The sequence below is a fragment of the Phragmites australis genome, chromosome 3, assembly GCF_958298935.1.
Source record: "Phragmites australis chromosome 3, lpPhrAust1.1, whole genome shotgun sequence".
Lineage (NCBI taxonomy): Eukaryota > Viridiplantae > Streptophyta > Magnoliopsida > Poales > Poaceae > Phragmites > Phragmites australis.
Genome location: NC_084923.1, coordinates 9,025,785 through 9,165,624, shown reverse-complemented (window position 1 = coordinate 9,165,624; position 139,840 = coordinate 9,025,785). Strand labels below are relative to the sequence as shown.

Sequence of the window (139,840 nt, the reverse complement as noted above, 5' to 3'; positions counted from 1 at the left end):
ACCCTGAGAAGCTGAATATCTTGTAGTGTCTGACATGTCAACTACCTTGTATCAACACCTTCTGGCTGCTACACATTGATCTTAGCCATGAATTTATTGATAGTTTTTCCCAATCTCAAAAGTCAAAAGCATTTATATATGCAGCACATGTCACCAATAGTCCCTGCAAGAACAACTCCCATTCTTGAAGTGATGGAACCTGTTAGAGTCCCGGACAATGATCTCTCTCTGCACAATCTGCGATATGAATTTAATAGTGGTATGACAGTCCCCACAAATGCGCAGATTCTTGAAAACCTTGATAGGAGCACCCTGCGGAGTGGCAATGATCCCAAAAGCAACAGCAAGCCGCTCACTGTGGTAACCAATGTCCTGCTCCTTCTGCTCGTCTTCTACATCATGGAGAACAGATCCCGTGTCTGCCACATACCCTTCTTCCCTCATTTTCACAAACAGCTTCCTCAGAAGCGCATATATTTCCTCAGCTTGAGGATGTGTTTTATCCCCAACCAGAAACACATGCACTCTTCTCCCAACTTCAATCCAACTTGAGGCCGGCATTTTAGATATGCCATTTGACTCCATGATCCTTCTCACATTCTCAACTTCGTCAAACAGACCAACTGACGCGTAAATATTGGCTAGAGTAACATATGTTGCTGAATTATCAGGTTCTATTTCAAACAATGCTTCCGCTGCCCACCTTGCAAGGCGGACATTCTTGTGAATCCGGCAGCCACCAAGCAAGGACGCCCATAGGAACTTGTTGGGCTTCACGGACATCTTGTTAATCATCTCTTCTGCTGGCTCGAACTGGCCTGACCGGCTGAGGAGATCAATCACACAAGCATAATGATCAGCTGTGTGCTCAATGCCATACTCATCCTTTATCAAATGGAAGATCTTCAAACCTTTATCGACCAGACCGGCATGAACACATGCAGACAGAACACCAACAAACATGACATGATCAGGCCTGATTCCAGACCTTAAGAACATGTCGAAGTAGTGCAACGCCTCTTCTGGCTGGCCATTCTGTGCATAGCCAGAGATCACAGCCGTCCACGACACCAAGTCTGGCTTTGGTGCCCCCTCAAAGACACGCACTGCGCTCCCCATGTCCCCACACTTGGAGTACATGTGCAAAAGCGCGCTCTCTCCAAAGCATGAGTCCCTCATAATGCTCTTTGCCATTCGACCATGCACCTGCCTCCCGAGTCTCTCGGAGGTGAATTCTGCACAAGCACGCAGAACCCCCGCATAGGTGAACTCATTCGGTCGAACACCACTCCTCAGCATGTGGACAAACATCTTGAAGCCTTCGCCACCACGTCCAGCGTCGAAATATCTCTCCAGCATGGCCGTCCAAGAGACGACATCCCGGACTGGCATACGATCGAACACGCTCCTAGCGTTGTCCACGCGCCCACACTTGGCGTACATGTCCGCGAGCGCGCTCCAGATGACGACGTCCGCGTCGATCCCCCTCCTGACCACGTGGCAATGCAGCTCCATCCCCTCGCGGGCGCACCGGGCGGCCGCGGCCGCGGCGAGTGCGCTGGACGCCGTGAACTGGTTGTCCGCGCCAGCGCTTCCGGGCTCCCGCAGCATCCGCCTGTAGAGCGCGAGCGCAGCGTGGGGCTGGCCGTGGCGCGCGTGGGCGGAGACGATGGCGGACCAGGAGAAGTGGTCCCTGCGGGGCATTTGGTCGAACAGCGCGCGCGCGGAGGCGAGGCCGCGCGGGGAGCGGGAGAGCGCGGCGACGAGGGTGTTGTAGGAGCATACATCGGGGTGGGGGAGGGAGGAGAGGAGGGCGAGCGCGTCGGGCAGGGTGGCTGCATGGGAGGAAAGCAGATGCAGGAGGCGGTTGGAGAGGAGCGTGGAGGGCGGAAGAGAGGCGGCGGCGGCCGCGGCGAGCGCGCGAGCGGCTGGGGCGTGGGAGGCGTCGGCGCGGAGGAGCGGGAGGAGGCGGTCGATGGCGTCGTGGAGCTGGGACGCCGTGGTCACCGACACCGAGAAGGAGGGGGGCTTCATGCGGAGGGAGGCGGAGGGCGACGGCATGCATGGCTGCCGCGGGGAGACGGACGTAGCGCTGGATTAGACAAGGGGGGTGTTGCAGTCATGAACAGCGGGAAGAAGCGGCGTTTGGATGCAGCAACGGTGTGGCTCGTACCAATCTATACTTGTATATAACTCTTTTCTACGCTTACATAACCTTCTATCTCTATATAGCTGATTTTTTTCATTCAACTCAATCTATACAGTAGAAACCCTATTTTTTTCAAAATGAAGCGCTCATGCTTCTTCTTGCATGATTTCATCAAATCCGATAACCTAAAACGTCCAGTTCATCCAACACTCACGGGTCCACGATCATTTTGTATCCCCTCCGAGTCTTGAACGTGTCGCTCCTCTCCAAACTCAATTGTAGCCGCCTGCTCCTGGAGCTCTACACCCTCCCGTCGCTTGCTCCTAGCGCTCCTTCCCCTCCTCCTCTCGCTCCTCGCGGCCGCCAACCTCGTCCTCGAAGACGGCTACACCGTTACCACTGCCGGCTGGAGCCCTCCCCATCGCCCCTGGCCGGATAGGCCGCCGACGAAGCTCTTCTGCTCACTCGTGAGCGGCCCCGTCGCCCGCCCACCACTTCTTGGTCAGATCCGCCGACCGCCCTCCATGCTTCATCCAGATCCACCTCTGCCCCGATCGGTTCCGCCTCCGCTCCAGTCAGATCCACCCTAGACGCTCCGCCTCTACCCCGGCTGATCTACTGCCCTAGGGCTTCTGTAAATCTCAAGTAGTAATGATGTTAGTTTTGCACCAGAATAAGAAGAGTCTTTTATCATTCTTTAGATAAAAAAACAATGTAGCCTGGAGTGATATATGCCTAATTTAACTCAGTCGGAAGGTTCAGGACAATGATAGGAATTTGCACTCAGTTTAGATGAGTTATGTAGAGGTTCCTGTGTGAAATTTATGGTTATCAATACCAAACTTTGCTCACTGAGTTTTTGATGTGTTATTTGTAAGGAGGCACATACTAATGGTGCATTTCTCACGAAGTAGGTTCATAGTTTCGATTTGGTGCTGGACATGTTTGCATAGTATGATGACAGTGTTGACCATTAGATGATGACTGGCAATAGGTTAATTTTAACTCACATGGGTAAATGTAAGCAATTCTGCATCTTGGTTTTCATCCCAGTTCCATCAACTGTGCTAGCACCAAGTGCATAGCACTTCGCCTGTATCAGGTTTATGCACTAGAAGGAAAATTAGGTATATATCCACCTACACAAAGATTATGATTCTTGCTAGCTATCTCCACATGTTTTTTCCTGTGTGAGTATATAAAATGTCTGTATGTTCTCAGTCTCACAAATTGCTTGTGGTGGGACAAATAAACAAACTCATTTTCCTTGGCTCATGATTATGCTCTAAGATTTATACTTTCTTGCAATTCCTGAGAAATGTCTTCGGTTCGGAACAACTGTTGATGCTTTAGAAACACAAATAATTGAAGCTATGAAGAAGATAACGTCACACATAAGCAATACTTCGAAATTCAGCAAGGCATCAAAACTAGCTCTGCAGCTTATGTTCCCTAAAAAAAAGCTATGCAGCTTATTAAGGCTGGAAGTGTTAAGCCTGGGACAATCAATCACTTCTATGCTATACTAGAGGCAGCAATGTCTTCACTGGAAGCATGCAATGAGCCTTCTGTACGAGCAGATTACCGCACACTATTCGATGTTGCTTAGCCTATAACAGAAGTGTACTGTCCTTAAAAAAATAGTTGTTCAGTTATGTCTAGTCACTACCTGATGCGCCTACAACTTGCGCTTTATGTGCAGTTGTTGAACCAACAACAGAAAAATTAGTTCAACATATGGGTGTTGCACGCAGTGGTGGCTAATGATCTTTCTATTGATGACAATTTTGTGGTGAGTGTATTTTTTCTAAAACGCCCATGTTGCTTATTTTCTCAATCCAAGCATGAAATTGATACTATAGTTGTACGTGAAGTCTGCTGTAAATATGCAATCAGGCTAGACACATCTCCCATAACACAATACATCAACTGGGGGATACTTGATCAATGTACTTGCTTTTATTTTTGTAGTTCTCAAAGGCTGTAGAGAAGATCAAAGGTGCCATCTCGGCCCTGCCAATGGCAACCGTGGATGACAATGATGAAGTTGTAGCTCTTGCAGTCGCGAGCAAAACTGGCTCAACAGAGAATAGAGAAGATGACGGCGTTCCAACTGTAGCTTCCAACTCTCTGCCAGATGATAGTACACATGCTGCATCCTCAAAATCAAGAGAAGAATCCTCTGATCCTTTTGGTTTAGATTATTTCCTTGAGCACAAGTAAAAGAAATATGAAAGAGCTCAAGATAAGACAATTGCAGCTTTGGACAGAAAAGCAGATGAGGACGAATCAAAGAGACTTCTGAAGTTATAGAATACCACATTGAGTTCTCCGATAAATCATCATGTGGCACGTGTTAGGAACATTTGCTACAGTTTTTATATCATGTTAAATTCCCTCTTGCTTATCAGGACCAGACTGCCATTGACATCTTTGCTAAGCACGTCTACGATAATCTGAACTGGTTCACAAGGCATTAGAGGGACGGGATGAAGAAGCTATGGAACTCAATCAAGGAGCAGAAATCCGATGGAATCAGGGGACTAGCTATGCGGCCATCTTTGTTCAAGCTGGAAGATGTTTGAGCGGCTAATTTATCCGATCGTGGGTAACTGATGCCAATATGGTTTCGTCTCTCTGCCCACTTAAGACGGTAAGTGCCCTTAGAAGAGCGGGAGCTATTACTACCATCAGTAAAAAAAAAATAGCATAATGGAATGTACACAAACAAACTTAAGTCTTCCGTTATGTATAATTTGCAAGCAAGAGTTTAATCTTTGGCTATGTATAAGTTTATGAATATTCATGTAGGACATGCATTGGCATGGATAAATTTGCATGCAAGATTCATCAGTAAAAAATAAGTGGCGTGGTTAGAGGCCAACTTATGCTCGCAAATTGATGGCTACAGTTAAACAATATTGATGTGACCACGAGGATTCAAGAGGTTATGACACGATGATTACAGATCTCCTCACTGTTATAGACTAATTCGTTTTCCCTGACTCATGAATATAACAATGTTCAATGAACACACACCTAGCGTATGTCCATCTATAATAGTGAATATTATACCGAATGCCCTGCAATTTGAATAGTACTTTGACAAGAATTCTTTTGTTACAAATTCATATGATCCAGACATGGTTAGTGGATAAAATACAATTATTTTGTATTGAACATGAGTTTCTGTTGCAACATACGGGCATACTAGTAGTTTGGTGTAAATCGCTCAGATATCGAGCTAAAACTAGCCTGGCAATGACCCGTTTTATGATCCAATGCATGTAAAGCACATGGAATGTAGAGATTACCACGGATAATTGCTTCTCTAATCTGTAATCTCTAAAGCAACTCTGACATTCAATAGGTAATTATCCAATCTCTATTTGTGATTCTGACACTCGCTAAGAAATGAGCTTTGCATACCATAGATGCATCATACCGACACTTAGCAAGGAGGAGGCTCTCGAATTGAAGGCATAAAATTTGACTGAAAACATTTGTGTATTCATGAAAAATCAAATCCAATATTTTCCACTGATTAAAATAGGACGAAAACGTATTCTACATCATGTACAGGTACAGCACGGTGAAGTTTGCTGATCAATTGATTGCATTGAGCTCAAACACTGAAGAAAGCAGTGCTCTCAACCGCTGTAGGCCACAGATCCAGGGCAGGACTTGTGCAGGTACCAGACGGGCATGGTGCCTAAGCCCTAAGCTCAGTTATCATCGCCTCAGCAGCAGATTCATATCGATGGATCTTCCAGTTCGGCAGTGGTGAAGTTATTGATTCGTGGATATGCCGCCTTTTCGTCCAGTTGATTTTGAGTCCAAATCAGCATCTTTAACAGGCTAGGAAGTTTCGGATCTGCCATGTTGGGGGAAATGTATATACAAAGGAGCTTCAGTGAAGTGATAAAGTCACATATTGGTACAAGGGAAAGCAAGGTAGCAGTTTACGGATTTTAAACAAAGAAGACAAATTTAATTACATCATACAGTACCGAATGATGATCAACACCTAAATTGAATCACTTAGGTCCAAAACATCAAATTTCAGTGTTTCAGTTCTGCAAATCTTAAAAACAATTCTTCAAAATATTATCCAGCATGCACTTAATCAACTCTACATTTGTGCATTGCAAAAGATTTAAAATAAGTGTGCCCCTAATAGATAATTACTTTGTCTGACCATGTTCGTCTGTCTTACTGATGACCCGTCATGCATGTTAGAGCTAAGCCTTATATGTACTCTTGTGATAAAGATATTCCAGAATGGCACCCATTCAAATGAGCTTGTGATAAAATTCTTCATTTCCTTTCTTCTTCAGCGACGGAACCTAATAGCGTTGGGTATAAAATCTATTTTTTATACCCTTGTGATAAACTTGTTAGCTATAAATCTTAATAATTTTGATAAAATCCCAGGCCAAATGCTCCTAAGAGTATAATATGAGAATGGGTATGTCCAAGTCCCACCTCCTTTCTTCTCGATTATTAGGATGCACTCCCATCAATCTCAAATTCTTTATCCAACTATACATTTGACTTATTTAAAAGCATAGACATTTACACATGCAACGATTGATGTACGATTCTGTTAAAGATAATTGTCAAAGTAGATAATAGATATCAGACATATCAGAGCATACATATTTCTACATATCCTTGTACATAGCTTACTAACCTTTCTCATGACTTTGGCTTGTAAGAATAGCAGCGTTAACTTCACTTGCAGTCTTCAAACGTTGAGAAACATCCAACAGTTCCCCATAAGGGCAATTTTTTGCATCTTCAAAAACCAGTAGTGCTACAGTTTTCTCTATTTCTTCAAGAAATGCTTGCTGCAAAATAGGGGGGGTGGGGGGAACAAAAGTCACACCAGCAGTGCAGTTGCATGCCAGATTAATTTAGGTTTGAACCCTGACACCTAAAAGAAGTAATAAGGGTAAATTTAGAAAAAAATACATTTTCTTCGCCTCTTGGTGCAAGCTCTTCTTGAGCAAACTCCAAAGCTTCATTTATTTTTCCCAGACGAATCAACTCTATTAATTTCTGTTGCTGAAGATGAAAGTATAGTTGGGGATTCGTATCCAGAATCTGCATATAATCATCCAAGTCAGCATAAAGAGCCATAAGTCCATGAATGCTTTCTTCACAGAGCTCCCTTCATAAGTACACACTCGCACACAATGCATATGATTCTGGTGTTTCAAAGAACAATGAAAAACCATGACTGATCTTTATGACCTTGAGGGTAGAGCAATGAATGGGTAGCAGTCTACTGACTACTTCTGGCATACATCATTGAGATAATACCTTCAATCAGCCATATGTACAATCTGACTGACTTTTGCTAGCCATCTATGTTATCTGAGTTGTATGCATAAACGAGCAGAATCTTCAGACAAACTAATATTTCTCACAACTTTGTTAACTATTTCCAAGTATGTAATAAGAAGGTGGAAAATGTCTTTCTGAAACAGAAGATTTAATTATTTGCTCTAGTATGGTACCTGATGTTTGCGAAAAAGATGTCATGTTGGATCCTCATCACTCACAGTACAGGGTAGACATAATATTCAACTTAGGTTTATAAATAATCAATGATGCATAGTACATACTGTTGGCTTTTGTCATGTTTCAAAGTGCTAGGCCCTGGCTCCGAAATTGGTGCAAGCTATATTAGATGCTGCTTATTAAGGTTTTCGATTGTTTCTTATCAACTGCAAAGATGTGCAACCTGGCCAGCAGGAAGCTCCAGGTCTTATTTGAACAATCAAGTATGTCAAACATGCATAACTAATCAAAAGAGCAGAATAACTGGAAGGGACTCCTGCCTATTCTCCAAACACATAACAAGACACCAACTAAGTTTGGGTAGCAAACATGGGCCGTGGAAAAAGATTTCATTCCTGTACTCCAAAACTAGTTGAGGCTCTGAATTGCTGGAAAAAACGGACGACCACAAACAGAGCAGAAACTGAGTGCTTCTCTAATTGACCATATTTATCTCAGACCCCCTGGTAGCATGGAAACTAATACTATACAACCAAACCACCATAAGCTACTTCGCGGTCTTCAACGCACAGCAAAATACCTAAATGTGATGTGCATCGCCGTCGCTATTCCTTCATTCCAAATTCCCAGACAGGTTCAACATAAGCCGGAACTAGCATTGCCAGGAACAGCGATAGAAACTAACCGTGGGGTTAAGATCATTTATTTTCTCGATGGCCTCCTGAACATTCCCCGACTGCACCGCCCTCTTAACCTCCATCCGATCCGTGATGGTCGCCAGGTCAATCTCCGCTACAAAAAATAAAACCAGAAACTCACACGAATTCCCCACGGAGCTTCACCAGCGGAAGAGAGGAGAGGGAGCGTGTAATACGCTGGGTGCCGGACTCGACGCGGAACTTGTCGGCGGCGTCGACGAAGCCCTCGGTGACGAGGAAGTTCATGACGAGGCGGTTCATGTCCTCCTTGCGGATCTTGACGTCGCGGAGCTTCCGCTCCCACTCGTCGCGGGTCACCACCTTCTTCGAGGACGCCATGGAGGCCGGGGAGTAGATGGAGTCCAGGTCGCGCAGGACGATGCGGGAGAGGAACATCAGATGCGGCGGCGGGCAAGGGCGGAGGTGGGGGGCGGGCCACTGGGCCAATCACGCCGTCGCCATACGCCGGCGGCTACGGGCGGGGAGGTGACGGGCTAGGATTTCGCCGCGGAGGAGGGGTTGAAGACGAAGAGCAGCAGGAGATGGGTCGAGGACTCGAGGTCGGGGAGTTGGGGAACGGCAGCACTAATGACAGTAGTGACTTGCAAGTGTCTCCAACTCCAAGTACATAAAAAAAAGTATTCCTTTATTTTTATTTGAAAAAGTTAAATTTTATATAGTTTGATCAATAATTAGTCAAATTATATTTATATTTAATTTACAAAAATTTATCAATAAATTTGTATTTAGATTTGACTTTAAAATGATGTTAATTTTGTAGCATTTAATAATATATTGTAAAAGAATTGAATATTAAATTTTACTTTTGTGTTTTATTATTTTAAAATACGTCTTATATATATGGACGGAGAGAGTAGAATAAATTAAAGAAACCATTTTGGTGCCTGTTTGGTCTGTTTTAGGCTTATAAACATCCTCGTAAAGCAGTGAAGTACTCAATTTTTGCTACAACCAAATTCACAGTCCACGAGCATACTGGATTTCTGCATCTCATCGCTGCTTCACATTCCTAACGACCACGGCGATTTTGTTTCAGGAGAGGGGAATGTAAATATTGATGGTCCCTATTCATGATTGGATTCCATAGTGATGTAGTTTGACGGGATAGAAAAGACATAAAAAACCAACTCTGTTTATCGGTAATCGGATCGGATATATACGGATATTGATCTTATGTTATATCTTATATTTTTTTTAAATCGAAGTAAGATATAGATAGTGTCAAATAGAGATACGAATACTGATAATTTTGGTCATGAATACAGATCGAATATGTGACGAGTCAATGTCAGTCACGAATATTTATTCGGATATTGAATAAAAATAACAACCATATATATCATATATATTATGATTATTCGATCATTTTATATATCAAAAATCAACTATGTTGGAGGTCCAACAAGCAAATCAACAATATAATCCTATAAAAGGAGTTATGTTAGAGCGAAATCAGAGAAATTACGAGTGTTTAATATACTGGCTGAAGCTTCTATTAAATATTCGAATATATTAATAACTTCAAATGAAAAATTTATCAGGCAGAAACTTATAGATCTCGTCGAGAGCTATAGTTTTCATATAAAGAACGTTTACATCCGACTCCGTATGAAAAAGTTACAAACTTTGAAAGATAGGCTCGAATAGTTATCAAATAGTCTTTACTTAGATATCTGATATTTGAAGGATATTTAGCTCCTATATTCAAATCCGATATCTAATACAAATATTTGAGATCCAATATTTCTTTCAGATATCCGATATCCAAGATCTAATTAGCATCTAAAACAGTTCAAACGATCGAACAGGCAGAAAAATTTGACCTGTTTTCATCCCTACCCATAAGTAAGGATCACATATTCGCATTGTAATAGTGGCGAGTTGATGCAACAAACAAACATGATGTTAAGAACCATCGCACATAAAAGGAAATATGGCAAAGAAAATAGGGAAGAAGAGTGAAATATTAGGATAAATATACCCTCTAAAATATAAGTTAAAGAATAGTTTCTGGGTGTGCGGACGCTCATATTCCAACCCGTATGTACAAAATTATTTTCAGTCACAAAATTATTTTCCTCCAGAGAATCACTCTTCGCAGAGAATTTGAATCAAAGAGAGATCTACCAAATAGACCCTAAGTAGAAACTGGAACTTAGAACAAGATCTGTAATAAAAGTTAAAATTTTATAATCAGTTCATATCTTGTAATGAAACAATGTTGTAAATGGTATATGTTGTTGTCTTGGGCTTTAAGCATATATCGGGACTACCGAAATTACTTCGGTTTTAATCGACTTAATTGTCGATTAAGTCAGATGTAATTTGATCGTCTGATAGTTTTCAAGTATCAATCTTTTAATCATAAAGAATTTACCTCTATCAACTTGATAACCAGATATTTGTTGTGCTAAGTTATTAGCTCTAAAATTATCACCTCTAGACACATAATCGATAGCAAAATTATCCAAGACAACAATAATATCTAGATATTTATCGAGATAGCTATTTAGTGATCCATCGAAACATTGATAATTACCGAAAATTTATTGTACAACTAGCAATAAATCATCAAAAGCTTCTATATTATTCACATCCATGGAACTTAAAATTTCTATCATAATAAGAGAGCTTCATATTCGGCTTGATTATTAGTTAAAAAATAATCTAAACGACAATATGTTTCAAAAACAACACCTCTAGGTGAAACAAAGATAAGACCAACACCTTGTCTAACTACACAAGTCAAACCATCAAAATAAAGCTTCTATGGTTTAATAGATATATAGCTAACTTCTAAATCATGTTTATCATCAATCCGATGGTCAACAACAAAATAGCTACAATTTGACCTTTCATATATTTTGAAGATTCATAAGCTAAATCATATTCTATAAGTGCATAGCCAATTTACCAATTCTACCACTTAAGAACAGCTATTGCAACATATATTTAACAACATCATCTTGACATGCTGTTACACAAATACTAGATAGCAAGTAATGTCTTAATTTTGTGCAAATATAATACAATGGTAAGCACAATTTTTCAATAAAGACATACATCGTCTCCGCTTCCAAGAGACATCGACTCAAGTAAGTAATTGTGTGCTCGTTGTCATCAATTTCTTGTGTCAAAACAGCACCAATCGTATTTTCTCCAGTAGCAATGTATAGCTGAAAAGGCAATCCGACTTTAGGTGCCCGAAACACCAGAGGAGTAGACAAATATCTCTTGATTTCATCAAATGCAAGTTGATGTTCAGCCATCTAAATAAATCCAGTTTCATTCTTTAACCAAAGTATAGATGTAAAAGCACTAACTTTTTCGGACAAATTTGATACAAATTTTCTCAAGTAATTTACCTTACCCAAAAATTTATGCATATCTCTTTTACATGTAGGTGCCTGAACTTTTTGTATAGCCTCTATTTTAGTAGGATCTATCTCTATACCCTTCTCATGTATTATAAAACATAAAAACTTCCCAGCTAGCACATGTGAGGAACCATCCAATGTATTCTAATTAATCATCAGGAATGATCTATAACATAATCACATCTATCACGATTAACCAAAATTCAATTCCGGTAGTCCTAACACGTGTTTTGTACCGCAGATCGGAACGCATACCTTTTCAACATATAACATCATAACAAAGCTTAAGAAAGAGCGAGTAAATAAATTATATTACAAGTTCTTAAGCATGTAACCATTTACAACGATTTACATCAAACGGGAGCTAGGAGAATAAAGAATATATTACCTCCTAACCAAACTAGAAATTATGCGGCAAATGATTACACCTATTAACACCAAAGCTAGGTGAAGTCATATGCCTTTAGGCTCCACTCAAAAGCACGCCACATGAGTAGTTTGTTCATTCCCGTCACCTACATTAGCAAGCGTGAAATAGCCAGATACGAGCTCCTCCTCATCGGCAGAACCTGTAAGAGCAGTGTGAGTATGAAGGCACTCGCAAGACTTAATTTATAATGGGTATATATAATAACTCGACTTCAAGGATTATGCATTTAAGCCAATAGCAAGTAGTAGGCCACAAGGTTAAGTAAATTTATAGACGTAAGCAACCTAACATCTATGTGTGAGCATCTATATTTAACTCAAAGCACATCTATCCTGCAACAACAACCTGCACATAAATGTAAAAAGAATCATATCATATAATCAATAATCCTCAACAACCAAACGCAACATACTATGCCATATCCTCAAATTCGGAAACTCTATGACCGAAGTGGATGAATAGAAGCATACTCATGACCAAGAGCGTGACAATTCAAATTATTCTTACACCTTGCAGGGATACAACTTTACCAAGACAACCCGGTCCATCCTCTTGGCCCCCAAGATAACCTTTCTCATACACGGAACTATCCACTTGCATATACCCCTATGGCACCAGGGTTACCGCGAGCGTGTCCCGGACACCTCTGGCTTCCCACCATCTTGCTCCTTATTTATTTTTCTTACGCATCATAGGGACGCACGGAAGGCGTCAACACGGCGTATGATACTCGGTTCATGCATCCATTATCCGAATATGTGGTTGTACGAAAAGTACTAAAGCCAACGCCACCGATGGATGGTGCTTAAACGATGCAAGTGATCTATGGCATCCGAGATCTACTCCCGACCTACCCCTAACATTGCCTACATCTCACCTCATCTCACATCTCATAGGTCCCACACCATTATCATTATAATTGTGAACAATAAGTAAGCCCTAAGCTCACGAACAATAGTTGAACCATCGCTCGACTTCTACCGAGGACCTATGCATCGCTAAGCATTTTGAACAACTCTTAAGTTAGATATCAACAATGTTACCAAGGTGACAAGGATATGGATAATCAACAATTTTGAGGTAGAAGTAATGCACTCAACATAGGTTCTATCCATATAAGCCCGACAAAGACTCGCTAAACATGCAAACATACCTAAGAAATGACTTATCAATTTAGACTCTATTCAATTCAACCAAAAGAGTACAATATGCTTAGATGCTTGCCTTTGCTGTTCTGGCGGTTACCTCATATTGCCCGTGTAGCACTCACAAAACTATGGTAGCTCGGCGTCACCTTCACTCGCTTGAACTGCCGTCGCAACACTCTCTAAATGAAAAAAGAACACATCGCATAAACAAATGAACGATGGAAAAATATGTAAATGATGCATGCTTGGATAATAATAGAGCGCCGTATTTTGAAAATATTTGCAAAAGACCGCCAAAAGATTAGGGTTCCAAAATTTGAAACCCCAGACAAGGTAACCTAAGTACACATAGCCTTGAATAGCTAGCGGTCAGACCGACGTGCAACTGGCGGTCAGACCGATGTGCAAGTGGCGGTCAGACCACTGACCAATAGTTAGACGACCCTAACGGCAGTCTGACTCCTAACTTCAGATATTTTGAACCGATCTTCTAGCGGTTAGATCGACCCTAGTGGTGGTCAAAACGCCAGACCCTGCTGGTAGCACCTTCGTAGGGTCATCGGTGAGGACTCTGGCAAAACCTTCAATGACGAAGAGCACCAAAATACTCCATAGAACTAAGGGAATGTATTCTATGATTGTTCGGATGACATACACGGTCCGAACACGTAAAACCCTAAAAATGAGATCTAGACCTAGTATTCATCAGGGTTTCGCGGCGAAAATTGAAACAGCGATCGCCTAGGGCTAGGAAACGATGGAAAAATGATAGGAGGATGTTTACCTCGGTGTAGAGAAACTTTGTATTGGATCAGAATCCTCCAGAGAAGCTTTGATCCACCGATTGGACTCCTGGAGGGTGAATGAACTCGCGGAGGAAGAAACAGCGAAGAAACCCCTCCGACAGGGAGTAAAGGGGGAAGAAGCTCGGGGAAGTCCTTAGGGGAGCTCGCGAGAGTTCCCACCATCGATCTCCGGTCGTCGAAAGCGTTGAGCGGATCTCACCTTTTCTCTCTAGGGTTTAGGGAGGGAGAGAGTGAGAGAGTGAAATGAGAGAGGGAGGGAGATAGAGATCGATCGACCACTTAAGGGGTGTCTCTGTTGCGCTCTGGTAGTTAGACCGCGAAGGGTGTCGATCAGACCATGGAATACCCACGTGGCAAGCCCACGTGGCTGCCCCTGGCGGTCAGACCACGATGAGACCTAGTAAGACCACGAGAAGGGTTCTTCTGCTAAAATTATCTAACCTTCCCCTCTTTTCATTCTTCTTTCTTTTCTCCTTCTCTCCAAAGTATTTAGGGTCTTCCTAAAGAGCTCTAGGCCAACTCCAAGTATTTTGAACACATTTAAAACTCAAATTATCAAATGAATACGTATAAAAATCATATCATGATGATTATGCATGCTTAATCATGTGATTAGCGTCTTGGGATATGACAGCACACCAAAAGCACATTTGAGTGGATTCATTTTCATATCATAGCGACACATCCTTTTAAAGGCTAATCATAAATGGACTAAATGAGAATCATCGACATCCAATTTAACAACTATGTCATCAATATATACCTCTAATATGACACCAAGAAAATCATAAAAAATTAAATTCATAGCCCTTTGGTAAGTAGCACTAGTATTTTTCAACCCAAATATCATAACCACCCACTTAAATAAACCAACAAAACCAGGATAACGAAAAACTGCTTTAGACATATCTTTCTTGACCATAAAAACTTGATTATAACCGGCATTACCATTAAGAAAACTAATTATTCTATATCCTGAAGCATCATTAATCAACATATCGGCTATAGGCATAAGATACTCATCTTCAGGAATAGATTCATTCAAATCTCTAAAATCAATGCAAACTCGCAACTTACTGCTACTCTTCTTCTCATACATAGCCTAATAAATCCAACTTTTAATAATCAATCTATCTCTTCTTTCATCCGATCATATATATTAGGATTAAACTTTCTAGGTGGTTATTTATACGGCCTAAATTCCGCTTTAATAGGTAATCGATGCTCTACCAACTCTCGATCAAGCTCTGGCATCTCATGATACTTCTAAGAAAAACAATCGATGTATTATTTGAGTAACTCGATTACTTTAGTCTTGTAATCAGCTTTTATATTTTTGTTTATAAACGTCGGATTTGGTAGAATACCATCATTTATATCAACATCTTCTAATGGATTGGCTGACAAAAACCTTTGACCTAATTTATCTAACTCATCTAAGTCTTCAATTGCTTCACAAATATCATTTTTATTTAAACGGCTTCATACGCTTGTGTAGCCACTCTAAATTCGTGTCTCTACTTATTGATACACTACATCATTTAACCGATTATCACAAATCGGCTTCATAACCACAGGCATAAATCCAACCTTAGAGACACAAAGAGAATCATAATCTAAAAGATCAAGACCTGATAAGCATTTAGTATCACCATATCTTCAATCGGCCGAAGTATCTGCATGTATTTTTTTCACATCATCATCCACCTATTAAATTAAAAACGGATGCAAGATAGATGGAACACAACTGTTTACACGAATCCAATTGTATCCAAAAATAATATTATAATTGCCTTGCACCTCAACGACAAAAAAGGTGGTATATAACATCTTACTTCCAATATTGAGCTCCATAGAGATAACACTTTTGGCCTCGTTAGAATCACCCACAAATCTATTGAGCACCAAGTGAGTCTTCATTAATCCATCATTTCTAACAAGTTTTTGAAAATTGAGTATGGCATCAAATTAACTGCAACCTCACCATCAACAAGCATTCTTGAAATTAGCTTCCCATTAATATGGCTCTTTATATTTCAAGTGCCGATCTGTCTCCTTTTGCTTCTCAAAAATAGCTTCTTTTGACCCCAAGTCCAATTGTTACCTTCATCCATAGCACGAAAAATCCTAAGGTAACATAAAAACTATATTGATATTCATACCTTCGATCAGTGAAGCATCATTAGTATGCACTGGTGAATCACCATAATCAAGCAATTCTTCATCTTCCCTGTCACCTTGTATAGGCTTCGGCGTTGTTGTCGGTGAAAGGACTGTTATAGGAGCTATTTTAGCATCTAGATTTGGATTTCATAATTTCTTCACGGGTTGCATTGGTTTAACCTCATTGAAAGTATCATCCTACAACTTTTCAACTTGTTGCTCCATCAATTTTTGCTTGTGCAGCCGCTGTAATCTTTTCTTATCTCTGTGAGATAAGCCTGAGGGATACCACCTCGGCTGTAAAAAATTAGAAAGCGGCTTGTTACTTCTTGATTTATGATCATTGGTCTTTGAATCAACTTGGACAGTAGTAGGCACATGTTTAGATTCACCCGAATTATTACCAATGACAATCAGTCATTTGCCATGTTCTTTAGCAACCACTTTCATTGAACCAATCTCAATAATATCAACAGCAGTGGTCCTTATTTTTATCAAAATTAGAATCTAAAATTCGAGTAGAAACCTCACCCTTCTTAGCTCAGTATACTCTCTTCACAACCTTAGCATGTTGAGCATCACTAGACCGATTTATATGCCCCAACCGGTCATGTAAATGATGTGATACTCTATCAAATACCTGCCTCTGTGGTGCTGCACATCCCGGATGAAAAGGAGAAAACTGCATAGGAGGAGGAGGCATCCACATACCGTTATAACCCCATATCGGGCAAGGAGGGAATGACATAGGAGGGGGCACCCATGGCCATGGCACCGACGGCCCAAGTGGTGGGTAAACGGCTGTAGCACGATCTTCCCTTAGTTGATGACGGTCATGCACTCCTTACCTTAAAGGTGTCTTGGCCACTTGAATCCATTTGGTCAACTCATATGAGTTGGGACGGCCTTGTCTTTCCATATTTAAACAAAAGTTGCTTGAATGTGGGCTTGAATTTCTCAACCTTGTCACGTCTCTTCATCTATTTGATTTTCCACTCACCGACCTCTGGGCTCTTTGGCTTGATCATCCTTGGCTTAGTATTTTCATATCCCCGATGGTTGAAGTGTTCACCACAATCTTAATCGATTCCTTACCTTCTGGAGTTTTCTCAAATAACACCTCTCTTAACAAGTTTTTGTTTTTCCTCAAAGGTTTAGGTCTTTCTTCATTAACAATTACATTTTTCCTTTAGTTGATTAAGCTTGATTTTACCGAATTAAGATGATCTTGTCTTGGAGATCAACCACATTAATCGGGAATGGTTGCTTGTCTACTTGCATATTCATAAATTTCAATCGTCCTTTATTAGTAGTCGATTGAATCTTTCCACGAAAAATATTGCAATCATTGGTCGTATGAGAATAAGAGTTATGATATTTGCAATAAGCTCACCTCTTTCATTCATCTAATGGAAGAATTACATGACCATGAGATAGCTTAATCTATTTTTCTTGTAGCAATTAATCAAAAAATAAATTTAATTTCCTCTTGTTGAGTCTTAGGAGGCATCGGCTTAAGAGCAGAGAACATGAATGATTTAGACTTAGAAGACGAAGCCCATTCGGCCACACATACATCAACGTTGTCATGATCTGAATCTTCAGATTCATATTCAAGCATGTGAACATTAGGACGATCAACTCTCGATTTATTATTTGATCTTTGAAATTTTCTAGACTCTTTAGCTCGCTCTTTTGTGCCAGAGCTCTTTGCAAGACTTGACCAACATCTTGAAAATCATACCCTTCTAATTTTTCCTTAAAATGAGACAATAAATCTGAATAAGCTAATTCAGCTAAGTTTTTTTTTTCCAAAAAGCATCAAGTTAAAATATATGTTCTTTGTATCTCTAAACCTCCTAATAAAATCAGCAATGAGTCCATTGTATTTTTTATTTAACTAATGTTAAATGTGAAAGTTTCAATTCAGCATCAACACTATAAAAATGTTCATAAATTTTTTTCTTCTAATTAAGACCACACATATACAGAATTGGGTACAAGAGATGTAAACCATGTAAAAATAGTTCTAGACAATGACAAAGTAAACAATCTAATTTTCAGGGTATCATTGGAATTAGCTTCACCCAATTATGCAAGAATTGACCCACATGCTCCTTGGTCATTCTATTATCTCCCTCGGTGAATTTCACAAAATTAGGAACTTTGAAACTGCCGGGGTATGAGACTGTATCATAGTGCTTGGGATATAGCTTTTGATATGCATGAGCTTTTCTTCCAACCTCTATACCAAATTATTCTTTTAGCACGGTAACTATTTATTCTCGTATGATTTTAACATAATCGGCCACAAGTCAAGCATTGTTAGTTATTAGATCAAGCTGTGATGTAGTCAAATTCGGCGCATATGAAGTAATAGGAGGTAGCATAGCGAAATATTCTACAGGTGTTGGCCCATAAGGGATACTTGACCCTTGCGATGGTATAGGCGGAGCAACTATATATTATGGTTTTATATGAGTTTTGTGTTACATCAATTCTAGTAGCATAAGGATCAATATGATTAGGTGAAGCACTACCTATATAATCTTAGCCATTATGAGGGTTATTCAAGTAAGCATAAAAAAACACTAGGTAATATCTTGATAATTGAAAGAATTAAAGCATTAACATTACTTAGCACTAGGTTTCTTCAAATTTTGTTTCTCATGTACTTGTAAAACTAAAGGCCGAATCTTACTAACCAACGTGTCCTCAATCATTTTTTGAACATTATTAGCCATAGTTGCACTGACGAATTGATCAATCATATTAGCAATGTCCTCATGAGAGAGAAGATTGAGCATTTACATTGGTTAATACCTTAGGGTGCTGGTTGGCAGGCAGTGGAGAATTTTCTTTCTTGAACACGTCTTGCCGAGTCTTTACATTAGTTATTGACGATGTTGCTCCAAGTCGGCCTCGATCGCAAAGCACGCTTCTTCCAGCAACTCATCGTAGGATGCTATGATAATGTTATCTTTCTCAATCTCCGAAGTAGACATGTCTAGAGCTTTAGTATTCGGCTAAAAGGCAGCTGAAAGCTTCGATTCACCATTGGAGTCGCCAAGTTGTGGTCATTGGTTATGATCACTGATCGTGGTTACTTCCCATGTATTCGGCCAAACCTAATAATATCTTATTAAATCAATTATTATTATAATGACCATTTTAATATCAAATCTTATCATTGACCATTACATTGCAGCCGCCGCCGTCCCCAAGGTGCACGCGAAATGTGAATGCATTACGTATTTACGTTACAGTGCTCGCATTTATGTTGGAGCTCCACTACCACTTCTAGTGCAGAAAAAACACTCGGAAGCGTGCTGCGTGCAACTCCACTACGTACATTTTTGCAGGGGATCGATCAGTGCGTCCGGCTGTTGCCGATTCTGCACGCTGAAGTATACATCACTCAGCCAGCCGCCCGCTTACTCGTCAACGAGCACAACGATTATCCAACAACATTTACTATATTTTCGCTGTCATTGGCACTGATCAATATCACTTCTTTTAACCGTTTATATAAGCCTTGCAGCAAAGACGCAAAGAGAGGAGCCAACACGTACTGACACGGTACAGAGACATGGAGCACAACTCCTGCAGAGACATGAGCTGCCTTGCCCTGCTTGCCGTGCAGTGCCTCGGCGCCGCCGTGCTGGCGAGGGGCCAGCTGACGGACGATTTCTACGACGACTGCTGCCCCCAGGCGGAGGACATCGTCCGGGCTAGCGTGTCCGCTGCGATGAAGGCCGAGCCCAGGATGGGTGCCTCCCTGCTCAGGCTCTCACTTCCACGACTGCTTCGTCAACGTATATAACACACACTCTGACACACGCATGCTGGCCCCACTCCTCAGTCTCTGAACGTACGTTTATGTACTGATACTGAAAAAAGACTTGGCTGTATGTATGCAGGGCTGTGACGGGTCGATCCTGCTGGACGGGAGCAACAGCGAGAAGCTGGCGGCGCCGAACCTGAACTCGACGAGGGGGTTCGAGGTCGTCGACGCGATCAAGGCCGACCTCGAGAAGGCGTGTCCGGGGGTCGTATCCTGCGCGGACATCCTAGCCCCCGCGGCTAAATACGGAGTGCAGCTGGTACGTACCTTCCCAGTCAACAAGATCATAAAGAAGTTCAAGGATGTGGGTCTGAATACAACCGACGTGGTCGTTTTATCAGTGGCCCACTCATAATTCCATACAACTAGGATAAAAATAGATAAGTAAAAGTGAATAAATTATTTAAATTTTAAAAAAATTTATTAGATAGAAAAGGAGTATGCGAGAATAAGTGGTATGAAAACATCTTGTGCTTTATATAATAGAAAAGATGCAAGGTATATATTTGATCTCAAAGGTCTCTTACCCAAAATACACACTTCTAGATGAGAAACTAGTTATCCAATCCGTATTTCATTCATGTCAAGATTGCTGACTGGACGTATCGATGATCAATCGAACCATGAACAGGTGGCCACACGATCGGTCGAGCGCGGTGCGTGCTGTCAGCAACCGGCTGTCCAACTTCTCGGCGACGAGCTCGGTCGACCCGACGCTGGACCCGTCCCTGGCGTCCAGCCTGCAGACTCTCTGCCGCGGCGGGGACGGCAACCAGACGGTGGCGCTGGACAACGGCTCCGCGGACACGTTCGACAACCACTACTTCCAGAATTTGCTCGGCCAGAAGGGCCTCCTCTCCTCCGACCCGGGCCTCTTCTCCAGCGCCGACGGCGTCGCCGCCACCAAGGCTCTCGTGCAGGCCTACAGCGCCAACAGCCAGCGCTTCTTCTGCGACTTCGGCAGGTCCATGGTCAAGATGGGCAACATCAGCCCGCTCACCGGCTCGGCCGGCCAGGTTCGCAAGAACTGCCGGGCCGTCAACTGAAACCGAGCAACGCGCACATCATCTGCTTCTGGCGTCTGCCATGCATGACCTCGAAAGTTAGATCGATCCTGTGGTTTAAGCTAGTGTTGATCGCCAGCAATAGTATGGGACGATGTATCAATTAATTCAGACAGATGAGTGGTAGTAATCAGCCTCTCTGCTACGCGTCATGCAAAAACGGAGGAATCTGTAACTGCCGCTACAGTTTGATCAGTTGATGCGTTCAGCCGTTCACTGATGTCCCCTTGAACAAGCAAGAAAAATAAATGCTAACGAGTCCTTCGTCTTGCTTGCATATCTCCGTCACTTAATCACATCATGCCCCTTCTGTTCTGAGAATGATGCCTCGCCCGCTCTCTATAATTAGTACATAAGTACTACAGATTAGTACTGTCCTGACGTGTAACGTGGCCAAAATGAACAGTGTCGTACTGCAGTGCTGTGGACCATGAGATCGGATTGTGACTGGTAAGTTTTTAGGATGATCGAGACAGTGTAATAGTCGAGTGAAAATGTTAGGTCGACCCTCGACATCTCTAATTCCGTCAGTCTACGTCTAGCCTCGGACCTAGTTGGTCCAAAGCCCTAAACTTGAGCCTACGGAGACTGTTGACTCTGAAGCCTTAGGGAACCCTCGGTCCTCCCAGTAAGATTAGCCAGAGGAGTTATATCAACCGTTCTCTGCTTGCCACGGAATAATCGGCATTCCATGCTGATTTAATCAGCGACTGATCTGACACACGGGTCAGGGCTACACCGTAATAGACGATCAGTTAAGCTCTATGTCTCTAGCACCACTTGTTAGAATAATTGCTGCAACTAATCGTAGTAGCATTTTACAAGGCTAGCCTTGGTCCTGATTATACAGTGAAGATTTGAATCTTTACTAACTCTGTAGGGATATATTTATATATCTAATTATACTTTAAATAGCAATATAAATATTGATACATGATTATCATGCTAAGAGAGAGCTCTTAGGATCATCACTCTGGCCATCATTTTTCTCTTAACTTTTTCTTTAAACTTGAGTATTTTCAGTAAATTGATCTTCGCCATACTTTGTTAGTGAAAGATATTCTCTTTTACCAATAGAAAACATGTTTTATTCATTGATTGTTTTACATATGTATACAGAATAATAGGTTGTTCGTCGGGGAGACGTCTTCTTCCCAACGGACGCCATGGCAACTGCATGAGCAGTTAGGCAATAGAAGAGATCAACCGTAACAGTAAGCAAGACCTTATCGATATCTCTGGTTCCTGAATTTGACAAGCGGGGTGCTCCAGGCGAACTGCTCCAGGTTGCAAAAACGGAATACCTCGCTGGAACGTGCCTACGCGTTCGTGATTTGCGAACCGTGATCATCCAGCGAAGGAATTTAAAGTCCATGGGAACACCGTACAAGATCCTGAGAAAAGTATGCTGAATAACTGGTCCTTGAAGTTGTGTGCAATCTTCCCCAGCAATGGTCTATTGAGTACGGAGTAGTTGGCATGTATGGTATGAGGTCATAGTCATACAGGACCCTTCAGCGCAGAGTAAGGAGCCGGTTGCGTCTGCTCGCTTGATAATGTAGACTTGACCAATCACGCAGAATTAGCCTCCTTTCTATCTGAACAAACATTGCTAGTTTCAGTTTCGTAGACTGCACACGGTACCAACTCTCACGGGCAGATGATCCTCCTCAGCACGTACGTACTGAACATGTCTGTTGCAGATTAAAGTGGGCGCTGACTAAAACCACGTACGGGAACAGTCAGTCGCGCTTGGCAATCGATCGACCTCACCAAACTGGAACAAAACTCACGTGTCCTGTCCTGTGTACTGCCTTATGTTGTTGGCACTATCACTATATCACTCGTAAAATTAGGTGCGCTGGCTAATAAAGACACCGAAATGTGGCCATGCATGGTCTGATATGCACAGTGTCTCTGTTCGCACGCCTGCATGCATGCATGCATCGGCCTCTGAAAACGACGCCGCGAAGGGAAAGTCGCCACGGATCGTTCGCTCCGAATGATTGCCCATCCATCCTTCAGATCCAAGAAAAGGCGTTCTCCCTGTGCCCAAATCGACAACCACCTGTGAGCACCGCGGCTATAAAACTTGCCGGCCCGTAAGAGCGAACCATCGGAGCCATACGCTGTAGTACGCAGAGTCAGCGTGCAACAGCAACAGCACCTGCGAACGCGTGCGCGGCGAGCTCGGGGAGATCAATGGCGACCGGCCGTGCCATTTCTTGCTGTGCTCCACTGGTCGTCCTCCTGGCTGTCGCCGTCGCGCTCGGGTTTGGCGTCCGGGCCGGTGCGGCGCAGCTGTGCGACGAGTACTATGGCCGGACGTGCCCCGACGTTCACCGGATCGTGCGGCGGGTGCTGAAGAAGGCGCACGAGGCCGACGCCCGCATCTACGCCAGCCTCACCCGCCTCCACTTCCACGACTGCTTCGTCCAAGTAAACCAAACCCTCCCCTCCCTTCCACAGTGCCGTGGATTTATTACGTCGTGCGCTCGCGTTAATTTGGGTGCCAAATGCACGCGCTTCGTCTGACATGTTCGTCGTCCGCGCGACGGGTTTTGGGGTTCTCATCAGGGCTGCGACGCGTCGATCCTGCTGGACAACAGCTCGAGCATCGTGTCGGAGAAGTTCGCGACGCCGAACAACAACTCGGCGCGCGGGTACCCCGTCGTGGACGCCGTCAAGGCGGCGCTGGAGGAGGCCTGCCCCGGCGTCGTCTCCTGCGCCGACATCCTCGCTATCGCCGCCAAGATCTCGGTCGAACTGGTGCGTTTTTCTCGAGGCAGCAATTGTATGCTATCGACCCACCATTAGCTCTGAATATCACCTCATTCGAAGTTAGCTGTTAGATATTAGCTGAAGATTAACACAGCGACATTGTTCGCGAACATTTCACGCGCGCACTGTGGCGAACTGGCAGTGTACTAGATTGCATGCTGGTAAACAAATAATGTGTGCTCCGGGCCTGGAGCAAGAATTCGAAAGCCGTAGGTGCAGAATAGTTGAACTAGCTAGTATGGCTATATATAGAGAGAGATCTATGACATGTTGACAAAATTGCTCATCTTTAAGAGCATAAACGACACAGAGAACCTAGTACGACGTGGATATTTCACACGTCACATCGCATCGCCTGTCAGCACTCGGCACCCGACGTACGTCGAGATCACACCGGACGACTTCTCCTTTCCGTGCCGCTCTTTAATCCAACACGGCCACATGACGCATGGTCCCATGCATGTGTACGTGCACGCAGTCCGGCGGCCCCCGGTGGCGCGTGCAGCTCGGCCGGCGTGACGGCACCGCCGCCAACATCACCGCCGCGAACAACCTCCCGAGCCCCTTCGACAATCTCACCACGCTCCAGCAGAAGTTCGGCGCCGTCGGTCTCGACGACACCGACCTCGTCGCCCTCTCAGGTAAAAAAACGGACTCGATCGATCGGACGTTGCTCGTGATCCCGCAGGAACAGAGAGCAGTAACGCCACGTGATTGTATTACACCTGGCTGCATGCAGGGGCGCACACGTTTGGGCGCGTGCAGTGCCAGTTCGTGACGGCCCGGCTGTACAACTTCAGCGGGACGAGGCGGCCGGACCCGACGCTGGACCGCGGCTACCGGACGCTCCTCGCCCTGCGGTGCCCGAGGGGCGGGGACATGTCGGCGCTCAACGACCTCGACCCGACCACGCCGGACACCTTCGACGAGAACTACTACACGAACATCGAGGCGCGCCGCGGGTTCCTGCAGTCCGACCAGGAGCTGCTGTCGACGCCCGGCGCGCCCACGGCGGCGCTCGTCGGCCGGTTCGCCAGCAGCCAGAAGGCGTTCTTCAAGAGCTTCGCCAGGTCCATGATCAACATGGGGAACATCGAGCCGCTGACGGGGAGCCAGGGGGAGGTTCGGACGAACTGTAGGAAGGTCAATGGGAGCTAGTGAGCTAGACCGATCGAGGATTCGAGCAGCTTGTAAATGTATCATGTTTAAGCTGAAGATGCCTGCATTTTTTGTTATGGGAAGACTAGTTCGTTACATAAGATAAGCTGCACTGCACGAATACTACATAGAAAACCAAAGAAATATACTGCTAGCTTTTTTCTCTTATTTTTTTACCACTGGAATGGTAGCGAGGGCCAGAGGGCGATGATTCTGGTGGCACCAATAGATCAAGTCACTACTGCAGAATATATCAGTTGTGGGTTTTAAACCGACACTAATTACTCGGCACTGATAGTCAGTGACTATTAGTATCGGGTATGAAACTGACACTGAAAATCACTATCAGTGTCGGATCCCTGTTAGGAAACGGCACTGATACTGACTATCAATGTCGATTCTAAAATAGAACCGGCACTGATAGATATTCGGCAGCCAAAAAATTTGCACAATCCAAGATGCATCATATGTACATACATCCGTTCTTCTAATGTTTAAGTCACGATAAACACTTAATCATTAATTCAAACTATAGGCATTTCTAAAATTACATCAAATACCATTACATGCATAGTTAATATCTAAAATTTCAACTCCAAATATTACATCAAAATGATTAAGTGTATAAATGAGCGCACTAGGTGTTGCTTCAAACAAAAGTTCTACTAGACTTCCGTAAATAACGAAACCGTTACTATCACATTGAAATTTAAGGTGTGACTGGTACTTTCCTTCCCGGACCTTCCTGCATTGAGGACCAAGTAATGTGTATCCCACTACTGGGCAAAAAGATGTAAGATTCAAGTCAAACTACGATCCATCAGTATCCGAGTGTTCCAGTAAAAATCTTACAAACAAAGAACAATAATATAGAGAAAAAATTTAATATTATTAAAATAATCCTAGCTATAAACTACAGGTTCATGTCACCAACCGTTTCAACTGCATGTAACCGCAAGAGACTAGGAGTCATTGCAAGCACATCCTTATTTTATTCAAGCGCTTCAATTTGAAATAGTTGTAGTCCGGCAACACCTACACATGAATCAAATAATAATCGAGTATGAGCACAAGTCCTTCCTGATTGACTCAAGATCAGTTCACGTAACACCACACAAACTCCAAACAAAACCAACATGTTAACATAAGCATACTCAACTAATGATAACGCATCAAACCAACTATGCTATCCAAGCATATCTTAGCAACTCATGAACATCAACCAAATGTCATTATACTAAATCATTTTGGTCTGCCAATTTCATCAATAATCAATTTTTCATCACATGATCTTACAATCTCCTTCTTGATGAAAACATTGGCAACCCTCATGTGAATATTGGTAATCTTTTAATAGACATGATTTGATTTTAAAATTAAACGCAAAGTGAAATCAAAAGATCAACAAAAATCCTTTGAAAAAATTTTCTCTCCTCTTTTGAAGCAAAAAAATAAAAATAATAAGCAACTTTCTCTCCCCCTTCGGCAATGATTTCACCGAAAATTCAAAAGAGAGAATGTCTTGTTATTTCAATGAGCATCAGAATTCATCCACATATATAACAAATACTCGACTAAGTCACACTATCAAGAATTTTTGCACCAACGCGTCTACACATATAAAAATATAGTGTGAGCATAACTTATCAAATATAATTAATGATTTATTTGTAAGGTATGGTCTCCCAATCTAAATCACTCGAATCCTCAATTTATATGCTATCAAAATCATGAATATCAAAAGTATGTTATTGTTTTGATTTAAAAAGATATATAACAAGATGCCAAAATTGATGTCAAGTAACTTCTCATATTCTTTTGCAAGAAATTATATGCACCATCAGTCTTATTCTAACCAACCATACCAAATCTATGTCAAAAAAGATAATCAGAAGCTTAAGACAATGATTTTGATCGTACACAACTTCTTCCAAATTCATATCAAAGTGCAATGATAAGTAGTCTCAAAAAAAGAAGTGCGACAGTGCATACTTCCTTGATCTTTTGTCTATCAACTATTATTCAGTACTTTTTCATTTATTTGATTCTTTCACATGTAGTATTTTTATCAAAAATTAAAGCAATCAAGAGAGTTTAACCATAACAAAATTTAATTCAAGTTGTCATTCGATTTAAAAAAATCATGACAAAAATTACACAGTTACACATGTAGATATGGAAGTGCAAAAGCTCATATGTAGCATAAGCACTGGCTTCAAAAGTCACATATGTATCAGATATGATGTTTTATTATATTTCATTGTTTTCTTATTTTTATAAACTTCAACAAGTTCCAAGATATAAGAACTCCACCTCAAAATAATCCCATATGATGAATAACACTACGTTCTCCCTGAAGAAAAGTAAACCGAAAAGAATCCAAAGATTTTGTGAAAAATATCTGTCAATTGGTGTTCAATATTCACACGAAGAAGTTCAATGTTTTCTTTTTCAATATTGTCTCTAAAAAATGAAATCTGATATCAATATGTTTAGTTCGAGAATGTTGCACAAGATCTTTAGTAATACTTATAGCACTATCTAAATTAACCTCATAATCTTTAAGTGTAGCAACTATACAAAGAGTTTGTGAACAACAACTAGTAGCAACTATATATTCAAATTCAGCAGTAGATTGTGTAACAGAGGACTATTTCCTAGATAACTATGCAACAAGAGAATTACGCAAGAAATGACATGTACCAGATGTACTTTTCTCTATCAATTTCATAACCTTCAAAATCAGCATCAGAAAAAGCTCTTAAGCTAATAGATGAAGAAGCAGAAAATCAAATGCCAAAATCTTGAGTTCCATGAAGATACCTTAGAATCCGTTTGACAACTTGTCGATGTGAAACACGTGGAGAAGCTTGAAATCGTGCACACAAGCATACAACAAAGCATACAATAAATTGTATGTCTGACCTTGAAGCGGTGAGATACAAAAGTGATTCAATCATACTTCTATGTTCTTTTTTATCAACTGGCTCAACATCTTCATCAGGATCTAGTGTCGTTGTTGCTCCAATAGGTGTCATGATCGGCTTGCTGTTTTTCATCTCAAAATGTCGTAGCAGGTCTCGTGTATACTTAATTTGATGAACAAAAGTATTTTCTTTGGTTTGTTTGACTTGAAGTCCAAAAAGTACGTTAGTTCACCCATCATACTCATCTCAAATTCTCTGCTCATCATTTCTAAAAACTGGGACACCAAATTATGAGAAGAACAACCAAAGATGATATCATCTATATAAATTTGAAGAAATAGTTGATCGTTACCATATTTGAGCACAAACAACGTCTTATCTATTTTTCCCATTTCAAAAATATTTTCAAGGAAGAATGTTTTAAACCTATCATACCACGCTCTAGAAGTTTGTTTTAAACCATACAAAGCTTTCGACAACTTGTATATATAATTTGGATATTTTGAATTTTCAAAATCAGGTGGTTGCTTAACATAAATCTCTTCATTTATGTAGCCATTAAGAAAAGTATTTTTGACATTCATTTGATATAATCTAAAACCTTTAGATGCAGCAAAAGTTAAAAGAATTCTAATAGCTTCTAGTTTAGCAACCGGAGCAAATGTTTCTTCAAAATCTAGCCCTTCTACCTATGTAAAACCTTGAGCTACAAGTCTAGCTTTATTTCTAACAATAACATCATCCTCACTTTATTTATTTTTGAAAACTCATTTAGTACCGATAAGTGTATGACTCGGAGGAGGTGCGAGAAGCTTTCATACTTTGTTGCGTTCAAAATTTTCAAGTTCCTCATGCATGACATTGATCTAAGATTCGTCAGTTAATGCATGTGAAACATCTTTGGGTTCAAAAGAAACAACAAAAATTGAATGAGTACGAGAATTAGAATCAATAAATCTGGACTGTGTAACTCACTCGTGCAAATCTCCAATCATCTTATCAGGTTGATGACTCTGATGAATATGCAAAGGAGCTGTCACTTGAGATGCAATATCTTCTTCTCCTTCAATACGCACAGATGATGTAGTAGCTTGAGAATGTCCAACTATAGCTAAAGTGATCGAAGATGTCAAGGGATCTACAACTGATTGTATCATCGGAATTAAAATCTCATCCTCATCGACCTCATCATCATCCACAAAAATACTCTCGAACTCTCTCTGAATATGTGTACTTGTATCTGCATTATTTGATCAGTTTTAGGACTAGCGTCATCAAAAGTAACCTCATAGGTTTTAATAATTTTATTAGTCTCCAAAATAATCACTCGATAGCCACGAGTATAAGTAGGATATAAAAAAAAATCAAGCAGTGGGATTTTCTGAAAGAGATGAGTAAGAAGGATCTGATCTAACACACTTAAGACTTGTTGTAGACTGCCTCCTGAGTGCTGGCTCAGCAGCAACCCCTCAAACACCCCTGCCGACCGCTTGATGCTTCTGCCAGGAGAAGACCATAGGAAGACGAGCAACAAGAGCTTGAAGATGCTGACACTTCTATCTTAGCAGTTTAAAATTTATGGCTATCCTAGTTACAAACTCTGTGGAATGGTTCTAAGTAGTGCTTTTTTGGGGGGTCTAGACTGATCTGGGTTGCTAAACATGGTTAGCTTTCGATGTCTTTCGATGCTTTCTGGAGATGGGTTGGTTCTCTGTCTTATAACCCAAAATTCCAAACTTTGTGACTGTACTGGTTAATTTTGTTAATGGAAATGGTATCCCGGCGTTTGAAAAAGTTGTTGTGGCAAGATCGAGTGTGGGAAAGCAACGATATTTGCTTACCATGATGTCTAGGTCCGACGATAGCGATATGGGTTTATCGAAAAGGCAACAACATGGCAAGCAGTGAAGGCATATTCTCCAGTAGCTATCTCCGAACAGGTGCTCTTTCTTGATATTTTTCCCTTTTAAATGAGTTTTGACATACGCATCTTGTCCGCGGTTAGTGGATTTCTCCCTGGTGCTGACGTGAATTGTCGGCTTCAAGCAACACTTATTCTTTATTTTCTTCTGATCGACGCGAAAGCATGGAGAAAGTTTAGCCGGAGATGAATAGATCCAACGTTGCGATTGGTTTATTTGCTCTTGATTTTCATGAAAAGGAAGGAGGAGCCCGAGCTTAGTATGTTTTTTTATGATTAAGATTCTGTTTTTTTAATTCAGATTACGAGAATATAGTTTATTTTATAAAATTTATGAAGATTATTTTTCATCAGATTGTGAATTGTGAGATTTTATAAATACAACTTAGCAAAATAAATTATGAGAATTGGCTTTTATATTATGATAGTTTGTTTTTTTCTTTTACTTTTGAGACTAAAATTCGTAATAACAATAAACAATAAACATGTCCTCTATGAAATGGTAAAATCTTAGTTTCATAAAGCGTTGGATTCAACTGTTTCATTGCTCTGTTGTAAATTGTAGTCAAATTCCATATCAATTGCTAGCAAACTCCAAGCACGGAACGCATTTGCAGAGGTTTCATCCAGAAAATCTCGATCATCCATCCGATGATCCGTCGTCTCATGAGCAGTGCCTCCTCGCACCGTCCACACATGGCGAACTCCACCGCTCCACCCACACCCGCGGTCCGACGCGTCGACGCGACGGGGAGCGCCCGCGCCACACGAAAACCTTCGAAGATCCCGAGCCGCCACGCACGGCACAAACCCGATTCAAACCGTTTCAAAAGGGACACCCCACCACGCGGGTCCACCGCTCTTCCCGTTTCCGCCCGCGCCGCGCCACGCCACGCCATGGTCTCCCCGCCGCGCAGCCATCCCGCCGCCGCCGCCGCGCGAGCGCCCACCGCCACCGCGTCCCCGCCTCCGCAGCCGCTCGCTGCCTCCCACCCGCTTCCCCGCGCGTTCCTCGCCACCTCCTCCCCGCGCGCCGCCGCCGCGGCGGCCCCGGCTCCCCCGCTCTTCACCGGCCGCCCGCTAAACCCCAACCCTCCTGGCCACGCCTCCTCCGCGCCCCACGGCATCCTCTACCCCATCGCGACATCCGCTGCGGCCGCACATCACCGGCGCGGCGTTCCCCCCGTGGCCGTCGGATACCCCCGCGCCCACGCCGTTGCTGTCCCCATCGCGCAGCCTCAGCAGCAGCCCCTAGCGTACGCGCACGCGCACGCGCAGCCCCGGTCATTCGCGGCCGTGCCTCGGGCCCTGGTGGCGGGTGTGGCGGTGCGGCCCGAGCAGCCTCCCCGTGGAGTTCCGATAGCTCCGCAGCCCAAGGTTAGTGGCTTAATTTCTGGTAAATTTTGGAACTTTTAGCCGATTTGAGCATATGGCTAAGGCATGATGTGCAGGTTGAGTTATATAAACAAATTATATGCAGTATTTGTGGAATGTTAGTGCGGGGATAAGTAATCTAGGGTAACTTGAATGGTTAGACATCAGGGATTCAGTCCTTGTGAATTGCTGGAGAGAGTAAATCATAGTGTTCTGTAGTTTGAGCATGTTATTTGATTTTGGATAGTGTTGACCTGTTTCAGATATTGTGTTAATTAGGATTTTTCTCGATGGAATTCTGCAGGAAAGATTATTAATTTTGAAGTTCCATTGACACTTTTTGTTGTGTTTCTTTTGGAACTTCTTAGGTTAATCCAGTCCCACCTACTGCTCCATCCAATGAGCAGAACAACTCAAAGGATAGGTAAACAACAAGACAATAAGCATGCAAATGTTTGTCTTATGGAATGAAAATTTGTCACGTAACAATTCTGCATTTGACTTATCCGTAGGGAAAGGAGCAGAGAAGACTCTACAACTGTGGTGATTAATGACCGCAAAGTAAGTACTCTACATGTTTTTTATCTTTGTCTTCTAGACATAGGTCAGTGAGATGTGACGTTTGCACTCAGTTGTGTTACTGTCAATTTCATACTGTAGAATTATTGTAATTTCTGGATAGTATGAAATTGTCCAGTGAATGTTCCACATACCATTTAATCCTGGGACCTGTGAGGACATGTTGTAAGTTTTGTACTTTGTACTGATTAGTCATAGGTTATTTCCATTCCTAAGGTAATATGATCCACATCATATGATATTTTACTGCAGGGATGAAAAGGGTGACAATGTTATTTGCTCTTCACACTTTTTTTTTCTGTTCAAGAAAGACAACTTGGTTCTATTTCATCTTCCTATTCTTCCAAATATCTATGATCATTGATACTTCGAGTATGAGGTTGAGATTGGTATCGTATTTATGAAACGATTGATCTGCTGCCTAAGAAGGATCAGTTTGCCAAGTTTATACATGCCTTCTTTGTTATGTTGATAAACAAAGTGGGTCGCACACTAGAACTGACATTACTTTCAATTATGTATTGGCTGCTCCAAAGGTTAACTTGCTGGACAGTGAGTCAGGATCCTTGTACGCTCTCTGTAGATCTTGGGTGCATAATGGTATTCCACGTGAAAGTCAGGTTAGCATGCCTTCCTTCTTTCAGATGCCTTCCTTCCTTCGTTCAGATCTTGGGTGCATACGGTGGTTGGTTGCTTTTTAAAATTATTCTAGAATAGTGTAGTTCCTTTACCTTTTTCTTTTGAGAAAATCACAGTTCCTTACTATGGAATTCCTCTAAACCAGCTCCATCTAACATGCCTCAAGCCCTCAAGTGTGTTTATGGTGTTTTTTAAATTTTCGATTTGTTTAACTTTGAGTGAAATAGTATGCGTTTTTCAGATGAATATTCATGTACGAGAAATAAAATAGTTTCTTGTTTAACTACCTTTATTTAGGACATTTGATAAGTATTGGTCAAAATGAATTTAAGTCCTTAGCTTAGAAGTCATTTTTTCCCGAGTTTTACTGTTGATATTTTTCCTTGGCAATTTCTCTCTGTCATGTATTTGTGTTAAGGATTATTTAAATATTGTGCTGTACTGTAAAAAGATTTGAGTTATATGAAGGCAAACACAGTCTTTATTTTGTATATTTTGCAAATATCAGTTGAAGATATGTTTGTCTTAAGTTTTAAATGCAATTTCTAGTATACAACAGGATTTGTTTTCCGGGCATTTGCCCTTGTTACTTTCAGAGGCTACATGTGTTCTGTTATTTGATGTTCTTTGAATTTAGCAATCTTCAAATTTTTGTGTGAATTGCTAAGTGCAGTTTGTCAGATTACACATGACTACTGGTTTTTTTTTGTGTGGATGGATTGTTCTGTGTTCCCCTTCTCTTCATGTTGTACTAATGCAGTCCATATTCCAGAAACCTCAACGACTACTGTTTTTAGTGTGGATGGATTGTGTCTACCCCCCCTCCTTTTCTTCTTAATATTTGAATGCATCTGCAGTCCATGCTCCAGATTTTGCACGTGTGCCATGTTCTCCATGCACTTGACTCACTGTTTTATTCAGCCAAGCTTTGCAAATGGTGAACCAATCCTTCCAAGGCCTTTACCTGCTTCAGTCATAGATTCTAGGATATCAGAAAAGGAAAAAAATGATGCTCTGGATGAAGATTCAGATGAAGAGCCACAGAAGGTATCTTTTATAAAATCTACTTTGCAGTTTGTCTATTTTGATTCATTTAAGTTAACACCTTGCTGATAAAAATGCACAGTGAAGCACACAACATGGATATGTTCTGCTCAGGCAATTTTGGATTCTACTTAACTTGTTTATTGCTCAATTCTTTAGCTAGTTCTTGGTTTTCAAAAGATGAACGTTAGGGTTCTTTTTACCATACCACTTTTTTAAATTGTAAGGGAGTAAGTTTGGCAATCGACTGTTGATTCCACCATATGGCAGGTCATTAGCTGCAGTCATTTTGAAGGCATATAAAAACCATTTCGACTCATTATTTTTTCCAAAAGATGTGGTTGAAGATGTAGCTTATTTTATCATGCGATCATCCACTGTTTCTTCCTTTCTTAGACCTTCGTGGGGGCATTTTTGAGTTCTTGGCATCTAGGCCTTTTATAATTAGCATTATGATATTTGATTTGCGAAAAATTTATTCTCTTGCTCGGGACTTGACGATTTCTGAAAACTGGCTCCTGACTTTTGGATTTTACCCTTTTTATTTTTCCTCCTACCCTTCCATTTTTCTGTTTACAGAAGTATTTCCCAAGTCATAGGCGCTAAATAGGCTACTATTGTCTGCGCCCACTTTTGCTAAGACATTTTTTGTCCCCTCTAGAAACACTTTTTTTAATTCCTGCATAAGAGTTATGCTACGGACAATCTTAAATTTTAATACACCTGGCTAAAGGTACCAAAGCCAACATGTTAGCAAGCTTGGGCTCATGTGTTCTACCATACCAATTTACCATAAAAATGTGGCATAGCCAAATTAGTCTTCATTCCTCGAGACTTAAGGGGTGAAGCAGTATTCCTTCTTTTCTAATGAAATTCTTGTTCAGGTCGAGTTACTTGTTTGTGATTCTGTGTCATTTACCATTTTGTAGTTTGTGGAGTACTTTTCCTCCATCCTTTTCTATCACAAGAAACACAAGTGTTTCATTTATGGATGCAATATTAGACTTAGATACCAGTGGATTTTATCTTTTATCTCGCAGAATGCTGACGGTGAATACATCGCAAGCGACTTATTAAAGCAGCATGTAAAACGTGCAAAAAAGATACGTGCTGGGTATGTATATCCTTTTCTTTTTCTTTCACCCCTTTACCTTTATATAAGGGTCAATCGATTGTCAAAAAAATATTAGGCAGAAATGTGTCACTGCAATAGAGATGATTGACCCGTGCCTCTATGGGGTTGTCTTGGTAGAACTGCAGCTTGTAAACGAAAAGCATGTCCAGAAACTGGAACACAAGATTGTGATCCCGATTGCACGATCAGTTTTTTCATTCTTTTTTGACAATGTTCCTTTGACAGGTTGCAAAAGGAGCGGCTTCGTCGGATTGAAAGATACAAGCAACGCCTTGCACTTCTTTTGCCCCCACCTAGCGAGCTTGGGAGGCACGATCCTCTATGACAGTATCTATAAATAGAATAAGCTGAAAGCATAGCTGTTGTGTTGTTAGTTGTAACTAACGTTGACACCATTTGTTACCAGCATTGTATGTTTAGGAGCTTTCACGCTGGATGTTTAATACCAACATTATCTAATAAACTGAAACAGAAATCATAGCGTCATACCTTATGGTCTGCACACGCATACATAACCTAGTTTGCTGAATCTGGCCTACAGGCATCAGGCATGGTGAGTATTATGAATTTCGAGCTTCTGTTTTTGCGCCCTCAAGAGTTCTCAGTTTTTGGTTAGTTGGCAACTCGTGTAAAGCGAATAATTCATAATCGCATTGCTTGCCAAGTTTCGAAGTGTATTGGGGAGATCCTGTCGAGTTCGCAACATCTCCCAACATCTGTGATTCTGATACACCGTACTTCTTTTTTACGAAATGATGATTGATTATATACCCAGCTCAAAGAATTCGTGGATTTACATGTTCAAACAAAATGGAATCAACACGCTCCGCTTTTGAGTCTATGAACAGTCATATTCAGATCAGTTTCCATTCACCACCCTGCAGTTCCTCCTGATCTCCCCCATGCTCCCGGTCAGCGGCGCGATGCTCCCCATCTTGATCATCGCCGTCGCGAAGCTCTAGAAGAACTCGGCTTGGCTGGCGGCGAACCGCCCGACAATGGGCGCGGTGGACGCCGCACCCTCCTCCGGCGCGGAGAGCATCGCCTGGTTGGAGCTGTCGTCGAACGTGTCCGGCGTGGCCGGGTCGAGGGTGTTCATGCACGTGTTATCGCTCACCGCCGCCGGGCAGTGCTGCCGCAGCGCCGCAAGGTACGCTTGGTCCAGCGTCGGATCCGGCTGCTCCGTGTTGCTGAAGTTGTGGGGCCTGTCCTGTATGGATTGGCACTGCGCCCGGCCGATCGTGTACTGTGTGCTCCTGCCAGGTGCAACGGGACATGTCATCATTTGACTATTTGAGTACCGCACCGCTACGTGCCACAGCGCAGTTGCTGCTATGGCTATGCTCCAGGTGGTATTGCTATTCTTGGTTTCTCGTTTCGTCATGCGACGAAATATATACCTTGGAGGACGACGAAATCGGTGTCATCGAGGCCGAGGTCGGCGAACTTCTGCTTAAGAATGTGCAGCGGCTCCGTCGGGTTCGGGAGGTTGTCGGCGCCGTCGAAGTTGGCCGTCATGCCGTCTCTCCGTTCCAGCAGCACCTTCCAGTACGGACCTCCTGCCTGTTCATCCAATCAGAAAACAGCGTTAGAAATTCCTAAAGCAACGTTCGCGCGCTCTGTAGTTGTTGACAGCTACTCTTGTGCATGCACGGGCTACGTCGTGTCAGCCACAGACCAGCTCAACGGAGACCTCGGCGGCGAGGGCGAGGATGTCGGCGCAGGAGACGACGTCCGGGCAAGCGTTCTCCAGTGCAGCCTTGATGTCGCCCACCACCGGGAACCCCCGCGCCGAGCCGTTGTTCGGGGAGGCGCCCTTGTCGCTGGCCATCGTCGGGGTGTCGTCGAGCAGCAGCGATCCGTCACAGCCCTGCACACGATCAATCCAGCACCGTTCACCCAGATTAGTCCCGGCTCAAAGCACGTATGCTTGGCGCGCACAATTTGGTTAGCGTTAGCGGCGGCGGTGCCGATCGAGGGACATGAAGCGTGCACGTACATTGACGAAGCAGTCGTGGAAGTGGAGGCGGACAAGGCTGGCGAGGATGCGCGGGTCGGCGGTGCGAGCCTCCTGGATGACTCGCCGCACCGTGTCGTAGACGTGCGGGCACGATCCGTCGTAGAACCCCGGGCTCAGGCGCTCAGCTGCTGCGCCACCACCGCGCCGCCGAGCGCCGCGAGGGCGAGCATCAGAGCGCACAGGGTTGCGGCTACCGGTGGCATCGGAGGACGGGCCATCTTGCCGATCGAAAGGCTCGAAAACCTCTTCTCTCTTCTTGACCCCGCGACGAAGTACGTGCAGCGGCCGGGCGGCCTGGGCTCCTCGATCACTTGTTCTTGTCGTGATCTGCGCGGGCGTTTCGTGGAGTGGGCAGGGCATGTCGATGGCTCTACCTATATAGGAGTAGCTTGCCCGCGCGGGGTTTGACATGTTCGGCGGCCTGGTTGCTTCCATGCAAATGCGACGATCAGGTGATGCGTGGACTCACTCCTCAACGCGCGTTACTGGGCTGAGGCTGATTACTAGTCGCTCTGTTTGGAGAGGGGACACGATCCTGCCGAGTGCGGTTGATCAGTTGCTAGATCATTGCACACACACACAACTAATCGCACAAGATATTTCAAAAGCGTGTATGAATATGCGTTGGCGACGCTGACGCCCTGCATTTTTCGCCGACTCATTAACCTGTGACGAATTTAGAACTTCACCGTCCGTGGAGGCAGCAGGGCATCTACTTGCAGGGGCGGAGCCAGCGTGGCAGAGCACTCATTTTTTTTCCAGTCAACTTTAGGCCTTTTATTATAGCTATAGAAGCCCAATAGTTAGCAGGCTCCACTCGATTCTGTGTTGGGTTCGCCCCTGCCTACTTGTACGGGCTCGCTTGTATTTTTTCTTTTATTCTTTTTCTTTCATACCAAAAAATTGAAAGAGGGGTTGATGAGACCTCTCCACCCTGCAGTAGATCCACCCCTTGGTGGAGTAGGATAATGCTAAACTCGTGGATTAGTTTCCGTATAATTTTCTCTGTCAGGAATTAGTCTATATATAAAAAAAGTGGTTTTCGCGTTTGATATGTCGTACAGGGATTCAACTCAATGACATCTTCGTCAGATTAGCAGGGATATTTGTGCGCGTAAAAAAATTTCATACAGCTGTGATGCCGACTTTAGCAAGTTCCATGCATGATCAAACTGCATGACATCATGTTAATGTTTTAGAGGAACATTAAAATTCCATTAAACCATGGACATATCGATTTCGCTAAGTCCTCGACACCAATGGTGGAGCTTGAAGAAGATTACATGAGGGACAAGCTAAAAGTAAGAAGATTGCTGGAGGGACCCTCAGTCCCTAAGAAGCTCCGCCCCTGCTCGACACCATGTGATATACCGACCCATAACTGGTCAGCACGGAGGACACTTGCATCCAAGCGCAGCAACAACATGCACAATCTTATGACAAGTTCTAGAACAATAAATAATCGAAAAACTTATGAAGTTCAGAAGACACATGCTTTATTGTCAAGACTTGGATAAGAACAGACCAATACCTTTGTCATATATTGAGCTATGAATCAATCTCAATATGCAGAGACTTCATAGATGATAACAAAACATGATATCATTAACTTAATAGAGAGGATGAAGAATTCTAACCTTAGAATTCTTCACAAACTACGAAATGGTAAATTATACCCTCTATCAATTTATCAAACCAAGTTTTTTTTCCCAAACCTTAGAATTCCAACTTTAAAATTCTTCATCCTTTATCAATTTATCAAACCAAGTTTTCCCCAAGTGTGGCTAAACAATTATATCCTTGATCCCACCTAAACCAAGGCGACAAAGGTAGATATGAGAAAACTAAGGTATTGCCAGTCATGGGGTTTCCACCGACAACTATAAGCATGCAATTTCATAAACGAATATATTTAGAAACATAAGATCAAAATGCATCAAGGACAACTTATCTTCACCATGGTGCTCAGTAGGATCCTCGAACTCCTGATCCTAGATGACTAATCCAAAATAAAACAAGACAATAAACACCCAAACCAAGAAAAAAAGCTAAAAACACATCAAACAACTCTATTTATTTTTTTTTATGATTTTTGGTGATTAATTAGCGAAGAAAATGATTAGATTAGAGTTAAAATGGTGGAAATATGGATTGGAAAGGGTGAAAGAAGGGTGTATGATTTTTTTGGGGATTTTCTATAAGCTTCTGGAATTTTCTAGCAAATTTTAGGATTAAAAAAAGATTTTTTATTAATTAAGGAAACAATAAAAATTTTAAAAAGATCATTCAGATTATTTTAATAAATAAACACTCATTTCATAATTATTTGCTATTTTCTAGAATTAAAAACAATAAATAAATATTATTTAAACATTAAAAATTTATTAAAACGTTTTCCTTATTTTATTTATTATTTTAACACTAAAATAGAATTTAAAACATTTTATAAAAATTTATTCTACTGGAAAACATTTAAAAACCTTTATCTTATTTAGAAAATATTTTACCAAAATATATTATTCAGAAAAACCTATTTACGGATTATTGGGAATCATTTTGCTAAAGGAAAACATATTTATTGTGCTTGGTTGATGTCAGCAGAGGGAATAAAAGAAAAAGGAAAAATGATTGACTTGGCTGACGTGGCATGCTGACTAGGCCCAATGGGCTATCGTGGTCATGCCACGTAGGACAAATACGTCCACGTGGTCAGCTGACGCGGATTATATAATCTGACTTAGCAAGACGAAGGGGTACACGACTTATCTAATCATGGTCGTTGGCTACGAATTGGAGGATAGTGATTTATTCTACCTGTGTCCCGGCAGTTTGAAGTCGATGGTGACGGTGACGGCTTCCGCAACGGTGCACTCATAGATGGAGGCGTCGTTGTGGTGACTAGGGAGCTTCGATGAGCGGTGAAAGATGATGCGGAGGTGACGACAAGCAGGTCTAGGGGACACATCAACATTGGGGTGGCTTGTAGCTCCTTGGCGACCATGATAGAGGCTCGGGATGGTAGAGTTTCACTAGAGAATACTTGGAGAGGCGCTGCACAGTGGGGATGTAGACAGTGAGTGACAGAGGAGTATCCTCTTGTGTCATTGAACCCATTTGTGGCACATGTGTGCGTCGGGGTAGTGTGCCGCGGCTTGGTGGCGGTGAGTGAGCTCGGGAGGAGCAAAATCTTGAGGGGAGGGCTCACGAGCGGCGTTGTAGCTCTAGGAAGCGAGGAAAGGGATGTGAAAGCGCTTGTGATGCCGAGGAGAGGTCCGGGGAGGGGGTGTATTATAGGATGGGGGTGCGGTTCGGTGTGAGTCGCCAACAAGATCTCGCGCATGATTTTTGGGTCTCTGCGTTCAAATGTGCTACGATTTGCTCCTCATTTCCTTCCATATTGCTTGGGGTTCCCTTCTGTACTTCAGCTGGGTGATCTCCTTCCTTAACTTGGTGTGAATTCGGTGGTGATGGTCGGAGGTGGTGCTGAGAGGGGGAAAAAAGGAAAAAGGAGTGGTAGGTGGACGGCCCGGGAGCGTGAGAGAGGCGCGGGGTGGGAGGCGAGCGAGTGGGTCGGCAACCTAGAGCGGGAGCGAGAGGACGGGAGAGAGGAGGGAAGGAGGGCCGCCTCGGGTGTCGGCTGGATCGAGAGGGGGGGGGGCTGAGAGGAGAGAGGGAGAGGGGAGTTTGGCTGAGGAGAAGGTTTTTTATTCTTTTCTTTTGAATTCTTTTTTTCCAAAGGCACAAAAAATATTTTTTGAAGAAAAAATTTAGGTTACAAAATTCGGATTGTTATATTTATCTCGCATAAGACATCATGTTTTTGTAGGGGAACCAAACATATCAAAATTTTCTTTAAGAAGAAATAGAGACGGAACCAGCCGTAGGTCAAGCTCCCAGCTTGCAGATTCAAGTTTGGGCTGGGCTTCAAAAATATATCATTTATATAATAAAATCTAATAAAATGCTTAGATCCAAACCTCAAGCTAAAGCCCAAATTGCCATGGGAGTATGGGACAGGTTTCGCCCATGAGATGAAGCTTCTTGTCAAATCTCAGCCGTCCAGCCTCCAGGTCATAGAAACCGCCTGCCCAACAAAATTTTGTTTGCGGACGCCGGCCCTACAAATGGGCCAAGGAGCACAGGCCACAGCTGACATAGACTGCGAGACATAGCTGGGCCAGTGCAATTGTGCAAGCACTATACAAACTCCGCAAAACGTTGAGTTTTTTTATTTTTAGATTTCGAATATAAAAAATTATAAAACTAGACATCTATTTGAAAAAATTTAAAAAATAAGCCACGGTTACCTATTAGAAGAACGATGGTAAAATATCACCTTTTCAGTGAGCGATATGTTTTAAAAAATAAAGATATCACCCCTTAATAGGCGACAGGTTAAAAGAACTAAAAAACCCTATGTTTCATTATACTCAAAATTCAAAACACTATTAAAACAGTCATAAAAAATATGTTATAGAACATGACACAATCTATCCCTTCAAAAAATTCAACTCAAATAATTACATTTACAATAAGAAAAAAAAAGACAAATTTCATTGTACACAATGACGCATATTATGTACAATAAAATTTATCTATTTTGTTTCTTATTATATAAATTATATTTTTATATGATTTTTTAAGCTAGATTATAGTATCACATATAACATATATTTTTTAAAATTTTTCATTACTATTTTGATAGAGTTTTGAATTTTGAGAGAATCAAATATAATTTTTTATTTTTTTAAAAATAAATCCATCGTAAGTTGAAAGGGTGATATATTTTTTTAAATCTACGGTTGGAAGGGCGATATTTTGTTGTTACCAACAAACGTCTAGTTTTCAATTCTTTGATTTTAGAAATCCCAAAGACTAAATTTCGAGCGTGCATGCTCTCGTCATGCAGCATGCACGCTCAGATGAGCCGTTCGTTCTGCATCGGATGTCATTAGATGCATGTATGGAGAAGAGAAATATGACAAAATTGCTGACGTCATTCACATGCAAATCTATTTTAAAACTTTAAAAAACTATAGTTTTCAAACTGAGCATCTAAATTAAAATCCGATCACACCATTGTGTTTCGTGCTATAAGAGCTTCAAAACTAGACCCCAGTTGAATATATTTTGATGATATTTTTTTTCTAACATCAACTTCGTATAAAAAAGTGCTTCTGTGTGCATTATAATTTGCTTATGATTTTTGAAAACTTGATCATGACTATAAAAAACTTGCTTATTCATCAAAATATTTTTCTCAAATCTGTACCTAGTTATGCTAATTTTGCTTTTCAAATTCACATAATATGCTTTTCTGGTTCACATGAATTGCTTGTAATTTAGAACTAATATGTTTTTTTATGAGTTTACACGGATTTGAGTTTTTCAAATTGAAACAATTTGCTTTCTGGATTTTCTGAACTGTTTGGGTGCGTCTCTCTTCTTTGCTGCTATACCATGCTAGTCTTTGTTAGGATTACTAAGATGGTTAGATGAAATGCTTTTTCACAGCATATGAAATGCTTTTCCATAGTATATAAAATATTTTTTTAATACATATGATTTTTGCCTGTGGACAGACAAATTCGCTTTTTCCCAGGTATTATCGCGGACGTGCTCTGCGTGTGTCATACGAATTTGCCTTAATTAGGAAAACAATTAATTAAATATTTTTTTAATTAAGAGTGTGCATGCTATCCTTTTATAGCATGCACAACCAGTATTTAGTCGTGTCCTTTAGAAATATTAAACTAAAAAAATTCCAAAAAACGTTCAGCAACTTCACCAACCCGTTGAGACCAAAACCCTAGAAAGCCGCCGTGACCAGGCATAAAATCCCCGCACGCGCCGCCGCCGCCGCCCCGCTCCACGGACGAGGAGGAGAAGCCGCCGCGAGAACATCCAGGGCGGGCAAGATGCAGATTTTTGTGAAGACGCTGACGGGGAAGACCATCACCCTCGAGGTCGAGAGCAGCGACACCATCGACAATGTCAAGGCCAAGATCCAGGACAAAGAAGGTGAGCTCGCGCGCGCGGCTTCGCTTCCTCCTTCGTCTTCTCCTGCCTCGCTCTTCCTTCTCAGCTCTTCTTGTTTCCGTCCGTAGGGATCCCGCCGGACCAGCAGCGGCTGATCTTCGCCGGGAAGCAGCTGGAGGACGGGCGCACCCTGGCGGACTACAACATCCAGAAGGAGTCCACGCTCCACCTCGTTCTCAGGCTTCGCGGTGGCATCATCGAGCCCTCGCTGCAGGCGCTCGCTCGCAAGTACAACCAGGACAAGATGATCTGCCGCAAGTAAGCTAACGCTCTCGCGCTTCCCATTTTTACATATCCAATTCTGGCGGTTTTGATTATTCGTCGGAACTGTACATGAATGCGGGAATGATATACATCACTTTCACATGTGTTTATGCCTTTTATGGATTCATTCATGTAAAGAAAAATGTTTTAAGTTTATCCGCTACTAGGAAATGAACAATTTGTCAAATAGAATGTAACTGCTGCATAGAAAGAAATTTACTGTGTTAATGTGCAATCGCACAAGCTCAGGTGCCACTTTTATTTTCAAATGATGTGCTTTCCATCCCCCCCCCCCCCCCCATAAATGTGGTTGTATGTAATAGATTAATTACAACTGTCTAATTCCAGTGAGCTCGATGTGTTTTTGACTTTTTGTCCCTTCAAAACTGTAAGCTGGGGCAGTTGGTGTGCACTGACCTGCTGGTTAGTGATCCAAACATGACTGATTGACAGACCAATTGTATTGCTACAAGTAAACTTGTAATTTAGCTTATCATTGTGCAGAAACCTTAATCAAATGCACATATATCCACCATTACAGCATTCACCAATGACACCACCAGACTTACCTAACCTTGCACACCCTTTTCGAATTGAACCTTGAATCTGCAAAAGTTCCTCTTGTTTCATTTTTCAAAACAGTATCTTTCTTTTACCATTTCATTCTCTAAGGTTTTACCCCAATAGGTGCACTATTTTAGTTAAAAATATTCCTGCCTTAGTTGCCAAGCATCTACTGAAGTAATGGCAGACATGTTTGATCACTCTTGCAGTGTTTTTTTTTTTGCATTTTCTCGCAGGCCCAGCATTTTCTCCTTTTTAAGAGAGATTCAATCTTTGTCAGCTCGTGTTCCGTTCCCTTTTCCCATGTTTTATTATCGCTGTTTCTGTGCCTTACATTTGGGACAACCAATTACTGGCTTGATGATGATTTTTCTTGCTTTAACCACACTGAAATCGAAGACCGGAAGAGGAGGATTTTCCCCTCTTCTTTTATTGCTCTTCTCTCTTGGTGGTTCCTTGTGATGTCTCTTCCTCTTAGCGAAGAACAAATGCGGAATTCAATTTTCGTTAAATATTGTTCTTCATCAAAAGAATGAGATGGAAGGATGCGGCGGGATTGAAGAGCATTGTGAAAAGGGAGTAGGGAGGGTCTCATCTGACGGATCTTCACATGTGGAAAGCTTTGTCCTTTATACTGTGAGCCCCCAAGTAACCGATCTTCGCTTCGTTGTAACTGTCAGTATGTGACATTTCCCTGTACGATTTGATGGATGTTGTTTAACTCAATGTTTTTTGATTTTTTAGGTGTATTTATATGCCTATCATGGCCTGAGTTTGGTTCTTTCTATTTATTGGTATGTAGGCAGTACTCTGGCTTGCCAATTTAGTTAACTGTATAGTACAAGTCTGGCGCTTGCTGCTTTTGCTTGTGTATATTACATGCAATCTAAGTACGCTAATCTACAGCTGGAAATGTTCTATTATGTAGTGTGATTTTACTTGTTGGCTTTTTTAGGTGTATGGGTACACCATACATGCCTGTGACTTGTGAGGTTTTTGACATGTGCTAGTGCTCTCCTGAGAATGTATTTTGTTCTTTATGTGTAGGGGTGTTTAAAAAAATGGCATGAGTGATGAATCAATTAGATGTGCGAAGTGACCTTATGAGCTGAAACTTTGAGGCATAACTTCTGTCTGACTTGCCAATTTACTTGCTGTATTCCACTGCAAGTTAGGGTGCTTGTTTTCTTCTTTTTATTTGCTCTTTTTGCATGCTTACATCATAATTTTGTTGTTTTTGGTCGCAGAATTTTTTGAACAAAAATTGGCATGAGTGATGAATCAATTAGATGTGTGAAGTGACCTTATGAGCTGAAACTTTGAGGCATAATTTCCATCGGATATGCCAATTTATTTGCCGTATTCCACTGCAAGTTTAGGTGCTTGTTTTCTTCTTTTTATTTGCTCCTTTTGCATGTTTACATCATAATGTTGTTGTTTTTGGTAGCAGAGTTAATCTCTTTCACTGTTGTTGAAGCAAATCTTATGTGCTAAACCTGTGACTTCTAAGGCACACTTCTATTGCCATGCTATTTGCAACTTTCTCCTCTGCATTACAATCGTATTCCCAGTTATAGAATCTGAAAGTCCGTCTAACGCATTGACCTGATATTTTACCATTTGTGCTCAGATGCTATGCACGCCTGCACCCAAGGGCTGTCAACTGCCGCAAGAAGAAGTGTGGTCACAGCAACCAGGTGAGCGTTATTGCATTGCAGAGTGTTGTACTGATACCTAGGCTACCGTTGTACTTGTTCTCTATCCTTCCATTTGACAATAAGTTGAGCCAAAATCATTCGCAAAGGGTTGCCTTTTGTTCCGTAGTGTAGTTGGCACCCTCTATCCATGCCTCAGTTGTGGCTTGTTCCTAGTTCACGGAGTCAACGAACGTCTTATTTATTGTGATTTGATGAAATTTCTCTTACTTTTCTCCTTTCAGCTGAGGCCCAAGAAGAAGATCAAGAACTGAGTGTCGCTTTTTGACGAACCATTTAAGTCATCTCCTGTATCGTATGTTATTTCGTGTTGTTGTCTGGATGTTGAACCGTATTTATCGTGCCTAACTTTCGGCCTTCTGTTGTCGATGATGACAGTCCTGGTACTATATGGCAGTAGCTTCTACTCTGCTCGTGCAGTTTTGGTCGCTGCACCTCTCGCGGTTGTGGCTTCATTTTTTCTCTCCTTTTTTTCTTATGGTGTGTGTTCTGTAGTGTTGTGAAACCGTAGTCTAGTAGGCGGCCGTGGCACTGGTGCGCGCGTTTTACCTTTCTCGCCCGGCACACGCACGGTTGCTCGCGGTCACTGTTACCGGTAGTGTCGTGCCTGGGACGTCCGGCTGCCGCATGACCAGTCGAGGCCCTGGAGGTGCAAACAGACCTTGGTTCAATGGCGCAGCTGGCAGTGGCGGTCCCTGTGGTTCAACGCTCTGCATCCCGCGATGAAAGCGGCTTGGCGAACGAAGCAAATGCTAGCAGTGACCCTGGAACGATGCTGGCAGTAGCAGGTTGACATGCTTGTCCTAGGAAGCATTCGACAGACCGATGAAGCTGATGTGAACAGCTCTGGGTGCAGCACGCATTCTTGCGACCTCAGTATCTCCTCTTTCTTTTATACGGGCTACAAATGCGGAAGCCGCTGCAGGGCGTCGAAGGCGGGCTCTTTGTTAAACATTTTTTTTCCGAACACGGGATACTCCATTTCCATTAGAGATTAACGGAAACCACCAGTACGAAATACAGCCATACGAAGGTTTAGATAACAGGGACACGTCTTTCTTTGTTAACCGGTGAATGTTTGCAGTTGGCACGATACTCGTATCTCGTGTGCTCGTTTGTTCATTCTTGTTCATGACATTGGGCGAGTTCAAATGATCCCCGATGTCGCTCGTGCTTCCAAATTTGGGTGTGCAGTCTACGTGAACCATGCCAGGCAATCTTTTCTTTCCTTTCCCTTCTCGCCCCCGCGAAATGCGTCTGTCTGCTGGTGCGGCATGCTTGTTTCTTCCCCTTATTAGCCTCTCGTTTCGTGCCCTTTGCCCCCACCCCTCCCCCGACGAGACGGCCGTCTCCTCGGTCGTCCAATCGTCGGCGAGGAGGAGCGACATTTCGGCTGCCTTGAATCGTACGTTTTTTCCTTATTTCTCTGTGTTTCTTGATAGCCTCCATTGAATTTTTTGTTGCCATATGCCCTGCTGTTTTTTTCTCTCATTGTTGCTTCAACAACCATATTTTTTAGGGCAATAGGTCAACAGATCGATTTTTTTAATGATCAATAGAAGCAATAAGTGATAGTTCTGTTTGGCACAACTTATTACTGACTTCTGTTTATCAAAAACTATAAACAGAAACAAACAGGTTGATTAACTGTTGGCTTTTAAAATACCGATAACCTGATTTCTGATAAAATAAGCTAAAAATCGATAAGCTGGTTGAGAATGATTTTTCTAAAAAATTGATGTGCTGAGAATTTAATTTTTTTCATAAATACCAACAACTTTTAACATAGCCATAAGCAGTTTTGAGCAAAAACTCATAAGCTTCAGCTATGCTAAACTTTGTCTAAGACTTGTTTTCATATTCTCCTTATATAAGATGTGAAAGTTCTCAATTTTTGCAGCAATTATCTATCCTTCAGAAAGGCTCCCGGTCGATCCGATCCGCATCCACCGGATCGGGCACCAAACTGCATATTGCCACGGTGGTGTAAGGGAGGCTGAAAAGATGATTTGCTGCGGTGGTGTGAAGGAGGATACATACGGGGTACCTGCCAGCCACCCAGCACCTGCGGCGCAGCACAATGCAGGTAAACTTCTCCATTTCCTCTGGCACCACGGATCGTTAGCTGAAACATAAGAAATAAAAAGTACCGTATAATGCAGTCTTGTGACGATAACAGTTACACAACAAATGTAGCAAAAATTGTTCCTGGTCAACTCTCTTTTGGTTCTTGGCCCCAGGGATTCAAAACACCCGGCCTTTGATATTGGTTCAGTCTGAAACAATAGAAATGAGCAGTTGTGTTTCAGAACTTAGACTGGGGGTCGGCACTGTAACGAGTAGAGGTTTGGCACATCATTGTCATGTGACACCTGAAAAATCTGCTGCAATGTCAGGCCCTGGCAAACAAAGAGGACCCAATGCGCCCAGGAGCGGCGGGCCGCCGAAGATCCTTCCCATCGACGTGCCGGCCGTTTCCATGGGCGAGCTGAACAACATCACCGGAAATTTCGGGCAGAGGGCCCTGATAGGGGAAGGCTCCTACGGCAAAATCTACCGGGCCGTGCTGACCTCGGGGGAGCCTTGTCGCCATCAAGAAGCTCGACCCCAGCGTGTCGAGCGACTCCCTCGCAGACTTCTCCGCTCAGGTCGCTACAACAACTGTCACAGAATCCGATAGATGTGCATCAAAAGATCAAACTTTTTTACTGAAAAGCCGGCCGGCATATCGGTGCGGATCTCTGATGCAGCTATCGATGGTCTCGAGGCTGAAGAACGAGTATTTCCTTCAGCTGATGGGCTACTACCTGGACGACAGCCACAGGATCCTCATCTACCAGTTCGCCTCACACGGCTCTCTGCACGACACTCTGCACGGTACATTCAGTGTCTCGCCGGCCGGTGCCGTGACATGAGATTCCACGCACCGTCTGAGTCTGACGTGAGAAAACGCAGGCAAGAAGGGCGTGAAGGACGCGACGCCGGGGCCGGTGCTCAGCTGGAGCCAGCGGGCGAAGATCGCCTACGGCGCGGCGAGGGGCCTCGAGTACCTGCACGAGAAGGTGCAGCCGTCGATCGTGCACCGGGACGTGCGGTCCAGCAACGTCCTCTTCGACGGCTACGAGTCCAAGCTCGCCGACTTCAACCTGACCAGCCAGCCCCCCGACGGCGCCGCGCGGCTGCACTCCACGCGCGTCCTCGGAACCTTCGGCTACCATGCTCCCGAGTAAGTCCTTGCATAGTCTGCATGCATCCATCTTCCACCCAACATGTGTCAAACCAGTAGCAAAGTGGACAGTTTTGGACTAGATTACTAGGTGAGTACTAAGAAGGTTCAACTATGTTACTGAATTGTGAATTTGCGTTTTCCTTTTCGGAAGGTACGCGATGACGGGAGTATTGACCCAGAAGAGTGATGTGTATAGCTATGGGGTGATCCTTCTGGAACTACTGACCGGAAGGAAGCCCGTGGACCACACCATGCCCAAGGGACAGCAAAGTCTTGTAACTTGGGTATGCCATGCTCAATCTTCTTGCAGTTTGTCATGTCCAAGAACCATGTATTTTCCCGGTATGTGAAAATTTCTCGTGGCAAAATTAAGGCGACACCGAGGTTGAGCGAGGACAAGGTTAAGCAATGCGTCGACCCGAAGCTAGGGAACGATTATCCTCCAAAAGCAGTAGCAAAGGTAATGATCGAGACCATGTTCTGTTGTTAACTGATGCTCCTTCAGATCATATTCTGTCTGTCGAAAACTAGAAGATTTCGTGTTTTCAGATGGCGGCTGTGGCGGCGTTGTGCGTGCAGTACGAAGCAGATTTCCGGCCGAACATGACCATCGTGGTGAAGGCGCTACAGCCTCTTGTCAACAAGCCAGCCGCAGCCGGGGGCCCTAGTACATGATACACAGCCATCTCTTCATATGTACCCCGCTCTTCTTGCTTACTGTCACCCGTGTACATCGCCAGTGGTTGTAGCATGTACAAACCGATCAATCTGCAAGGGATTCAAGCGAAGCGTTCATATTTTTTTGAGTTCTTGGCCACTTGTGGGGACGCTCGACCCCATACTATCCATAGTTTGCGACTGCACTGCTTGCTCTTATCCTGATTCCTGACAACACCGTTGGGCGACAACCACTAGTACTGCAGAATGAAGTACATCCAACTGATCAAAGATTCCATTCAAACATAAAATGTTAAGCGAAAGGAGACGATGCACTCAACTTTATTCGCAATCAGTGATCGTCACGGATCTTCTTAAAGATGTTTGAGCTCAACACACCGAATTGTATTCATGTACTTAAGAATTTATACAAGTTACAGGAGTAGTAGTGCTGCTAACGGATTGAGCTATTCCTCAGGAGCTCGTGTGCAGAGGAGACCGAGTAGTGCGGGAGCGCTGAAAATGGGCAGTGCGAGGAGTCCGCGCGTTCTGTTGTCGGACGATGTCATCAGTTGGTGTAGAGCGGTTCCGATATAGAACGCGTCTATGTATCCGTTAACACCCCCGCAGTTGAAGCGATGCCTCAGACTGAATCAAAATTCTTGGAAGGATGAGCTCGGTACGCCTCTAGTCATAACATCCGCAAATTGTTGGGATGTAGGAACATGCAGAACGCGAGTGTCGCCTAAGGCTACCTTTTCCCGAACAAAGTGAATATCCAACTCGGTGTGCTTTGTGCGCCGATGATGAACTGGATTCGATGACATGTACACCGAAGAGATGTTGTCACAGTAGACGACCGTAGTCTTGCGCAGTGAGCAGTGGATTTCCTATAGGAGCTGCCAAAGCCAGGTGCATTCTGCTATGGCATTGACGACCGCACGATACTCCGCTTCAACATTTGAGCGAGACATTGTCGATTGTCGCTTGGACAACCAGGACACCAAGGTGCTGCCAAGAAAAATGCAGTAGTCGGATGACGATCATCGAGTATTTGGACATCCGGCCCAATCGCGTCTGAATAAGTTGTCAGAGTTAACTTCGGCGAGGCTGAAATGTTGATGCCGAGGTGAAAGGTCAAGATGTCGCTTAGAGGGGGGGTTGAATAGGTGTTCCTACGAAATAAAAATTTGAAGCGAATTAACAGAATCCAGAGCTTTCGGATTCAATCCGGAACTTTCGAGTTCTGGAAGTTCCTAGCTCAACCCGGAGTATCCGGGTACAGAACATGAATTCGAAATTAAAATGCCCCTAAGCAAGTCTAATTAATTCTAATTGCTACCACATGTTCCAAATGATATCTAAAGACTTTTCCATGGATCTCCTGCAGTCACAAGCTTACAATCAAGTAAATCGAGCAAATCGCCCAAAAGTCAACTAGAATAAATATGAACTCAACTAAGCAAGGAGACAAAGATTTGTTTCTCAAAGTTTGGACACCTCCACTTGAGGTTTCCACGTCTCCGTTGAGGAGCTCCAAAGAGCTGGGTCTCTTTCAACCCTAATCCTCACCAAGCGACCACTTAGATCGAGTTTGGGCTTACTCAAATGTCCTATTCTCTTACGGAGGCGAGGATGAACCTTCACAAACGTCCCGAGGCACACCACAAGCTTGGATGTTCGTCTGGCGACACCTAGCCGTTTAGGAGGATGAACCTCCAAGAGCAACAAACGCGATGTCGAATGGCTTAAAGATGAACTCGAGTGCTCAAAGATGGGAATGACGCTCACTAACACTCTTTCTTAAAATCTCAACCCAACTCTCAAATCCTTGCAAGAATTAAAGCCAAGAGGAGTGGTGAGAGCTTCTAAAGAGGCTTTGAATGTTTTGTCTCAAGTTAGTTCAGCAGCAAATGTAAGGGGGGGGGGGGTGAGGAAGTATTTATACCCAACCCCACAAAATTAGCCATTACAACACTTTCTAGACTTACCTGAAACTTCCGGGTTCAACCTGAAACTTTCGGGTTAGCTATAGACTTAGTAATCGAGGACTCCTGCTCAGAAACATTTCAAAGGTTTCGGAACCCAGAACTTCCGGGTCAACCTAGAACTTTCGGGTTAAACTTAGAGGCTCTAACCGAGCACCCCTGCCCAAACTCAATTCGGAGGTTCTGGCTACCCGGAACTTCCAGGTTGGAATTAAAATACCAACACAGGACCCCTGCTCAGAGCTCCACCCGAAGGTTCCTGCAACTCGGAACTTACGAGTTGCACCCGTAACATCCGGGTACACAGAGCAACAAAGAACTTCCCGATGTTCGTGAGGGTGTTTTGTGTCTCTCTCTTCTTTTTTTTTTGTCTAAAAGTGTACTTTGAGCATTAGAACATCTTCAAATAGATCTACATGCATTCCTCTTGATCGTATGACATTTTTAAACTCAAATTCAAAAGTAAAACAAATTTAAATCTATAGAGTATTCATATGCCGCTTCTCTTTTCCCCTTTTAAGGGTTCCTAGCATCATATAAATTCTTCATGGGACTAATACCTATTAATAAACTCATTTAACGTTATTAGTCTCTTAATCGCTTACCATCAATTATCCAAATCCCACATAGAGGGCCTAGATGCACTTTCAATCTTCCCCTTTTTGGTGATTCATAACAATACGATTAAAGCTTACAAAATATAATTGAATTAAAGATTTTGAGTCCTAAGATATATTATGAGCTCCCCCTAAATATGTGCATTGATTAAAATTTAATTTTGACTTCAAATGCACATATTTAAGAGAATTTTGCGAAAACTCCTCCCTATATTTTAGCATCTGTGGGGTGAAATAAGTGTAAGTAAACATATAAACTCATGATGTATATGACAAGATATATCACACAATAAAAGAGAAAATAACAGTACACCAATGCATTGCATAGCTTAGCATCACATAAATCTCACACTAACATAAATAAGTTATTACGAATTTTAAGTTCAATATCTAGCACACCACGTAGTTCATCACACCATTACAATAAATAGTCTTACATGTTCAACATCGGATAAGATAAAGATTTTAGCTAAAATAGGAACTGCCACAGAACCCGAAACTTTCGGGTGAACCCGAAGCTTCTAGGTTTAGGCAGACAGAACAGACAGTATAAAGATATGTTCTCCCCCACTTTGGCATCAAGTCACCAAAAAAGAAAGAGAAGCTGAAAAAGAAAGCTCAATCGATGTCCTCCTCATAGTCCTCATGTCCATCATCATCATTGTCCTGGCCACCTCCACCATATTATTCTTCTTCTGGTTCTTCCTTAACATTTGCTTGAGCATGAGATGATCTGGCACCGACAATCATTTGAGCAGCATCATACCAAGCCCATGGGTCGTCAAAAACCTTAGGCTCACTAACTTCTTCCATGGAAGCTACCGGAGAGCAAGGAAGCTCAATCATCAAATGTGCATGAATTGCTTTTTGCCTTTGTTTTAGCTTTCTCAACCTCATGTTGGTGCGATCCTTATGCTCTTTGATTTTTACGGCATTGTGAGTGTACATATTGAAAATTGCCTTTAACATAGCATGAATTGGCGATGAAGAGGATGAAGACCAGTGAAGGAGGAGAAGGACCCCTCCTAGGAGCTGCTTGAGAAGACGGTTGAGAGGATACCATAGAAGATGATTTGGTGCTCATCAACTTTATTATCAAAGGGTCATGCTTGACTTCCTTGCAAAACCCCTTCTTTGTCACCTTTTCTGTCATAAACATAATGTAAGAAGCATATGCACAACTCTTGCTTGGGGTGTGGGATGTGATAAGAATCTCTTCCCAAAGGAAATCAACAACACTAAAGGGATCACCTTCATTTGACATCGTAGCATGCAAATTTCTTGTAATTGATTGCACACTAGTAGAATCACCACTTTTGGGAGAGAGGGTGGCGCGGAACAAGAGATATAAATATTTGTAAAATGGACTCATGCCCTTTGTTATTCCATATTTCACTTCACCAAGATTATGATCATACATGAAATCCATTTCATCGGTGGTGAGTTGTTGCTCAATGTGAATTTTTGACTTGCTAGTGTCACGAACATCAAATCCAAAAAACAACCAAATGTACTGTATTTGATTTTGCACTTTTTACCTTCAATTATCCAATTCATGATTTGGTTCTCTTCATGATCATAATGGAGAGTAGCGTAAAATTGTGCAATCACCTCAGCACTCCAATTATACTAGAATCCCATGATGTGCTTGATTCTCTTGTGCTCATAGGCGGCTATGACTTCATTGAAGAAAGAATCATTCTTTTGTGCCATATAGTCCCAATCTATCCACTTCATGTGAGTGATAGGCTTCTTCTTTGGGAGTATCATAGTTTCATAGAAGTCAGATTGGAAGTCATTTCAAAACTGAGGATCTGATGCATTCTTCTCATACACAAAAGGATCTTCATATCTTTCCTTCTTGCATTTGCCGAACTTGTTCATGTAATTTACCACCCTTCTTGGTATGTGACCAAGATGAACATTTTCATGGTAAGGTTTGCGAAGATTCAAGGGTGTTAATACAATCCTTTCTTCTTGTCCCTCATATCCTCTTCCATCTCTTCATCTTGAGCTCTAGAGCTAGAGGCTAGTGCCTTTTCTTTTCCTCTGCCTGCACCTTTTCCTTTTCTAGGTGGCAAAGTACCACCATGACCCACATTGACAGTTTTAGCCATCTCATCAATGTGAATATCGCCAGACCAAGATAGTGGAATTTTCCGAATAGCCTTGCGGGCCCCATGCTGCACATGCTCACTACCACTATCACCGCCACTGCCATTTCCTTCTGAATCACTTGATGCTTCAACTAGGGGATCATGTCGAGCCTTTGTTCTTCTTTGGTAAGATTGACCAACAAACCTCTCACGCCTCATCTCACACTGTCCTACGATACATAAGGATGATATGCTTGAGATAGGGAAAAAATAGAACAAGAATTGGAATTGAGAAACATTATCTTGATGTTAGTTACTGGCCAACCCAAAACTTTCGGGTGGGACCCGGAACCTCCGAGTTTAGGAAGAGATAGAAACCGAGAGGGGTCACCCGGAGGAGAACTCGAAGCTTCCGGGTGAACTGATAGAATCCAGAACTTCTAGGTGAACCTGGAACTTCCGGGGTCTATCAACTCGACAGAGACAACTTGAGAGTGAGAGAGTTCCAGAATACGAAACTTCCGGGTTGAGCCCAGAACTTCCGGGTTATGTAAGATGACAAAACAAATTTTGAGCTGAGATTCGATCCGGATTTTGAGAGATTTGAGAGTTGGACATATAAGAGACTTTTACCACTTGTGATCAACCAACAAACAAAAATACATAAAAATGACTACAAGTAGCAAAATATGATCATAAGATCAAAAAATCAAATCCTTTTAAAAATAGCACTTAAAAAAAGATTTTTTCCAAACTTCTAGCTATGAAAGCTACTAAACTAAAATAATCAATTGTATGCAACACATCAAGCTACGTTGCGAGAATCTAAGATATTTAGCTCACTTCTCAACTCGCAAAACCTTTTCTCATCTAGTGTTTTGGTGAGGATATCGGCTAGTTGTTTTTCGGTTCTCACATGACGAATATCGATATCCCCTTTGGTTGAGTGGTCTCTCAAGAAGTGGTGTCGGATGTCAATATGTTTGGTTCTTAATTACTGTACGGGATTATTGGCTATTTTATGACACTCTGATTTTCACACAAAAGTGGAACTTTGGTCATATTATAGCCATAGTCTCTCAAGGTTTATTTCATCCAAAGTAGTTGAGCACAACAAGAAACTGTGGCAACATACTTGGCTTCGGTGATGGATAGGGCTACAAAATTTTATTTCTTTAAGGACCAAGAGACCAATGACCTACCCAAGAATTAGCAAGTCCCCAAAGTACTCTTACTATCCACTTTGCAACCGGCATAATCGGAATCCGAATAGCTGATAAGGTCAAAGGTTGAACCTTTAGGATGCCATAAGCCAAGATAAGAGGTATGAACTAAATATTTAAGAATTCTTTTAAGGACCATTAGATGACACTCTTTTAGAGTGGTTTGAAATCTTACACACATGCATACACTAAGAATTATATCAAACCTAGATGCAAAAAGGTAAAGCAAAGATCCAATCATTGAGTGATATATCTTTTGATCCACTGTCTTGCCTTCATCATTGAGGTCGAGATGTCCATTTGCTTGCATAGGAATCTTGATAGGCTTGGTATTTTTCATGTCAAATTTTTTGAGCATATCCTTGATATATTTAGTTTGATATATGAATGTCCCTTATTTGAGTTGTTTAATTTGAAATCCTAGGAAGAACTTTAACTTCCCCATCATTGAAATCTCAAACCTCTTTGTCATAATTCTACTTAACTCTTCACAAAACTTTTTTTAGTAGAACAAAATATAATGTCATCGATATATATTTGATAAATAAATAATTCATTATCAATATCTTTAGTGAATAGAAAGTCCCTATCTCAAAGCTCTTTTTGATGAGAAAGTCCCTAAGATATTTATACCATACTCTATGTGTTTTCTTAAACCCATAGAGTGCCTTATGGAGTTTATACACATGGTGAGGATACTTGGGGTCTTCAAATCTGTGTGGTTGCTACACATATACCAATTTGATGATTGGTCTATTGAGAAATGCACTCTTCACATCTATTTGGTACAAATTGAAATTATGGTGAGTAGCATAGACAACTAATATACGAATTGACTCAAGCATAGCTACAGGAGCATAAGTCTCACCAAAATCCAAACTTTCTATTTGTGTGAAGCCTTGAACAACCAACCATGCCTTGTTTCTTATCATGATCCCGTTTTCATCTTGCTTGTTGCGGAAGACCCATTTGGTGCCAATCACATTTTGATTGGGCATTTTCACAAAGGAACATACTTCATTCTTCTTAAAATTATTAAACTCTTCTTGCATGATCATCATCCAATCCGGATCTCCAAGTGCATCATCCACCTTCAAAGGTTCCAAAGAGGAAAGAGAAGAGTAATACTCACAAAAATTTGCAATTCTTGAACGAGTGGTTACCCATTTTGTATATCACTAGAATGTTATCAACCGGATGATCTCTTTGGATGCTTTGATGAACTCTTGGATGTGGCACTTAGGATTGAAATTGAATATTTTCCACTTCATCATCATCATCAAGGAATTCGTGGAGTCACCATGAGCTTGATTTTGACTTTGATCTTGATCTTGAGTTGATGTAGGTGGTCCCACTTGAGTTGATGAAGAGGGTTGATGTTGATTATTTTCGGCCATTTGCCACTTTTGGGATTCTTGAGGTTTGATTTCATCAATTGACCATCTTCTTGATTGTCTCGCTTGAAATTTCTTCCCTAAAACATTTAGATCAACTTGCTCTACTTGAGAGCTGTTAGAATTCATGCTTGATGTCTTCCTCATGAAAGTCTTCAATTTAAGTGTTTTTAAATTCACTTTAGTTGTCGCTTCTCACTTTCTTGATCTTCACATCAAACTCATTTTGAGTTGTTATCACAAATTTTTGAATATGGCTTATGTTTCATTTTTATCATGCAAAAAGAATACCCAAGTGAAACGAGAAAAAATTATCAACAATAACTAAGCCATATTTGTTACCGCCAATGTTTATGTAGGCAATGGGTCCAAATAGATCCATGTGAAGAAGTTTCAATGGCCTTATGGTCGTCATCACATTCTTGGTGGTGTGAGGAGCTTCATCTTATTTTTCCACTTGACATGCATTATAAATTCTATATTTCTCAAAAGAAATATTTGTTAGTCCTAGATATGCTCCCCTTTTTATGTTTAGGCAAATTTCTCATACCAACATGGACTAGTCGGCGGTGCCATAGCCAACCCATGCTAGATTTAGCAATCAAACAAGTTTTAGGCCTCATTTCATCCGTTGAAAAATCAACAAGATAAAGCTTGCCCTTCAAGTGACCTGTGAAAGCTATTGAGGAGTCTTCCATTCTAGAGATGGTCATACCCTTATTAGTAAATAAGCAATTGTAGTCCATCTCACAAAGTTATTACACGAACAACAAATTGTAGCTAAGAGATTTAACTAACAATACATTTGAGATAGAGTGTTTATTTGAGATAGCAATTTTACCTAAATCAAATACCTCATATTTCCTATCATCACCAAATACAATATTTTCATGTGGTCCTTAATTTTCTTCAAATGATGAGAACATACTCTTCTCTCCGGTCATGTGATTTGTGTATCCACTATCAAACACCCAACTTGATCCACCGGAGGAGTATATCTATAAAACAAATTAGGCTTTTGTTTTAGGTACCCAAATTTATTTGGATCCTTTCACATTAGTCACGAGAACTTTTAGCACCCACATATTCCTTTTCATAACACGATCCTTTATGCGAGCACCAAAATATAGAGTAACCACTTCACCACGGTGGTTCTCTTCAAAACATAAGAAGCATAAAAGGTATCTTGATGTGCATGTGCTTTGGGGTGCTTGACTAGTGTTGTGTGAGCATATGGTTTCCTATTTTCTTGAAAAACTTCAAGCATTCCTTATCATTCACCACAACATGCTTGCTCGATTTGCTCACATGCATATCAAATTCAAGCTCTCTCTTTTGCTTATTGTCCTTGACCTACATGGTCTTGTATAGGGTATTCTTAGATTTGTATGTATTGATATACCCATACTTGACCAAGATATTTACTCTCTCATTTTCCTTTTGTAATGCTTGAAAAGATTGAGCATTAGTAGCACAAGTATTTATATCAATATATAGCAACGAGAGCAACATTGGCTAGCGGACGCATTAGAGAGCAATGTTGCATCATTAGAGTAAGATGTACTATTCCGAAGGGCATCAAATTGCACTTCAAGAGCTTTATGAGTTTCATCCAAACAATTAAAATTCTCTTGAAGTGCGATATTACTACCATCTAGACTAGCAATGGATTCACTGATCAAACTTAATTGCTTGGTCAACTCCTCAACCTTCCACTTCTCTTTAGTAAGAATCTTCTCAAGTTCAAGGTTTCTCTCATTTTCAAGGATGAGCAAGTCCTCTTACTTCTCGAGAATTTTCTCTTGACTATCTATTGTTTCTATTAGTTCTTTTATTTTAGACATGACATTTTTACTTAACCTTTTAGCAATGATTCACAACCACTATCACTATCGCTATCGCTATCTATGAGCTTAGGTAGTGATTTTACCTTGCGCCTTTTTGCCATGAGACACTTGAGAGTGTCATCATCGTTGCTCATGTCGCCAAAGAGTGACTTTATCGGTGGAGAGGAGCAGATAGCGATGGTGATGACCCCTTCATCATCAGAGTTGGAGTCGAAGTTAGAGTCTCACTCCTCACCGATATGAGCTTGACCTGAATAGATCTTCTTGTGGGTCTTGTACTTGTCCTTCTTGTAAGACTCGCCATTCTTCTCTTCCTTGTCCTTGTTCTTCTTTTTGTTAGGGAACTCGGTGATGAAGTGGCCAACCTTGCCACACTCATAGCATAAGCCCTCTTGGATGGTCTTATTTTAGACTTTTCTTTCTTGTACTTGCTATAGCCGCCCTTCTTCATGAATTTCTTGAACTTTCTTACAAAGAAGACAATTTCTTCATCATCGGAGCTCTCTTCTTCACTTTGCTTGATCTTACTTGCCTTCAATGCAATATCTTTGGTCTTGAAGATTGAGCTTTGCTTGACAAGGTTCTTTACTTCATTGGCTTACTCCTCCATGAGCTCATGAGCAGCAATTCTACCAAGCACATCACTTGACGTGAGTCTCTTGTAGTCTCTTCTTTTGTGGACGAGAGTTACCAAGGTGGGATTTCTTGGTGCGAAAGCTCTCATCACCTTGTGGTAATCTAGTTCTTCACTTCTAAGCCATCTAATTTTGTTCATTAGCACCATCGTGCAATCATACATTGCTTGAGTGGTTTCATCATCTTTCATTACGAATCTTCCCAATTTACTTTCAAGCAACTCTATCTTTGATTCTCTCTCACTCTTGGTGCCTTCATGTGCGACTTAGAGTGTGTCCCATACCACTTTGGCCTCCTCAAGCTCATCCACATTGTTGAACTCCTCAGGGCTCAAGGCACCAAGCAACATGCTTGCGACTTTTGCATTGCGGTTGAGGTTTTGCTCAATTTTGGGAGTGAGCTCTATATCTTCATCTGATAGGTCAAAACCTATACACACAATCTTTGAAATACTTGGATGAAAAGATATTAGATGCAATTTCATTTTGTGCCTCCAAGCGGCATAATGTGTGCCATCAAAATATGGAGCACGCTAGGATGGCACAAAAATGTAAGAATGAGGTGTATTTAATTTATCATAGTTGAAACCTATTCCAACTCCCTTATTCTTGCCATCACCCGATGTTTCATCCTTCGGACTCTTCGGGCTTTTCTCCCCGGATGTCGACATTTTCTAATTCTCCAAGCGGTGAAGCATTGTAGAAGATTAAACTTTGATACCAATTGAAAGGTCAAGATGTCACCTAGAGGGGAGGGGGTGAATAGGTGTTCCTACAAAATAAAACTTCATAGCAGATTAACAGAATCCGGAGCTTTCGGGTTCAATCCGGAACTTCCTGGTTCTGGAAGTTCCGAGCTCAACCTGGAGTATCTGAGTATAGAACACGAATTTGAAATTAAAATGCCCCTAATCAAGTCTAATTAATTCTAATGGTTACCACATGTTTCAAATGATGTCTAAAGACTTTTCTATGGTTCTCCTGCAGTCACAAGCTCACAATCAAGTAGATCGGGCAAATCGCCCAAGTCAACTAGAATAAATATGAACTCAAGTAAGCAAGGAGACAAAGATTTGTTTCCCAAAGTTTAGACACCTCCACCTGAGGTTCCTACGTCTCCGTTGAGTAACCCTAAAGAGTCGAGTCTCTTTCAACTCTAATCCTCACCAAGCGACCACCTAGATCGAGCTTGGGCTTACTCAAATATCATCTTCCCTTACGTAAGCGAGGATGAACCTTCACAAACGTTCCGAGGCACACCACAAGCTTGGTTGCTCATCGGGCGATGCCTATCCATCTAGGAGGATGAACCTCCAAGAGCAACAAATGTGATATCGAACGGCTTGACGATAAACACGAGTGCTCAAAGATAGGAATGACGCTCACTAGTGTAACATCATGAGTTTAGCATATTAGTTATTTATGAATTTTCGCTTCAAATTAAAACTTTTTGTGATTAATTAGGCTAACTAAAATCAAGGAAAAATGTATATATATACTAGTATGTATACATTCATATATATGAAATGTATTGAGTTGACCAGGTATTCCAAAATGCACTAAAATTGTTTCCAAAATAATCCTTGCATTAAATTAGTTCATATGTGTTGGTTTATTGTTTTTATTGTTCTTAGTGTGGAGATTTAAAATTGAATGTCTCTCAATTTCAAATTTATTCTTAGTTTATATTCAGCCTAAATCCAAATTGAATTCAAATCCTCCCTCAAGAGTCAAGATCCAAGTCCAAATCACAATTCAAATATGTTTATTTGAATTGATATTAATCCAAAGTCAAATCTAAATTCAAATACTTCAATTTGAATTTAAATCTAATTCCTTATTCCATTTTCCTTTTTCTCTCTTCCCAAGCCAAACCTCTTTCCCTTCTCTCTTTGCGCGGCCCATGGCAACCGACTCGGCCTTCCTTTCTTTTCCCCCCTCCTTCCTTCCCTGTGCTAGGCTGTGACCATGCCGCTCGACCCACTGGGCCTGCTTGCCCTCACGCTGGACAGAACGCCCACACACGCACGCCCGCGTGAGCGTGGTCATCCACGCGTCGCACATCGATCAGCCGCCCGCCAGGCCTCCTTCTTCTCCTTCCTCTAGCTCGACACCACGTCGGCCGCAGTTTCCCCTCCGGGAAAATATCCCTACCCAGCTTCCGCACCCTCGCTCTCTCTCCTCTCTCTTATGTCTTCTCCCTTGTCTCTCTCCACCCATGCTCGTGTGCCCATGCCTCTGCACCGCGTGACTTTCGCGCCCGCACATAAACAAGGACGACGCAGAGCGCCTGTACCACGGGAAAAGCGGTGGGTGCTGCTCCACCACCTTTCCGCTGCACTACACGCCGATGTCTGCCCGATGCCATGCATGCACCGCCTCCCTATGCTCCCCTCCCCTCTATAAATAGGGCCCCCGGTCTCCCTCTCCCTCTCTTTCTCTGTTTCTCCATGCCACCTCACCGCCATTGCCATTCATGCCACCACACATCCACCGTCGCTAATCCACCATCCACAAGCCACCGAGGAGCTCTAGGGAGCCAATGTCGACCCTGTGTTGCCATCCGTTCGCCGGAAGCCCGACGGGAGGGCGTCCGAGCTAAAGCAGAGCCGTCCGCTGCTTCGATGTCGTCGTTTTGCCGTCCCGCTTCTCCCTGTGTCTGAGCTTGGTGAGCCTTCTATTCCCCCCTCACCTCTGTGTAGATAGCATGTCACCGCCCCAAGCTCTCCGTTAGTGTGTAGCAGCGCACCACCGTGCTTATTGCCTTTCGTCGTCGGCGTGATGATGCTTCGTGTGTGTGACCGGCTATCATGCTGTGATGCCTAGGGCCCCTTTTCCTTGTAGGTTGGCACCTCCCAGTGCAGGGGAGGTGCTGCCTGATTTTGCCTGCACCATTGTCCCCTCTTTGGCGGTCGTCTGGTATCGCTTTCTCCACTGGCTGCCGTTGATGAGCCTTCGGTTGAATTCCCCGTCATGTATATATCCCCACTGTGGACTTCCTGTCGTGAAACCCTGGCCAAAGCATGTCGTTGGTGAGCATTCCGGTGTGACTTCACCGTAATTCCTCGCTGCCGGCCACTTTTCCGCTCCCCTCCACTGCTCGCGCGCGTCCGCGCGCGTTCGCCCGCCTGCACGGATCGACCATAGGCCGTGGCTCAGCTTGGCCGAGTGGGCCACGGCTCAGTTCGGTCATGGCTAGCCGCCAGGCCAGCCCAACCGCCCACTGGCCATGCCCCAATGCACCAGCCCAGCTCCGCAGCCCGCTAGCCACCAGCCCAAACCTAAGCGGGCTTGAACTGTACGACCAAGTACTGTGCAACCCAAGCCCAGTTCGGCACATCTAGGCCCAGTCCTGGCCCATCCAAGCCCACTTCGGTCCAACCAATATTTTTTATTGGGTCTAGATTATTGTTCAGTGGGTCCCACCCATGGGCTCCACATATAAATAGAGAAATTTCATAATTTCTCGATTTAATTTTAGATTAAATCTTCTAGGAGTCATAACTTCTCCATTCTGGCTCCAATTTCGCGATTCTTTCACCGAAATTCATTTAATCTAGATATCTAACTGTCCATCATAATGTGATATACATTAGGGATCATTTGGTTTTCCATTTGGTGTTATTTGATTCTTCTCTAGTGTTACCATTATTTATCGTAGTCGCTATTGCAAAACCACTAGAATTATGCGAGTGCTGCGCCGGGAGCATTAGGAGCGAGGAAGATCCTGACTACAACCAAGACTTTGAAAAAAACCTCGAAGAAGGCAAGTCTTATATCCTTGATCATATTGAACCTATGTTTTCAACTAATCTACATGATCAACTAAAACTGGACTTATATCGCATGTGCTATGTATTGTGCTTTTACAAACTATTATAGTTAATCCTATGAAACACTTGCCATGCCATAAAGCTTATCATCCAAAGTGCATATCACCCTAGGATTACCTGTTGTGATGTATATTAATGACAAATAACGTCTTGATATCTAGCATGCTTAGGTTTGAATACGTCTCATCGGAGACGTCGCTTTTAAAACACGTCTCCTCGGAGATAGGAATTACCGTTGTCAATGTTAAACTCATATACCATGGATCATTGATGGTAATAAATTCCGTGATTGTTGTGAAATCCTTGATGTCATGTGGGATATGGTGGGAGGTGTGTAAAAATGGGTGAAAACTGTTTGGCTGGTCAGGTGGAGTAGTACTTTAGATGAGGATGCTCTTGGAGGCTTGAGTCACCTCTGTGGTGTTCATTACCAGAAGATACCTACCCTGGTCGCTTAAGGACTGAGTCTTGTGCCATCATGCTTAGTCACTCTCGTGTAACCATGCGTCCTAAATGGGTAGGACTTGACTTTTCTTCACCAGATTGAGTTAGGCATCATACTAGAAGGCTGAGAGCAGTGAGCAGTCAAGTGTCCATCTGTCCCTCTGTTTGAAGGTTGCTAGTATTGGTATAGGCTTAAAAAGAGGATTGGCTTTCAGTACATGGACTCTGGTGCTTGGTGGCAAATCTCGTAGAAAAGCCCAGCAGGAAAGGTGATTGGAGTGTCTTGGTATGGTTTGCTCCTCTGCTTGCAACGGTTGGAGGCTGAGCATATCGCATGGGTAAAGATGTACAACCTATGCATAGTGTAAACCTATTTGAATAGCTATGTCCGCTGTCATGGACATGCGAATGCATGGTCACACTTGAATAGACTCTGGGTGCGTATGTTTTGATGAGTGAGTGTGTGGACTAGATGTCCATGTGATGAGGTTCTTGGCTCAATCCGCCAGAAGCTGTGTGGTACTAGAGGTATACCAGATGTGATGATAGGGACTGCGGAGTGAGGCTTAGCCCCTCCCAAGACCGAAAACCCTCCAGATATAGCTTGTTATATGGTTTTGATCTATTTAAACGATTTTATAGTTAATCATAGATGATGCAATTGGATACTTGCATAAACTACTTTACGCTCAAAACTAAACCGTAAAGCCTTATCCTTGAATTACCCCCTTTATGCATCTATCAACACCTTGAAGTAGTATATGACTTACTGAGTACCTTCCATACTCACTCTTGCTGTCATTCAGATGAGGAAGCCGATGCTGACTTCACCAGAGATGAAGGCAAGGATTAAGAGTAGTCTTAGAAGTCACGTTCGCACTCTAGCTGCTTGTCGCTTTGGGTCTTTGCTTTCCGCTATGCTTTTTGTTGGCCATTCGGCCAGATTTGTAATATACAATATGATTTTTAACCTTTTATTTTCTGAACCCTAATACTTATATACGAAATTTGACTGTGATACTACAACTGTTATACTATGCGTATCAGCTACTTGATCCAGGGACTGATACAGGTGGCACATGAGATCCCAGGTTAGGGTCTTACAACTAGCACTCTTTCTCAAAATCTTAACCAATTCTCAAATCCATGCAAGAATTAAACCCAAGAGGAGTGGGGAGAGCATCTAAAGGGGCTTTGAATGCTTTTGTCTCAAGTTGGTTCAGCAGCAAATGCAAGGTAGGGGTGAGGGGTTATTTACATCCAATCCCCAAAAAAATAGCCACTACAACACTTTCTGGACTTACCCGGAACTTCCTGGTCAGCTATAGACTTAGCAACCGAGGCCCCTGCTCGGAAACATTTTGGAAGTTCTGACACCTAGAACTTCTGGGTCAACTCAGAACTTCCGGGTTAAACTCAGAGGCCCTAACTTAGCACCCCTGTCCGTACTCAATCTGGAGGTTTTGGCTACCTGAAACTTCCAGGTTGGAATTAAGACACCAAACAGAGCACCCCTGCTCGGAGCTCCACACGGAGGTTCCGGCAACTTGGAACATTTGAGTTGCACCCAGAACATCCAGGTACACAGAGCAACAAAGAACTTTTCAGTGTTCGTGGGGTGTTTTGTGTCTCTAGTTTTTGGTCTAAAAGGGTACTTTGAGCACCGAGACATTTTTAAGTACATTTACACACATCCATTTTGATAGTACTACATTCCTAAACTCAAATTCAAAAGTAAAACAAAGTTAAATCTATAGAGTATTCACAAGCTGCTTCTCTTTTCCCCTTTTGATGGTTCCTAGCATCATATAAATTCTTCATGTGACTAATACCTGTTAATAAACTTATTTAACTTCATTAGCACCTTAATCGCTTATCATCAATTATCCAAAACCCACATATGGTGTTTAGATGGACTTTCACGAGGCCACTTGTTCCTTTCACGTATTGCAGAATCTGTTTCATGAGATTTAGGTGCACATCACGAGGGGTGTGCATATGAATGCACGATTGTTGAACGGTGTAGGAGATGTACGGCTGCGTTAGAGTCAGGTACTGAAGACCATCGACCAAATTGTGATAGTGTGTGTCGTATAACAATGGGTTGCCGTCCGAGCTGGACAGTTTAGGCTTCAAATAAATTAGGGTGGAGATGGGCTTGCAGTTGGACATTCTAGCACGATCAAGTAAATCCTTCGCATGCGACAGGAAGAATCCAGATGGGGATTGGTTGACCTGAATACTGAGGAAGTAATGTAGGTGAACCAAGACTTTATCTCAAAGTCCATCTGCAGGCGCTGAATAATTCGGCGCTGAAGTGCTAGAGATGATGTAGAGAGGATCATGTCATCAACGTATAATAAAAGCACAACCATGTCAGTTCCATTGTGTAGAATGAACAAAGTGTATTAGCATGTTGATTTGAAGCCAGTTGAGGAAAGAAATCCTGTGAACCACATGAACCAAGCATGGGGGGGGGGGCTGTTTAAGGCCATATAGTGACTTGGACAATAGGCACACATCGTTAGGCCAACAAGGATCGATAAAGCATAGAGGTTGCTGACAGTAGACCATTTCTTGTAAATTGCCATGAAGAAACACATTTGAAACATCAAGTTGGTGAGCAAGCCAACCATTAGAAGCGATCATGGAGAGGATTGTGCGGATAGTGGCGGGCTTGACCACTGGACTGAAAGTTTCACTGAAATCCACTCCCGGGTGCCGTGAGAAGCCACTAACTACCCAATGAGCTTTGTAGCGATCCAATGTCCCATACGACTTGAATTTGTTGTGAAAGATCTATTTGCCTAACACTATGTGAGCACTAGGAGGACGGTAGACTAGAGACCAAGTTCAATTTTTCAGCAAGGCGTTGAATTCAGATTGCATAGCAATGAGCCAATTCAGGTCTTGGAGGGCAGAACAAACCGATTTTGGAATGGGGGAGATAGAGCTTGAGTGGATGGCTACCTGAGCATATTTAGGATTTGGTTTGTGAATCCTAACTCAGCCTCAAGTGACCATCGGATGTGAAGAAGGAAGAGTTGCATGCAGTGACGGCAAGGCCTCAGGCAGTGTGCTGGGGCTTGTGTTGTCAATCAGTGTTGGACGAGTTACAGTGAGTGGCAAGGTAGTTGCAGAGGAGATAATGTTTGGAGAATGGGTTGATGAAATGTTTGTAGACTAGGGTGCATAACCGATTCTCAAACCTGGAGCAGCTACACTGCTAGGTGAAGGAGGTGGTGTTGTCAGACAATCGTCAGAATTGGAGTGTGGATGATGGGCACGACAACGTGCTGATGGTGAAACTGGAATCCGTCCCAGCGATGGGGCACTGTGGGATGATCTGAGCGTGTGGATGGATCTCAATGGTCAAGGACAATGGGAAATACAGGTAAGTCTAGATTGGTAGAGGGTGGCGCAAGAGGAGGAACATACCTCTTCGTGCCAAGCTGCTGAAAGAGGAAGACAGACTCCACGAAATGAGCACGCCATGAGGTAACCACCTTCCTGGTGAGTAAGTTGTAGTAGTGATATCCACGATGGTCTGAGGGTATCCAAGGAAATACAGTTAAGTTGTAGCAGTGATATCCATGATGGTCTGAGGGTATCCAAGGAAGACGCAGGTAGATGAATGAGCATTGAGCTTGTAGATAGATTGGTCTATTAGATTTGGATAAAACAAGCAAAACACTCGTAGGTGGGCATAGGTAGGAGGCTAGCCCAGAAGGAGTTCAAATGGCATCCTAGTGTCAGTAGCAGTGCAAGGCTGATGATTTATGAGGTAGCATGTTGTGTAAAGAGCCTTAACCCAAAATCAGGCCGACAGAGAAGCCTGAAAGAGGAGGGTGCGGGCACAGCCATTGAGAGTACAAAGAATTATCTTGGCCTTGCTGTTTTTTTGTGATGTGTACGGATATGAGAGGCATAAGGCAGTGCCATTGCAAGAAGCAAGGTGTGAATTGCCTGATATCATACTCGCAGTCATTGTTAGTTTGCAATGCAATAATGAGAAGGTTGAATTGGGTGCGCGTGTAGGCAAAGAAGGAAATAAAATTGGCCAAGACTTCAGACTTTTGCCACATAGGGAAAATCCATACAAAGTGAGTGAAGTCATCAAGAAATGCTAGACATGGGAGAGGTCCAGACATCCGCATGAACAAGTTGAAAGGGAAAATAACTGACAATAGTAGAAGCTAAAAATGGCAAACACACATTTTTGCCGAGCTGATATGAATGGCAAACATGTGGTGATATTTTATTACAATTGAAAGAAAACAAATCCCTGATTTGATTGAGTGTGTTGTGCTCGAGATGGCCAAGACGAAGATGCCAGAGATCGATGGAGGATGTGGTGGCATGGAGACCATGCGTGACAGAAGATGCAACTAGGTAGAGGTCACCACCATTGTCACAATGCAGAATCTTCATCTGATTGTGAATGCCCTTTATGGGAAAACCAGAAGCGTCAAATTCCACAGAAACGGGATTATCCTGGGTAAGAGCACGAGCAGAGAGTAAATTCTTGATTAAATGTTGACTGTAATACATGGAAAGAGAGGAGCCAGTATGTGTGACAGGAAGTTTGTCGCCATTTCCAACAATAATCTGGGATGAAGAAGATGAAGGAAAAGGGGAATGAACAATACCCAGATTTGCAACGAGGTGAGATGACGCGCCGATGTCCAGGTCCCAATCAGATGACCCCCCAGGTGCAGTGGTTGGAACTCCAGCTGAGTTCAGAGCATGAAGAAGCATCGTGTTATCCTAGGCTGATGACATCGAGGATGGCATTGGGTTGGATGGTGATGAAGCTGTCAATACTTGATGTGTGATGACAATCCAGGACGCTGGCCCAACACCTCGATAGTTGGGGGCGCCAATGCATGGTCCAGGATTGAACGAGGCCGAACCTTGGGTTGAAGCCTGGTGTCCATGGCGCAGGTGGTGCAGTGGGTGGCCTGCCAGAACCGCCAGAAGCAGGAGCGTCCGTAGACGAAGAATTTGCGGGTTTTAGGAACTGCTTCTTCTTCAGCTTGGACTTGGGCGTGGTGGATCTAGATGATTCACCAACCGATGGAGACGAGGAACTCCATCCAACAAACATGGCCTGGGCGGCAACTTGCTTCTCAGATTGTTCAACCAGAAGTTCTTTGAGCAGAAGCCAAGAACAGATAGCAAGTAGAGATGGTAGCAGATCTTTGCTGGTGATGACCGGAATCACAAGGCGAAACATTGGATTAAGACTGTGCAGGAGGTTAAGCACTTGGTTCTCCTCTGAACGGGTTGCCCGACGTCACGCAGTGCGTCCACAAGTATCTTTAGCTAGGCACAATACTGCATGATGGTCATCTCGCCTTGATACAGACTATGAAATTCAGCCTTGATGTACACAGCACGAGTGAGTATGTTGTCATGAAACATACCTTCAATGGCGTGCATGATGTTGAACCCCGTGCTCCCGGGTTTCACGATGAGATCGAGAACTTCTTTGGAGACAATGGTGCAAAACCAGTTAACAATGGCATAGTCAATCATGAGCTACTCGGAATCGACTGGTGCTTGAGAGGGAGGTGTGTTGATGTGAGCGCCCAAACCAAATTTTTTGAAGATGATATCGAAGAACAATCACCATTGGTTGTAATTGGAGTCAATGAGATCGAGGGAGATGGGAACATGAGATTTGATGTTCAAATTTTGGATTTTGGATGCGGCTGGTGTGCAGACTGGCTGAGGAGCAGCAGGACCAGAATGCTCAGGGTAGGAGGGTGGGGAAGAAGAAGAGCGGCTGGAAGTGGAATCCATGGTAGCGAAAGACTGAGGATGAAGAAGGTTGTCAATAGAAGATTGAACCCGTTTTGACACCATGAAAGATGTTTGAGCTCAACACACTGAATTGTATTCATGTACTCAAAATTTATACAAGTTACATGAGCAACAACGATCCTAATGGATGAAGCTATTCATCAGGAGCTCGTGTGCAAAGGAGATCAAGTAGTGTGAGCGACTAGCATTGAAGATGGAAAGTGCGAGGAGTCCGCGCATTCTGTTGTCGAACGGTGTCAAGAGTTGGTGCAGATCGGTTCTAACGGAGAGCGCGTCGCTGTATCCGTTAACATTTTCAACTGGATACCTTATCTGAACTATTTTAGATTGTCTATGTTAGGAAACTTGGAGGTTTACAACAAAATTTGGGCTCGTCTTGATCTCTAAAGATTCGGCCTTCTAAGAATAGGTCTCTATCTCTTAGAGATTGATTCTATCTCTTAGGGGTTTTTAGCACTATATATACGGGGCAGCACCCCTCATTGTAAACACAGATAAATAAAAAATAAGTAGCTTTTCCCCTACATTGTGTCTCCTTTGCAATTGTTCTCTCGAGGGATCACTGGACTACACCCGGTAGTAGCGGTTCTCAGCATGTTATTAGCACGAAGCTTTGCCAAAGACCAAGCTAGTGGAACGGATCTGCACTACATTGAGCGGGCAGGTCATGGCCTAGCCTATATCCCTACGTGACAAGAATCTATTCGTAAGGATCAAAAGGTATGAGACCATCTGATACATTTTCTCGATGCTACTGTTTTCGCGACTAAAATAGATATGTGAATTGTATTGCATGTATCGCATGAACAATAGCCCATATCAATGAGCAATAGCAAAACATATCTATAGCATCGCGTAGCAGTTATGGTGGGACCTGCAGCCGCACCTCACCACTGGTCTAGAACCGGTGGCCGCCCCTCCAACTTGTTATCGCCTGGGAAACCGGTGGCCGCCCTTCTCTGCAGAGATCCAAAAGAAGAAAACAAAAGGGAGGGGGTGGGGAGGGCATGTCACCTCGCCAACATGAAACCCAGCGGTTCTTCTCCCCACCTGGGCTCGTTGCACAGCCCCACGCCGTCGGTCGAATCCAGCCACAAATTTGGAAGTTATACCATTTACACAAATTTGGATGCATGGTTTATGTGCCAATACCGCCACCACAGCGAACCGTTATAAGACCTTTGCAGAAAGTTGGAATATATGTCGGTTATGAGACTGCATCCATAATCCAATATTTAGAACCAATAACTGAAAATCTGCATGCGGCCCACTTCGCTAACTGCATTTTGATGAAAATAATTTTTCATCATTAGGGGGAGGAAATATACCCTTGGATGAAAAATATCGGGAAATTATTTGGCTCGCTTAAGGAATTGCAGCACATGATCCTCGCATTAGTGAAGAAAATGATGAAGTACAAAAAATTATCGTTTTGCAAAAATTAGCAAACGATCTGCCTGATCATTTTTGTGATTTGAAGAACGTGACTAAGTCGCATGTGGCTGCACGTAATACACCAGAGAGGGTGAAATTACCAAAATAAGGTACCCCTCATCTTGTCCTAGGAGCTCTGAAAAATAATAAAAGGACAATAAATCGGGTTTCTTAAGTCCCAAATAGCTGAAGACATCTGACGAAAGTGGGAAATGAGAGCTTACCACTGCCGATCACAAAAGTTCCCCAAAGAAAAAGAAGGGGAGCCAGTTGAGACCTGGCGATGGTATGGAACCTTAGGAAGTAGGCATACCAGATTTGAATCTTCCCACGCAGGAAAAAAACCCAGCAAAAATGCACGCGCTGAAATAGAAATTGACACTAGTAAACTAAAGGGCCTTACTCCAACAGTAAGAAATAATGAAGAAGCACCTAGAAGTGCACCTGAAAGAAATTATGAAGAGCAAGATGAAGAAGCACCTAAAAATGCAACCTATGATGAAATAGTAATAAACTATGTGAATTCAGGGGAATAGAGCAACCACAATAGTTGACACATACTTCGCAAATAAAATTTCCACAGTCATAGATCATGACCTTGAGCCTGCATCGCTCACTGAATAAAGAATGAGGTCAGATTGGGAAGACTAGCAGAAAGCAATAATAGCTAAATTGTTGTCTCTAAACAAAAGAGATGTTTTTGGACTAGTATGCCGTACACCTCTCTACATCAAACCAGTAGGATACAAGTGGGTTTTTGTTCGTAAGAGAAATGAAAGGAATAAAATTGTGAGGTATAAAGCACGACTAGTGGCACAAGATTTCACTCAACGACCAGGCGTTGATTATAAAAAAAAAAACCTATTCCTCAATGATAGGTAGCATTACCTTTAGATATTTAATCTCAATGGCAGTCAACCTGGAGTTGAAAATGAAATTAATGGATGTTGTGACCGCATGAGAGCCTTGATTAAGACATTTATATGAAGGAACCTGAATGAATACTATTTCCGAATTAAGATAGAAGAAATAAACATCTTTATAGCATATAATTGAAGAAGTCGTTATATGGGTTCAAACAGTCAAATCCCCGGATGGATTTGTGCATATGAAGATGATCTGAATATCATTAGTATAGAAGAAAAATAGAAGAAGCAAGCTTGTACTTAAAGTATGAATTTGAAATGAAAGATTTGAGTAAAACCAAAAATTTTCTTAGGCCTGTAGCTAGAGTATGTGACAGATGAAATTTTAGTACATCAGTCAAATTATACTTAGAAGGTGTTAGAGCAGTTTGGTTTTTAAAAAATCATTTTCCGCTAAAACCACCATGGTCCGAAGATCATTACAAGCAGATCAAGATCCCTATAGACCTAAAGAAGAGGGGGAAGAAGTATTGAGACCGAAATTTCCAATACAGTGTAGAACCCACTAGAAGGCATTGGAAATGCATGAATGATATTCTGCGTTACTTGCAAGGTAGCAAAGATCTGTGTTTGTTCTAAAAAAAATCAGAACCTAAGTTTGGTTGGATACGTAGATGTTGGGCACCTGTTAGACCCGCATACAGTGAAATCATAAACTGGCTATATTTTCCTATATGGTAGAACTGCAATATCTTGAAAATCGTCAAAGCAAAGTCTTGTATCTACTTCGACGAATGAGTATGGTTTAGAAGAGTGATCAATCATATCCAGCAGTCATATGGTTTGAACACTACTAACACCCCTACTATTATCTATGAAGATAATGTTGTATGTGTTGTACAAGTGCAATCGGGATATGTGAAAAGCAACTTAACGAAGCATATTAACCTCAAGTTCTTTTATACTCATGAATTGCATAATATGAACGAAATAAAGGCAATGCATACCAAGTCATATGAAAATTTTACAATTTTATTTACTAAGTCTCTCCCCGCATCTACTTTTGAAAGATGTGTTCATTGCATTAGGATGATAAGACTTAGAGAGTTGCACATTTCAGGAGGAGAATTTTCACATAATACCGATATGAAGAATTAAATTTTAGTCAAGAAGATTAAGTATCCAAAGTTAATTATGAGATTATTTGAAATATTTTGGGCGAATTGTACTCTTTTTCACTTAGATGATTTTTTTCTGAAATTTCTCATGTTAAAGTTTTTAATGAGGCAATTCATATGACCATATCACGAGTTATGTACTCTTTCTCTCAATTTTTTCCACAGAATTTTTGGGGAGTTTTGATGAGATATGTATTTCGCGAGAAGTGCCTGAGGGAGAGTGTTAGGAAACTAGAGTTTTAGAATTTAGGTTCGTCTCAATCTCTAAAGATTTGGTCTTTTTGAATATTTCTCTATCTTTTAAAAGTTTTTGACACTATATATACAGGGCAGCACTCCTTATTGTAAACACAGCTGAATAAAAAATAAGCAACTTTTCTTCTACAATATATCTTCTTTGCAATTATTCTCTTAAAGAATCGTTGAATTACACCCGATAGTAATGATTTCTTAACAATCTATTGTTGTTACGTTGAGTTATGATTCTCTTACAGAATGTGATGATCGGATGGTTCGTTGGCGGAAATTTCATCCAACTGACAAAACAACTATCGGTTCAGAATGAGATATGAGCCTGTTTAAAGTGAAAACGAATCTGTAACATGGAGTAGGATACTAGCTACGTTGCGTTGCATTCAGTAAACAGTAGTAGTAATTCTGAGTAATGACATGTAGTTCTAAACTTGTAATGCATCAAGAGGATAAGGTCTACCAGTGGTAAGAAATGGCATCATGCAGTCCAGTCCACAGGAACTGAACACGAGTCTCCAAAAGTGAGCCGATCAGTGTGCACAGCGACAATTACACCGCTGTACTTTTATACAAACAGACCCGAAAACATCCCAGAATGGGCACCTTGTAGACGATGAACGGGCCATGAGATTTTTCTGCCTGTGCTGCTACTAATCACTCCGTTTCAGAATCGAGGCGGAGCACGCTGAGAAGTGCCTCTCAGGCAGCGACGTCGCACGTCCCTTTCAGAATTTCCTTTCCGCATCCGAACAAAAAGATGGAGAAAGAAGCAGAGGCGACCAGATGCGCAGCTAAAGACCCGCAACAGATGCGTTTGTTGGATTACCAACGTTCTGTACTCATCCATATCTCTTGCCACAACAGCGAGGGGACCCGTGCGTGATGCATCCATTGACAGATACACTCCTCATCTCCATCGTTTTTTCGTCCTCTTTCCTGCGAGTTCAAAGAGAATCTGCAACCGCAGTCCCTCAAGCAAGAGAGCTGCATGGGAGATGACACGAGATCACCAGCCACTTAGTCGAAGAGCAGACGATGTTGCTGCTACCTGCATTGGGAATTCTCGTGCTCCAATCGATTCTTTGCCGTATCAAATTCCTGCCATTTTCACCCAACCAAACTAGCGTAAGAGCTTTCTTGTAAGCAACCAATAGTTACTGGATTATTGCCAAATCAATCGACCAATCGTTCGAAGCTCAGGAGTAGAGGAAAATCACATCACCCAGACGCACATCCTGGGGTTTGCTAGCTCATCGACGTCCCAGATATTTTTCTGGTTTTCTTTCTTCTCCTTCTCCGTGTCGCGATGCAAGCAGCATGTGCTAGATGAGGAGATGGGCTCTGCCATGTCAGGTAGCTCGCAGCATCTCCTGCTCGAAGGCATGTGAGGGTGCCGACTGAACGAGTGAGCAGGTCAATTCATAGGAGTCCTCTGTTCAGTCACTCCGGTTCGGTAATGTAATACTCCTGGTTTCAGCCTGTGTAGCCAAAGTATTTTGATACGGTGGATTTAGTACCACCTTATTAATTTAAATAGGTTTGAACCGGTTTTTAAGACTTTGTGTTTTAAATATAGCATCTCAGGATTAATCTTTTACATGTAGTAATGACGAAAGTATAGGAGATATAATATGCATGTATAGACCTATCCTACAGTTGGATTGAGTTGTAAATAAATTTTAGATGCGGGATGTTACACTTAAAAACAAGCACAATAATAAATTAGACAGGTGTCCGTCCATATGATATTTGTTTTACCAGTTTAGTTTTTATTTTGGAAGGGATATATGGTGTCTGAGCACTTTGAATCTGAAGGAATATATGTCCAAGGCTCCAAGTCAGTGAGTAACCAGGTCCTTAATATTTAGTCTTTGTGCTAAGATTACCTGAACTTTATTTTGACACTACATTATTACAAGCAAAAATTCAATTGAACTTTGCTGGTTTAGACTATAGGTGGGTTACAAAAATGGTCTACTGCCTGCAAATTGTATCAAGTGAATATGATTTCTAGACGAATTAATGTGCGGTCTTTGAGCACTTTGAATCTCAAGAAAACAAACAAGTGGCCAAGTCCTGAATAATTATTCTTTGCAGTGAGATACCTGAATTTTTCTTTGATATTATATTATTACTAACAAAAATCCAATTGAACTTTGCTAGTGTAGGCTATAGTGGGGTTACAGAAATGATCTACCGACCGGCAAATTGTATCTTCTTTATTTTTTATTTTACATTTTTTGGCACCAATGACTATCCGTTCTAGCAGAGGCCACTGGCCCATAGATTATTTATTCAGAGGTTCCCCAATTAGGTCAACTGCAATGACGTATTGAGGCAAGCCCCAGAAGATCGGTGTGAAACTGAAACCTGCTGCTTTGTTTTTATGGAGGCGATATGAGACGCATCGCCAATTTAGTAGCCCGGTCTGGAGGAGGCTTGGTTGACACTAATCCCGCATGAAATGATGGCCAGCTGCTAGTCCAGACATGACATTTGGAGATGTTGTTCAACAATGAAGACTGTCCTAGATTGACCTGAACAAATGCATAGATAAGAAGGAAACCATTTGTTAGGAGAATATCTTAGTCTGTATATATTTATATGGTATATTATAGTATTACTATAGCTATTATAGTATCTTAACCACACATAGTATATAAAAGATTAAAATATCTAAAATACTCATCTATGCATATGATTGTAATATTATATTTTAAAGATAGTTTGGTAATTTTTTCTATCCCATCTCTATATATATAAATAACCACTCAAATGGTAGGAGAGGGATGCCGAGGTTTTCCTCACTACACTACCTTCGTCTCTTTCGCTCTCTCCTTTCAATCAATTGTTTATCTTTAAATTTGGACCTCCTGTTATGAACGGGCTCTATAAATGCTAGACAATGACAAGGGAAATGTTTAAGAAGAAATTCTGAATTCGAACAAGGTGTGTAGCAGACGGCGAGAACGTTGCATTGCAGTTGCCGGATCTTTCTCCCCTAGGTAGCACCGCCTGGTCATAAGCAGACAGCTCATGTGTGGACCAGAGCTGCTTAGATTCAGAATGGACTGAGGTTAAAAACAAGCATCACGCGCCTTACTAAAAATAATGGTTTAGCCTGTTCTTGAAAGCGTAGTTTGTATTTTTTTTCAGAGAAATACATCACCAAATTTTGCATCGTAGTAGATTCATCTGAACATGATAGTTTGACATTACTAATGTCGAGTGGACATCCTTGGATCCAGCCTGTGTTATGGAGAGTGCATCTTGAAAAGTCATATGCGAGAACAGTGCACATGTCCAATGCCACATGCCTGAATGCATGCCTGATAAGTCTGTGCTGGGGCTCCTTTCCGTCCTTTCATGAATAACAGGACAAGCAAAGAAAAGAAACTAGTGGGCCTGTATTCAGAATGTAGCAATGTATTATGTGTCTATCTATTTCAGTTCTCAGCAAAGAACCATTTAGTGATTTGATACATATAGAGATCTATGCATACCTTGTGGCCATGGTAAGATACATTTAGGCTATGTCTGACGCTACATCCACATCTGCTATCCTACTCCATCCAATCAAAAATACTTAATGTTTTAAATATAACATGATCTTTACATACCTTTAATCAATATTTTCAGTTAGAATATATTTATACAATCTAATAAGTTTATGATATTATGAAAGTATTTTTAAGATAAACCTACACATATAATTTTTATGTTTTGATATTATGTAAATGTTATGTATTAAGTGAATTACACAAAAGTATATATTGTGATATTTGTAATATAAAACTACAACTATTGTATCTAATATAACTATTTACAAGTATTATACCATTTGTAACACAAAATTATATATATTATGTTATTTATAACATAAAACTACTACTATTGATGTGTCCCGTTAGTTAACACAAACTATAACTATTAAAGCAATAATAATAGTTATAGTTTTATATTATAAATAATATAATATAGGTAGTTTTTCACACTTTCCTATATGTGATGGGAGGGAGTGCAATTTTTTTCTTTCAAAATGCAGTCCTCTCTGGCACGTCATCCTACTGTCTCAACCAAAGACATGGACAATGTTGAACTTAATTTCTAGCAAAAAAGTGTCGATAATACGAATGCTTTTTAAAAAAAAATCTTGAAGATACCGTTTCCATCGACATTTTTTACGCTGTGATCGGAACCGTTGACTGCGCGATCGCACGGCTGAGGAGCTGTCTGCCGATCACGACCGCACCCGTAACACCTCGGCCCGTTTTATAGGCGCGGCCGTACCGCAGCACGCGCGGGTACGACGCGGCACGGCTTCCCATTTCCACCCTCCATGCGCTAGGCGCAGACGCAGCGGGGGAGACGAGACAAGACGACCGTGACCGAATCGCCGGGGGAGGCGATCCGCACGGAGGAGGGGAGGAGCAGGAGGGAGGGATGGAGGCGAACGGGCACGGGGGGGATGACGACGCGCGGGCGCCGCTCCTGGCCGGGCGGCGGCGCAACTCGGTGGGGTCGATGCGCGGGGAGTTCGTGTCGCGGCTGCCCAAGAAGGTGCTCGACGCCGTCGACCCCGAGCGCCCGTCACACGTCGACTTCTCCCGCTCCAAGGGCCTCCTCGAAGGTTTACCTCATCACCGCTTCTCGGAGCACCTTATTTTTGTTTGTTTGTTGGTTGGTTTGTTTGGTCTGCCTTTGGAATTATTTATGTCGTTTGGTCTCGATTGTTGTTGTATTGTAATGTTGCAATAAAGCCGGCATTTTTTCGGGGCTCCTTTTCAGTTACAGACTTGTGCTGGTGATTCGATTGGTGTGCTTTTGATCCTAGAGACTTCCGGAATTGTTGTGGATATTTCGATTCTTTTGGGGATGGATCAGTCACCTATTCGACCGAAAGCAGTATGCTTTTCTGAGTTAGTAGGATTTCCTTTCTTACTTTTATGATGGAACGTTTCCTTTTAACGTTGGTGTTTATGTCAGTTCTTTTGTAACATAGCTGATGTGGTATATTGGGTGACGCTTTTATTTGTGCGTTTGTTGACTGTTGTGTGCTGATAGCCCTAGCCTAGTAGCCCTTATGCACTTTGCTGGGCACTTGACGCTCTTTAGAATAACTGTGAAAATTTGGTGTTTGTTTTGGTTAAGAATCCTTGAGGTTAATGTTGATTCGTTCTGATGTTCTGGAGCAGGCATACAAAGGACTTTAGCAGATAGTAAGTAGCATGGCGTGGCACCTTTTTTAACCTGAAACTGACATGTCATTTTTATCTGTGCTTGCACATTGCTCATTTCATTTTTATCTGTGCCTGCAAATTTGGTGTTTGTATTTACTTATTCGCCTATTTTTATCCGTGATTATTCGCCAAACAAAGTGTCTCAGGACTGTTCTTGTTGTTTCTTGGAAATAAGTAAATACTTGTCGTTGCATGAACAGTATATGAGATTTCCATCATAATTTGCTAGCCTTGTAGTATTTAAATTCAAATTAATTTTTGATGTTCCTTTTCCATGAAAGTTAAATTCTGAATGAAAATCTCTTATATTGTTAATTGTTAAGATAGACTATTTCATAACTTGATGTGGTGGCAATCAGCGCATGAATTGTTCCAAAATTTTCACAATCACCAGATATTTCCCTATGGATCTATGATCCACTTGTAGGGTAAGGCCTAATTATTTCTCTCTTTTTGAATGGACAAATGTGTCTTCTTTAATCTGACAAAGTGACATAGTTACATTTTGGGCTTATATAGGAGAGAGAGAATACTATGAAAAACAATTTGCCACGTTGAGGTCCTTTGAAGAAGTTGACTCGCTAGAAGAATCCAATGAAATCAATGAAGAAGCCGAGCTCGCGGAGCAAAACCAGAGTGAATTTGCCATGAAGATATCTAATTATGCAAACATTATTCTCTTGGTGTTGAAGGTTGCCTTTTTTTTCCCTTTGTTTTTTAATCCATATGCTTGAACTCTACTAGGTTGATTATACTTCATTTTCCTCAGGTATACGCTACAATTAAAAGTGGATCAATTGCTATAGCTGCCTCGACACTGGATTCATTACTTGATCTCATGGCTGGTGGTATCCTTTGGTTCACACATCTCTCAATGAAGAGCATTAATGTCTACAGGTACCCCATTGGTAAACTGAGGGTACAGCCAGTAGGCATTATCATCTTCGCTGCTGTTATGGCTACTTTAGGTATGCTCGCTCTTTTTCCAAAAAGGATACAATCCATATTCTGTTTTGCAAATATGTACTACCTTCTTTCAATTTTCAAATTTACTTTCCTTCAAATTTACTAAGTGTAATCTTCCTGTCAAAAGCACATAGTAAACTTGTTACTTGTGTATTTTAAATTGTCTTGTATCTCCAGGCTTCCAAGTATTTATCCAAGCTGTTGAAAAGCTGATAGTGAACCAGACTCCAGATAAATTGAGCACAGTACAACTCTTGTGGCTATATTCAATCATGATTTTTGCAACAGTGGTGAAACTAGCTCTCTGGCTCTATTGCCGAACATCTGGTAACAAGATCGTCCGTGCTTATGCTAAGGTTTACATCTTGTTCCATCATGAATACTTTTGAATGAACAATTGAACATAGTTTGCCAAAGGTTTGCGATGCGATGGTTTCCGCAGGATCATTATTTTGATGTTGTCACGAATGTCGTGGGTTTGGCTGCTGCTGTCCTTGGCGATAGGTTCTACTGGTGGATCGACCCAATCGGTGCAATTGCCCTTGCAGTCTACACAATTTCAAATTGGTCTGGGACAGTGTGGGAGAATGCAGGTTTGTGTTACTTGTTCAGTATGAACACTTGGCTCAGACAACAATGTTGGGAATATAGAGTCATTATCCCTTACTTATAGGTTACTAGAGTTCTTATGCTGTACTCTCTATATATTGTCCCCAAGGGCTACTATTGAATAAGTTGCTATTTTTAATAAACAGCACCTTCACTCATTTACAACTGTCCATTCATAAATCCTTGCAAAGGAATGATTTGTTGAAACAAGAAAAAAGGTTCCACTAGAGTACTTTTAGGACTAACTATTTTTTACTAGCCTAATGGAAATGGAAAACTCAGACTCTCAACTATTCAGGATTTTGGAAACCTGTTACCGTTCCAAATGAAATAGTTACTTGAATCAATGCTTGTTCTGAAATCAATTTATACTGTCATCTAGTGCAATTGCCTGCATATAACACCAAGGTTACTTGCATGCTATAGATTAGCTAACACTAATAGATAATCTTAATAGTAATATCTATTGTTTATCCTTCGTGTAGTATCACTAGTAGGTGAATCAGCTCCTCCAGAAATGCTTCAGAAGTTGACATATCTGGCCATTAGGCATCACCCTCAAATTAAGCGTGTCGATACGGTTCGGGCATACACCTTTGGGGTGCTTTACTTTGTTGAGGTTAGTATCTCTTCTTGCTTTATTTTATGTTTTCTTGTTCCTTAATTTGTCCTTTTCTGAGGGGAATCTCTAATGAGCTAAATTAACCAGGAGATTAATATTATCTTATATCTACTCAAATCCCTAGGCGCTGAGACTGAAACAACTACCATGTTCTTTACCAGTATGTAATTTGTCCTATCGAAAGGATAATGTTGTTGTAACTAGCAAGCTACAGTTGTCTCCGTCCGATTCAACTTCCAACAAAAGGTCATTATTTTATAAAGTAGCTCACCTTCTTTCTGCAGTGACACTGTAGCGCTTATTCTAGAAAGGTAAAATAAGAGTATGATGCCAGTGCTCTGTTACCGTTCTAGTAATCTATTATATATATTAAAGGGCTAAGAATTGGAGCAATTCTGAGGTCAAGTACTGTAGCTACTGTTTATATGGTCACAAGTATGTCTACCTATGTACATGTATATAAATTTTTTTTTTGCAAAATTCCAGAAAAATAGCAAAAGCAATAATAGTTATATTGATAAATCGGTTGAAATAATCTAAAATGCACAGAAAAATGAAACAACTTTAGTTAGGTTCGTATTACTATCATCTACATGTTAATATTATGTGCATGCATGAAAGTATTACTGTTTTTTTTATAATTAAATGAATGTGTTAAATATTGATAAATTCATAAATAAATATTGAGATGTCCAAAATTGATGAATCCAATTTTTTTAGTCTTCTTTTGTCAAAAATAGGCGCGGGGTAAGCGTGCCAATCCGCCTAGTATATAGCAACTGGTGGTTTAACAAGGCTTTACTCGCACTTGGGTAACGATCAGACCTCAATGTTGGATCGTAACTCGTTCATTGTTGTTGCAAGCATCATCTGACATGACCAATGGATTCGCAGGTCGACATCGAGCTCCCTGAGGACTTGCCACTTAAGGAGGCACACGCCATCGGAGAATCACTTCAAATAAAGATCGAGGAGCTCCCTGAAGTCGAGCGAGCATTCGTTCACCTCGATTTCGAGTGTGACCACAAGCCGGAGCACTCAATTCTTAGCAAGCTGCCTAGCAGCCAACCTTGATCCGAATGATTCTCTGTGGTTATGTTTACCCCACACGATAGTTGGCTACTTGATTGTCGTGCAGGATCTGTTACAGTGCTTGGCGCCTTGTGCTGTATGATGAAGCTAAGAGGTTGAATAAGTTGTCCGGTCATGAAATCTGTAATCACGGCATGTCTGAGAGACAAAAGTACCTACGGCAGAGATTGGTGGAGACTGATTGTGGAACTGTCTTTTCATGTGTAGTGTTTTGAGCAAACTTAGGCATTTTTGTGCTGAAGTGTAGTTGCCTTTGTGCCGGTAATGTTTAGACCACCGATTTGGAGAAAGAGAGGACAAGGCAGGTCCTGGATTGCTTTAAGCTTGTATTAGTATTTTTGTGTCTCAAATTCAGATCCCTGCTGAAACTTCGGTTGTGCTTTTGATGGGCCAAAGCCCTAGTTTTGAGTTTATTAATGTAGATATTACATTTTGAGCCCAGAATGAGGCCCTGTATTCTATGCAAAAACAATAGACCCAGTATTCTTTGCTAGATCACTAGGCCCATATATAGACGAGGTGAGTTCAGACATATCTTAATATCTAAGCTCTCCTGAATCTGAATTAAGAGCCTTTTGTTTTCTTCAAAAAAGAAGGTTTAAGAGACTTTTGATGTGTGCGAATTGTGGTTAGCGACTCCCTGTTAACGATTATCGAGGCGCTGAAGTAACGCATGCTGGCACATACACAGAGATTGGGTATGCATGTGCGCCAAACTTCTCCGTTGAAACTTCTTCGCTTTCGAAGGAGACAAGATCGCCTTTGCTTCATTAGGCCACACATTCTGTCCAAACTACCGCTACTTGCCGAGCAGTCCAGATCCGTGTGTGTACGACACGGAGATAGAGATCGATCTGCCAACAGAAGTGTGTGTGTGTGCAAGAGAGGTCGATCAGACCTTCCGTCGCATATCGTGCCGCTAACGAAACGATGTCACCACCCTTGGTCCTGCCGTGACCACGCCTGATATCGGCTTTCCGCCACGATGACGACATGATGGCCTTCGGAGTTTTCCGGACGTTTGTCGATGCTCCGGCCGGCCGAGCTACCACCAAACGAGTAGCAGTAGAAGGACCCTTCGGATGTGAGAACTAAGCCGATGCTTGATGGGCAGTGGTTGTGTTTGTAACTTCTATTCATCACATATCACAGGCTAGATGACATATTCGTTCCTAACGAAATATGTTATTTAAAGCTCTACATCTCAGATCTTTAATAGATGTGATATAAGTATGTATATTTAATGGTGTGAGTATGTACGAAAATCTACAAATTATATAAAAAAACGTATGCTTGATGCTAGCGTTGGAGAGAAGCTTCAGCAGGACGCCGTCCACGCTCCTGCACGGAAAGCCACACGTGGGCCCAGGCTACAGGCCATCGAGAGGATTGTACCATCACTGTCTGGTGGGACCGGAGTGGCAGGGGGGGGGGGTACTCCGCCGTAGACCCGTAGTACTGATTTTGCTGCCGATCTGACCAAGCCTTTCCATTCCTCCTTTTCACCGGTCCTCGTTAACCTTTTCTTTTATTTTCTTTTCCATAATTGCCTAAAAAAATAAATCAGAGTTTGGAGGGGAAAAAATGTCAGGCCCAATTGTTGGATGCATGTTAGTATCATCCATTAAAGCTCAAGCAAGAAAATTCATAGAAGTCCTGAATCTGATATCTGTATTTTGTCAGTATTCACACCGATTTACTAAGAGAGGTTGTACCATATTATCATTTATTGCTTTCTATGATTCGGAATGGCTGGTTACAATTTAAATGCATAGAGCTCGACCTTTAACTAAAAACAAATACACGAATTATGATTATAACAACAAAAAAGTGTTCAGTTTTTATTGAAAAATTTGGGCCCATGTTGTTAAGTGCTATGCAAGTTGCTTATAGGTGCCAGCATCGCTTTACATATAAAACCTTCGCTGGTCTCCCTTTTAATCCGTCAAGCTCACTACCATATTAAGCCAAAACGCATCATCTTTCACATGTATTTCAAAAGAGAATATTATTCCTTGCCATATTTTACTCGAATATATAGACTATTTTCAAATCAACATATACATGCCAGTATTGCTTTATAAAAGGAAACCGGTTCATTTCAAAGGCCAACTAATAGTATGTAACAGTTAGAAATTTCGTAACTGAATTGTAAATCAACAAACCACAGTTCACGTGTCATGCCATACCATTTCTTCATCAAAGGTAACAAACAGTTGAAGAAGACACTTTATTCTGTTAGAAAGCTATCACGAGTAATTTTCCCGGTAAAATTCGGCTGTCGGACACCGCTAGGCTGCCTTTGGATGTCGAAACAAAAGAGGTTAATTTTACAAGGGCCCAAACGTAAAACGCGCACTACCGCAACTCAAAATTTTACCTAAAACCTCCCCTGAAATCCCGAAACCACCAGAACCCGCAGGGATCACCCGCCACCGCTTCCTAACCCCGACGGTTAAAAACTGTACGGCGGCGTCGCGTTCCCTCCCCTCATTTCATCCTTCTCCACTCTCTCTCGTCTCTCCCCCACCTCCTCTCCTTTTGCCCCGCCTCGCTTCCCCTCGTCGAGACCCCATCGTACCGCCGCCGCCGCCGCCGCGGCCGATCCGACCCGGCCTCAGCTCGGGATACCCCACCGGCCACCGCCTCCTCCTCCGAAGGCTGGGCGCGTCGTCGTCTGCGGCAAGGGCGGCGGATTGGGCGCGCGACGGAACGGGCCTGAGGACGTGGTTGAGTTGAATACGGCGGCCAGGGGAAGGACGTGATGCCGGGGGCTGCGTCGGCGTCGGGATCGGGGATCTGGTCTCGGCGGCGGGACGAGATCACGTTCGATCGCCTCCAGAAGGTACCGTCGCGTGCGCGCTGCTTTGGTCCTAGGACGGGTTCGATCTGGGTGGTGGGAATTGCGGTGCGTCGGTGCTGGTGCTCCCGCGGATCCGGGACGGAGCTGGGTGCCCGCGTCTGGCTTGGATCGGTCGGTCTCGGCTTGTGAATTGAGAGTCGCGAAAAGCGGCTTTGAGATAGTGTCGAGGCCTCAGGGGCAAGGGAGGTTTTTGCTTGGTCTCGAATTTCTTTTGGTCCTGAGCTTTGAGATTCATTTGCGCGGTGCATTCTGGTGGTTGGATTCAATCGTTTTACTCTTGCTGCTTCTGATAAGCATGCATGCTAATTTGACTTTTTGAGCAGCTCGTTTGTCCTGCCTTTGCATCAATGCTTAGTGCATTGCTCTAATAGACGGTAACGGGCATGGCTGCACTTTTGATTTGGTATCTGAACGTGGGGAAAACAAAGCTGGGTCATTCTGCTCCATGTAAAAGTTGGATGGCTTGAACTGTTTTGTTTTTGTGGCAGACTTCGTTTCGAACAGAGTGATGCTCTTGATTTGAGATGCAATGAGGAAGTTAGCGTACTTGTTTAACGCCTGTCATGTTTAATTCGAGTGGTCTGTAAAGCGCTGCTCTGTCAATATACCTGATATGTGGAAATGGTGGCTCTAATTACGAAAGCAAATTACTGTTGGAAGTTAGAGCAAACTATAGCCTCAAAAGACTTGTTTCGTGCCGAAGAATGTATAATTTAAGTGCTTCCATCAAGTTCTGATGAATCTATGTTCATATAAAAAAATTATCATTCGACTCCAACCCGAAGTCTCCATTCTTTCAATCTTTGCACTTCCTGATATGTATTCCGTCCCTTGTAGCAGGATAGAAATTAGTATAGCTGCAAGTAGAATCAGATTGGATAGAACTGGTGATAGGACTTTAATAACTAAACTTGCTTTCTTTAATACATTTTGGCATTGTCGGATGTTCTGTACTCTTCTCCCAGGTTTGTGCCATGTTGTTTGATGAGCTTGCATTTGTCCTTACAATTGGCTTGCTGCACCATCTCCGTGGTCTGAGTTTGTAGATGCGAATTTTCATTACTCTTGATTAGGACTGATTGGTTGTTATTCTGTAAGTAAGCTGCTTGTCTAGCTGCTTCTTTCTATCCCACCGGATGTTATTCTTCTGTGACTTTAAAATAGATACTTTCCTCTTAGTTGGAAAGAAACCAGAATGTGTATTCAAGTAGTGTTGTGCTTTTATATTGGGAATTGAAGTTATGGATATTTTCGTGATAGCTTTACTGAAGGGGAACTGATTGTTTTATGGCTGTGGATTGAATTTGTACAGTTCTGGAATGATTTGCCTCCTCAAGCACGGCAGGATCTCCTCAAATTGGATAAGCAAACTCTCATTGAGCAAGCACGCAAGAATTTCTACTGCTCAAGATGCAATGGGCTACTTTTGGAAAGTTTCGCACAAATAGTTATGTATGGCAAGTCACTGCAGCAAGAAGCTTCAGATATTGGTCGTCTGAGCACAACTGCTGAGTCAAGGATTATGCTAGCGGAACATGATGGGGCTCAGGACCCATCAGTTCATCCTTGGGGAGGTCTTTCAACAACAAAGGATGGCATCCTTACAGTTCTTGACTGCTTTATAAAAGCAAAGTCACTACTGGTTCTTCAGAATGTAAGTGGAGCAATTTTGCGGCAACTTGAGGTCCTTATTTTTTGTTTGTGTTCTGTATTGGTGAGTATTTGATAGATAACCATTTCTTTATGTTGGAATATTGATCCTTTGTGTTACTATATCTGAATTAATAACTAAATCATGTCTGTGGGGTTTACTATGAAGTTTTAGTGCTAGTTCAGATTAGGTTCGTTTCACCCTCTAGTAGCCTAATGCATTCGACATTTGAATTTAATCAGGTATTTGACAATGCACGAGCAAGAGAAAGGGAACGGGAAATGCTTTATCCTGATGCCTGTGGTGCAGGTGGCAGAGGATGGATTAGCCAAGGGATGGCTAGTTATAGCAGGGGGTATGGAACAAGAGAAATGTGTGCTCTGCACACTGCTCACCTCTCATGTGATACGCTGGTGGATTTCTGGTCGGCGCTAGGTGAAGAAACTAGATCATCTCTTCTGCGGATGAAGGAGGAAGATTTCATTGAAAAACTTATGTACAGGTGAGCGTAGACATTCAGCTTATGAACTAAAATTAACCAAGTTAACTAATCAGTTGACAACAAGCTGAAAGATTGTATCCACCAGATGAAAGATGTCTAGACAAGGAACTTTACAAGTACTTGTCAGGTGCTATGAGTTGCACTGGAGATTGATGGAAAACTGGAATGTGAATGTTTAGAGAATTGCTACTAAACGATGAAAAATAATCTTTGTTATTACATCTAAACAGATAGGGCAAGAACCTGATGATTTTAGGATATATTGATTGGTTCTATCTAGTTCCGTTGGATGTTGGAATAACTTTTCCTACAACTCTGCTGTTCGCCGGGATTTCTCATGCAACTGCAATAAGTTGGTGTAAGATTCGTTTAACAGTTTGGAGGAAATTTTGTTTACAGGTTTGAAAGCAAGAGATTTTGCCGAGAGTGCCGAAAGAATGTTATCCGTGAATTCAAAGAGCTGAAGGAACTAAAGCGCATGCGATGGGAACCTCGCTGCACCAGTTGGTTTTGTGTTGCAGATACTGCTTTTCGATGTGAGGTCCGGGTGCCTCCTTAGAACCCACTTCACCAACAAAATTTTCTTTTCGTTGAAAAAAACACCAACAAAATATCCATTTGATTGTCCAGTACCTTATTATACTTCCTATGTAAGTTAAATTTGGCTTCTCTGATTTGCAGGTGTTTGAGGATGCTGTCATAGTTGATTGGCGCCAATCTTTATCATGGGCAGATGGATCTTATCATCACTTTGAATGGGCTATTGGGACAGATGAAGGAGAATCTGATGTTTTTGGCTTTGAAGATGTTGGAATGAATTCCCAAGTCCACAGAAATGGAATTAATCTTGATCAATTTGAGGACTACTTCATAACTCTGAGAGCTTGGAGGCTTGATGGCCACTACACGGAGTTGTGTGTAAAAGCACATGCCTTGAAGGGTCAATCATGTGTCCACCACAGGTTGGTGGTGGGTGATGGCTTTGTGACGATTACAAAGGGCGAAAGTATCAGAAGTTTCTTTGAGCATGCTGAAGAGGCCGAGGAAGAGGACGTACGTCACTTGCCATTTATGGTGGCTTACATCTTTATCTGAGATAGGCATACTTAGGGCATTCATTATTGGTGTTACAAGTTGTTATTCTGATCGATGAAAAAAAATGAGCAGGAAGATGATACCATGGATACAGATGGAAACGATCTTGATGGTGATGGATCCCATCCACAGAAGCATGCCAAGAGCCCTGAACTAGCAAGAGAATTTCTTTTGGATGCCGCTGCAGTGATATTCAAAGAACAGGTATTGACAAAAGAAATCACAAGAATAATTGAAAATCAAATACTTGATGTAATGATTTTGACTGCACAAAGAAAGGAAAATAAGTATTTTTTAATCCTGAATCTCAGCTCCCAAATTTAGATGCCTTAGCTGTATATTCAAGCTCACATATTCCAGTTCACTGAGATATGTTGTCCTCTGATTCTGACTTTACTAAGAAAGAATTATCACTCATCAGTTTCTATGATTCCTATGTGAAGACTTCTATCCATGTATCTAATCTGATTTGGCATTTTGTTAAATAGTTATGTAATTGTTTTTCAGTTAAATAAATATTCTTTTGGCACCATTCCTCCTTTGTCTAAAGTTTATCAATGGAAGTTTTTTTTTTTGTGATTGGTACCTTGTGTTGTTTTGTTTCTGGCTATTCTTCACTGAGGATGGTATATCTACTTAATATTCTTGACTAACCGTGTACTAACGTTTGCCATTAACGTGTAAGTAGGAATAGCATTAACTGCTTGTTGATTAGTTGCAAACGGCTTTAAGATGTTGGGTTCCCCATGATTGTTTGTAAACGGTCCGTAAAAAAACTTTGTACTTATACCACTGCTCTTCTTCATCCTACGATAGGATTGATTGTCACTTTAGTCCTGATTGAGGTTAACATATTTTCTAACTTCTGCATTGCATGGCTTATGGACATGCTCATTTTTTTGTAAAACTATTAGTGAATTACTGTAATCAACAGCAACTACTCAGGACTTGTCCAGATTTCTTCAAAAATTCAAACATCCATACTCCAAGAGAGCTAAATATTGGTTTCTTTGCAGGTTGAGAAGGCCTTCAGAGAAGGTACAGCAAGGCAAAATGCACATAGTGTTTTTATGTCTCTTGCACTAAAACTTTTGGAAGAACGAGTTCATGTAGCATGCAAAGAAATTATTACGTTGGAAAAGCAGGTACATATTATACTTCTAGATAAACGAAAAGGTTGACTCGTTCATATTTGGTGAACATCAATTTTGTGGGTGCTCTTCTTGCAGAATAAGCTTCTTGAGGAAGAGGAGAAAGAAAAGCGTGAAGAACAAGAGCGTAGGCTGAAGAGGAGAACAAAAGAGAGAGAAAAGAAGCACAGGAGAAAAGAAAGGCTGAAAGAAAAGGGAAATGATAAGGGGAAAAGACTAGTTGTATCAAAATCGCCAGATGGTATTTCATCGTCATCTCTAAGCAACTCTTCAACATCTACTAATAATGATTCAACAAATACTCTCAACCCAAGACATTCAGCTAGTGAAGAGGAAGATAACGTTGAAGTTTCGGATCTCTGCTCTCCTGACAGACGTACCGATCATTCTTCTTCGTGTGGAGAAATTAATGGACAAAATAACGTCCACTGCAATGCAGTGACAGAAGTTTGTCTAACGGGTAGCAGTGACCTTGGCACATTAGAGCAATCAAAATTTTCTAGACGAAGTCCAAGGTCAAGAAAGGATTTTCCTCAAGATCAGTCCGGTTGGTATGATGACTACTGCCTAGATGAATCTGAAAAAAATGGTGATTTACAGTGGCAGTCAAGGGAAAGGACAAGAAATAGTGATGGAGCTTGTAACGCAGTATCTACTACAAATAATAGAACAAGAGATAGGCATGTGTGCAATTCTTGTAGCTGTGGCCATCAGGAAGACTACAGAGATATGGACAACTGTTTTGTGTCAACCGTTAGGTCTGGTAGGGAGATGAAGATGGCAAGAACAATAGGAGGTGAGAAGCCTAGGGTGCAGTACCGTAGATGTTATCCATTGGATAGCTTTATAGTTTCAAAGAAAAATGTAATTCCAAAGCAAGTGTGGGAGCCAATGAATGCTCGAAAGAAGACTAACTTAGACAACACAACTAAAGCTTCAGGATCAATTTGCAATGTCGATCCACTGAAACCAGTGGACTGTGATACCAGTGGATGTCAAAAGCTTGGTGACCGATGTGAACCGCTGCCTCTGAATTCTGAAAGTTCCAGGGATATTTATATATCAGAAACAGATCAGCCATGTGAAACAAGTGAGAGAAATCAAGATGCTTCTTGTGATGTAACTCTTGTGGTGAATAAACATAAGTGCTACTCGACAAATGATGAAGGTTCCAAGCATGACGAAGAGCCGATGACGAACTCCGCCAGTTCTGATAGCTCATCTTCATGTATGACTGAGGGGGATAGAGAAAGCACCATGAGCAGTACGACCTCTTGCGCTCAAAATCCAGATTCATCTTCATCTGACTCAGAGGAATCTCCCGACAGAATTAACAGCGCCCTAGATACTCCACCATTAAGAACTGCTTCACGGTCTTTACTTGAGACATGTGCAGGAAACGGTTTCAGAGAATACCAACCAAAAGCTACACGCCCAGCTCATAATGACAGATTTGGATTCGGTATATCCCCTTTCCAGGATCAGCTGCTGCATCATCGAAGCATGCATGTACCTCCACATTCGTCAGCAACAATGGGGCTTCACAACCATTCTTGGGCTGCTCCAACAAATGGAAACTTCCAGTATGCCCGGCCTTCCCACTTATATTCTAGTCCACTCGTATTTGGAGTGCCAGGGAACCAATTTGTTGATTATCCGGTACAGTACAGCAATGTAAATCCTTACCCGGCATCAGCCTTTAGTCATATGCCTCCAGTGCCCATTCACAAGGCTGCAGCAAGCTTCAGAGTCATGCCTCCTCCACCGCCTTGTCAGAATGGGGCTCAGCAGATTTCTGCTCATCCCCATAGAGCCATGAATCTAGAAATGCACCCTTCTAAGTTGAAGCCGTTGAGCCTGAAGGATCTCCCAGAAGACAAGAAGAAATTACAGGACGCCGATGCGTCCTTCTCTTTGTTCCAATTCAACCTGCCAATAGCTTCGCCTGTCCCACCGTCATCCATAGATGATAAGACAGGAGAATTGGCGGAAAGGACGCCATTGACTCAGGTTCAAGCTCAGGTTTGCTCGGGGGAACAGACAGATGTGAAGGAGTATAACCTGTTCTCCTCGAAAGATAGCGGTGTATTTTCGTTCATGTAGATAAAAGGCTGTGATAGACCTGCTCTCTTTCATTGCTGCTGCTCATGTTTATAGCTGTACTTGCTGAGTGATTTGTGTTCTCTGAATGAAATAAAAGATGTTGAGATTTTCCTTTTTCATCTGTATACCTCTGTTACATTTTTCTTCCTATTTCTTGGTTCATGATCTACTCCTGAGTCCTGAGAAATTATGTGTTGAGAGAGTTCTTGGGCCCTGTTGGGGCTAGTGTATTTTGTCCTGATTTATATGGGCCGAGATCGAAGGCGTATTTCTAAGTACAGGCCCCGGAGCCGACGGTTTCCTTCACCTTGTCCAGCCCAACCCACGGACGCAATCCCTCCACGAGATTTTGTCCGAAATTCTGAGTAGCAAACTCACGAAATTCTGCCAGCTCCTTCAGCAGATAAGCGAATTGAATGACTGCAAACTGAGAAAGAAAGGGTGTTAAACTGTCAGTATATACTAAATAGTGCATAATACCTGCAACTATTTTACAAGCTCTAGTGATGAGAACATAGCTACCAAGCACGGGAACGGAACACAGTGGTTCGGAGGGTCATCCGTGGGGAGGGGAGAGGCGACTCGGCCTGTCGGAGGGAGGTCCTATATGTCGGTCGTGCGAGGATTTCTTGCAAGGGAGCCTATCGGGTGAAAACCGGCTCAAAGTTAGAAACTTGAAAACACTCAAAAACCATACTTAAAGGTTCCCGAAAATTTTGAAAACTTTGTCATCCATAGTTGGTGCCATATTACGGCTCCACACAAAATTTCAAGACCTAACTCAACCCCTTCTGCGAGATACAAAAATTGTCAATTTTGTATAGAGCCATGATATGACATCAACTATGGATGATAAATTTTTCAAAAAATTTTAGAACTTCTACGTATGTTTTTTTATGGAGTTTTCAGCTTTGAGAATTCTTGGAAAACGCATGAGGCTTACTCGAAAGACTGTTTTTTTTTTCTATTTTTATTCTATTTATCCATATGAGTGATCTAGGTTTATAAATTGTTGTATTTCATGTGCGCTCAACCATTCAAAATACTTGATTCAACAATTTGTGGAACCTATTGTGACGACGTAACTCAACAAGTCTACGATCCCTCTACTCCAATCAAGTGCCCGAAGTTCAATTTTAAATGCAAAACACATGAACCAATATCCAAAGTGGATATCAACTATTATATGCTCAAGAGATGCCTGGGTGCTTCGGTAGATCTCAAAACATTGAATGGAGCGCCAAAAGTTCTAAACAAACCGGCCAAAGAGGAGTATATATAAGCTACCGACAAAGTAGCCATTACAGGCAATTACAATTTGTTTTACAAATGTTAAAAAAAAAACTCATCCTTGAAATTGCAAAACAGCAAGGTACAAGCTAGGGTCATCAGCAAACTCTGCTATTTCATACTTGTTCCCGGATGCAGCATTCTCCAGCGAGGACCTACTGGGCAAATCAGATGTTACAACATCAGGATGCTCTCTCCGGTGCTGCTCCAAATTCTCCCTGCCTTGATCTAAGAAGATGACAACTCTTGCACCTAGGTAAAAAGCAAAACAGTGGCTCAAGTTCTAAAATTGAACACAAAAAAAAGTTTTTGCATATGTAATCAGAAATACTAATATGATGCACTCACAGTAAAACCTCAGTTTAAAAATTAAGCCCTGTTTTTTTTACGAGCTCAATAACCTACAGGCTACAGAGCCCTGACACATGCCTGCTATTTTCCTGAACTAGAGGCTCATCAAGCCTGATGAGAGTTGACAGATTTTATTATTATTAGTCAAGGCTTCTACACTTGGTGCCTTGTGTGCGGCTGAAATGCTAGAGACGAGGCGAGGCACAATATGACATAAATCAGGGACAACTAAATATTAATTGAACTAACAATAATGGCATTTATTGATATCTGATTGAATTTCAAGATAATTTCTGATCTGGATACCACCTAATAAATACAACGATCACCTAAACTCCTAAAGAAAACTCCAAGTTGCCTTTGGAGCACAAGACTAAGTTAATAGGAGTAGGTATTAAACTTGACCAATAGGCACCATGAGTCTCTAAAGTGGAATGAACACCTTCGTATCAAGCATCAGCAAGAAATCTAGTACCAGTCGTCAAAACAAGCCTAGAAAGTAGCAACATTAAGGAGCACACCCCAATGAGAAGACAATTGTCTGTATATCACAACTGCACTGAACTGCAAGAGTCATATATCTGTTTTGTTTCACTATTTCTCCTACTAACCAAATCAACACGGAGAGATTAACCATTCAAACAAGTTGTACATGCAGTGTAGGATATTGTATCAACACTTTAAAATTATCCAGGTAGTTCAAGTATATGGTAAGGAAACAGAGTATCTAGAGCAACACTGGTGACAAAAGACAATCTGACCACTCAAACCCACCAGTTTCGCGGTTTCGCCAAATCAAAAGCAGTGAACAGCAACACATTGGTTGGTTCACATAATAAACCTTCATCTAGGTAGAGCTAATTGAGATCACCCAGCTACAATTGACCAAATCAGCAAACTAAATGCACGGTCTAATAAGCCTTCAGTCTCAGTCCACTGAAACAACGGAGATAAGCAAGGATAAGGCACCGTTACAACCATTACAGCAGGTCTCACCTTTGGAGCACCTCTTGGTAAGCGATTTGAGGAGCGCCGCGGCGGAGATCCCCATCCCGGGGAAGTAGCACACGAACACGGCGTCGAAGTCATCGAACCTCTCTGGCACAGCCTCCACCACGCCGCCGCCCCTGCCCCCGCCCCCACCCTCCAGGTGGAAGCACCTCACCTCGTCGTGAGCCTCCTTGACCCCAGCCAACACGTACAGCGACTCGTGCGCAGCCACCAGGAGCTCGCAGGGCGAGGATGCGAGGAGCGCACCCACGAAGGACGCCGTGGGCGTCACGGCCAGCACCCGAGACGCCGGCGTGAGCGCCCCCGCGGCGAGCGCGCGCTGGAGGTGCGTGGACGGAGAGTCGAGGAAGGTCCAGTCCTTCTCCACAACATCGGCGATGGCGACGCCGTCGGGTACGGCGGCGAGGCGGGGTGCCGCGGCCGCCGAGGCGAGGCTGAGGCGGAGGGGTTTAGGGAGTTTGGGGTTCGAGGGTCGCGGCTGGGGTTGGGGACCGGTTCTGGGGGTTGGGCGGAGGAGAGAGGAGAAGGCGAGGGAGAGGGCGGTGGAGGTGGCGGCCATGGGGGCCGGTTTGGGCGGTGGCGGCCGGAGGATGGGAGGTCAAGGTGGAAGCTCCAGGCGGCGCCAGCGGCAGCGTTGTAGAGTTGGCACGATAGATTTCGTGTGCCGGGACAGCAAAAGTGGAGTTTTTATATATATATTTTCTATTAAATATTTAAATAAATAGAATCCTGATGCAAGATTTACAATAAAAGAGCTGCAGTCTTTTTAGAGTGCCGTAAAAATACCACGGTGGCACCTCCACCTCTTACCGCCCTGCACCTAAGCAACTCAAGCTCAGAAAAAACAGACCTATATTTAGACATAAGCTCTTTCAACTCACGCACAACTTTCGTAAGTAATCTATCCTGATTAATGAGAGAATTATTCAAAGTATCGATTTGGATGGAAAGCTAGTAGTAGAAAGGTAATATCTCGGTAGGATCAAGGTCGGAGTCGCTGTCGTTATTGTTGCCCGCTATGAAACAGAGGCCAAAGAAGTCTTTAGCCTTTTTCTTATTCTTCACTTGTGGTTCCTCTTTCGAGCTCTCCTCCTCGCTTAAAGAGATGTCGATGTTGTTGGGAGCCACCACGAATGCCCTAGAAGCGACCTTGATCGCCTTCTTACCCATCTTATCGTGGTTCTTCTTAAAGAAGGGCTTCTTATTCTTTTTCTTGTGCTTGTCAGAGTCGTAGTCACGATCCTCCCTCTTCTTGAGCTTGGGGCAATCCATTTTGAAGTGAGTGACATTATCATACTCAAAACAAGCACGAGAGCCCCCTCTCCTCCAGTCTATTCTATTGTTGTAAAAGCGGATGAACTTCTTCACAGTGAGAGCAAGTTCCTCATCATCCAGTGCATCCACCTGCTCCTCTGTGATAGAAATCAAGGAAAACAAAGTAAAACCACTCGGTGAGGTGTTAGCACAAGAATAGCTAGCTCTAGCCTAATTGCCACCGTTAGGTTCGGAAACCAACGCCATGTTTTGAGACAAGGAATTTTGAGGTCTATCCGAGCCGCTTTGGCTATCTCGATAGACTTGAGCTTGCTAAAGAGTTCATCGTAAGTTAATGTGTCGTAACTTGGTGACTCTTCAATGCTTGAGATCTTAACTTCCCATATGCTATGGTCAAGAGCATAAAGAAGCTTAATCGCTCTCTCATGGTCAGAGTAGAGCAAAACACGAGTGGATCTAAGATTGCTCATAATTCCATCAAAACGAGCAAACATAGCATCCAAAGATTCACTGGGCCCTTACACAAACATTTGGTATTGTAAGTGTTTTGGCGTCTAACCTTAATTTGATTAGTGCCTTCATGGAATATACTCAGAGTATTCTAGATCTTCCGGGCAGTACAGAGGTGGTGAACCCTACCAAACTCATTCTAACTCAGGCTAGTGAACAAAATATTACAGGCCATATTATTGGCCTCGTACTGTTCGATTTGAACCTGAGTCGTGCGAGCAGCAGGGATCTCATAATTGGAATCAATCACTTCCTATATTGCACTTTCTTTGCTTAGAAGATAAGCCTACATGCGCACTTTCTAGTACGAAAAATCATGACCATCAAATAGCAGAATCTTCCTATTTCTCTCCATGTCGTCTAAGGATCACAAAGCCGGTTACGATCAATAAGTGATCAAACCAGCTCTAATACTAATTATAGGACTGAGATATGTGACTAGAGGGGGTGAATAGGTGCATACAGATTTCTTGTGAAATAGATGACCTACTCCTTGTTCACCTAACGTTTCTCAAAAATACACAAACGGAAGCATAAATATTAGAAAGACAAATCAAGAAAGAAAGTTCTAAGCCAACATAACTCCACAGATGAAATATGAACCATAGGTTCTATTCAATACCATTTTATGTGTCTTTGTGCAAAAAACTTGAATCTTGAATGAAGAACAAAGCAAAAAGATAGTCATCGAAAGAAGCAACTCTCCAAGTTGATAATCTAGAGGCAAGGGGATTTAAGACCCTCTCAAATACATGAGCATATGAATGTTTATTCCTCTAGCAACAAGAAAATTTATTTCACAAAGGTGAAAAAACTGCAGCTCAAAAGGAAAACGAAAATCACAATCGGAAAAAGGAAAACTTGCAAACTTGCAAGAGAATCAATAGAGATAGACTAGAAAGAGTGAAATTCAAGCATATGCAAAAACATAATCTTCATTACTCAAAGAGATCAGCCCTATTTTAGACGGATTATAAAGTTGTTTCTCTCACAAAAGCTCTAACCAATTAGAAAGACTAAGCCTATCACCTCATCTCCTCTAAAACCTATCACTAGGCTCTCAAAATGGCTGGCTCAATCTCTCTATAGCCACACCCCTCTATTTATATGCCTAGGGATGTGCCTTCGCCCTTAAGTTTTCTTGTTCCAAAATATCAATTACTGGTAATGCACACCTACCTACCACCAGGGTATTTTGGTCTATTTTTCGCTCGTCCATCGAACGTTCATGGCTTCTTTGCAACTTAATTTTGCCTTGATGCAAGCTTTGTGATGATGCCACGTGACCCTCTATCATCCCGCAGTTTTGTGGCCAAACCGTGAAACCCTAGTACACTTTTTTTCAAAGTGTGACTAGCCGTCACTTGCTTTGCCTCAAGCAGGTGCTTCGGTGTCGACGCGTGTACTCCGTCTTGCGATCTTGACCGCCAGCAAGTCTCTCTCGCTTCCAATCCCTTAGGTCGCTTTGTCACTTGCACTGGTATCCTCTTCGCTTGGCTTCGTCAACACGCTGTCTTCATCCTTCTCTATCCATGCTTTGCTTGACCTCTACGTGTACAGTTAAGATTACCATTGACTCCATCCGGTCTTCTTAGTCATCCGGCATCAAGCCTCTTGCTTGGCCTTGATCATCCCGCCGTCAACCGCCAAGTTGCATCCATCATCTGCACACCATAAAACAAGAAAACATGTTTCTCCCACTCTAAAACTATCTCCAGGTTAGCTCAAAACAAAAATCCTCAAATGAAAGCACATCGTGCAGAAATCATGAACACCGAATGTTTCGGTGTGTTCTGCTCCGAAACACGGGATCATCCAGTGAGTTCAACTTCATTTGCACATACGAAATTTGTTCTATGCAAGAAAAACTCTGGTGAGATGCTCTGGTGAATTTATGTCCATCGCCGAATTATCCAGTCAGTTTACATGCACCATACTCTCATTTGCAACCTCTCTGCAAGAATTTGTCTGGTGTATAGTCCGGTGTGCATAAGGCTGGACCATCCGGTGCCTTCATCTCCACCTGACTCGTTTCTGTATCCTCTCTACAAGAATTAGTCCGGTAACGTCACTTGCCCTCACTGGATTATCTGGTGCACTACTCCCATTTTTCTTTCTACTTGAAATTTTTTGGTGCCCCTTTCATCTTAACACCGAACAATTCGGTAAGTGCAAAATCCTAAGCACCGGATGATTCGGTGAGGTAATTTTCCTTCAACTCACACTAACTCCATTGTACTTTCTAACAATGGTTAGCTATAAACAAAATCATGTATAAGCACACCTATACCAACCAAGTTTTACTCAAGATCAACATTATTAATAACTCATCAAACAAATCAAATCACATCTTTACTTGGTTTCTCGCTGGTATTTGTTGCTATTGAATGTGGATGTACTTTTGCAGGTTATTTTGCATCCCAGCCAAGCTCGAGTTCTGACCATCCGGGAAAATGCAAGATTGTAAGGTTTTCCTGACTATTGCAGGTTATTTTACAGGCTGTTTTGCAGGTTATTTTACAGGCTGTTTGGCCCTATAAAGCAGAAGTTTCTCTAGCATGTTCACATCTGGACATACGGGGCAGTTCGTTATTTACGCTATGAAGTCTGATTGTTTTATCCTTGTTGCTATTGAACGTGGATATATGCAGGTTGGCAGCGCGGTTGCTGTTCCAGTTGCTCGAGCTCTTGGATACTCTCTCGGAATGGCGTACATTGGTCGATTGGATGGAGACAGACCACTGTTCAAGCTGCCCCCAGTTTTATTTCTGTTAATCAAGAACCAGTGGCGAGAACTTCTGCAGTGCTCTCGGGAGCTAAAGATGTAGAGTCAGAGCAAGGGCTTGATTGATAATTTAATTTGGGCAGCTGACTTTAATGTATCGATGTGATAAGGTATTATCTTTTTGTTAAAACTGGCAGCGTTTCACCGGCCTGCATTGTCCAAAGCTCACATGTTATTTGGTTAACCCTGAATCTGAGACATCACTAGTGCAACCATGCTTTTCACCTGAAAATTCAGTTGTGAGACTTATGTCATTATCCTGATAGTTGGCTGATACATTTGACATCTGCACAGATTCAGATTGTTTGCAGTCCACCAGTTTCAATGCTAGATTGTTCTGTATGCGTGATAGCCTAGATTCAGGTCCACTGTAAAGTCGAGTCTTGTGCTCTAGATTTCTGTGGACCTTCTGAACTGCACTCTGCAGTTCCCCGAAAAAAGTAGTGCCCATTCGAGGACTAGATGAAGGTAGGGTTACCGTTGAAATTCTGCTGGTACTAATTATATGCTCAATGGGAGAAAAAAAAATAATGAGATGCACAAATTTTGCATGCATTCAGCATTCTAAACATACAGAGACTCCCAAAACAATGGCCATGAACAGCAGTGCTGTTAATCAGCCGAGCTCCAATGGCTGGCAACAATCCATTTGGCACTAAGGCTAAAAATGGAAAAAAATATAAGGAGGGCAACGGCTCGCATCCTGGAAATATGGCGTGGCGGTGCGGTGGAGGTTGGGCGATGTGACGAAACCTCCGCTTTGAAGCCTCCCGCTCCTTCGTCTCCGCAGTTCTGTTTCAACCCCTTCTCTTCTTCCCCGGAAGAACAAGGAGAAAAGGAAGGTGCGCCATGAACGATTCAGTTTGTTCGCATTTTGACGTCCTTTGATCGGTTTGGTTCCTCGTATCTTTGATCTCTGCTGTCGCAACATTTGCAGGGGTTCATCACGACGACGACGACGACGAGGTGCGGCATTCCAATCCAACCCGGACACGCCCTCGGGAGGGTGGAGTGATCATATTCACCGGGAAGAACTCCATCCTCGTTAAACATTAACAATGGATTCACCGCTAGACAACCTGTTCGACGGACCTGACTCGTCGGGGAGCTCGGACGGCTCCACGGGGTCGCCGTCACCACCGAGCGACACGTCGTCCCCGCCGTCGTCGCAGTCACCTCCGCAATCATCATCGCCGCCTCCCGCCATCCCGCCACCGTCCACGCCGTCTGCGCCACCGCCCAAGTCATCTGGCTCGGGATCACCGCCGCCGTCGCCACCCTCGCCGTCGCAATCGCCGTCGCCACCCACGCCGTCGCTGTCGCCGCCACCGGCGTCGCCACAGGATAGCGGCGGGTTGCCACCCCCGGCGCCACAGGATAAAGCAGGCTCGCCGCCAGCGTCGTCAAGGGGCTCCCCGTCTCCACCAGCTCCGAAGCGCAGTGGCGGCGACGACTCCCCGTCCTCTGAGAGTGAGAGCTCCAGCAGGAGTGGCCGCAGCAGCAGTAAGGGCGGAAGCAACAACGATGGGTCGCCACCGGTGGGTGCCATCGTCGCCGGCGTGGTGATCGGGGTCGTGGCCTTCGGCCTGCTGATGGCCATCACCGCGTGCGTGTGCTGCGCCAAGAAGAAGAGGAAGAAGAGGCCCCCGCACATGAACATGCCCTACTACACCGACGAGCACGGTACACTCCGCGTACACGGTATACGCCTATGCATATCGCAGAGACTACACGGCTAACATGGCTCGCCGCGCGCGCGCGCGCGCGTGCAGGGAACGTGTTCTACGCGAACAGCATGCCCAAGTGGCAGAACAGCAGCGCGATGGACGGCCACGGCGGGGGCTGGCACGCGCCGTACTCTTCGGCGAGCGGGGAGTTTAGCGGGTCGCACGGGCCGGGGCCGCATGCACCGCCGTCGCCCGGCATGCCGACGCTGGGGTTCTCCAAGAGCGCGTTCTCGTACGACGAGCTGGCGGCGGCCACGGGCGGGTTCTCGTCGGCAAACCTGCTGGGGCAGGGTGGGTTCGGGTACGTGTACAAGGGCGTGCTGCCGGGCAGCGGCAAGGAGGTGGCCGTGAAGCAGCTCAAGTCCGGGAGCGGGCAGGGCGAGCGCGAGTTCCAGGCGGAGGTGGAGATCATCAGCCGCGTCCACCACCGCCACCTCGTCTCCCTCGTCGGCTACTGCATCGCCGGCTCCTCCCAGCGCCTGCTCGTCTACGAGTTCGTGCCCAACGACACTCTCGAGCACCACCTCCACGGTCAGTACGCGCACCCGCGGGGCGCGCTGCGTTTTTCAGTCAATTTCTCCTGGGCATTTTGACGCGCCGCGCCTGTGAACGTGTGATTCCCCGAATCATCGGTGCTGCATGCGTGCCGGGTGCAGGGAAGGGCGTGCCGGTGATGGACTGGACGACGAGGCTGGCGATCGCGCTCGGCTCCGCCAAGGGCCTCGCTTACCTGCACGAAGACTGTAAGCTCCAGGTTCCAGGTTCCTTGGGTTGTTTGCCTAATTGCGTGGTGTTTCTATTTCTTCCTAACGATCTACTACTTGACAATGCGCATGGTGACACAAACTAAGGCCACCCCAAGATCATCCACCGTGACATCAAGGCGGCCAACATCCTTTTGGACGAAAATTTCGAGGCCAAGGTATTTGATCTGGACAAGCGCTTTACTGAACTGATGAAGACTGCGTTAGCCATACGAGATAGGAGTGAAATCGTAAGAGCTCGTTGCAATGGTTCACCTTAGGTTGCTGATTTCGGGCTCGCGAAGCTGACCACGGACACCAACACGCACGTCTCCACGCGCGTCATGGGAACTTTCGGGTGAGCATGCACTACGACAACTGCTGCGTTTTGCCGGGGGGCGCCTCACTTCGGTTTCCGGAAACGAAGGATATGGCCAAGTGCCCAGATGACCGGCTGGCTGTGTTGTACCGTGCAGGTATTTGGCCCCGGAGTACGCGTCGAGCGGCAAGCTCACGGACAAGTCGGACGTGTTCTCCTTCGGCGTCATGCTCCTGGAGCTCATCACCGGCAAGCGACCGGTTGATCCCACGAATTACATGGAGGACAGCCTGGTCGATTGGGTAAGCTGCTCTGCCTCTCCAATGCCATCTCAATACGACCATTAGATGCTGCGAAGCACGCTCGATTTTCACACGGCGCATGGGCGTTCGCGTGGTGTGTCGTGTGTGACAGGCGAGGCCCCTCTTGGCGCGCGCCTTGTCTGAGGATGGCAACTTCGACGAGGTGGTCGACCCGCGGCTGGAGAACAAGGTCGACCGGCTGGAGCTGGAGCGCATGGCCGCCTGCGCCGCCGCCGCCGTCCGCCACTCCGCCAAGCGCCGCCCGAAGATGAAACAGGTGAAGACAAGATTCACACTTTCGAGTTTACCATCAACTATCGCGGATTCACGGTGCACATAGCATGCACCATTCTTCTATTTGTTCCCATTTCCGTGCAGATTGTCCGTGCTCTGGAGGGCGACGCGTCGCTGGACGACCTGAACGAGGGGGTGAAGCCAGGGCAGAGCACGATGTTCAGCTCGAGCTCGGAGTACGACTCCGGCGTCAACTACGCGGCAAACATCAGCAAGTTCAGGAAGGTCGCCTTCGAGAGCAGCGAGTACAGCAACGAGTACAGCGGGACAAGCGAGTACGGCCTGAACCCGTCGCAGTCCAGCGCTGACTCCGGGGAGGCGGCCACCCGGCGGCAGCACTGATCCTTCGGCCGGCGTCTGAGCCTGAGAGTTCTTCGGTGCACAAGTTTGTGATGTACTGAATGTTGGGTGGTACGAGATGTACCCAATGTTTGTGACAGCTTTGATACTTGTAAAGATTGTCTTATTATTGTGTAATTGACGTTTCCGTGTGCTTCTATGTAATATGCTGGTGTTATCTTACATTTTTGTTCATATATGAGCGCGAGAAGCTTTAGTTCAAATGAAAGCTCCGTTGGTGAAATTTAGGAATGAAGTTCAAAAGGGTTAATTAGTTGCTCGCATTGGTTAAGTCGGCTCATATCATGGAAATAATGGTGGTTTTTATTATTTGCATGGTAATGCAGGTTACAAAGAGATGTTGTTTGCTTGAATGCAAGACTAATGCAAGCAGGTGTGTCAGTAAAAAATGCCATAGAAGTAACACGACTTGTTCCACTGGCTAACCTTTTATCCTACCACACTGTGCATTAAAATGGTATCTGAAAATTTTCATACGATAATATAATTGATCGAAATGAAATTGCATTTAATATTTCTTCTATGAAATTATATCGTTTGGAGGTACAAAATAAAATTGCATTTAATCTTTCTTCATCCAAATATTTGGAAGATTGTGTGTACAGATCTTGAGCTATCGGATGAAGAAAAAGAACTCACTCCCGAGCAAGAGCAAAATTTCCACTGCAATGCACAAGCCGCTAGTGTGTTACTCGTTGCTTTGAGTCCCGAGGAGTTCGACAAAGTGGATTGACTTAAAGAGGCCAAAATAATATGGGATACACTTCAAGTTGCTCATGAAGACACCACAAGCATGAGGGAATTCAAGATATAGCTGTTTGAAGGCAAATTGGAAAGATTTGTGATGGAAGATGATGAAACCCCTCAAACAATGTAAGATTGCATGATGGTGTTGGTGAACAAGATTAGAGGGTTTGGAAGTGAAGAGTTTGATGATCACAAGGTGATGAGAAGATTGCCTAAAGCTTTTGCATCACGAAATCTCACCTTGGTCACACTCATCTGAGAGGGGAGGGATTACAAGAGGCTCACACCAAATGATATACTTGGAAGAATTCTTGCTCATGAGCTCATAGAGGAGAAAGCAAATGAAGTCTAAGAATCTTGGCAAGCAAAGTTCCACCTTCAAGAACAAAGAAGTAGCATTCAAGGCAAACAAGATCAAGCAAATTGAATAATCAAGCTCAAGTGAAGATAAGAGCTCGGATGATGAAGAAATAGACTTCTTTGTAAGAAAGTTCAAGAAATTCATGAAGAATGGTGGCTATAACAAGTACAAGAGAGATATGCTCAAGAGAAGAACATCCAAGAGAATTTGCTATGAGTGTGACGAAGTTGGTCACTCCATCGTTCATTGTTCTAAGAAGAAGAAAAAGAGCAAGGACAATGAAAAAAAGAAGAATAAGCCTTCCAAGAAGGACAAGTTCAAGACCCACAAGAAGAAATATTTGGATCAAGCTCACATTGGTGAGGAGTAGAACTCCAACTCCGACTCTGACTCCTATGACGAAGATCGCCAAAATCATCATTCGCTCCTCTACACCGACAAAGTCACTTTTTGGTGACATGAGCGACGACGATACTCCCAAGTATCTCATGGCAAAAGGACGGAAGGTAAAATCACAACCCAAGCTCCTACATAGTGATAGTGATAGTGGTTGCGAAAGCATACTTAAAGGTCTTAGTAAAAATGCTATGTCTAAATTAAAAGAGCTAATGAAAACAATAGAGAGTTAAGACGAGATTCTCGAGAAGTAAAAGGACTTGCTCATCCTTGAAAAAGAGAGAAATCTTGAACTCAAAGAGCTCCTTGCTAAAGAGAAGGAGAAAATTCAGAAATTGATCAAAGATCTTGATTTGACCAATGTCTAAATTGCTAGTCTAGAGGGTAGCAATGCTACACTTCAAGAGAAGTTCTTATGTTTAGATGAAACTAACAAAACTCTTGAAGTGCAATTTGATGCCCTTAGGAATAGCTCATCCTCTTCTAATGATGCGACCTCACTCTCTAATGCTTCCACTAGCACTCCAAGTCTCTCTTCACCACCAACATCTCCTCCTAACAAGTTGGTCACGGAAATTGGTCGCAAACCACGTAGGAGTCAACTGGTAGAGTCTCACTTGTCTAGCCTGGGACTACACGTGGCTTAATGGTGATATGGCCAATGCACCACAAAGATCGCTTTGTAGGATCTCTCTCTCGACTGCAAACCTAAGCTTGCACTTGGCCACCACTACCAGACGGTGCTGGTCATCGGCGTTGTTAATAGGCATGGTCGGGGGCTCGGAGCGAGCAAGAGGGGTAGTCAATTCTGGGACCCTATGACCATGGCAGCGACAAGTATATTAGAGAAATTAAAAGCTTCATTCATGCATAACACAAGCCTAAATTACAGTTCAAGGTTTACTCTTCTTCTATAGCATCCTCGATGGTCTCCACCTGGAAGATAGATCCTAGTAAATCCGCTGACCCTTGACACTTTGCCTTCAGCCTCTCCATGGCTATGGGGCTGGCTACCACGATCTCCTCCCGGATGGTCTCGAGGTTAAAGTTGGGGTCGCGGCAGTTGTAGCACTTGAGAACGTACGCTGTCGTGGCTTTCATCTCCATCGTCATGTCCTCTAAGGTCCTCATCCCCAAGATGCCCGGGAGTTGGGCAAACTTCTCCATCAGGACATAGATGGCGTAGGCCTAGCCCAGAGCGTCCCTTTCGTCCTTCGGGTCTCCAGCATCTAGCCTGACGCTCCTCAGGGGTAGCCGAATTGCCTTAGAGGATTCCTCAAGAATATTGCGAGTCTTTCGATTGTCCTCCTTGATCTGAGAACATTTAGCAGTGAGATCAATATTTTCCTGTTGAAGCTTGGCATTTTCCCACTAAAGTAAGTGCCTTGCCTCCTTTTCTTCGGCCACCGGCCTCTCCAGCTCGGCGCACCTGTTGTCCGTCGCCTCCTTCTCAACGATCAGTCTTTGGATAGAGACAGGAAGACTGGTGACCAAGGAGAGCAGATCGGAGGCCAGAGCAGGCTCCACAACCGGCTCCACAGACACGCAGATCACGACCAATGCTCCTGGCGTTGGAGCTACTGGAGGCTGGGGGCTGGAACATCTTGCTGAGGCATCAAAGGAGGAGTTGTGACCGAGGCCTGCGGTGGGGTCGAGGACCTATAGTGGTAACAAACTACAGAGTCAAGAAACAAAGAAAACTTCCAAAGCATCTACACCTAACGAAGAAACTTACTGCGTGGGCGGAGGGGTGAGCACAAGCCTCGTCCTCATGAAGCTACAGGTGACCGGTGTCCCACGGGCGTGTTTGGATGCTTCCGCAGAACCTAAGTCCTCTGTTGCTCTCTTCCCCACTAGCGTAGGGCCTTGGCCAATAGCATCCTGATTGCCTTGGCCTGATCGAAGGGTATTTGGTTAGAGGGGGTTTAGTCAAAGTAGGCCTAGTCAGAACGGGTCTGGTCGGTGTTGGCCTGGTCAGAGCGAGTCTGGTCGGGGCAAGGTTGGCCAACCCTTTGCTATCCGACACCGCTTGTAAAATCTCCACCTGTGGTCATTGGTTGGTTCCGAGCAATCTAGTTGTAGCCACGACTAGGTTGTTCTGTACCACAACCAGATTGACAACCACCCGGGGTGGTGTTGGGCAAGGGGGGTTGTTTGGGCGATTGGATTTATGTTCCGAATGACCTCCATGACCTTGTCTACTATCGAACACAGGACATCGACCTTAGGAAGACCCTGTAGTGGCTCAAGTAATAAATCCCTTTTTCCCAGGACAAGGATTTAGGGAGATGATTGTGGGAAGAGGTCAAACTTACCGGTCTAAGCCAAGCCCTCTCTGACAAAGAAAGGTCACATAGTGGAGGATCGCCGCGTGGAGGGCTATCTTTTCTGGGGGCAACCAACATTACGATTTAGACCCACAAATCGATGGCCTCATCGGTGATATCTGGATAGTAGGAGGTATGTAAAGGGTCATGCGCCTAGCATAAAAAATGCCAAAGAAACAACTACGATGTTGCCTATGGATCTCTTCTGAGTGTCGTCGTCACTCCCAGTGTACAGGAATATGGATGTGCCCTCCTCCGCAAGGGGCACAACCGACGCTTGATGTAATCACAGACAACATCCGATCTCGTTATCCTGACTTCCCTAAGTCGCTTGACCCGAGTGGCAAGGGTCAACAACCCTAGGGTTGTCTTTAGGGCGCTCCCCCAGTTTTTTGTGACCAGCGCCGGTGCGCTCAGCACGCATAGGTTGTCTAAGGCGTTGTCTGTCGATACATAGAACTGATCCTCCCTCTAGCCCGACCATGACGATTTTAGGCCCATCTCGAGGTAGGAATCCACGATGCCATCACAGAGAAGGAACCCGTAGCTCTCAATGGCCGGTCCTGTCACCGGTCGGGCCAAGTAGAAAAATGGAATAGATCGAGACACGGCTCGACCCCAATAAAGTTCTCGCACATGTGAGCAAAGACGCTCAACATGATAATGGAATTGGGGTTAAGATAGAGGTGGTGAATGTCGTAGAAGGTAATGACGGTGGTGAAGAACTCAGAGAAGGTCAACATCAGGCTGGCCAGGAAGAAGGAAACAAACATGATGACCTCCGCCTGACGGGGAGTAGGCATGTTCTCCCCAGTGTGCTATCCAGAAGACAAGCCATGAGGGAGCATACCGGCATCATGCATCTATTTCAGCCTTGCTGTATTATACTTGGAATTGGGAAAATTTGGCTCGTTGCTAGAGCGCGACGCCATCGGAAGGCGACAGAGGTTGCTGTGGAGCAAGGACGGAGACGGAGACAACGGGCTTTGAGAGCAAAGGCTTAGAGGCTATGGGAGGTGGTGAAAGGATTCATGGGAAACCTTTGGATTTCCAATTTATATGGCTGGCGCGATATCCCAACCGTCGCGGAGTCCAGCCAGTTTCTAATTTCGAAAGGCTGCACGTGGGGAATCGAAATTCTCTCGGGTCCGGCGGGAATTAATGTTTCTCTCCCCAGTGCACTTTTTTCTCTTCCCCCTAATCTCTCTCTCTCTCCCTCTCTCTCTCTCTCTCTAGATGTTCAAATCTCCACTTGGAATGATGTTTCCTGAGTCGACCACAAGAGCGGGCCGCATCGATGATCACTCCCTGGGCAAACATATGTTCACATAAGGCCCAAGTGATTCGGCCAGGCCCGACCATGGTCAAATGGTGTCCAACGACCTCAGAATTATACGATAAACCACTTAGTTCACCGCATCTGCAATGGAGCTTGAGGGCTACCGTCGATGTAAAGAATAAGGGGTCCCCTGTCAGGAGGGCCCACATTGGCAGATGTCAGCTAACGGTTGATATTTTCAAAACCATGGCCCCCTGTGCAACCAGACGGGACTTGCGCGACCATTCCCCTAGTCATAGATGGAAATCCCATGACTAACCCTTACTGGTCACAAGGCAAGTACTTACCTAACCAGTCTAATCGTATTTAATACCATCTACTCATACGTTTTCCTTCCCTAGACACCCTTTTGGCGGGTGAAGTCGTGAGCCGTCGTAGAGACGGTGTAACCCGCCCCGTAGCATTTAATGCTATGGGATGGCCTAGTAGGCAAGCGTGATGGGCTTTCAACGGGCAGGACGTCATTTAGTGGATGGGACGGGGCGTGCGGGACGAACAGGGTGGCCCAGGCGTGCCCACCCCTATAATGATGACCTAGGAGTAGCTATTTTTTGTTAGGCATAGGGCAGCCATCATATTTAACATGGTCTGTTTGTATGTATACGATACACCTCACCTCCTGCTGTATAAAGAGGGGAGGATCAGGCTTGTAAAAGAGGAAACTGTGGATAAGTTCATCGGACTCATAAGAAAATACACATGATGTAGGATTGCTATCCAAAGGGAGGCCTGAACCTGAATAAACCCTGATGTTCTTAAATTCCTTCGACACACACTCACCAACAGTCACTAGAAACATTGATCACGCATCCATCGTATATCATACCCCGTATACATTGTCAGGGATTAACCCACGACAGAACGCTTAAATGATTGGTCTAGAAGAGGTTTAAACATTGCAGGGGACAACATAAGCTCAACGAGTTCTGAGTAGCTAGCGGTCAAACCAGGTGGGGTGGTGGTCAGACTCCATAGTGGTGGTCTAGTGATCAGACTGGCCACAGTGGCGGACTGACTCCTAACTATGGATGAACTTGAGTCTAACTGGCCAAGTCACAATCCGATGGTCAAACTGGCCTAAGTGACAGTCAGACCTCTAGGCTTGGCCGGTAGCGCATCGGCGAGATTGCCGGTGAAGGTTCTGGCAATGTCTTCGGCCAAGAGTGGTACCAAAATACTTTACAAGGTTAGAATAGTTCATTTTGGGTGGTTTGAGCAACATACACAGGGTCAAACTCGAGAACCCCATGGATGATAGAGAAATGGTTGGGGAAGTCTCACCTTAGTGTAGGAAAGCTTTCTAGAGGGTTGATTGACTTTGGAAGGCTTCGATTTGAAGGTCAAGCTCCGGGGTGGTGTTTGGCCTTGAGGTGAAAAAGACCGTGTGGAAAGCTTCTCCGATGAGAAAGACGGTAGGGAGGAGCTCGTGGAGACTTCAAAAAGCTTGGAGAAGTCTCCTCCTTGGATCTTCGTCCATTGTGGTGTTTGAGGTGGTGCTCCCCTCTTCTTTCTCAATTTTAGGTCAAGGTGGGAAGTGACTGTAAGAGAGGGTGAGTGAGGTGGTCGATGGGTTTTATATGGATGCCTCTAAGCCCTGATGGTCAGATCGTAGGTAAACCTATCAGACCACGGGCTAGACTCACGTGCAAAAAGTCCTCTTTTTTTTCTCTATTTGTATCAATTCTTTTCCTCTTTCTAAATAGTTTTAGGACTACCTAAACTATTTCAAAATAATTCCTACTCATATGCATACGGTGGGAACTCGAGTTGACTAACGATGTATAATTTTCAAAATATTTTGAATACTTAAAACGAAAAAAATATGAAATATGATGTTATGATACGTATGCGTGCTCAATGACTAAGTTAGAGTTTTTTAGGTGTGATATAATGACATATGTGTCCCATCAATTTTTAACGTGATAGAATTTATTGATTTTCAACTAATACTAACATGTCACCAAAAATCAGTACACCTGTAAAAACCATCTCTATGTCAGCGGCACTTCAGGGAAAACCGGTGGGAAACGGGTTCGGGAGTAATGTTGTGTTTGGAAGCCAAGACTTTCACCATAGTTGAGACAAAACAGATCTTTTCCAAGACCATTTTCTGGGCCGGGCTCGGCTAGAGAGGAAGCCAGTTTCATTTCCAGTGGAGAATAGTTGCTCAGACAGGTCCAATAAGATTTACCAGGCTTGTAATTATCGTGGTAGGCTCAAGTCGGACCCTCGATTCATTTTGGACTAACGAGCCGAGTAGATTTCCTACCGAGGATTTTTTTTATTTTTTTCTCTTACTCTCAAAATTCAAAACACTATCAAGATAGTTATACAAAAATCTAAAAAAATATATATTGTATGGATATTATGATCTAGCAAAAAAAATTAGACAAAAATACAATTTCAGACCGTGTATAATAAAATTTGTCTTTTATGTTTCTTATTATAAAACTAACATCCACTATAGCATATTTTTTTTAAATATTTATGACTATTTTGATAATGTTTTAAATTTTGAGAACAATAAAACACAATATTTTTTATTTTTTAATCTACCGTTCGTTGGAAGGGCAATCGTAGGATATTTTTGCAAGTTTTTTAAACAGATGTCTAATTTTGTATTTTTTATTTTCAAAATATAAAAATAAAAAGGCTCCTTACCGAGCGCTAGACCCCTAAAACATCTCCAGCAGAATCGGCATTTTTGAAGATCCGGCTGCTACAGTAATTTACGGGATATTGTAGAAGCTCTAGCATAGTCGGTATCTGGTGCTACAGTGCGCTACAGTACTACGGAGAGAGAAAAATGACCCAGCAACAGTGCTAAAAAAAGACCACTAAAACAATGGCTGTTACTGTAGCACAAATGTAGCAACACTGTAATAGTACTGTTCACAGAGGCTGACATCGGGTCTGGAGAGAGAAAAAGATGAGTAGAAGGTAGAAAATAGGGTAGCTGCTGGAGATGAAAAAAATAAGAGATACTGTAATAGTGATAGGGGATACTGTAATAGTATTTTAAAAGATAAAAATTTGAGATAGCTGCTGGAGATGGTCTAACGAGTCGGGCCGGCTCGGCTATGCCGCAAACGCCTGACAACACAGCCCCACCGCCAGGCTCAGCTGCCTACTCCAGGGACCCAGGTGCAGAAAGCGCGCGCAACCGCCAACCGGAGCCCAGCGCCGCGTACTCGGAAGTCGGATCCCACTCCCACCACCGCACCGCACGGCAACCCTTACTAGGATCCAGGCAAAAGACACCTCTCTCCTCCTCCGCCCAAACCAAGCACCCGCCACCCGCCAGTAGTACCCGAGGTCGCATGCCTCGCTCCCTCGTTGGCGGTGACCTCGCCGGACCGGAGATGGCGCAGCCGTACATGAAGAAGGAAGACGACGACGGAGAGGGTTAGTCCCCTCCCCCCATCATAAACCCTACCCTGTTCCTCCCCGCCTTCTCGTACCGCTGCCTGCTGCTCTTGCCCGGCGGCGATCTGGGAACCGCTGCCTGTAATAACGCGCCGGATCTGGCGCAATCTCGCGAGGGATCTCGGCGGTGGTGATGGCGCGGATTTGTTTGACGCAGCTTTGCTGACCGGCGCGGCGTACTCGAGGTGGTCGTATGCGGGATTTGGTTGGGAATTGGGGCGGGAGGGCTCGGAGTTACCTGGATCTGGAGTGTGCTAGGTGCACCTCGTCGGGTGGGCGGTTCTCCTTCCAGTTATTGTTTTGTACTCCCACTTGCGAGAGGCGAGTCTATCCAGTGATTGACAGAGAGGTTCCGGTGACGCCCTATTGCCGGAACCTGTCTTGTTAATCTAGCATTGGAGCTGCATGCGTAATATTTCCATTTAGATCCGTTCCTTGGCCTATTTGGGTCTCGAGCCGAATCAAAAGCTGAAAATTCGACATAGATCAGTTGGATCTTTTAATGGTCTATCTCTGAACTGTCTGGAAAAGTCGAAATCGGAAGGTCTTTGATAACATTATGCTACAGCGCAGAGATATGATCTGCCTTCTTCTCAATCACCGGGACACCAGGTTAGTCAGGATCCCAAACCAGACCGCCCCCGTGCTTGGAGTTAAAGCGTTAAGCTGTTACTAGTATCTGCACCATTCTAGAACAGTCCCCTTCTTCTTTACTTCCTTAATCTGTATATCATTATGCTTTGCGATGCTGCCTGGAGGGTAATTCTTTAGTAATTTCAGGTTGGGTTGGAATCCCTCTTACAGTTCCTGAAAATAATAGTTTGATCTCGTCTGCTTATAAATTCAGTTCTGATCGTAACGAAAATGCTTTCAAAGTGTTACATGTTTATTAACTGTGGGTGCTTTCGTCAGTCGAGTACTCGCCATTCTTTGGGATCGAAAAGGGGGCTGTTCTGCAGGAGGCGCGGGCTTTCCATAATCCGCAGCTTGATGCCAGGCGGTGCTCGCAAGTAAGAATTTCTTGCATTTTCTTTACAACAGAGCATTTAGATGTATATTTTTTCACCGTCCTATTCTTATGGCTTTGTTCTTTGCTTCCTGTCCTACTTGGAATTTGGTTGCAGGTCATCACCAAGTTATTATATTTACTTAATCAAGGAGAGACATTTACGAAGGTATGGTACAAAACAAACCGCATAGTATATCTTCCTTGTGAGTTGTGTGTAGTTTGCGTGCATAAGATTTTGTGTAGTATCAAAGAAGCAAACTGATTGCATTGGTGCAAAGCAAGCTGTTTGCATGGGGAGAAGAGATACAGAACTAAATAACAAATTCTACTGTGTATGTTTCTGTTACAGGTTGAGGCCACAGAAGTCTTCTTTGCTGTAACAAAGTTATTTCAGTCCAGTGATGCTGGTCTTAGGAGATTGGTGTACTTAATGATCAAAGAGCTATCTCCTTCATCAGATGAGGTCAAATGTGAATGATGTTTTTTTTCAGATGAATAATTAATATTGTTCATGCCTTCTGATTCTGATATGTTTGACCTTCGTGTCCATAATAGGTCATCATAGTCACAAGCTCATTGATGAAAGATATGAACAGCAAGACAGATATGTACCGTGCCAATGCTATTAGAGTTCTTTGTAGAATAATCGACGGCACCCTACTAACTCAAATTGAGAGATACTTGAAGCAAGCTATTGTTGACAAAAACCCAGTGGTAGCTAGTGCTGCTCTTGTTAGTGGCATCCACCTGGTTCAGGTATTGCTATAATTCTATTGCGTAATTAGCAATTTCTTGTTTAAAGTCGTCTAACAGCATCTTTTATTTGTAGGCAAACCCAGAAATTGTGAAAAGATGGAGTAATGAAGTCCAGGAGGCTGTTCAATCAAGAGCTGCGCTTGTCCAGTTTCATGGTCTTGCTCTTCTTCACCAGGTGTAATCTTGTTCTTTTGAGCCAGTTAAATTTAGAAGCAATCGCAAAGGGAAAACTGTAGAAAATGCCTAGCTGCATTATTGGCTACTCGCAGGATTTATCTTTTTCTTATGCAAGTGAAGAGTGAACTACCTTATGCTCTACCTTCTAGTCTTTTCGGATGAACAATGGTCTACCACATGGAACTACTGATTTTAGCGTGTGTAGTATTAAATAAGTAATAAGTTACTCACTTGCTCTGCATATCAATGTAGGTTGTATGCTATGCTTTACTAATAATGAACAAAAAAATCTCGAGAAACGCAAGCATGTCCCTTTTGAAAACACTTCGGCTATGTTTGCATCATGTAAACCAGACATGATAAGGATGCAATATCAGGCTGTTTACTTGACAGCAACACAAAGTATCTAGCCTTTTAGCGTTCATTTGTTTGATAATGTTCTAGGAGGGCAGATTTCTTTTATTCCAATTCAGGCCTCTGCCCTGATTCATTCCCTGAAGCATACTTGACCGCCTATAGATTTGGTGAAGGTGGGTGATGTCAGGGCAGGTCATATCATTTGTCACGTACTTGTCGGAAATAGGTCATTGTTGGTTTGCCAGAGTGGGTCGCGGCCTCATGAGCAACTAACCTATACACCACTTGCTGCCAGCTCCCTGTTTGTTCATGTGCTGATGTTGAACTTTTTAGGGAAATTTCTTTTGGTTAAATAAGCTTGGGGACTAGTAGTTGTTACTATTTATGTTATCTTGGTAATGTGGCTTTTATTGAACTATTATTTTTGGTAGCCACTATTCTGTTCAGAGGATCCACTTTACGCCAGTGGTACTCATACCTTATTATGGGATAACACCCTCAGTTAGCATTGAATGTTTGGATTCCATTTTTCTGTGCCTAAATTTCTTTGGTATTTTGATGGTAAGGTTTTAGTAGGCTGCATGTGTGGTGAATATAGAAAGAGTATGATATAATTTCTGTTAGCTCGAGACACCGGATGTTCAGTTAATTTCTCTCCAACTTGCAGATCAAACAGAACGATCGTTTGGCTATTAGCAAGCTGGTTTCTAGTTTGACAAGGGGATCTGTACGTTCTCCTCTTGCACAATGTCTTCTGATTCGTTACACAAGCCAGGTAACCATTATATTCCTTTATTGGAAACCAGGCAACATACGTGAATTACTTGAAAACGAAGGGCAATTTGGCAGGTTATACGTGAGTCAAGCATGAACACACAAAATGGTGACCTCCCATTTTTCGATTTTTTGGAATCATGTCTCAGACATAAAGCAGAAATGGTGATTTTAGAGGCTGCACGGAAAATAACAGAGCTGGATGTTACAAGTCGTCAATTGGCACCGGCAATTACTGTGTTACAGTTATTTTTGAGTTCATCCAAACCTGTGCTTCGATTTGCTGCTGTCCGGACACTCAATAAGGTTATCCACGCATGTTCCTCAAGCTTTGCTGTTCAAAAATATCCTCACCCTATCTGTTTCTTGATTTGCCAACTGTCTTGCAGGTTGCTATGACACGCCCTCTTGCAGTGACAAACTGCAACGTGGACTTGGAAAGTCTAATGTCAGACCAGAACAGGAGTATAGCTACCCTGGCAATCACTACACTTCTTAAAACTGGCAATGAATCAAGTGTGGATCGCCTCGTGAAACAAATTACCAGTTTCATGTCTGACATAGCAGATGAATTCAAGATAGTTGTTGTCGAAGCTATTCGATCTCTGTGCCTGAAGTTCCCACTGAAGCATCGCTCAATGTATGAGATCAACTGAAAGACTGTTGATATAGTTTTTTTTTTTTAATTCCAGTGTTTTGACTATTTCTTTGTCATCCAGGTTGAATTTTTTGAGTAACAGTCTGAGAGAAGAAGGGGCCTTTGAGTATAAGAAGGCCATAGTAGATTCCATAGTTACTCTGATCAGTGAGATACCAGATGCCAAAGAAATTGGCCTGCTGCATCTCTGTGAATTCATTGAGGACTGTGAATTCACATATCTTTCTAGTCAGGTAATTACAATTATTATGTTATTAGTGTCAATAAAGTATTTATTCCTTAGCTTCCAGCTATCTATGAATTAAGCAATCTTCATATGCAGTGGTTATCTGATGTTCTGTAAAATGTAAAATGCCTGTGTAAGAAACTCTTTCATAGTTCGAAGTACAAATTTCATGTAGTTGTTGCTCCATGTTGTTTCCAAATACTGATAACTAGAGCAGTAGAAAATGTGCAGCACTGATAGTTTGGTACCTCTAGAAGTGCATGTCTGGACATGTATAAGATGCTTTTGTACCAAAGAGATTTAACTGATGAGATCAATTGTTTCGTTTTGTTGCTCTACCGCCACTTGATTGACCTAAAACTACATTTGGATAGTCCTGTTTATAATCTGCTTGATGAAAATATTCATATTTTCTCTGTTCAACTCTTTTTACTTTGAAGTTTTAGACTTGAGCTCACAGCCTCACACGTTAAGAAGCGCAAGATGACCATATGCTCCTTTTAAATTTTTGTCTCAGTCTACCTCATTAAATTCGTTTCTCTCCTAAACTACGCATCTTTAATCTTAGAGACCATCAACCATGAACAAAGCAATTGAGTCTTGTAAATTATAGCATACACTAAATTAAGTAGGGGACCTTTAGGAACACTTTTCCACAGACGAAACATAAAAAAAAGAACAGAGACAGTAATGTTCTAATATGTATATATTCTGTATATTCTGCCAAAATTTTCACATATGACCACTAGCAATACAACAATATGGATGTATGGCGTGTAGCAGGTTCAAGTGTTTAAGCAATTATTGCAACTGTTTTTTCTTCATCCACCATGCTATTGAGAGTTGAGATGAAGTGTTGGGGAATTTTTCGTAATTAAGTTGTGTGATTTGTTCCTACATGGAGGGGGGGGGGATAGAATTTCCTGTTACTTACATACTCAAAATTGAGAAGTGACTCTTTTGTTCTCTTATTGACAGATATTGCACTTCTTGGGAAATGAAGGGCCAAGGACATCAGATCCAAGCAAGTACATTCGCTACATCTACAACCGTGTGATATTGGAAAATGCCACTGTTCGTGCTAGTGCTGTCAGCACGCTGGCAAAGTTTGGTGCCCTGGTCGATACACTCAAGGTATGATAAAATCTAAGATCATTTCACCTATTTTTGTACCGTTGCCATCCCTGTGTATTTCTAGCTCATTTTGGATTTCTGATTTCGTATTGCAGCCTCAAATCTTCGTTCTTTTGAGACGATGTTTGTTTGATACTGAAGATGAGGTAAGTGTGGAAATCCTCTTGTTTTAATATTTTGTTTGTGAGGACCTATTATCGGGTGATACTAAGCTTCAAATAATGCTTCATCAGGTGTACTAGTCTTATTCAGCAGATACCTGTTATCAGATGACACCATGACATAGAAACTCATAATTCTTATATGATGTATATGGGCAATAATATGTTTTATTGGTCTTTGTTGTTGTAGGTTCGTGATCGTGCTACACTTTATCTCCAAACTCTTGGCGGTGAAATTGCCGTAGGTAACAATGAGAAGGATGTGAAGGATTTCCTATTTGGATCTTTTGATGTGCCACTTGCTAACTTGGAAGCAAGCCTAAAAACCTATGTATGTTTTGAATAAACATTATATTCTGCATGTTTCGACTGAAAACTCACATCCTCAAGAACTTAACAGGATCCATCGGAGGAGCCTTTTGACATTTCTTTGGTGTCAAGAGAAATCAAGTCGCAGCCACTTCAAGAGAAGAAGGCCCCTGGGAAGAAGCCACCTGCTGCTGCTGCCCCTGCACCTGTTTCAGCTGTTAATTCTTATCAGAAGATGCTTTCATCCATTCCTGAGTTCTCTGGGTTTGGAAGACTCTTCAAGGTTTGCATATTTTAAACTGTTTAGTGTGTTTCTGAGTATTGACAAGCACATTTGCTAAACTTCTCTCTTTCTGCAGTCCTCTGAACCTGTGGAGCTGACAGAGGCAGGGATCGAGTATGCTGTTAATGTGGTTAAGCACATTTATGACAGTTATGTTGTATTGCAGTACACTTGTGCAAACACTATAGAACAGCAACTGCTAGAAGATGTAAGCGGCACGTTTCAAGTATTTTCTTCGAGGTGTAAGTGTTAACCCACACTGAAGGTTTGGTAAATGTCTTTGCTTCTTTCAGGTTACTGTTCACGTTGATGCCTCGGATGCTGAGGAGTTTTCAGAAATTTGTTCAAAACCTCTGACAAGCTTGCCCTATAATTCACCTGGGCATATTTTCGTTGCTTTCAAAAAGCCAGAACGTGTTTCTGCTATTGGGAAATTTTCAAATGTATTGAAGTTTATTGTGAAAGAGGTAATGTAATGATATTGCATGTATATAATCTTCCCCCACGATCACACATTAATCATATTATCCTATATATTCCAATAATTGAAGTATGGTTAGTTCTGTATCATATGAATTTGGCCAACTTTTGGGATTTTCTATCCACGACAATATGAAATAACTCTGTGAAAACTCTTTGAACAATATGTAATTTTGTAGTTTCACCTCCTCTGAACCTGAGAAGTTTTGGAAATTGTTCTAGGTTTCACATGACTATCAGCCATTGTCTTTTAATTTAAGACGTGACCTCGAATGGGGTTGCTATTGTTTTTGTGTTTTTACTGTTCTATGACTAAATGTAGTTTCCCACTTTGTCAGGTTGACACATCTACAGGGGAAGCTGATGAAGATGGTGTGGAGGATGAATACGAGATAGAGGACCTTGAAATTGTTTCAGCTGACTATATGCTGAGGGTTGCTGTCTCCAACTTCAGGAATGCCTGGGAAAATATGGACCCAGAAAGTGAGCGTGTTGATGAGTATGGACTTGGGGTTAGAGAGAGCTTGGCTGAGGCCGTGAGTGCTGTCATTAATATACTTGGGATGCAGCCGTGTGAGGTCAGCTTCCAGTTCTCTGAACTAATCTCAAAAAAGCAATTGTCTATTTCCCTGTGCATCGTTAGATATTTCTTGGAGCATCATTAATAAAACTCGACCCTAAGAATATAGAAGCACATCAAATGATACCTTATTCCTTTACATTTATGTTGATCTTTGATATTCTTCTGCCTTGTTATGGGGGTTAGAACTATTAACATGCAAGAGTGAAATAGTTGGCTACTTGATGTTCTTGGGATATGACATTCGAATGAACTGCATGCATAGATGTGGAATATGTAGACAGTTAAGTTGGCACAATGATAGATGATAACAATGTCATCGTAATCCAGTGTGGACTAAAGAGTGCACGGTCAGAACTTAGCCTTTTGGAACTTGGAACTTGAAAGGTTGCTAAGTACTCCAGTTACTCGTGTTTTTCAGGGCACTGAAGTTGTACCAAGAAATGCAAGATCGCACACCTGCCTGCTATCTGGTGTGTTTATCAGCGATGTGAAGGTTCTAGTCAGGTTGTCATTCGGACTCAGTGGGCCCAACGAAGTGGCGATGAAGCTCGCTGTCAGATCAGATGACCCTGAAGTCAGTGACAAGATCCACGAGATTGTTGCGAGTGGCTAAAGTGGAGTCTTCCCATCTCCTGCGAAAACAATGTAGAGCCGGTAGATACCTATACCTGTTTGTGATAAAAATAGTGGTACTACACTCTTGATGCTTCGATGCTTACAGACGCCTAGTTGCCTCGTGCATATTCTCAGAGAGTGCATTCTGTAACGTTCTGCTTGCTGTACAAATAATTTTTGTACGCGTGCATCGTCGCATCAATAGTAACTTGCTACGCTGTTAATCTAAGTCCTTATTCCATTGTGGTTTGCTTTTGATGCGTGCTCATGAACTGTGACTCCGAATCTGTCAGCTTATGCTGGTGTTGGCATAGTAGTAGTTTGTGGTCGAGCCGCTACTACAAATCCAAGCTGTGTGGCCTCAAACGAAAAACAAAAAACTGCAATTTTTAAAATATGCTGGTGTTGGCATAGTAGTAGCTTGTGGTCGAGCTGCTACTACAAATCCAAGCAAAAAGTCACATGTTCCATTGCCGGGATTTGAACCCGGGTCGCCTGGGTGAAAGCCAGGTATCCTAACCGGACTAGACGACAATGGATTTGTGATTGACCGTATCTATTTATCTCTCATATACAAGTATTGTGCCATCTAGCCCTCCAAGGCCAGCAGGTCACCAAGCCGCTCGTTACCAGTCCCTGCGAGTCGGCCGCTCCCCTCGCTTGCTCCACACTCCGCCCGCGCATTCCGTCGAACGCCTCGTCCTCCTCCACCTCCATCTCCGGCTTCCCAATCCCCATCACCTAAACTCTAGCCCTTCTCCCCGCCACTACCACCCCTCCGTCCTCCACGCGGGCGATGCGGAAGAGGTAGCATCCGCCGATGGCCTGCTGCTGCCTTCGCGCCGCCGCGGCGCCCCGCCTCCTCTTCTACCGCGCTGCCGCCTCGCTACGCCTCCCGTCGCCACTCGCTGTGTTCAGGAAGGTAAATGTTATAAAAATCCTTCTTCCTCTCATGGCGTGACGACTTTTTTTTTTTTTTTTTTTTTTTTTTTTGCGACGACATGGCGTGACGACTTGGGGATTAGGAGGGAGCGACAAAATTTGGGGATGCTCATTACCCTAGTAGCATCAGGAAGCCCATGAGCCACACTACTGGTACTTGGATTGCATTGCCGTGGTTTACTTATACTCTAGTTTCTTCAATGTACAGTCGAAATTATATAGTTTCGTCTACTGTGTGTAGTCCCGCTGGATTTTTATTTGGGTTAACCACGATATTTATATTTCGCATTGGATTGGCCAAGCCTTTTTTCCGCTTCGAAATCATAGTGATTCTAGGGCTTCATCATCTTAATAATTTCAAGGATTTTAGTGTCAAATAATATTGTTCTAAATTTTTCTCTTTAACATTAGGGTTTTTCGGATCAGTCAGTTTTGCCAATCACAGATTCAGTCGAGAATTTTCAAGGACCATCAGTGCAGACTACTCCACGGATTCCATTGTATGATGACAGCATATCCTCAGGTATATCGAACACATTGTCAAATGCCAGCGAGGGTGTCACTCGTGCTGACCCTTCAAAGAGTAGGATAATGCTTGTTGATGGAACGTCAGTGATGTACAGATCGTACTACAAGATCTTAGGTTAGTGTTTTCCGAATTCTTCTTTATTTCACCGTTTTGTTGATCTTTTTTGTTATTTTGTTTCCTTCCTGTTTCTTATAAGTAAATTTCTAAAGAGGATACACCTTGATGTCTGTACTTAATCTGTACCTCCATCAGTAAATGAAACACAGGAACTAAATTTTGGTATGGAACTGTTGGCGTTAGTTTTCTATGATGTTAAGGGTATAGAGAAATTAAGTAAGCTTCACGAGTGCTAAAATATAGCATGAAAAAGAAAACTTTCACATGTCCACACATGCAAGTTTGGCTTCATAACATGGAAGCATTTCTCTCATGTCATTTACCCATAAGATGCGCATTTCCTTCGCAGGTTGACGGTTTAGCTGCTGGATTGCCTAGCCTAAGCTATGCATATTCATTATCGTGAAGTCTTATCTTTCTGGTTGGACTTTGTGCTATGCTGTTGAAAAAACATCTTGTTCTTCTGTAATTATGTTCGTATAGTCAGGTCAAAATTATATCCAACATAACTGTCTTTAGCAAAACTGCCTGAACTCCCTCCTTCATAAAATTGAAGTTCACTAAAGAAAAGGCACCAAAAGCAATTCCTAATTAGGTGCCCTCAAGCACTGTAAAATTTGCTTCTGCTACCTTTTTGTCATCATCCTCATTCTTTCTGCATTTTTTTCACTGCTGGAATATGCAACTCATCCATTTCTGTTTCCACGGGTGTAGCACAGCTGCAGCATGGCCAGTTGGAGCATGCTGATGGCAATGGGGATTGGGTTTTAACTATATTCAAAGCTCTATCCCTGGTAAGTAGGACTTTTCCATAGCTAAGGTGTCCTTGATTCTAAGAAGCGCAAAACCTTACCACTTATATTTGTATACATTATTGGAACTCATGCTGTTACTCATGCTGTCTTTTTATGATGTTGTGGAATTGATCAAGCTTAACTGTCAAAATGAGATAGGAATTGCTTGCATTAGATATTGCTGACAGGCAGTAGTGTTGTCTTTTACCAAGTCTATTGACATGGATGTAGATGGTCATTTAGATGATCCATTGGGATTTTTGGACTCACTGGTAAAACTAAAAGGAAAGTTTGCGCATAACTGCCTGTTTCAGGATTAAGATGTTTCGCTTGTTACAGGAGTTTATTTTCAGTTAACATTAGTGTATATTTTACTTTGTACTTGACTACTTAATGTGCTTTTTTGTGGTTGCACATTTTTTTTTTTAGTAGCAAAGTGCCAAACTACATGTTAAGATTGTAGAAGTTTGTGTTTTGCTTTGTGTGTTATTCATTGTGGTGATTCTGTTGAATTGTTTCTGCAGCTTCTTGACATGCTGGAATTCATTCCATCTCATGCTGCGGTATGTTGAGTTTTAGTGTGGTTTCTACAGGCATCGTTTTCTGTTTGTTTTCTCATAAGCCTTCCGACCCCTTATGATTTTGTTTACTCATTTGCAGGTCGTGTTTGACCATGATGGTGAGCTGTGTCCATCAGATAATTCTCATCTCCATTGAGTATACTGTATACACATTCTTATTGTTTAGTATTCGTGCAGTGATTCTTTTGTTGATCACTCTCTGCAACACACTTGCTACATTTTTTCAATAAGCATCGGATCCTCATCAAAACATGATGTTTACATTGTTCAACTTACAACAACAACAACAGCCTTTGTCCCAAGCAAGTTGGGGTAGCTAAAATATTGTTCAACTTATTAAGCTAAAATATTGCACTACTCCGGCATATTGATTCGCCGTAAGCTTTACCTTGCTATCAAATTTCTTGTTACCATTCTTGACTGATTTTCATTCAATATACTTTCATCTAAGATGTTTGATTAAATTCAAAATCAATACTTGTTTTTCTGTGGATATTTGCGGGTCTAGGTTTTCTCTTTCCTTTAGATTGTGAGACGAACCCAGTATCCTTGCTGCACAAATTTAAAGTGATACATTTCCTTAAAAGTTCTTAGAGTAACAAATAAGTCACCAAACTTTTCTTTTCAGGAGTTCCATATGGTCATTATACTGCCATGCCATCCAAAGAATGTCACATGGCAAAAGGTAAGAGTAAAATGTACTCAAGTAAGTTGATGGGATCATAGGAGAAGGTAATCTGTGCCTGTCATTAGCATCTTGGGGATGCATCTAAGATTTTAAGCTGATCCATGGCCTGGATCCCTTGACATTGTGCACATAAGCCATGTTTTGTTACACTCCATTCCTTGGCTAAGAAAGTGTCAGGCGCAGTGGCCAGTAGGAATGATACAATACAAGTTGGATAAAGCAGTTTTGGATTGCTGTATCTTACCATTGCAGCACCACCAACTTTTACTTTTTAAGACTTTTACGGGGCTTAGTTTCTTGTTTCTGATTCTCTTTACAAATTGTTCATTTCTCTACTAATAGACTAATAGTTAGACACGGAGTAGTGTATTGGGAGCAAGAAAATATGAGGGCATCTCCAATGCTCCAAGGTGGCAGGTGCTTAAAGATTGTTCACACATTGGAATGCGAATGTGTTAAAACTTAAGCTCTGATGCTTGCATGAGATATCGTTAGCTTGAATAACTACTTATCAGAATACGCCGTTGCTTTTTTAGTGTTGGGTGCTTTTTATTGCAACGGTTGTCTCCTGTTTCCTCTTATGTTTTTAAACGTATAAAATTATAATTCCATTATTCTTTTCTTAGGAATGACCTTTCGCCATATGTTATATCCTGCATACAAGAGCAACCGCACCCCAACACCTGACACCATTGTCCAGGGCATGCAATACTTGAAGGCATCCATTAAGGCAATGTCAATCAAAGTAATTGAGGTAAAAAAACACTTCTGCATTTTATTACAGTCTGGATAGAGATTTGGCATTTTTCAAGAATGCGCTCTGAGTATTTCTGAATTGGAGGAGCTGTTGATACTTGGCATTGCTAAATAATTGATGCAGGTTCCAGGTGTTGAAGCTGATGATGTCATTGGCACCCTGGCTGTCAACAGTGTGTCGGCAGGTTACAAAGTAAATTCTTGTGCATAGATCTTTTTTCAATTATTCTATCCATCAACTGTTCATCAAATTTTTTTCCATGAAAATTTTGTTAGTAATTCATGAGTCGTCCTCCAAAGCTTCTGTGTTCTGTCACTCATCGTTGATATGCTTAGAATTGCTTCTTCTATTCAAAACTTTAAATCTCGAAAACAATAGAATAGAAAATTCACACGGCGATCCAGACTGGACCAGCCCCCCTCACAGAACACAACAGGCGCATGCACACAAGATATCTTCTCGTGTACTCTGGTCCTTATCTATGACTAGTATCTTTCTGTCTTAAAATGCCTCTCTCCTCTGAAGGTACGGATTGTCTCGCCTGATAAAGACTTCTTCCAAATTTTATCACCTTCTTTGCGTTTGCTTCGGATTGCTCCACGCGGTTCAGGGTCAGATCAAATGATTTGTTGCATTTCATAAGTGTGTAGCTGGACGATTCAAATAGTTAATTTAATGATTTGGACATTCAGGATGGTTTCATTTGGAGTTGAAGACTTTGTCAAGAGATATGGAGCACTGAAACCCTCGCAGTTTGTTGATGTTGTTGCACTTTCAGGAGACAAAGCTGACAATATACCAGGTACTCCTCTGTTACTGATTTGTCCTATGATGCATACCTTTTCTAACATTCGATAGGAAAGGGTAACAAGATATAACCTGCTTTGGGTTTGGTTAGTCTGTTTGTTGCATGTCCTTGACCTGTAGTCTTTTCTGACTGCTGCTTGGCAACAGACTAGGCAACCAAGCACAGTAGTGGCTGCTGCCATCTAGAAATACTACATTCTTGTGCTTGACTGCCTTTGCTTTTCTAGAGTAGTATCAGCATTTCAGCTCTAAAATTAACTGAAACTGGGAATCCTACACAATGAAGAGAAATAACTGTAAGAAGTCAATGCGAAGATGGTAAAAAATCGAAAAGCAAATACAGACGTTCAGCATCATGCGTTTTACTGTAGATCTTTTATGGAGGAAATGGTAACTTCATGATCTTCTAGAAATATTCGTTTGTGCTTCTACTTTTTTAGCTATTGCTTCATTTGTTGTGTACTATGTGATTGAAATTGGATTGTACTTTTAGCTGTTGAACAAAGACCATCTCTGACCCATCAAATGAGTTATTAACCATACTAAATCTATGTCACCTTTTTAGTTAGAAAAACAATTGTTTTGTGCCTGAAAAATATCTCTTATTTATAATCGTTACCAGCAGTTGTTCATCATTCCTTGCCACTTTGCATCTCTGATCGAAATTTATCTTTGTTGGAACCTATTGACTGTGAGATGCTTATGACATGACTGGAAACACTTTCTTTTGCAGGAGTTGAAGGGATTGGAGATGTTAATGCAGTAAAGCTGATAACTAAGTTCGGTATGTCTAAAAAACTTGCACTCTGGAAGACAAACTAAATCTGGATTAGTTTAAGATTTGTAGGATGTAGTATATTCTCTTTTAGATTTTAGCTTGTTGGTGCAAACTGATTGATCTTGGTACACATGCTGATATGATAAAGGATGTCTTGTGTACAAGTGATCATCTTGCAGTGTTTCAAAAGTATAGCAATGATGTTATTTTTTGGAAATTTCTAAATAGGTTCCTTGGAGAATCTACTGAAATCTGTGGATGAAATTGAGGACAAACGAATTAAACAGGTAAGGTGGACCATGCTCAATCTTGTACAATGATAATTCCTGTCCTATGTCTTCATGCATCAGCATGCACTTGTGCCTGTGCACAGAAACTCCAGCAATGCTGCCATGATTTCGCTTCATTTGGTTATATGATGCCTTTGTTGCAGCGGAATTGGTCAATACCATGGTCCTGAAAAACTAAATATCATTTTAGTTCTCACACTTAAATTAATCTGGTATCTCCTTGAGTATTGACATCATTGTTTTCTTGTCGAACAGTTTATATTGTTTATCAATTGGTAACGTTGAACTGAGTTTAATGTTGTTCATTACAGGTTTTGATATCTCATTCAGAACAGGCAATCCTTTGCAAAAGCCTGGTATTCGTTTATTGATGTTTCTGTGAAAAATTATTGCTTCCTTTCTAATTGTTAAGAGACCATCTATCAACTAAACTCATTTGACCTTCTTGTAGGCCACATTGCGTTCTGATCTTCCTCCTTATATGGTTCCTTTCAAGACAGACGACCTTGTATTTCAAAAACCACAGGTGACTTAGAATTTAGCATCATAGCTTTTGTTTTAAAAAATACCTGCAGCTAAATTGTGCTCAATTTATGTTTCTCCTTCCTGCGAACATTTAAATTCCTGTGACATACCGCTTCAGGATGATGGAGCCAAATTCATAAAACTCTTGCGGGCTTTGGAAGCATACGCAGAAGGCTCCTCAGCAGACCCAATAATCAGAAAAGCAGCATATCTTTGGAACAAACTTAAATCATGATAATCTTTGGTCGGACATGTCCTGAAACTTTAGGGATGCTGATGTTTCCAGCAGTGATTGGGAAGGAATTTTCCCAAGGTTAATAGATTGGATCAGAAGATTGGATGCCTGCTGCAGTTTTGGTTCCAAAATATTGATGCCATCGGCATGCTTCCTTAAAGTGTGAATCAGAGTCCAGCCATATCCAAACTGCAAACCAAATGTTGCTTGCGCATTATGGTGTGCTGAAGCGCACAAATTTAAGGTGCCGCCTGCATATACAGGGTGCGCAAGTGTGCATATCACGAAACTAATTATAGTTAGCTCTGTAGATAAAATCACAACGTTGCTCATGTAATCTGCCTTTTTTGAGAGGAGGGCTCACGTAATCTTTTTGGCCTTATATCGTTTGCACTTTCAAAGGGGTGAAGGTCGAGGCAAGTCAAGCGACTGGCTCGACACTTCGACTATGTGCAGCTTTCGCAAAATCTAATCTGGTGGTGAATTCATGTGCATAAGCGAGTGTGGTCACAAAAGCCTGCACTTGTTCGCTTTTAGCCGATGACATACTGGCTGTAGCTACTTGCCGGCTACCATTGCCACGCACAGCAAAACACCAAACCAAACAAGCTGCCATGTGCCGGCGTCAGCTCGCCGCGACATGGCTCCTGCCGGGATGTAGCACGAGCTGCTCTGCGGCACCTGTTGACCTTGGGTGCTGCCCGGCACTCCGGCCGTCGTCACGCAGAACCCCGTCGGCGTCGCCCCCTTGCTCGGCCGTGGTATACCCTACAAAGTTAATAGCATCAGTAACGCCCGTTCCATCAAGCAAAGGCAGCAGAATCGGCGAGAACTGGAGTTCCATCACGAAGCACCTGTGCCGGAGCTGGAGTTAAACTGGCCGGAGCCGCCGTGCTGCCACCTTTCACGAGCCCGATGTCGTAGTTCGACGTCAGGTCAGTCTGGTACAGACCGAACGACCGCTCCGACACCGGCCCGGGCTTGAGGTCCTCGTCGTAGAGCGCGAAGATGTACGTGTCCACCGACTTTCCGGGCGTCCGCGGCGTGCCGACCTGCGACTTGAGGTGCGCCACGAGGTTGCCGTTGTACGCCTTGGCGTTGTCCACCGTGGCGCCGGCCTCGTCGGCGTCCCCCTTGTACGGCCACCCGGTCTCGGCGATGACGATGTCCACGTCGCTGTACCCCTTGGCGTCCAGCGCCGCGCGGATGGCGTCGAGCTGCGCGTCGAACATGTTCATGTAGGTGAGCCCGGACACGGCGTCGACGCGGCCCGGGTTGGGCTGGAACAGGCAGAACGCCAGCGTCTCCGGCCGCGTGTCGGAGGTGTACGCGAAGTAGGGGTACGGGTTGATCATGAACGGTGCGCCGTTCTGGTGCAGGAAGTCCAGCACCGGGTCGAGGCTGCCGGCGAGGTCCGGGTGGAACGCGCCAGAGGACGGCGGGTCCGACGACGAGAGCACGGCCATGGAATGAACGGTGGAGATCTGTTCGTTCCCAACTTGACTTGTTCAAGAACCGTCCGGCCAACCGTGCATTTTGCTGTAATTAGGCATTGATCACATGTGACGAGAAGATACGTGCCTTGGTGGTTGAGCCAGAAGGGAGCGCAGCGAGGAGGTTCTGCATGGCGGGGAGGAGCTGGGGCGCGAGGGTGGGGTCGCCGGAGTTGAGCAGCTCGTTGCCAACGGAGATGGCGGAGACGGGCACCGTGGTGGGGATGTTCGCGGCGGCCCAGGACGCCGCGGCGGCCGGGGAAGACGCGAGGTTCGGGACGTCGCCGTTGGGCACGCCGAGGAGGATAGAGATGTTGGAGCCCGCGAGCGCGGCGATGAGGTCCGGCTGGGGCTCGTAGAGGCGGAGCTTGCCGAAGGACGTCGACATGAGGAGGCTGGCCGTCGACGCCGGCGGCGGCAGGTTGTCGGCGATTGTCCCGTAGTTGACGCCGATGAACGACTGCGACGCTGTACATATTGAACTTGCACGTGAAGTCGAAGTTACAGAGCACACGGTCATTTTTTTTTTTGGGGTAAAATTTAGACATTAAGCACTTACAGTCCGACAGAAAGCTTAGGAAAGCAGAAACTTTATAGTACACCATGATACTAGATGATGAAGAGTATTATTATTATGATTCAACCGTTCATTTTAGTAGGTATTATTGTAATTATCTTGATATCTTTAGGGATAATTACGTCATTGACTGACCGAACTTCGGACTTTCACCACCTACCATCGATCGACCGACAGAGAGTGGAAACCCTAATAAATGAAATGAACAGAATAAGTGAAAGTTTATCCGAAGAATAAACTAACATTTTGATCTTCCCTAATTAAACATATAATTTACAAGTTTATCATAGTTTTTTTTCCAATCCTACCTTTATGATACCCATGATACTCTTTAATGATACCCATAATACTGATTGGCGATAGAGTATCGTTGGACCAATCTAAATCACCGGATAAAAAAAATGGACGATATGTACTTATTTAGTTGTACTGTAAAAGTCCTTAGGAGAGAGAACTGCGTGCACAACTCGTGATGATACGAATCAGATTTTGGGACAGAGCCGAATGAAAAATAGCCCATTTGCGGGGAACGCCTGACGCGCTCAGTCACATGCAAATGTACCTCGGGAGCTGGCGTTAGACAGCACCGGCACCGTTGCACAGTCTTGGCCTCTTTGGGCGCCATCATCTGTCATGCAGAAGCAGGTACCCCAAGACACGACCGATTAACTTTTGTTTCGCGGCTTAATCAGCATTGGTGGCCGCTAAAACCACTCTGAAGTTTTGTCCAGGAGTTGTTGGTTTCTATGAATTGATAATTTGGTAATCGGCATGCTCCTGCTAGATTCCTTGACCAACAACCGGTTTGGTGGACTCAAAAGTGTGAGCCATTGGCCAAAGTCACCTCATGCCAATCCAATTTGAGCATGACCCATGCCAGAGCAGGAACAGTTCGTGTGAAGTTGCTTATGAGCTACGCATACTCTTCCCTCTTTTAAGCAAGTCAGCTTCCGCTAATACAAGTACCAATGCACCGTTCTTGTCACCAGACAAAAAAAAAAAAACATCCTACTCTGTTCTGCTGCGCCGTTAGAATCATGGGCTTGATAAGAATTTGTCTCCAAATTGACAAATCCCCTCCGATCACAAGTGATTGTTATTTTGGATATTGACACGGTTCTCAAAATATATATTTGACTACTATTTTTTGTGTGATATTTTTATAGACTATAGCAAAATCACAATATTATAAAACTACTTTTTGAGACAAAAATACCTGTATCATTTTCAAAAATTCAAACTTAATATATAAAGAGTAATTTATAACCAAAATTTAAAAATATTGATGCACACAGTCTAAACCGACGTTTATTTGTGATTGGAGGGAGGAGTTTAATTTTATGTATCGCCTTTGAGAGCAAGTCTAACTTAATTCCTTTCTTTATCTAGGCGTTAAGACTGTGACTATGACTCAATTGACACATGGGCCGAAGGCTGAATGAAACCACAAGGAAAAGAGAAATTTCAATCTCTCCCAACCTTTTGTTCTCTGTTGTTGGAGAAATGTCATTTTCATGGGGATCAAAAGTAAAATGTCAGCAAATCCGTCCCACTTTAGATTAGCGAAAATTGTACCATCAATCGCCATCCACTTTACACACCATTCAGCAAAGTTCGGTAACTAGCCCGCGAATGACTGACCTACGTATGTAGTAACGTACGCAAAGTTCGCAGAAATGAAAAAGTAATGTACACTGCGCTCTTTTTTTTTTTGCGGCATAACAAAAGCGAACTGAATTGAGTAACGAGCTAGCGATTTCGAGGATCTGTTACTCTGGAAAAGGAAATATTCTGACATGATTCGATGTTCAGCTGTATGGCATGCTCTCACTTTTCGAGAATAGCCTAGAGAATCAAGGCCGGAACTAAACTCAAGTTAATCCTGGTTGCAAAGCAAGATGAATTCCTAAACCTTGATGGCGGTAAGAACAAACTAGCAAGTAGAGGAAAAAGAAGAGCAAGAAGCATATTCCGACATATAAATTAATCACAGGGATAGAAAGAACTCTGAAGCATGTTACCAAAGAAGCAAACGGCATGAACTTACTTGCCAAGTGGAAGAGGAGGAGGACTTGCAGGAGCCCAAGGATCACAGCAGCACCCTGCCACCTCCCGATCCCCATGCTGCTGACTCTTACTGCAATCCTCTGCGACCGCCTAACGTTATGTCCAGGCTCCTCCCATGGCTACTTGAGGTATGGAAACGGATGCGAGGAAGAAAGCGAACGAGCTCGGGAAAGCAAGGCGCGGGACGGGATACGCAAGCAAGGACCGGAGCCCAGCCTTTTCCCCTTCCCGCCCGCGTAAAGAAGACGAAGCGCGCGAGGCGACACCGTGGGCGCGCGGCAGGACGACAGACGATGTGTGTGCCGCAGAAGCTGGTCACCCTCTGCTCCTTTTGTGCGTATCTGAATCTTATTTCTTTTAAGTACACGCCACGGACCCCACACTCATACTTATAAACTGAAGAAAATATAAGTACTCATGTCAAGTCTAGAACTCAAATACAGATAAATAGATTCTATCATAAGAAACCTAAACTTGCGCATCTGAACCTGCCTGCACAAGGTGTCACAGCCTACAACTTGCTAGGCTTCAGGCCTAGCTTCTTTTATAGGCGTTCACCAAAACATATAAGCGTAAGCAAGGATTGCTTCAGGTGTAATGTTCCTCCTGTGGATCAGCACGGCGAAAAGCAGAGGCAGGAATAGGGGGATCGCTTGGGATGGAAATAATGGTGTCAGTGCAGTGCAGCAGCGGTTGCTCTTTGGTTTCGCAGAATTTCTGGATAGGGATTCCAGGAAGGATGTGGCTGTGCACCTGCGCCGTGTGCCTGACGCGTCGGAAATAGCAGACCTGTGAAGTCGTGGTGAATGGATTTTTATTTATTATTTATTTGTGCCATGGTGATGATGATGGGGTTTTGCCTGACTGCCCTAAATGGGCCACTCAGCATGGCTCAGGCCTGTTTAGACATGGCTCATTTAGACATGTTTCGATTAGTTCGGCTAACTAATTAGGTTATATCGTATCAGTCTACGTGTTGAAAGCGTGACTCACAGCACGACTTGTGAAATACAGTGTTATGTCAGGTCGTCTATACATAGTTGCGGTATGACGGGGCGGTTCGAGCGGGCTGGCCATGCAGCGGAGCGGTCGGGCAAGGGTGGGGGCAACAAGGCGGAGTGGTCGAGCGGCGGAGCATTGCGGTAGGCGACCGGGGTAACGTGATTGGGGTGGGGCGGGGGCGGGACGGCTCAGGATGGGGTGGCTGGGGAGGTGGTCGGGCAGCCACTGCTGGCTAAGCTCGTGCTTGGGTCATGTCCTTACCAATCCATCTAAGTCAGGTCGTGTCATGCCGGCATGACGTGCCGTACGCTTGACTCAGTCACGTATAATATCTTATATCGTATCATATTATACCTGTATCGTGCCTATAATAATATATCTCGGATCGAGACAGTAGACACGACTCATTTAGATAACTTTAGATTTTGCTCTCAAGCCTCGCCTATCAACCTCGTCCAAGTTTTCGAATTATGCGTGCCATTCGCGAGAGGTAGGCCTCTCAAGTAGGATTGAGTGGCGAATGTATATGCTGTGACGCGCGAGCAGCCACACGGGCAGTTATCACGCTAATTAATTGAGATATGAGCCCATCAATGATTAAACCACTCGCTGAGGTCAGGTGAAAGGAGTGAGTCGATTCGGCATGCCACGCCTGTCGTGGCTTCCCACTCGGCTGCTCCATCCACGCAGTGCGCCACGGCTGCCAAACCTGTCTCCCGTCCGCCACACTGTCAGCTGTGGCTGCATGCATCTGCGCACCTAGAGTTTGATTGATTGTTCCTACAAGATTTGGTTAAGAGACCACTAAAATTATATTTGTTAAAAAGAAAAGTATTTAAATTAGTTATATCTGTTTAAACAGTCTGAGTTGAATTTATATTTAGTTGATTGAATCTGAGGTCACATGAACGAATGTATAATTTAAAATTATGATTGATTGTTCGTATAAATATTAGTTTATGATATTGACAAATCAAATCGTCTATATAAGCAGATGCAAACCAGTTCAGACTAAAATAATATATACGGATAATCAAATATACCTTTTCTTATAATTATAAGTATCTACTAAATCATAGTCATTCTATACGGACAGCCAATCGGCCCCTAAATTCTGAGACGTGCGCAGCGCCGTCGCGCGGCACATGACACGGGTTGCTTCGGCCTCCGATCTTTGCCCAGCTCGTCAAAGTTTGACGACAGCTGATCAGGATGACTAGATGCGTAGGGCAGCATGGGCAGGATTTGTGGTACGCTTTAATCTGGGTCCACTTAAGCTTGCTATCAAACTGGAGTATCTAGTTCAATCAAATTATCGATAGCATGCGTTATAGAGGTCAGGTGAAACTACTTACACAGCTACACCAGCACGATCGTCAGATGCTGTTTCCGATCGAGCAAGCAGCAAATCTTTGCGGACATTAGCAGCTGGTTTCTCGAGCTCGTCCCGGACCCCAGAAACTGTTTGAACACTTCAAGGCACCAAGCCACCAAACATAGTCCACACAGTAGTGATCATATGCAGGTAGCCAGGTGTATGATTCACGTTCACATAATTAAGCATACTCATTACACGCTGACATGTCACATATAAGTTTGGTTCGTTTCGCCACAATCGAGGTAGATGACAGCAGCGCGGGTCCACGAGGAGCCATGATCGAACAACTCGTGACATATGGCCATATGGGTAAAGTAAACGCAGTCACGAGGCCATCACTTGCGAGTTAGGTGAAGAGTCCATGGCCCATGCCCTCGTGGGTTTGGAAACTTCCTCAATTGTCTTGTGGTCTGTGAGCTCAATGATAGGGCTAATTCGTATTATTTTGGCCAGCTATTATTCAGACTGCTAGGGAAGATTGGTGTCTTCTATTCTAGATAAGTCAGCTCGACGGCTTTCGGGATAGAAACCTAAACTCCTAACGGCAGCTGGCAGAACAGAGTTAGTGAAGAGTGTTATATCCTCCTTACCTACCTACCTACCTACCTCCTCACCGCTATTAAGCCACCTAAGAAATTCTTCAAAGCTCAGGACAAATACAGACGTTGCTTTCTTTGGGCCGGAAATGAGGAATGCAACGGTGGCGCATGCAAAGTGGCATAGAAAAAGGTTTGTCAGCCGCGTGAAAAAGGAAGGCTGGGCGTTGTAGACCTAGAGAAATTTAACAAAGCCCTTCGTCTACGTTGGTTGTGGTTTGAATGGGTAAAACCGGATAGTCTCTGGATAGGACAACCGACGACATGCGATAAAGCGGACAAGGAGATGTTTTATGCTTGCACCACAATCATAATAGGCAATGGAAAACAGACTCCCTTCTTGTGCGCTCGCTGGCTCGATGGTGAAGCTCCAAGGGACCTAGCGGCGGCTCTGTATGCGCACTCCAAACGAAGAAACATGACAGTGCCTGGTGCACTCAATGACAACAATTGGGTCGGTGACCTCCGCTATAACCTAACCACAGCCCCCGTAGATGATTTTGTAAACCTATGGGAACGGATCAGTGAGGTCCATCTCAACCAGCTGGAGGACACAATCTCGTGGACCTTAACTGCCCATGTGGTACATACACGGCCAAATCTGCATATGTAGCTCAATTTGAGGAATTGCCGAACAAGGGATGCAACAAACTCATTTGGAAAGTGTGGGCATCCCCAAAGTGCAAATTCTTCTCTTGGTTTCTTGTACAAGACCGAGTCTGCACAGCTCCAAGGCTACAACTATGCCAGTGCCAAAATCATTATTTCTACCTAATGTGCCGACGCAACTTCGAGGCCTCAGTATACCTCTTCATTAGCGACATGGCTACATCTCCCATATATACAACCAAGCTTGTGGTCCGACATGAGCTCCATTTAGTCATGGTGGAAAGAGCGCATCTATCAACTAGCTTACATAAAGAGGGCGTCAAAACTTTGATCATCCTAGTACTATGGGAATAGTGAAAAGAACGGAATCAATGAATCTTTTAAAGACAAGAGATAGATGAACAATCTTACTAAAAAAGTGTAGAAAGAGGTAATGGTGTGAGGCATGACGGGTGCCCGTGACCTAATATCACTAAGAGAGAGTAGAGAGTCTGTAACCTAGTATCTTTCTTCCTTTGACCATGTGCACTGATGCTTTTTTTCTGCTACTAATTTAATCATCCACAAGGTTTTTTTGGGGGCTTTTAATAAAAAGATTGGTGCCTTCACATGCACGTGGACGTGACATCCGAGACGGATGCGGATTTCACCATCCCTTCCAATTTACTGATAGATCAAATGATCAGTGCTTTGGCATGTTTGCTTTCCTTACAAGATTGATTCATAGACATACCGATCACAACAATGGGCACCTCTTAAACCAAAATGTTTGTAATAGAAAATAGAAGTTTGCATGAACGATGTTATTTCTGCAGGTAAAAGTGGACATAAAGGAAGCGAGTCGGTGCCAGGCAGGGCGCGATGGCAATTGAAAGGCTAGTTTCAACCGTTTTGCTTCGGTTACATGATTTGGATGGAGTTTGAGGAATTTTTTTTATTTTCTAACATAAATAATTAAATAAATATATCTCGGATGAAAAAATTTACAGTAACAACTTTTTTTTTCAATTTTTCTCTTTTCCTCTTTCTCTATTTGGGTAGTGGGGTTGTCGTACTCCAAAATCAATAAAACTTTTTTTGTATGGTCTATAATTCATAATAAATATATTTTAAACGGATTGACCTCAATATCCCATATAGATTTCAAAATAAAAAACATCAAAGAAGACTACTTTTCGAACTTCTAGAAATTTTTAAGGCCTAAAAAAAAATTCTAGAAATTTTGGTAAAATTCACTAATATTCCTTTCATGTGTATTAATAATATCTAAAATTATTTTTAACCCTATGTTAGTTGGTGAAAAAGTGAATTCCTTTACAATGCTCTATTTATATACATGTTTATCTTTTCATGTGATATTATATTTTTAATTCAAATAAATTCAAACATGCACAAATTCATCTGGTCATGAATTATAGGCCTTACAGAAAATTTTCGTGAATTTTGAAGCACGGTAACCCTACTGCTCAAATAAAGAAAAGGGAAAAGAGAAAAATTGAGAAAAAAAAAGTGGATACTATTTATCTAAGCTTAAGGGCCGGACCAACACTATGTGAAAAAAAAAATTATTGATGGGTGATAACCGACGTTAGTGATGGTTCACATGTCCATCACTTTTATCGCGTCACTAATAATAGGTCATTAGTGACAGGTCATAATCGTGACTTATCACTATTTACTGAACATTAGTGACGAGTTATAATTTTGACCCGTCACTAATGACCGATGAATATTTTTCTTATTTTTTTAACATAAAAAAGTTTAAAAAAAATAATTTTTTCACCCGAGTCATCCCAACGCTGGCCCATCCCACATACCTCACAAGTCACGTTTTTTCACATTATTTTCAAATTTGTGTTTCATGGGAATCAAATCCGCAACCTCCTCGCGCGTGTAGCCAACTTACCACCTCTTCTATTATATAGTTGTGATAGAAACTGGATATTTTATCCTTTTAACATTCTTTTCCAAAGATCATTAGTGACGCGTCATAATTATTGCCCATCACTAATGACTAATTTTGCCAAATTTCGTCGAGGATTATAATTTGATAGGTGACTCAAAGTGCATTCGGTAAAACGGGCATAACTTTTGCATATGGACTCTGATTTTGACGTTTTTTTTTAACTCTATGGACATTTAGAAAAAGTAACATCCGTTTCTCCCCGACTTTGTCAGGTTCAGAGAATTTTTCGAGGCCAAAAACGGCTTGGAAGATTGAGTTCTCGCCCCCGGAAGTTTCTGCACCGTTTTCGGAATGCGCGTTTGTATCCATAGCCGCCACACCTTACACCAAACTTGAGTAGTAATGTACAATAATTTCTATTCTAGTGCTGCTAAAGTGAGAAAAATAAAATAAAAATAAAAAATATTTGCGAATACTATCATTAGTGATTGAAGTTGGTCATTAATGACAGATTAAAAGTTGACCCATCACTAATGACTAGCATAGGACGACCCGTCACAAATGAGTGGATCATTAGTGATAGGTCAAGTTATGACCCGTCACTAATGATTGACCTAGAACGACCTGTCACTGATGACCTTATCATTAATGACTAATGACTATCTTAGGACGACGCAAAACTGATGACCTTATCATTAGTGACATGTCACAACTTGACTTGTCACTAATGACTGACCTAGGATGACCCGTCACTGATGGCCTAATCATTAGTGATGATCATAACTTGATCCGCTACTATTATCATCAATGATATGTCATATTACGACTTGTCACTAATAGTCACTTATTAGTATGAGTCTATATCTGGTTCCTATCAGAAAGGATATTAGTGACGTGTCTTTATTAGATCCGTCACTAATAGAACATTAATGACGTGTGTTGAGCAGTCGTCACTAATGTGATATCTTTTTCACTGGTTTCTTACGTAGTGCACCATCTTAACACCTCGTGAGAGAATAGTAGGTGTCTAATTCTGTAAAATTTTCATCCAGAAGATATTTATTTATGTTAAAAAATATATTAAAAAAACTCAAGTTTGAGTGCATAGGGCTGATACATCCATCATGGACCTGTTGGGTTGACTCGACAGATAGGTGCCCTTGCTTTTCAGCCTCCGCGCACCCAAGTACCCAACCCAGGTACCAACTCCACACCTGACCCAGCCCGCCGCTGCACTGTAGAGCGTGTGCGCAAAGTTTTTTTTTTATTTTCTAATATTAACATTTAAATAAATAGACTTTTAGATAGAAAAAATTATAAAACTAGACGCATGCCGTCCTAAGATATATGGTGAAAAAGTGAGTTCCTTTGTAATGCTTTATTTATATGTATTTTTATTATTTTATGTGAATAGAGTATTAAAAAGAAACTTACTTTTTCACCATATAGCTTAGGGTAGAAATAATTTTAGAAATTAGTCCATCACATAAATGAATATTAGTGGATTTTCTCATATTTTTGGAAATTCATTTGAGGCCCTAACAATTGTTTAGTCTTTTTTGGAGAATTTTAGTTTAAATTATACAGATGTTTTTTAGGTGAATCTAATTAAAATAGGTTGCACATGAATTATAAAATACGTAAAAAAGTTTTAGGATTTTTGAGAAATAGAATACCACATTTTAATATAAATAAGATGGAAAGAAAAAATATTACTGTAAACACGAAACACTGTTGAGTCAGCCAGTAACCGCTCGGCCAAAGGGCTGTTAGCCCCTGCGCAGCGCATTGGGCTGCTTAAGAGGACGGTAAGAACTTAATCGTTAGATCAGAGGGCGTTGTAATTATTTCTATCAAGAGTCTATTTATTTAAATATTAATGTTAGAAAATATATAAAAACTCCGCGTGCGCACCTATCACGCAGACGTGCGCCCGGCCGTCGCGCGGGACATGTGCGGCCGTTGCTTGGGCCTCCGGTCACGGTTTAGAGGTCAGCTCACTAGATGCTATAGCTGCTTCCGAGCTACTCCTTTGTGCGTATCGAGCTAGCTTGCTGGTCCACGCAAGCATCCAAAAATCTCCGCAGACATATGGTAACTCCACTCAGACCGAGAACCTTTTGAGTTCACGTAGATGTACACACCTTACACGCTGACATGCATATCACAAGTATGGTTTCACTTCGCCACGAAGAAACCGAGGTATGTGACAGGATATATAGCAATCGAAGAGCGACCAGGAACACTTGAAACAGATGGGTATCATCAGTTCATCAACTGCAAGCTAGGTGAAGCCATGGCCCATGGGCTTGCTGTGCAAAGCAGCGTGGTGGACGTTTCCTTCCTCTCGATCGATCGTCTTTTGTTCCGTGAGCTCAATGATAGGGCATGGGATCGTAAGTAGTTCCACATTGATCGATCTATGGATGATAGTCGTAAAATAATTTAATTTCAACCACTTGAAAAATTATCGAACTAATATCAAAGTAAAGGCGAAGCTATAGGTGCCACTATTTCGCCAGAGCACAGCAACTCAGCACTTCGAAGGGAAAGCTATGCAGAGGGTGCTCCAATAAGTGTATCAACTCCAGTAAACTTGGAGTAGCAACTCATTCTTGTAGGGCTTATCTTGACTAGCAACGTTAACGATCGCTTTTGCGGCGGCGGCGCTCCCGGACGCCGTTGAGCCCAAAAAGAAGAGCAGCAATATCAAGTTCGCACCCACCTGCGCCATCCTCGCCTCCATGGCCTTTATCATCCTCGGCTATGGTACGTACGTGGTACCCATGCATCCTCTTTTGGTTCACGTCGTCGTAACCTGTTATATATATTGTATCTGACATTCTTTTGCTTAATCTGTAAGCAAATGATATTTTTTTTTCAGAAACGGGACCCACACTCATCCATTTGCAGAGACAATGAACGAGCGCCCCGGAGGAGCGTCGGGGATCGAACCCGGGTCACCCCCTGGGAGCTGCCTCCAGGACCAGTCGGGTCCGGCAAATGATATATATGTATGATTACTGATAATCTCTGTTCTTCAGACATTGGAGTGATGAGCGGAGCGTCGCTGTGCATCAAGAAGGACCTGATGTTCACGGACGTGCAGCTGGAGATCCTGATTGGCATCCTTAGCCTCTACTGGCTCCTAGGATCCTTCGCTGCCGCACGGACCTACGACTGGATCGGCCGCCGCTCCACCGTAGTCTTCGCCGCCGCCATCTTCTTCGCGGGCGCGTTGCTCATGGGCTTCGCAGTCAACTACGCCATGCTCATGGCCGGCCGCTTCGTGGCCGGCGTCGGGATGGGCTACATGATCATGATTGCGCCCGTGTACGTCGCCGAGATATAACACTTAGTTTTTAAAGAACAAATCAGATGCATTTCACATATATGACAGGATAAAATTTTTATAAATACAGTGATTTCATAAGTGACAACATAACATTATTATTATATAATATAAGGTTCATTACAGAAGGACTTGTATGTCTTAAAGAAAACACTACGATAATTTTCAGTAATAGCAGATTTTCTATCTATCTATAGGCGTTGTCCGGGGGAGCGCCAGCCTACGACATGATCTTCAAGTCGATATCTTCTTTCGCTTAGAACTCAGATCCATCGGCCGTGATGTCTTCGAAATCCTCACATTCTGAGCAGCATCAAAAGATTAATAGAAAGCAAGCGTGAGTACATGGAGTATTCAGTAAATATGAAAAAAATATGATATGAAGGATTAAATCCATGAAAGGCTTGACTTAGATTGACTGCAAGTATGCCAATCTAATCTACAACTCAAAAGACATAGCAAACCTATTTACTATGTGTGACGACACTACATTAAAAGGACAGCTCATCGGATTTTAATATATCATATATCCGACTACCAACTCATCGGGGTTCCATCACTCGATTATCCAAAACCAACCATCCAAAGTACCCACTAATTATGAAGAAGTCTAAGTCTGCTCTTGACCGTGAGCACGGCTGATCGATCATTTTTACTCTGTACAGAGTTTGCACACTTTACCTACGAGTCATGATTCCTGTTTTGCTTCACACTTCTGGGGTGTAGAGCCGGGATATCACTACAAGATCTTTACAAAGCGCCTCCAAATTCATATGCACCCACTAAGGTTTCACTGCTAATAGAGATTCCATCCACTGCAGAGGCTCCCTCTTGTACCACTCAACTATACACTGGTGTGTACAGAATAAGAAAGACATCTAATTAATTGGCCAGATCGTACCCATATAAGCCTCGTTGTTGCGCTGTTATGCTAGGTTACAGGCTTCACAAACCGGTCCTTAGGATTTACAACAGGTACTTGCATATCACCCAATGCACATACAATAGCCATACAAATCAAACCAACCTGCTTAGATCCCTACGATCAAAGTTACTACAAAAATTACCCGAACCGGTTCATGCTGCATAGAACATTATTCAGATTAATATTTATCCCACCCGATTTGACAGCACAACTAAGCATTTCTACTCTTAATACTCAAACTATGACACATGCGACAAGGACAATAGAGAAAGTACTAGTAGAACCTTAAACATGAGATTCGTATTGACAAGTATGCATCTAGAAACATAAAAGCTACACTTCCCTACAATGGGATCAAAGTGATCAAGGACACTTGTCTTCAACCGTTGGTTGTTCAAACTCCTCGAACGTCTCGTCTTGCAGGTTCATAAACTGCTCATCTCCTATAGCAATCGCGCACACCGGATACAAACAAACACAAATATCTAATAACAATACACAAAATAGTATCAACACACTATAAAAAGATTACTAACGGATAATACTCACTGCTACGATCGCGGGAGCGTAAGAATCATCTAAATCGGAACTCGTCTGAAAAAGTTGTGAGAGTTTTAAGCTACAAGGGCTTTTCTGAAAAAGTATAAAAGCTAAATTGTAAAAATAGAAAGTTTTGGGGACTTATTTGTAAAATTTAGAGACCTATTTGTAATTATACAAAAGTTCATATGGCTAAAAGTAAAATAACAGTCCTAACCAGGGGCATAACTGTGAAAACAGATAAGGTTGGGTCCTATATGTAAAATTACCTAATTTTAAATAATAAAGGAATTATTTTTTATTAAAAATTCTAATTATTGTGTCAGCATGCTGATTGGGCTAAAAAAGAGTGACGTGGCCATGCCACGTGGAACGAAGGTGCACGCGTGGCAAGGCTGGATTAGGGTATTTAAATCTAGGGCGCACGATCTAGATTTTACAGTTGAGATTTAAAACGCGAAAGGGGTA

At 42.8% G+C, this 139,840-nt stretch overlaps 12 protein-coding genes, 3 non-coding genes and 5 pseudogenes across 18 annotated transcripts in view; 14 read left to right on the top strand and 6 right to left on the bottom strand.

The window, feature by feature from the left end:
* The window catches only part of LOC133911985 (pentatricopeptide repeat-containing protein At4g37170), a 2,546-nt gene extending 393 nt beyond the window's left edge, over window positions 1-2,153 (bottom strand). Inside the window, exon 1 of the mRNA XM_062354502.1 lies at window positions 1-2,153. This exon is cut by the window's left edge and continues 393 nt beyond it. Coding sequence (XP_062210486.1) covers window positions 151-2,061 — 1,911 coding nt within the window. The 5' untranslated portion in view covers window positions 2,062-2,153 and the 3' untranslated portion in view covers window positions 1-150.
* Window positions 2,154-3,462: 1,309 nt separating this feature from the next.
* LOC133910478 (uncharacterized) lies at window positions 3,463-4,734 on the top strand (annotated as a pseudogene).
* Window positions 4,735-5,623: 889 nt separating this feature from the next.
* LOC133911984 (protein GID8 homolog) lies at window positions 5,624-8,957 on the bottom strand. Its single transcript, XM_062354501.1, has 5 exons — window positions 8,550-8,957; window positions 8,361-8,467; window positions 7,124-7,255; window positions 6,843-6,999; window positions 5,624-6,023 (listed from the first exon to the last, which is right to left on the bottom strand). Exons 1-5 carry the CDS (start codon window positions 8,767-8,769, stop codon window positions 5,902-5,904), a joined length of 738 nt encoding a protein of 245 aa, XP_062210485.1. The 5' UTR covers window positions 8,770-8,957; the 3' UTR covers window positions 5,624-5,901.
* A 10,917-nt stretch (window positions 8,958-19,874) lies between these two features.
* On the top strand, window positions 19,875-21,479 carry LOC133910953 (peroxidase N-like; annotated as a pseudogene).
* Window positions 21,480-23,309: 1,830 nt separating this feature from the next.
* LOC133910952 (peroxidase A2-like) lies at window positions 23,310-25,302 on the top strand. Its single transcript, XM_062353191.1, has 4 exons — window positions 23,310-23,665; window positions 23,804-23,995; window positions 24,486-24,648; window positions 24,747-25,302. Exons 1-4 carry the CDS (start codon window positions 23,429-23,431, stop codon window positions 25,163-25,165), a joined length of 1,011 nt encoding a protein of 336 aa, XP_062209175.1. The 5' UTR covers window positions 23,310-23,428; the 3' UTR covers window positions 25,166-25,302.
* Window positions 25,303-30,746: 5,444 nt separating this feature from the next.
* LOC133911982 (uncharacterized) lies at window positions 30,747-35,270 on the top strand. Its single transcript, XM_062354500.1, has 7 exons — window positions 30,747-31,390; window positions 31,756-31,811; window positions 31,900-31,948; window positions 32,503-32,586; window positions 33,527-33,652; window positions 34,690-34,763; window positions 35,010-35,270. Exons 1-7 carry the CDS (start codon window positions 30,911-30,913, stop codon window positions 35,107-35,109), a joined length of 969 nt encoding a protein of 322 aa, XP_062210484.1. The 5' UTR covers window positions 30,747-30,910; the 3' UTR covers window positions 35,110-35,270.
* Window positions 35,271-35,522: 252 nt separating this feature from the next.
* LOC133911983 (peroxidase A2-like) lies at window positions 35,523-37,139 on the bottom strand (annotated as a pseudogene).
* A 5,452-nt stretch (window positions 37,140-42,591) lies between these two features.
* On the top strand, window positions 42,592-45,841 carry LOC133911981 (ubiquitin-ribosomal protein eL40z fusion protein). 2 transcript variants are annotated; one of them, XM_062354497.1, is made up of 4 exons: window positions 42,594-42,825; window positions 42,912-43,101; window positions 45,302-45,368; window positions 45,611-45,841. In XM_062354497.1, exons 1-4 carry the CDS (start codon window positions 42,723-42,725, stop codon window positions 45,638-45,640), a joined length of 390 nt encoding a protein of 129 aa, XP_062210481.1. In that variant the 5' UTR covers window positions 42,594-42,722; the 3' UTR covers window positions 45,641-45,841. The 2 variants fall into 2 exon arrangements, with proteins under 2 accessions (XP_062210482.1, XP_062210481.1); XM_062354498.1 differs by lacking the exons at window positions 45,302-45,368; window positions 45,611-45,841 and adding an exon at window positions 44,203-44,269 and having other exon boundaries at window positions 42,592-42,825.
* On the top strand, window positions 44,731-44,819 carry LOC133913912 (small nucleolar RNA Z266). The gene has a single exon (XR_009909147.1). It is a non-coding gene; the product is annotated as a small nucleolar RNA Z266 (small nucleolar RNA).
* LOC133913913 (small nucleolar RNA Z266) lies at window positions 44,934-45,022 on the top strand. The gene has a single exon (XR_009909148.1). It is a non-coding gene; the product is annotated as a small nucleolar RNA Z266 (small nucleolar RNA).
* A 1,440-nt stretch (window positions 45,842-47,281) lies between the features above and the next one.
* Window positions 47,282-49,484, top strand: LOC133911987 (probable protein kinase At2g41970; annotated as a pseudogene).
* Window positions 49,485-77,197: 27,713 nt separating this feature from the next.
* On the top strand, window positions 77,198-81,881 carry LOC133911980 (metal tolerance protein 4). The gene is made up of 7 exons (XM_062354496.1): window positions 77,198-77,535; window positions 78,665-78,837; window positions 78,915-79,113; window positions 79,289-79,467; window positions 79,554-79,704; window positions 80,206-80,339; window positions 81,237-81,881. The coding sequence occupies exons 1-7, from the start codon at window positions 77,349-77,351 to the stop codon at window positions 81,414-81,416; spliced, it is 1,203 nt and encodes a 400-aa protein (XP_062210480.1). The 5' UTR covers window positions 77,198-77,348; the 3' UTR covers window positions 81,417-81,881.
* A 2,007-nt stretch (window positions 81,882-83,888) lies between these two features.
* On the top strand, window positions 83,889-90,924 carry LOC133911978 (uncharacterized). The gene is made up of 8 exons (XM_062354495.1): window positions 83,889-84,279; window positions 85,610-85,951; window positions 86,191-86,450; window positions 86,850-86,991; window positions 87,132-87,503; window positions 87,618-87,749; window positions 88,562-88,690; window positions 88,775-90,924. The coding sequence occupies exons 1-8, from the start codon at window positions 84,199-84,201 to the stop codon at window positions 90,797-90,799; spliced, it is 3,483 nt and encodes a 1,160-aa protein (XP_062210479.1). The 5' UTR covers window positions 83,889-84,198; the 3' UTR covers window positions 90,800-90,924.
* Window positions 90,925-92,046: 1,122 nt separating this feature from the next.
* Window positions 92,047-94,124, bottom strand: LOC133911977 (uncharacterized). The gene is made up of 2 exons (XM_062354494.1): window positions 93,437-94,124; window positions 92,047-92,341 (listed from the first exon to the last, which is right to left on the bottom strand). The coding sequence occupies exons 1-2, from the start codon at window positions 94,008-94,010 to the stop codon at window positions 92,145-92,147; spliced, it is 771 nt and encodes a 256-aa protein (XP_062210478.1). The 5' UTR covers window positions 94,011-94,124; the 3' UTR covers window positions 92,047-92,144.
* A 4,955-nt stretch (window positions 94,125-99,079) lies between these two features.
* LOC133910477 (proline-rich receptor-like protein kinase PERK5) lies at window positions 99,080-101,748 on the top strand. The gene is made up of 8 exons (XM_062352863.1): window positions 99,080-99,704; window positions 99,794-100,279; window positions 100,405-100,491; window positions 100,600-100,670; window positions 100,773-100,849; window positions 100,968-101,112; window positions 101,225-101,389; window positions 101,491-101,748. Exons 1-8 carry the CDS (start codon window positions 99,080-99,082, stop codon window positions 101,746-101,748), a joined length of 1,914 nt encoding a protein of 637 aa, XP_062208847.1.
* An 8,365-nt stretch (window positions 101,749-110,113) lies between these two features.
* LOC133911974 (coatomer subunit gamma-1) lies at window positions 110,114-118,125 on the top strand. The gene is made up of 18 exons (XM_062354489.1): window positions 110,114-110,341; window positions 111,275-111,372; window positions 111,487-111,537; window positions 111,721-111,834; window positions 111,927-112,127; window positions 112,201-112,302; window positions 113,329-113,436; window positions 113,511-113,741; window positions 113,825-114,075; window positions 114,155-114,326; window positions 115,298-115,453; window positions 115,549-115,599; window positions 115,805-115,945; window positions 116,015-116,206; window positions 116,283-116,414; window positions 116,500-116,673; window positions 117,025-117,264; window positions 117,688-118,125. Exons 1-18 carry the CDS (start codon window positions 110,257-110,259, stop codon window positions 117,880-117,882), a joined length of 2,694 nt encoding a protein of 897 aa, XP_062210473.1. The 5' UTR covers window positions 110,114-110,256; the 3' UTR covers window positions 117,883-118,125.
* Window positions 118,126-118,349: 224 nt separating this feature from the next.
* On the bottom strand, window positions 118,350-118,423 carry TRNAE-UUC (transfer RNA glutamic acid (anticodon UUC)). The gene has a single exon. It is a non-coding gene; the product is annotated as a tRNA-Glu (tRNA).
* A 55-nt stretch (window positions 118,424-118,478) lies between these two features.
* LOC133911975 (uncharacterized) lies at window positions 118,479-125,309 on the top strand. Of its 3 annotated transcripts, none has more exons than XM_062354490.1 (15): window positions 118,479-118,806; window positions 119,238-119,469; window positions 120,187-120,266; window positions 120,791-120,829; window positions 120,927-120,945; window positions 121,476-121,532; window positions 122,162-122,289; window positions 122,416-122,484; window positions 122,818-122,903; window positions 122,985-123,094; window positions 123,833-123,883; window positions 124,106-124,164; window positions 124,479-124,523; window positions 124,619-124,693; window positions 124,811-125,309. In XM_062354490.1, exons 1-15 carry the CDS (start codon window positions 118,705-118,707, stop codon window positions 124,925-124,927), a joined length of 1,269 nt encoding a protein of 422 aa, XP_062210474.1. In that variant the 5' UTR covers window positions 118,479-118,704; the 3' UTR covers window positions 124,928-125,309. The 3 variants fall into 3 exon arrangements, with proteins under 3 accessions (XP_062210474.1, XP_062210475.1, XP_062210476.1); XM_062354492.1 differs by lacking the exon at window positions 118,479-118,806 and adding an exon at window positions 118,874-118,979; XM_062354491.1 differs by lacking the exon at window positions 121,476-121,532.
* A 75-nt stretch (window positions 125,310-125,384) lies between these two features.
* LOC133911976 (glucan endo-1,3-beta-glucosidase 7-like) lies at window positions 125,385-129,688 on the bottom strand. The gene is made up of 4 exons (XM_062354493.1): window positions 129,045-129,688; window positions 126,509-126,888; window positions 125,782-126,411; window positions 125,385-125,695 (listed from the first exon to the last, which is right to left on the bottom strand). The coding sequence occupies exons 1-4, from the start codon at window positions 129,118-129,120 to the stop codon at window positions 125,486-125,488; spliced, it is 1,296 nt and encodes a 431-aa protein (XP_062210477.1). The 5' UTR covers window positions 129,121-129,688; the 3' UTR covers window positions 125,385-125,485.
* A 7,596-nt stretch (window positions 129,689-137,284) lies between these two features.
* Window positions 137,285-139,840, top strand: part of LOC133910476 (polyol transporter 5-like) — a 9,646-nt pseudogene continuing 7,090 nt past the window's right edge.

What these genes read in the sequence shown, in the direction of transcription:
- LOC133910952 (XM_062353191.1), top strand. Translation starts at nt 23,429, where the DNA reads ATGGCGACCGGCCGTGCCATTTCTTGCTGTGCTCCACTGGTCGTCCTC. An exon ending in TCCACGACTGCTTCGTCCAA is followed by an intron (nt 23,666 to 23,803) that starts GTAAACCAAACC and finishes GGTTCTCATCAG; the next exon opens with GGCTGCGACGCGTCGATCCT. An exon ending in CCAAGATCTCGGTCGAACTG is followed by an intron (nt 23,996 to 24,485) that starts GTGCGTTTTTCT and finishes ACGTGCACGCAG; the next exon opens with TCCGGCGGCCCCCGGTGGCG.
- LOC133911977 (XM_062354494.1), bottom strand. Translation starts at nt 94,010, where the DNA reads ATGGCCGCCACCTCCACCGCCCTCTCCCTCGCCTTCTCCTCTCTCCTC. An exon ending in TACCAAGAGGTGCTCCAAAG is followed by an intron (nt 92,342 to 93,436) that starts GTGAGACCTGCT and finishes CTTTTTACCTAG; the next exon opens with GTGCAAGAGTTGTCATCTTC.
- LOC133911984 (XM_062354501.1), bottom strand. Translation starts at nt 8,769, where the DNA reads ATGTTCCTCTCCCGCATCGTCCTGCGCGACCTGGACTCCATCTACTCC. An exon ending in TAAATGATCTTAACCCCACG is followed by an intron (nt 7,256 to 8,360) that starts GTTAGTTTCTAT and finishes GATTATATGCAG; the next exon opens with ATTCTGGATACGAATCCCCA. An exon ending in CACCAAGAGGCGAAGAAAAT is followed by an intron (nt 7,000 to 7,123) that starts GTATTTTTTTCT and finishes CCTATTTTGCAG; the next exon opens with CAAGCATTTCTTGAAGAAAT.
- LOC133911974 (XM_062354489.1), top strand. Translation starts at nt 110,257, where the DNA reads ATGCCTCGCTCCCTCGTTGGCGGTGACCTCGCCGGACCGGAGATGGCG. An exon ending in ATGCCAGGCGGTGCTCGCAA is followed by an intron (nt 111,373 to 111,486) that starts GTAAGAATTTCT and finishes ATTTGGTTGCAG; the next exon opens with GTCATCACCAAGTTATTATA. An exon ending in CCACTGAAGCATCGCTCAAT is followed by an intron (nt 114,076 to 114,154) that starts GTATGAGATCAA and finishes TTTGTCATCCAG; the next exon opens with GTTGAATTTTTTGAGTAACA.
- LOC133910477 (XM_062352863.1), top strand. Translation starts at nt 99,080, where the DNA reads ATGGATTCACCGCTAGACAACCTGTTCGACGGACCTGACTCGTCGGGG. An exon ending in CGCTTACCTGCACGAAGACT is followed by an intron (nt 100,492 to 100,599) that starts GTAAGCTCCAGG and finishes ACACAAACTAAG; the next exon opens with GCCACCCCAAGATCATCCAC. An exon ending in CGCGTCATGGGAACTTTCGG is followed by an intron (nt 100,850 to 100,967) that starts GTGAGCATGCAC and finishes TGTACCGTGCAG; the next exon opens with GTATTTGGCCCCGGAGTACG.
- LOC133911982 (XM_062354500.1), top strand. Translation starts at nt 30,911, where the DNA reads ATGGTCTCCCCGCCGCGCAGCCATCCCGCCGCCGCCGCCGCGCGAGCG. An exon ending in TGGTGATTAATGACCGCAAA is followed by an intron (nt 31,949 to 32,502) that starts GTAAGTACTCTA and finishes GCTGCTCCAAAG; the next exon opens with GTTAACTTGCTGGACAGTGA. An exon ending in CAGATGAAGAGCCACAGAAG is followed by an intron (nt 33,653 to 34,689) that starts GTATCTTTTATA and finishes TTTATCTCGCAG; the next exon opens with AATGCTGACGGTGAATACAT.
- LOC133911980 (XM_062354496.1), top strand. Translation starts at nt 77,349, where the DNA reads ATGGAGGCGAACGGGCACGGGGGGGATGACGACGCGCGGGCGCCGCTC. An exon ending in TTATTCTCTTGGTGTTGAAG is followed by an intron (nt 78,838 to 78,914) that starts GTTGCCTTTTTT and finishes CATTTTCCTCAG; the next exon opens with GTATACGCTACAATTAAAAG. An exon ending in GGGTGCTTTACTTTGTTGAG is followed by an intron (nt 80,340 to 81,236) that starts GTTAGTATCTCT and finishes ATGGATTCGCAG; the next exon opens with GTCGACATCGAGCTCCCTGA.
- LOC133911976 (XM_062354493.1), bottom strand. Translation starts at nt 129,120, where the DNA reads ATGGGGATCGGGAGGTGGCAGGGTGCTGCTGTGATCCTTGGGCTCCTG. An exon ending in CCTCCTCTTCCACTTGGCAA is followed by an intron (nt 126,889 to 129,044) that starts GTAAGTTCATGC and finishes CAATATGTACAG; the next exon opens with CGTCGCAGTCGTTCATCGGC. An exon ending in TAACTCCAGCTCCGGCACAG is followed by an intron (nt 125,696 to 125,781) that starts GTGCTTCGTGAT and finishes TTAACTTTGTAG; the next exon opens with GGTATACCACGGCCGAGCAA.
- LOC133911981 (XM_062354497.1), top strand. Translation starts at nt 42,723, where the DNA reads ATGCAGATTTTTGTGAAGACGCTGACGGGGAAGACCATCACCCTCGAG. An exon ending in GACAAGATGATCTGCCGCAA is followed by an intron (nt 43,102 to 45,301) that starts GTAAGCTAACGC and finishes ATTTGTGCTCAG; the next exon opens with ATGCTATGCACGCCTGCACC. An exon ending in AGTGTGGTCACAGCAACCAG is followed by an intron (nt 45,369 to 45,610) that starts GTGAGCGTTATT and finishes TTCTCCTTTCAG; the next exon opens with CTGAGGCCCAAGAAGAAGAT.
- LOC133911978 (XM_062354495.1), top strand. Translation starts at nt 84,199, where the DNA reads ATGCCGGGGGCTGCGTCGGCGTCGGGATCGGGGATCTGGTCTCGGCGG. An exon ending in ATTGAAAAACTTATGTACAG is followed by an intron (nt 86,451 to 86,849) that starts GTGAGCGTAGAC and finishes TTTTGTTTACAG; the next exon opens with GTTTGAAAGCAAGAGATTTT. An exon ending in AAGAGGCCGAGGAAGAGGAC is followed by an intron (nt 87,504 to 87,617) that starts GTACGTCACTTG and finishes AAAAATGAGCAG; the next exon opens with GAAGATGATACCATGGATAC.
- LOC133911975 (XM_062354490.1), top strand. Translation starts at nt 118,705, where the DNA reads ATGGCCTGCTGCTGCCTTCGCGCCGCCGCGGCGCCCCGCCTCCTCTTC. An exon ending in ATTGCTCCACGCGGTTCAGG is followed by an intron (nt 122,904 to 122,984) that starts GTCAGATCAAAT and finishes TTGGACATTCAG; the next exon opens with GATGGTTTCATTTGGAGTTG. An exon ending in AGGACAAACGAATTAAACAG is followed by an intron (nt 124,165 to 124,478) that starts GTAAGGTGGACC and finishes TGTTCATTACAG; the next exon opens with GTTTTGATATCTCATTCAGA.